General features: G+C 36.1%; 1 protein-coding gene and 1 long non-coding RNA gene across 2 annotated transcripts; one reads left to right on the top strand and one right to left on the bottom strand.

Moving 5' to 3' along the window:
• Positions 1-44,129: 44,129 nt before the first annotated feature.
• LOC131899469 (uncharacterized) lies at positions 44,130-104,049 on the bottom strand. Its single transcript, XR_009376090.1, has 6 exons — positions 103,907-104,049; positions 99,029-99,112; positions 95,773-95,840; positions 75,022-75,094; positions 44,575-44,658; positions 44,130-44,468 (listed from the first exon to the last, which is right to left on the bottom strand). It is a non-coding gene; the product is annotated as an uncharacterized LOC131899469 (long non-coding RNA).
• LOC131899468 (large ribosomal subunit protein eL29-like) lies at positions 56,210-56,837 on the top strand. Its single transcript, XM_059250947.1, has 2 exons — positions 56,210-56,271; positions 56,453-56,837. Exons 1-2 carry the CDS (start codon positions 56,210-56,212, stop codon positions 56,835-56,837), a joined length of 447 nt encoding a protein of 148 aa, XP_059106930.1.
• Positions 104,050-144,179: the final 40,130 nt, after the last annotated feature.

Raw genomic sequence — 144,179 nt, forward strand, 5'->3', positions numbered from 1 at the left:
CTGCTCAAATTGATTTGTGACTAGTCCATGACAGCATAAATGGAATGAAAATCACTAATGAATGGTTTCATTTTTCAGTGGCACAATTACAGGGATGTTTACTTGATTTCTCAACATTGTAGAATCAAAGTAAATGAACGATAAAATAAGCGTATGTAAAAATATAGTCATGTTTAGCCAACATATGTTGTAAGTACTATTTTTTTAAAAAACATCTTACGTATTTAATTGTTCTTTGGCATTCACTTTTTGTACAGAAAGTCACAAGAGTTCTATGTTGAAATTCTCAGGAAAAAAACATTAACTGAAAAAAAACATACGTAAAAGGAAATTAAGTAATGGTATAACAAAGCATGTTTACTTATTTAAAATGCACGTCATTTAACAGAGAAATTTTGGGAATCAAATAGTCTTTAGTTGGTTGCTCCTTTTTATCACATATTATCTTTGTGACTTCGGTAAATGTCCTAATTCGCTCTCTGTTGCAAATTGATAAACATCATGGCCCAAAGCAAGTTGCAGAGGTAAATAATAGAGTTTAATCTGGATATATACGCCAAAGTTCTATTTGGCGTATATATCCAGATTAAACTCTATTATTGAGGGAACTCGGGCTAGGAACTCAGGAAGAAGTAGAGAAAGGAACCATGGAGAAATGCTGCTCTTAGCTTACTTTTTATGGCTTGTTCAACTTAAGTGTTTTATATAGGCCAAGACCACCTACTCAGAACTAGTACTACTCTCCAGGAACTGAGTCCTTCCATATAAATCCTAAGAAATGCCCTTTAGACATGACAACAACCCAGTCTGATGGAGGCAATGATGTATGATGAATTGATAAATGGTCTTATTAATTAAAAAAAAAACCCGGAGCCAGATATTGGGGTGAAAACGGAGAGATCAGAGGAAGAGAACAAGACAAGCCACAAGTTATTTCCACTAGGAAATACTCATCCCATGAGAGAGCTGCTTCCTGTATACTCACACACGCCTATATACCTTTCTGTGCCCTGCCATCTTACTTCCTCTCTAACCAGCTACATCACTTCCTCTTTCTACCCAGCTCTATCACTTCCTGTCTGTCTGTATAGACCTCCAGGCCTCTGCGTTTAACTAGTGCTGGGTTAAAGCCATGTGCCACTATGCCTGGCTTGGTTCCCAGTGTGGCTTTGAACACACAGAGATCCAGATGGATCTTTGTCTCTTGAATTCTAGGATTAAAGGCATGTTCCTTTAATCTACCTGACCTTTACATTTAATATAGTGTCTGTCTTTTTCCTCTGATCCCCAGATAAACTTTATCAGAGTATACAAATAAAATACTACATTTCACCTTTTTTTTGTCTAAGATTTTAAAAAAAAGCTATAACTAATATAAGAAAAACTATATACAATAAGTACAATAACTATATACAATACATACAGGCAATAAATACATTCACAATGTCTAGTCCATTTGCATTTGAAATTCAGTGAAAATATTCCATTATCTATCCTATTTTGGTGAGTCCAAAATGTACCTATCTCACTTTCTATCCTAACTTGTATTACGAACTGAAAACTATCTTTTGATGTCTTTCAAACTTACACACTTTATACCTCTTTAGGGAGTTTCTTTTCTGAATTTGTTAACAACGAAAATCATAACTATCTAATCTTCAACTCACTCAGAGACCCAAGAAAGAAATAATATTACTTAGTTAAACAGGAAGTGCAAACAAGCAACTTCCAAAAATTTTGAGGAATTACAAAAACAGCTGATAGCCTGGACAGTCACCCGAGGTTTCTCTGCAAAATTGGAGCATCCATCTTCAGGCTACAGGCTTAGCATATCTGACAGACTCATCTGTGAAGCAGGATTTAAAAAAAAAAGCCTTCCTACCTTGTCTTGGCAAGGATCAGCAGTCCTTTCTTTTGTCTCCTGCTTGTCCATTTTGGACAGCATAGTCCAAATGTAAGGGCACTTTCTTGCCTAGTGCATAACTTTTTCCACAATGAAAGTAAACTCTATAAGGAGTTTCTTTGATGCACATCATCTTCTTTGAAGTAGATTGGTGCTGCCAGGAGCAGACATGTCTCATTGTCATTTTTAAAAAAAGAAAAATTCTATGTTATTAAAATATCTTAAATACCATATTCTGTAGATCTCTGAAGTGTTTGACGATGACCTGTATATCTAAAAATATATTTCTGCTTGACCTTGAAAACATAAGTTCAATTATAATGACTATTAACCTGCATTTCTTTATTATCATAAATAGTCGGCAATAACTTTCAAGGACTAGAAAATTGCAGTACATTGTTAAATGAACTCTATAGGGAAATACCTTGAACAAGATTAGAAATACACGTACAGTATTTTCTAACAAAATAAATCTCAAATTTGTATCAATATACACAATTTGCATATAGTACACAAAAATCCAATCGCGTAAAATATTTAAAACTAATAGTTGTCTTCTAAAAGTAGATTCAATAATCTACCTTTTTATCTTGTCATATCTACATAAATCAATCTCCAATTAGTAGCAATATAAATAATTTGTAAACAATATACAAAAATCCAATCCAATGTAAATATTTAAAACTAGTAGTTACCCCTTAAAGGTACATTCAATAATCTACCTTTTTATCTTATATCCATATTCTCTCTTTTGTCTTTTCAGAGTAGGTTCAATAATCTACTCTTTATCATCCCTATTTCTTTTTTTCAGAGTAGATTCAATATCTACTGCTTATCTATAGCCTCTTTGTTTTTCATTTTTTAAACAAGAAACCTGAATATAATTTCCTTTGTTTAGCTTTTTCCCTGACCATTAACAACTAACTTGTAACAACCATCCTAAACAACAACAATTTTCCATAACCCATTGAAAGACCAAAAACCATCCACCCCACCACTTGGGAATGTGGGTGTCATGTTGTTAAAATTAATTCCTGGTATCTGGGCACAAAGACTTCTTTAGGGGATCCTGAAAAGAAAAAAAAAATGGGTTAATTGTTAAGTCCTGGGAGAGGTATCTGTATCATTTGTTGTCCAGTCTGTATAATGTGAAAGTGCAGGGAATGCCTCAAGTCCTTGTTCAAGTAGTCTGTGAGGCTGGATCATCTCAGCTAACTATCTTGAAATTATCCTGAGCAGTTTGTAGCCCAAAGCCAACCTTTGAGTAGTGTTTGTCAGCTTACTGATATTATCATCATCCTGATGGAATTGTCATTGTGGGGTCCCATCATCTTTTTGAAGACTTCAAGTTTGCTGTTAGGCCTAGTCATGATTCCCTGCAGAAAACTGAGAGACTCAAACATGAAAACATGTACAAGTGGCTAGATGAAGCCATTTTTTCTAGAATTTGTTAGTACTCTATGACTGTTAGCATCATGACAAAAGTTATATATCTTATAAATTTTTATATAAAATTCATACCTTAAGAAAAGTTCTAAAGAGTCAAAATAAAACCAAAGAATTATGAAATTAGTGACATTAGAATAGTCCCATAATTTTGCTTTTTCTTCTGTCCAATATAGGTGGTTCTTCTGAAATGATATAAAAATATTGCATGTTGTTTTAACAAGCATGCTTGGGTTTAGAGAAGGAGAGAGCCATGCTCCAACTCCAAAGCCAGTTTTAATTTTTTAATTTACTGGGACTACATAAAGACCATGTGTGTTATGCATCTGTAGGGAACATCAGAAACAAACATTTAGGAAGACTTATGGAATTATATCCAGTTAGATATGTGGTATACCAATAGGCCAATTCACTCTTTTACTTGGGACATTTTTTTCTGGATAATTTGTACTTTTTATTCAGATGTCTCATTGGTCTAATGTTCTTCAGATTCCTTATCCTTCATTCTCCTGAAAGACAAAAAGAAAAACCCTTGCCCAACCTGAAATTTGGGGAGGTTCCCTTTTATTTTTATCTGATTAAATAAAAAGAATTTGTTAGTGGTATAAGTTAGTTTAAATTAAATGGTCATGCTGGTTGATGAACAATCACTTCTTCTAATCAAGTTGGTCTCTGTCATTCAATCAAACCTTTATCAATTTTTGTGGTATCCATAGCTTTCCTTCTGCTATAGTAACAAAAGCAAAGCCTTGTCCCCAAGGTAATACACATCCTGGGTTCCACTCTGAGGTAAGCACATCTTTAAATTATACAGGCTGATTTAGTTCTGTAGTTTTTTTTCAATTATGCAATGTGTCCTCACAGATGATGTTCCTTTCTCACTAGCTTTGAGAAAATTCAAAGTTAATAGAGCATTATGTAATTTATTTCAAGGGGGTTTTGTTACCCCTTTCTGTTTATTAAGTATATTCTTTAGAGTTCAATTTGATCTTTCTATGACTGCTTGGCCTGTAGGATTATGTGGTAAACCTGTAATATGTTTTATATTGTAATAGGCAAAAAGCTGTTTTATTTTACCAGAGACATATGTTGGAGCATTGTCAGTTTTAATTTGCTCAGGTATACCCATGATGGCCATAATTTCTATCAAATGCTTTAATACTCAATCAGCTTTTTCAGATTGATATCCTGGATAAGTATAAATTGTGTGGTGTATATATTTCAATTTTCCAAATTCTGCAAAGTGAAACACATCCATCTGCCAGATTTTATTCCTCTGAGTACCCTTTGGGTTACATCCTGCTGGCAGTGGAGTCTGATTGTATAAAGAACAAGTAGGACATTTCTTTACTATTTCTTTGGCTTGTTGCCAGGTTACAGAAAAATCCTTTTTTAAACCATTACTATTGACATGATATTTTTTATGAAATTCTGAGGCCTCCAGCACATTTCCTATCAATAGTTTATCAGTCTTGTGATAGAGGGCCTGGCAAACCCATATGGGATTGGATGTGATTTATGTATAAAGGATGCTTCCTATTCCTGATTATATATTGTAACTGAATAAATAACAAAGTTAACTCTGACTTATCAGGAATAAATTCTGCAGTCTCAATATGCAAGACCACTCTTTCAGCATACTGAGAGTCAGTAACTATGTTGAGAGGTTCCAAAATATCCGTTAATACCAACAGAATAGCATACAATTCCGATTTCTGAACTGAAATAGAAGGACTTTGAACTACTTTACATAAATTTTCTCATTTGTAACCTGCCTTTTCTTGTTTGTTTGCATCTGTATAAAATGTATGGGCTCCAGATAGGGGTGTTTCCCATACAATGTGAGCCAGAATCCAATCAGCTTTCTTTGTAAGTTTAATTCTGTTGCTTTTGGGATATTTGTTGTTAATCTCTCCCAAAAAATTGCTACAAGCTCTTTGCCAAGGTTCACTTTCTGCCCATAATTTGTCAATTTCATCATTAGTTAAAGGTACTACAATTTCTGCTGAGTCTATTCCTGCTAATTGATGAAGTCTCAATTTTTCTTTTAAAATCAAGTCAGAAATCTTTTCAACATAAGTTTCAAAATTTTTACTCTGTTTATTTAGTAGAAATATCTACTCCAATATAATATATTTCCTCAGCATTAAAACTCCTGTAGGAGAATTAGAGGATAAAATAATCAAAATGTAATCAAACTTTTGATTCACATGATACACATGTGCATCCTGTATTTTCTTTTCTACCCAAGCCAATTCTTTCTCAGCTTCAGCTGATAATTCTCTTGGACTACTTAAGTCATTGTCACCCTCTAAGATTTTGAACAAATTATAAAGTTCATCATTTTTTACCCCAACAGTGGTCCATGGATAAGAAATGTCTCTAAATAATCTTTGAATGTCATTAATAGTCCATAATTGATGTCTTCTAATTTGCACCTTTTAGGGTCTAACTTTTTTGTAGACCTATTTTATATCCTAAATAATTAATGGAATCTCCTCTTTGTGTCTTTTCAGGAACAATTTGTAATCCCAATGAGGCAAATATTTTTTTACTTCTTCAAATATTCTTTCTAAAAAAAATATTCTTTCTAAAGTATCTGCCTTTGAATCAGCTAGTAAAATATCATCCATGTAATAATAAATTATAGACTTGGGAAATTGTTTACATATTATGTCCAATGGCTAGCATACAAAAATATTGACACAGCATTGGGCTATTTAACATTCATGTGAGAGAACCCTCCATTGATATCTCTTCACCAGCTGAGAATTATTATAAGTAAGTACTTTGCAGGCAAATCTTTCTCTCTTTTTCTTATATGAGTATTGAGAAGAAACAGTTTTATAAATCAATAACTCAGGCAATGGTGATACATGCTTTCAATCCCAGGACTTGGGAGGCAGAGGCAGGTGGATCTCTGTGAGTTTGAGGCCAGCTTGGGCTACAGAGTGAGTTCTAGGAAAGGCACAAAAACTACACAGAGAAACCCTGTCTCGAAAAAAAAATCCTTTAGCCAGGAGGTGGTGGTGCATGCCTTCAATCCCAGCACTCAGGAGGCAGAGCCAGGAGAATCTCTATGAGTTTGAGGACAATCTGGTCTACAGAGTGAGATCCAGGACAGGTACCAAAAACTTCACAGAGAAATTCTGTCTCAAAAAACAACAACAACAACAAAAAATAATCGATAGCCATAAGAGACCATCTTTAGGTAACAAAATAGGCAAGGGAATTAAAGATTGTAGAGGGCCCATTGGCTGAATTACATTGTTAATTACTCTTATGTCTGTTATCTTTCTCCACTTACTAGTTTTCTTTTTAATAGCAAAAACATGAGAATTCCAAGGGTTGGTTGATTCTTCAATATTCTGAGCATTTAACTGCTTTTGTACCAGCTCTTCTAAAATCTGCAGTTTCTGTTAGGCTATTGCTGAACCTATGAAGACTTGTCTGTTAACCATTTTACAGGTAGAGCTGTTGGTGTCTTTGAGATATCAGCAGTTGTTGTGTGCTGTTTTTGTACAACTTGCATGGTTGTTTACCATTCTTTATAATACCTTCTAATATTTTTCTCAGAAACATACCTTAGTTTAAGGTTAGATTGGAGGAATGTTAATCTGGGCATTCCACTGTTGTAATAAATCACAGCCCCATAAATTCATAGTTATATTAGCCACATATGGTTTTAATTTTCCTCTCTGTCCTTCTGGCCCTATATATTTGACCCATTTTGTACTCTGTTTCTCTTGAGATAATGTTCCAGCTGAACATTTACCACCTGAAGAGACATAGTTAGATGCTAAGATTCTGGTGCAATTATTGTTACTTCCACACCTGTGTCTACAAGACCTTCAATTAGAACATCATTTATTAATATTTTTAATTTTGGTCTTTGTTCATTCATAGATGTTTGCCAAAAAATTCACTTCATTATTTCTCCTGAATTTTTTGTTCTCTCGTCTATACTTGTTCTATCACCCTGAGCAGAATGGTATAAGATGAATCTTAAAAGATCTTATTAATAAAAAAAAAACCTGGAACAAGATGTGGAAGTAAAAACTGAGAGATCCAAGGAATAGGACAAGCTAAAGCCAACCTCACCTCACCAAGTCCTCAGCCTCCTGAGAGATCTACTTCCTGTATACCCATGACTATATCCTTTCTGTGCCCTGCCATCTCACTTCCTCTCTCTGCCTAGCTAAATTACTTCCTCTTTCTGCCCTGCTCTATCACTTCCTGACTGTCTGTACAGACCTCCAGACCTCTATGGTTAACTCATGCTGGGAATTAAAGCCATGTGACACCAAGCCTGGCTCTGTTCCCCATGTGGCCTTGAGCTCAGAGATCTGGATGAATCTTTGCCTACTGAATGCTAGGATTAAGGGCATGTGTCACCACTGCCTGACCTCTATATTTAATGTAGTAGCTGGCTTTTTCCTCTGATCCCCAGATAAGGTTTATTGGGGTGCACAAATAAAATATCTCCACAGTATAGTTTTTACAATAGGCATTTTTATTTAATTATTCTGGGAAATGGGGTTTCTTCTATGATGTCAGGAAAGGCCTGAACTGAATTTGCCATGGGGGCCTGCAAGAGGCTGCTCAGGGAGTTTTCCCATGGCAAAGGCAAAAGATTACCTTGTCTGTCCCTTGTTGATCTACATTTGTTAGTCCAATATTTGCCTTTACCACACCTTCTGCATAATCAAGAAGGGTGGGCACTCTATTGCCATTGTTCTTTGAGAAAACATTATTTCTAGGAATGCCCTGTTTACAGTCCCCTTTTAGGTAACCTTGTTTACTGCAATTAAAGCATTTGACATTATTATTTTTCTTCAAACTTCTGAAATCACCTCTCCTGTCCAAGTATCATCATGGTCATGAGATTCAATATCAATTGTATCTTGGATCTATACCTCCAAGGGTGCTGATCTTGCCTTTAATGGGGATTTTTCAAAAAAACAGAGATTCAATTATTATCTGTCTAGCTGAATTTGGTATCATTCTATTTACCTCTGAACACAGCCTCTGTAAGAAATCTGTGAAGTTTTCTTTTGAGCACTGTATAACTTTCGTAAATGACTCAATTTTCTTTTCTAATTCTTTAATTCTGTCCCAAGCATTCAGGGCTGCCATTTGGCATAGGAATTGGTGTGTGGTCATCATATGAAGATTGTCTTTGTATATCAGCCTTCTCCAAGAAGTTGATCTTTGGAAATTACCATACTTCAAGCCCTACACTGTTGTTCTATAGTCTTAGCCTCCTCTCTCCACCATGTCCTCCATTGTAACTGTGAATCAGCCTTTAAAACAGCTGTAACCAAATCTTTCCAGTTTTGAGGGAAAATTCTACTACAAGTTGGCCATGAGTTTAACAACTGCTTTACAAATGGAGAATGCATACCATATGAGACTATAGCTTCTTTAAATCTCCCCAAATCAAACATTTCCACAGGAGTCCAGTTAGCTCCTATACAGCCTTGAGCATTTGGCAGTTCCTGTAAGGTTATGTCAGATAGATTAAGATTGGCTGTTTGAAAACTTTAGCATGTTTCTCTGCAACCATATAACTCAATGCTGAGATAGATTCACTTTTAAATTTTGTCTCTGGGTCTGAATTTCTCTATGATTTGTTTTAACAAGTTTTTCTAACATTTTATCTTGGTACTCAAATTAACCAACTTTTTTAATAATAAAACAAAAATGACTAATAAATAATATTCATAATTGACATTGTGTAAATCCCAGCAACATTATTTGTCCTCTCATTTAAATGTTCAATTTTCCAACTGCCTAATGTATTATCGAACAGAGACCAAATTCCCTGCATTGTAAAAATGTTTTAAAATCTCTTTTAACTCATTTATCCCTTTAAGAAATCTTAGTTGACTTAACAAATTTGCCGACAATGATGATTCAGATGTGGGGTGACTCCTCTGCATAGAACAATCAATCCCAAGCAGATTTCAAGACAGCTACTTAGTGTGGTATCAGCCTGAGATGAGTATTCAGAGAGAGCCCACAACATACCAGGAGAGAAGAAGTGAAAGATCCAGCCATCTGGATATAGTTGATTAGGGACTCCATCCTACATGAGGTGCAGATTTTGGCTACATGTAGCTTGGCTTGAGCTGGGGCCTAGAAGGCCACGGGCAAGTGGGTTTTTTTGAATTCATGCCACAAATGTTGGGGCACCAGATGTAAGATGAATTGATAAATCATCTTACTAATAAAAAACCCAGAGCCAGATGTTGAAGTGAAAACTGAGAGATCAAAGAAAGAGAACAAGCCAAGCCACCAGTTCTTACTGCTAGGAATTTCTCAGCCCATGAGAGAGTTACTTCCTGTATGCCTGTATACCTTTCTGTACCCTTTCGTCTTACTTTCTCTCTCCACCCAGTTCCATCACTTCCTCTTTCCACCCAGCTCTATCACTTCCTGTCTGTCTGTACAGACCTCCAGACCTTTATGATTGACTAGCACTGGGATTAAAGGCATGTGCCACCATGCATGGCTCTGTTCACATTGTGGCCTTGAACTCACAGAGATCTGGATGGATCTCTGCCTCCTGAATGCTAGGATTAAAAGGTTATGTTATTACTACCTGACCTCTATTTTTAATATAGTAGCTGGCTTTTTCTTCTGATCCCCAGATAAGCTTTATTTGGATGTACAAATAAAATATCACCACATGATTCCTCAGTTGAGGTTGTGTCTTCCCAAGGAATTCTAGTTTATGTAAAGTTGACAAAAAGTAACCAGCACAGTCAGTTTATCCATATGATTTCATTTGCTCATGTTAAATTTTCAAAAAAGAGGAGAATATTAATATGCTTCTTTATTGCATATATGTGTGTATGTGCAACTGTGAATGTGCTACAGCATGAATGGAATGTGGAGTTTTGAGTACAACTTGCTAGAGTTGGTCCTCTCTTCAAGTCATGTGGGTCTCAGAGATAGAATGTAGGTCCTTAGGTATGGCAAATACATTTACCTTCTGAGCTCTCTTGTTAACATGTATAATAATACCAAGTTAATGTAGCAGTTAACAATAATACATAATGTATTGAAACATAGTATTTAGCATATTTTTGATCCAGTCACTCTTATTATTATAGAATATTATAATTTAGTATTCAAGATAATGCATTTAAAATGAATTGACTTTGAAAGAACAAAGGGATAGAGAGTCAGTATGGCACTCTACAATAAAATACAATTTTATGTCATACAGATACTACTATAATCTAAACTAGGAATTATTGTTCATAAGCTACAAACTACCAAAAAAGAACATTCAAAGCAAACCACAAAAAGTTTGCAATAAAGCACAATGTTGGTTTAAAATTTGAGTTTTTCTTCTTCTTCTTTCTTTTTTTATTTTATATATTTTATTTCAAGACAGGGTTTCTCTGTGTAAGAGCTCTGGCTGTCTTGGACCTCGGTTTGTAGACCAGGTTGGCCTCAAACTCACAGAGATCCTCTTGCATCTGTCTCTGCCTCTAGAGTACTCGGTTTAAAGGCCTGCTCCACCACAGACTGGCTTTTCTTTCTTCCTTCCTTCCTTTCTTTTTTCTTTCTTTCTCTCTCTCTCTCTCTCTCTCTCTCTCTCTCTCTCTCTCTCTCTCTCTCTCTCTTCCTTTTATTTTCTTTCCTTTTTTTGAAAATTTGAGTTCTTAAAAGTCATAATCATATTAACTTAATTGGGATCTGTATCATTTATAATATTCTACTTTTTATAGTGGATGGGACACCTGGGAAAAGATCAGTAACGAAGTTGACAAATTTAACCACACTTAACAGGAAATGAACATAAGACATCTACAGAAGATACCACTTAAAAGAAGCAGACTACCCATCTTCACAAGTGCATATAGTGCTTTCTTGAGGTTAACTCAGCTGTTAGGTCACAAAAGAAGTCATAACACATTTGAGAAGTTTGAAATTATACAAAAATTTTTTTCTGATAATAATGAATAAAAATAGAATTAAATCAAGAGTTAAATATTGAAGATTAAGAAATAGAGCTAGAGAGTTAACTCCAATGGTTAGAAACACTTATTGCTCTTACAAAGGACTCACATTTGAACCACATTCAATCTTCAGTACCCACATGAAAACTCACAACCATCTGTAACTCCAGTACCTGGGTATTCAACACCTTCTTCTGACCTTCATAGGATTTAGGCATGCACATGGTGCATATACATACATGGAGATAAAACACTCATACACATTAAATAAGCAAATCTAAAAACATTTTAAAAATAAATATGAGATAATTAAATAACACACTCTTAATATATTCTCAATTGAGCCAAGGAATAAACAAAAGAGAATGTAGAAAAATATGTTAAAATAATTGAATAAAAATTTAGTTGACTATTAATTGCAGCAAACAGTAAGAGGAAAATTCAGAATAATTCATGCCATCATTTGTGGTTGATACATTGTAAACCCCAACAATCTTATCTGGGGGTCAGAGAATAGAACAGCCAGATAGATATAAAGGCCAGAAAATGGTGGCACACACACACACCTAGCATCCCAGGGGTAGAGATCCATCTGGATTTCTGTGAGTTCAAAGCCACACTGGAAACAGCCAGGCATGGTGACTCACGCCTTTAATCCCAGGAAGTGATGACAAGAAACAGAAAGGTATATAAGGCATGAGGACCAGGAACTTCAGTCTTTTTTAAGCTTTTAGGTTTTTAGCAGCAGTTCAGCTGAGATCCATTCGGATGAGGATTCAGAGGCTTCCAGTTTGAGGAAACAAGATCAGCTGAGGAATTGGCAAGGTGAAGTTAGCTGTGGCTTCTTCTGTTTCTCTGATCTTTCAGCCTTCACCCCAATATCTGGCTCCCATGATTATTATTAATAAGAGCCTTTAAGATTCGTGTGACAATAATTAGTATAGAATAATGATCTAAAAGAAACCACCTAATGTCATCCTCCAGGGAACTACAAACAAAATAGACATAGAAAAATCATTGAATCTAAGAATGTATTATAAAGTGATAAATGTAAACGACTTATAAACATACAAGGACAGTATATTATTTTTTATTATCATTGTGATTAAACAGGTGACAAGAGACAACTTAAGAAAATGCATTTTAATCTCACTGCTGCCTCCTGAGGAAGGCATATTAGAAGATTAGGGAGATGGGAGAGGCTTCTGTCCATGGAGAGTGAAGCTTGTGGAATGGCTTGCCACATCTCAGAAGACTAGAGGCAGAAAGCCTGGCACAGTGCAAGATTATCACCTTCAAGGCTTCCCAACAGTGACCCATTTCTTTTGTCTAAGACCCATATTCCAAATATTGCATGGTATCCCAAAATATGGCCACCACCAGCTGACCAAGCATCCACACACATTACCTGGTAGGAGACATTTTATATACAAATAATAATAGGAAATCATTCTCTTTAGAGAGGTTGCTCCTTATTTTAAATATATTAAAACCAAATTTAACCATATTTGCATTTTAAAATACATTTTAAAATACAAATATTGATTTATTTTATTACATTAGTATGTGTTAGTTTTAGTTCAATTGTGATGCAAACTAATCTGCTTTGTCATACCTTATCCACTATGATGCACTGAGTCCTCTGAAACCATGCACAAAAATCAATTACTTCTTCCTTAAGCAGTTTTTGCCAAATATTTTGGTCACCGCAATGAAAAAAAAACTGCTCTAGAGAATTGCATACTCTTAATAGGATTGTAAAGTAGTAGATTTATTTTGGTGAACAGAGACAATGTTGCTCATAAAGTGAAAATAGAAGTATGATATAATCCATTAGTCACAATATTTGGTGTATATCCAAGGGAAATAAAATTCCTGCTGTGCAGTGACACTTCCTTTCTCATGTTCAATATATATATATATATATATATATATATATATATATATATATATATATATATATATATATATAGAGAGAGAGAGAGAGAGAGAGAGAGACAGGTCCACACCAGCATGCAGTTTCTCTTCCCCCTGCTTGTTCTGTGCTGGCATTGATCACTCTGGAGTTCTGAGTATGTATGTGTATATACATATATATATATATATACACATACATATATGTATATATATATAATCATAATATATAATAAGTGGAATCACATTATATGTTCATTGACTGACTAACTGATAAGGAAAATAAGGAATATGAACATGAAATTGTCTATGCTTTGCTGCTCCTGGTGTCTACAAACAGAATGAATGCTTTGGTCAATTGCTGTGTGTGTGATAAAGCATAAAAAGAATACAAAGGAAAAATGGGTCATTTTATGTTCAAACTCTTTCAAAATAATAACTTATTTCCTATTAAAAAGCTGTATTTCCCAGAAAGGACTATGAGCATAAATTTATATATGGTCAGGTGAGAGCACAACCCTTGCCCTACTAAATAGATTAACACAGCAGTATAGATGTAACTGATGAGCTTCCTTCCTCACCATCCATATCCCAGTAGTTCCATCTGACCTTAATGTTTGTCATGTCAACACCAAAGAATGTAAGGAAGCAGCTTGAGGGTGAAGGGAAAGCCATTATTGATTATGGACAGCTGAGCTGTATAAATCAGTACACTACCTCCTAAATGAGGAACAGAGGCAGGAGGATGAAACACTGGGGCTTGGGAGGGTAAGTGAGAACACTGGTCACCCTATCAGTGGGTTGATATAGCCTAGTAACTGAAGCCTGTATTATGCTGTAATTTCAGTAGAGTTCAGTGGAGATAATTGTGGCCACATTGGGGAGGGTCCTGTGGTCAAGCTACTTTTTGTCTTGTTAATCCATCTTCTATATTTCACTTTCCTTGTATTATGCATTAATTGAATGCTTGTTTCAGTAATGTAGAAGAAGTAGGGACTTAGGAATGAAGATGTACTGAACACAACACTGAGTATTTCTGAAGGGTATATACAATGTAAGAAGGATCCTATGAATGAAGGATGATGAAGAAGGCCCTTAGCACTAGTTGTAAATCCTGCATTCTTAATGGAAATAAAGAGGTTGTTTTGTTCTCTCATGAGAAAACTCTGCAGTGTAAACTCATCACTTCTACCCACCATGGATTGTATTTAAATGCACTCTGTTTCAGGTAGTGTCAAAGGGAGGATCTAGAATTCCCTGAATTTGATTTTCTTTCTTTTTCCAGTTTCCTAACCTAAATCACAGATGATTCTCTAGAGTCAAGGTCAGTGAGAATCTTGGAGGTGGAGGCTGGACCTTGTGGGTTCCAGAAAGCCATGTTTGTTGAGTGTGATGGTTTGGGATTTCTCTTAGTAGATGAACAATGTCTCAGAATGCACAGCAGATAAAGAGGAAGTCAGGCTCATCACTATAGATCAAATTGTGTGGCCTTCCTCACACAGAGAGTTGGTTTGGGAGTGATGGTTGTATCTGGGATTCTTTCTAGAGCCTGAGTAGCACCCTGGTCCCTGACCTCTCCACACCAGCATGCTGTTTCTCTTCCCCCTCTTGTTCTGTGCTGGCATTGCTCACTCTGAGGCTCTGAGTTAGGTGAGTTACTGTAGACTAGAAATTCCAATGCCTATAAAGAGAAGGATATTCCTTAGGGATCTTTTCTATTTACCAGTTGAATTAGGACACAGGCAGCCAACTTGTGAATGGACATCTTCCCTGGCTATGCAAAATAACAGGTAAGCAACTTCCTGACCAAGGAAATGGTAAGATAAAATATTCTCCCCATTGGTACTCAGGTCTTAGAGAGGACACTTGTTCTGGGTGGGGGAGGGGCATAAGGAGCCTTGTTCATGATTCTCTGATGTTCTCTACAGCAGCTGCCTACCATTACACATTGCCAGCACATGAGGAAGATTGAACTGGACACTCAGGATGTTCACTTGATGAGAACTTGTCACTTTGGTCCCTTGAACTGCTCCTTTCTCCTTTGTATCCTGGGAAGGAATGGAGAGAATTGGCACAGTTGGGACCTGGTATGGATGTGGGAAGGGCATTTTGACCTTTGCTTGACATTGTTTTCCTGTAAAAGAGAGCAAGCAGAATAACATTCAAGAACAGGACTTGGGAAAAAGTCTACAGTTCAGCATGCTTTCCTCTTTGGGAAGCCAGAGGTACACTTTCCACTGTTGCCTTTGGAATGTGGGAGATTCTACTTACAACACCCAAGGCAGAGTCCTTATACCACATTAGGGAATTTGGGGTGATTTTGTACTTTTCTTGGCATCTCTACACAACACCATACCATAAGCAATCCACATAATTTCACTTGTGATCTGGGACCAGAAAAAGGACTCTATGGGTCTCTTCCTATTCCCAGCTATGTCTCATAGGCAATGATTGCTCATAGTGATGCCTACCTTCTGTTGGAATGCCCAGTCCGACTCAGGCAATGTGTTCCAGTCCTGTAGTTGATAAGTGGTAACACACAGATTCTGTATGAGTACACAATTCTCAGGATATATGTTTTCCACAAACTAAAATTTGGATTTTTATCCTACAGGAGGACAGCAAGAAGTTCAACCTGGATTGATCTTTTCATGAGTAAGAACAACTCTCTTGTAACTCTATTAAGAAAATAAAGTTAATTGATTGACTTGGGTTATTTTAAACTTCAAATTTTTCAGCTGGCAAGGGCAAGTCTGTCTTGTGGTACAGGATGTTTTGAAGATGTGCAAAGGCTTTTATAGTTAAGCCATGATATCTGTCAGCAACCATGCAGGTAACCAGGTATCATTAAATGTTGGCTGTCATAACTGAGAAGTATTTAAATTCATACTGGCTGTGTCAAGTTGTGCTAGTGTCACTGAATTTAGGGGCACAATTCTCATAGAGTTTTTCTTGTTCTGCTTTTACAATGTCCAACTGACTGTTGCTCGAAGCCCTATTTTAGAACTAGTGGGAGTGAGGATGGTTCCATTGTCATCTGAAAGGAGGTATATAACTATTAATGTGGATGAGGTATATCAAGATACAGGGCCCAGCCTAAGTTTGGAAGCAATGGCAATGATAGTGGGAGGAAAGTTGTTCTAACAGCATTCAACTGACAGTCTTTTCTCAAGGTATAGTGATAGATTCAGGGACATTCAAATATGGATGATCAATTTTTCTTTGCCTGGATATTTTATGTTCTTAAAAACATATCCAGAAGCATCTTATTTATAGTTATAAATGTCTCAATTACCCACCATTTATGAGATTGCTAATATTTGGATAGAGATGCACATTTTGGAAATTCGTTTTACTTATTTTACTTTTGGACTTTAGAAATGCTTTCCTCAGAAGCAGTTAAAGTATATATATACACGTTACAAGTATATATAAACATGTTTCTGCACTCTACTTTCAGTTCTTGGAACCATATTCAGAGCTAAAGGCATAGCAGACAACCCTTTACTGAGCTAGTCTCCAGACTATCTATGTAGTTTCTGCTTACATTTTTTGCTACAATAATTCCATGTCTGCATGTCTTAATTGTTAGGGGAATTGAATGTTGTAATGTAGGGTTTTTGCCCATTTCAGAAGGCTCATGTAGCTTCTTTAACATTTATAAAGAGTTTAAACTTTGTACTGCTATGACTGTTTGAGTGACATTTATGGCTTTACAGCTGCTATTGTTTGTTCACTGGAATTTGATCCATGTCTGTAACTTTCAGAAAGTGTGACCATAAGGCAGACATATAGCTGGTAAAACACAGACCCTATAGTGAAGTAATTTAAAGTCAAGTAGGAGAAGATAAGACCACTGTAAAAACTAGTAAAGTCAAAGAGGGACAAGGAAGTGGAAAAGGTAAAAGTCCCATCTCTTTTCATTAAAGAGAATGCCTATGAATTGGAGGATCTAGAATTAGAACTCTGGTTTCTCAACAAGATAAAGGGACAAACACTTCTCTGTTTTTAATTGCCAAGTCTCCTTTAGAAAAAGTAGTCAGTTCTTTATGTTTTTCTTACAGAAATATACAAGCCCTGTCTCACAAGTAACCTATCCCTCCTTCTTTAAGTGACTAAGATGTTGCGTCTCATGGACCATGGTACTTGCAGCAAGAAATGCCTATTCCAGTCCAGCTTTATAAGTAGTAATGGAAAGATTACACTGGAATACTAAGTGGTAAAAAGACAGTGGATTAATTGCTGATGAATTCATATGATTGCATTATTTGAAAGTAGTTCAAAGTAGGAAATGGTATCTACTTGGAGGAAGTATGCTTTTGGGTGTTATATCTTACCCTAACCACATCTTAGCTTTTTTTTTCCTCTTGTACATCATAAGGTAAGCTGCTTTGATCTACAGTGTTCCACTTGAGATAATATTCTGTACCATTTCAACTCCAAAGCAGTGGAGTTCCCTAACCATCAGTTGAATCCTCTGAAACATGGTCCATATATCCTTCCAATATACAAAAAAATCTGGCTAAAATATTCTTAATGTTTATCTCATCTCTTCCTTGTAAAGCAATCTCCTAGTCTTCCACGAAGTATCACAACATGTTTACATGGGCGGAGGAAGGAATTGTTGATCCTCACCCCCAACTAAGTTCAGTTGTTTTTATAAAGCAATTGGTGAGAGTGGAGGGGGGTTGAGAAACAAAGCATGGGTCCCCACTCATCCTTTCCCTTCTGGTGCTCTAATAGAGAAGCTGGGCAATGAACAAGAAAGGTTTTGTTGTATTGGGAGGGGGGAGGATAGAAGTGTGCATGACATTTGCACTATCCTGTGTTCACTTGATTTCTATTATTAGTAGATTTCTTGATTTCTCATATCTGATGGGCTTTATGTCTCTACTTTCAGTCATACCACTGTGAGGCCATCTACAAAGAGACAATCCATATCTTATGGAAACAAGGTAGGTTCTGCAGTGTGCATATTAGCCTATTTAAACTCCAGTCCTTAAAATATGCCAAGTACACACCTTGTAAGGAAATGGCATATGCTACTTTAACTTCATTATGCAAGTCCTGTTTGCTTTGGCTGTCTATTCCTATTAGAATAGTCCCTGAAGTCAAGATGAGACTGGGTTTAATGATTCTTAGGATAAGCAGCCTCTTTACTTGACCAAAACTGAGTACAGATGACTAAATACTCAGTGTTTTATAATAGCATATTGAAAGGAATATCAGGAATCCACAGTATTTACCCAGCCACCTAACTAAACTATTGCCAAGTCTATGCAGAAAATATGGCTAAAGAGATACAATATTGTTGTATAGCAAGACTTATAGTGGGGAGCTGCCTCACACATGTCTACTCAACCCAGATGGGAGCCCACAACAGAACAAAGCAAACTTGGTGAACCTGTTACATTTACTGGGTTACTTAAAGGAGCATGGGTTAAGGGTTACTTACAGGAGCAGGAATAACTCAAAGACAGCTGTATCACCAAAGCCCACCTCAGCATTGGTGACAATTTACAAAATCTGGGAGGCTAGAGCACACTGCACAGCCTTCAAGCAGCTCATCAGGTTGGAGAGTATCCTTTGCTAATGACTCAGTGGACCTAAAAGCTGTGGGATGGTTTGTATGTCAAGTGTGTTGCTGATTGGTCAATAAATAAATCACTGATTGGCCAGTGGCCAGGCAGGAAGTATAGGCGGGACAAGGAAAAGAATAAAGCTGGGAAGTGGAAGGCTGAGTCAGAGACACTGCCAGCCGCCATGATGACAAACAGCATGTGGAGATGCCGGTAAGCCACAAGCCACATGGCAAGGTATAGATTAATAGAAATGGATTAATTTAAGCTATAAGAACAGTTAGCAAGAAGCCTGCCACAGCCATACAGTTTGTAACCAATACAAGTCTCTGTGTTTACTTGATCGGGTCTGAGTGGCTGTGGGACTGGCAGGTGAGAGAGATTTGCCCTGACTGTGGGCCAGGGAGGAAAACTCAAGCTACAAATAGTGTCCAACGTGGTAGCAGGAGTTTCCACCTAAAAACTGAGAAAAAAAATCTAAAACAGAGCTAAAAACAGCTTCCTAACTGGCTCTCTCAAATGAGCAGCAGCTGCTGGTTTGACCTACTGGTGGGTTCCTAGCATGCATGCTCAACCTGCAGTATGGCGGGAATGAGGCCTCTGCAAGCGGTACATTAAGCTGCATGGTGGATTTAGCCTTTGCTAGTACAAAAAAAAAAAAAGACGTTTCTGGGCTACACGCTTCTTGGATAAAAGCATAGACCCACAATAGCTCCCAGAGCTGGTGGTAAACATATCACCACCATGTTGGGAAGCTGAGGTGGGTGGAGCCAGCAGCCATAGCAACCTTTCAGTCTTACAAATGCTGCAGTTTAAAGCAATAGATTCACAATAAGACAGATTCAGATGTAATAGTTTACAATGTGTGTAAAATATATGTAGGCTTGAAAGAGACAAAAAAGGTGATATATACAGTTATATAAACAAATACATAGGTTTTTTGGTTTTTTTTTTTGTTTTGTTTTTTGTTTTTTTGAGACAGGGTTTCTCTGTGTAACTTTGTGCCTTTCCTGGAAATCACTTGGTAGCCCAGGCTGGCCTCGAACTCACAGAGATCTGCCTGGCTCTGCCTCCCAAGTGCTGGGATTAAAGGTGTGCACCACCACTGCCTGGCAAATACATAGTTTTAAAAAATAAAGTCTTTAAAGAGACAGTAAAATTAATATAAAAATAAGCCACATAAAGATGAATATTAGACAGAGAATCTGGATTGTGTTGTCTTTGGGATTTTTAACTGTATAAAAACATTTGATCGTAAAAGATGTTGAGTTAAACCAATATCTATATTTTAAAGACACCTTGACTTCAAAATTTGTATGTAAGCATGTGTTGCTTTGGAAAGGAGATTCTGCTTTTGTTCCCACAGAAAGCCAGAGGCTATGGATTTGTTCCAGATTAAGATACATCAGGTTTGACCAGCCAAAACCCCATGAAAGGTCTCTGATGACATCATGGCCCAGATGATCCAACATCCAGAATGGTTTGAAGGCAACTGGCTCAGACAATACAGCCTCATGGACTATTCCATAATCCTAAAATTTCTTTGTGTCCCCATAAGATACAGTGCCCCCCTCCAGCAGGAAGTAGTAAGAGAAGCTACGCCCAAATTTCCAAATTATATGTAATTTTACTTTGTTAAAGTTCAAACCTTCCTTTTTGAAAAAAAAAAAGAAAAGGGGAAGTGCTGTGGGATGTTCTGTATGGCAAATGTGTTGCTGATTAGTCAATAAATAAAACACTGATTGGCCATTGGCTAGGCAGGAAGTATAGGCAGAACAAGGAGGAGAACAAAGCTGAGAAGTGGAAGGCTGAGTCAGGGAGACACTGCCAGCCGCCATGATGACAAACAGCATGTGAAGATGCCGGTAAGCCACGAGCCATGTGGCAAGGTATAGATTTATGGAAATGGATTAATTTAAGCTATAAGAACAGTTAGCAAGAAGCCTGCCACGGCCATACAATTTGTAACCAATATAAGTCTCTGTGTTTACTTCGTTGGGTCTGAGCGGCTGTGGGACTGGCTGGTGAGAGAGATTTGTCCTGACTGTGGGCCAGGCAGGAAAACTCTAGCTACAGGGAAGTGCTGTGGGATGGTCTGTATGTCAAGTGTGTTGCTGATTGGTCAATAAATAAATCACTGATTGGCCAGTGGCCAGGCAGGAAGTATAGGCAGGACAAGGAGGAGAATAAAGCTGGGAAGTGGAAGGCTGAGTCAGAGACACTGCCAGCCGCTGCCATGACAAACAGCATGTGAAGATGCCGGTAAGCCATGAGCCACATGGCAAGGTATAGATTTATAGAAATGGATTAATTTAAGCTGTAAGAACAGTTATCAAGAAGCATGCCACGACCATACAGTTTGTAACCAATATAAGTCTCTGTGTTTACTTGATCGGGTCTGAGTGGCTGTGGGACTGGCAGATGAGAGAGATTTGCCCTGACTGTGGACCAGGCAGGAAAACTCAAGCTTCACCTAAATCTCTTTGTGCTTTATCCTGGCAGCTGGTCTCAGATAATTCTTTTAAGGTTGGCTTGTCTGAGGACTCTTAGCTTTTTATTGCTTACTATGAAAGGGAGGAGCCTAATGAATCTTGCCAGTTTCAGGGACTTTATGAAGATATTTGGAGTTGTTTACCTTCTCTGTATTTACATGACTGAGACAAAAGTTCTATTGAAACCATTTTCACAGGTTGTCAAATGTCTCTCTGCAGTTAAAAATCTCAAAGACAAAATAATCCAGATTCTGTGTATGATTTCCACCTTTATGTGGTTTATTTTTATATTATTTTTGCCTTCTTTTTAAAGACTTTTGTAGAAGTAACCAACCGTCTTATTAAATAAGAAACACAGAGCCAATACTGATATAAAAGCCAACAGGTCAGAGCAATAGCTAAGAGCTAAAAACCTTACCCTATGGTGATATTTTATTTGTATTAAAATGTTATTTGTATGTTAATAAATAAAGTTGCCTGGGGTCAGAGCTGTCAGCAAGCCATAGGAAAGCAGGGCAGTGGTGGCATAAGCTTGTAATCCCAGCACTTGGTAGGTAGAGCTAGGTAAGTCTCTGTGTGTTCAGGGATACAGCCATTATTGGATACCCATGCCTTTAATCTCAATACCAATCATGGAAAACCTGGAAGTCTATTCAGACAGGCCGTGATGAGGCAGTCATGTGGTTGGGTTTACAACCAATGAGAAGGCAGAACAGAAATTCTATATAAGGACTTTAACACAGAAAGTAGCTCTGGTTCAGAGAGGTAGGACCACCACAGTTGGAAGAGTAAGGTTTTAGCTCTTAGCTCTGACCTCTTGGCTTTCTTCTTTGCATTGGTTCTGTGTTTCTTATTTAATAAGAAGGTTGGTTACATCTACATTTGGCACCCAACGTGACAAGAATCCACTAAAAACCACTTGGCTTGGCTTGTCGGTAGGTCGGGTTTTTGGCCTGGGTGGCCCGGCACCCTAGCTCAGGCTGGGGTCTGACTGACTCACAGCTGGAGATACTTGCAACTGCTACAAACAACTCAGGCCTGCACTGCCAAACAGGGCCCCTGCCTGTAAAGCCAAGGCTTGACTTAGCTCAAGTAGCTATGCTTTCTTGCTCTCTCTCTCTCTCAATCTCTGTCTCTGTCTCTGTCTCTCTCTCTCTCTCTCTCTCTCTCTCTCTCTCTCTCTCTCTGAATTCTCACCTTGAACACAAGGTGGCTGTTTTGAAATGCCCTCAGATTCTACTGTTCTACGCAGACTTGGTAAGTCAATTAACATATCTATTTAAAAGAGAATTTTTTTCTACATAAAAAATGGGCTTTATGTGTACATTGGAAGAAAATTGGGCTTTGTTTGAAATTTTAGGCACTCTGACAATGGAACAACTATATGAGAAGATTAATATTGATTGAATTATTCAGTTTACTACTTTTCTTATCCTCATTTTACTATTTAAAAAGATAGTCAATTTAAATGCCAGGATAACAGTCTTAGAAAAACTTGTTAAACCTGTAAAAATGAATTGTAGAGAAGTTCAAATTCAGACAGAAGAAATTAACAGTGAAGTTGTTTCAAAATTGGATCATAAGTTTACAGAAAGAAAGCCAGTTTTCACACAATCACCCTTAATTTATCCAGTAGCCATACAGCAGCTACCTGATGAAGAGAATGAAGAAAAAACTTGGATTCCAATTAAAATGTTAGACTTACAAAGACTTAAAAAGACAATAGCATTTTATGGCATGCACTCCCCATATGTAAAGCAAATGTTAAACACCTGGTCAACTTGTAATAAGATTCTACCAAAGGACTGGCGGGATTTGGCACAGGCTGTTCTTGAACCTGGACAAAATCTCCAGTGGAAAATGTGGTTCCATAATGAGGCAAAAAGTATAGAAAAACAATGGAAGGATGACGGAATACAAGTCTGCCAGGATCAGCTTATTGGAGAAGGCCAATATGCTTCAGTAGAAACACAATGTTTATATGATGTCCAAACCCTAGTTCTATGATGAATGGCAGCTTTGAGTGCATGGGACAGAGTTGAAGAATCAGGAAAAAAACTGAGTCATTTACAAAGGTTATACAGGGCCCAAAAGAATCTTTCACAGATTTCTTACAAAGATTGACTTCAGCAGTACAGAGAACTGCTGTGGGATGGTCTGTATGTCAAGTGTGTTGCTGATTGGTCAGTAAATAAAACACTGATTGGCCATTGGCTAGGCAGGAAGTATAGGCGGGACAAGGAAAAGAATTCTGGGAGTGGAAGGCTGAGAGAGAGACACTGCGAGCCGCCATCAGGACAAGGAAGATGTAAGGTACCAGTAAGCCATGAGCCATGTGGCAAAGTAAAGATTAATAGAAATGGGCTAAATATAAGAGTAAGAGCTAGACAATAACAGGCCTGAGCTAATGGCCAAGCAGTTTAAATAATGTAAGAGTCTGTGTGTTTATTTTATAAGTGGGCTCTGAGACTGGCGGGACTTGGTGGCGGGAGCTGGAGGAAAATTCTCCAGCAACAAATGGCGCCCAACGTGGGGCAAGAGTTTCCACCTAAAACCTGAGTAAAAAGATTCTAAAACGGAGCTGAAAACAGTTCCTAGTTGTCTCTATCAAGTTAGCGGCAGCCTGCGTGTTTGAGCTACTGCTGGCGGGTTCCTAGCGTGCGTGCTCGACCTGCCGCCGTATGGCAGGAATGAGGCCTCTGCAAGTAGCACATTAAACTGTGTGGTGAATTTAGCCTTTGCTAGTACAAAACAAAAAAAGAGGTTTCTGGGCTACACGCTACTTTGGTAAAAGTGTAGACCCACTATTTCTGAGAGTTATGGCTCCCAGAGCTGGCGGAAAGCGGACCGCCGCCATGTTGGGAAGCTGAAGTGGGCGGAGCCAGCAGCCACTGCGCCGTTTCAGGCTTAGAAGGCTGCAGTTTAAAAGTAATAGGCTCAAGCTAATATAAAAAAATAAGCCACGTAAAGATGACTACCACACAGAGAATCTGGATTATGCTCTCTTTGATATTCGTAACTGCAGAAAAACATTTGATTGTAAAAGCTGTTGAGTTATGCCAAAATGTATATTTTAAAGGTACCTTGACTTCAAAATTTGGATATAAGGATATGTTGCTTTGGAAAAGAGTCTCTGCTCTTGTTTCCACAGAAAGCCAAAGACTATGGATTTGTTCCAGATTAAGATACATCAGGTTTGACCAGCCAAGACCCCCTAAAAGGTCTCCAGTGACACCATGGCCCAGATGATTCAACATCCAAAATGGTTTCAAGGCAACTGGCTCAGATATACAGCCTCACGGACTACTCCATGATCCTAAAATTTTCTTTCTGTCTCCAGAAGATACAGCGCCCCCCTCCAGCAAGAAGTAGTAAGAAAAGCTACGCCCAAATTCCCAAATATACCAAGCTGGCTTTAGAGATGGAATTGGCTCACTCCCCCTCTAAACCCAGACATATTGCTCAAAAAAAAAAATGGTTAAGAGATTCTTATGTCCCAAATCAGAAGAGCCCTCTGGTGTGGGACAGAAAAAAAACAATATTTTTATTTAAATCAGGTTGATTATAAATACAATCTCTTTCTAAAACAAAAAGGGGGATAGTTTAGATATGATAGGATAAAAGGGTAGATTAATGAAGCTACTTTTAAAGAGTAACAACTTGTTTAAAATGTTTTACATTGCTATAGATTTTAGTTTATTGATACAAGTTTAAACTTAATTTTGTTATACTGTATATATATTTCTATTCTTGTTTGAGGTATTATGTTTATGTAACTCATTTAAAATTATAATGGATAATTAAAAAATAGATTAATAATTAGTCATCTATGATAATCATATTTGTAGCCATGTTAGTTAAGTCTTCTAGGTATACATAGTTATATTTTAGATAGATAGGTAGTCTTCAAACACTTCAAAGACCTACAGAATATGGCATTTAAAATGTTTTAAAAATTTAGACTTTCTAGACAGTGAGACATGTCTGCTCCTGACAACACTGATTTACTTCAGAGAGGAGGATGGGCATCGAAGACACTCCATACGGAGTTTATCTTCACCTTGACAAAAATAGCCATTTGGGCAAGAAACTGTTCTTGCCTGGACTGCCTGATCAACTGGACATGCAGGACCCATACAAAGGTGACCACTGAACTTTGCTTGACAAAATGGTCCTTCAGGTTCCTGCTTTGCAGAGAAAACTGCCAGACATTCTACAGGACACAGAGAAAAGTGAATAAGAGACTCTAGGCCTGTGGGCTAAAGACAGATGCCCCAACTTTACAAGAGAACTTTGAATGACTGTCCAGGCTGCCAGCTGTCTCTGTCTACCCTACAAGACTCCTAAAAGTTGCTTATATCCTCCATTTCTCAAGTAGTAGTATATCCTTCTGAGGTCTTTGATGTGGTTAAAGACTAGATACTTACAATTTTCCTTAGTGATAATAAAAGATAAGTTAGATATAAAACCTTAAACTTACAAATATAAGATAGATAGGATCTCTTCTTTAATATTGTAACTGTAATTCTTGCTTGATAATTGTTTTGTTATATGTAATTTTACTATGTTAAAGTTAAAACCTTCCTTTTTAAGAAAAGAAAAGGGGAAGTGCTGTGGGATGGTCTGTATGTCAAGTGTGTTGCTGATTGGTCAGTAAATAAAACACTGATTGGCCATTGGCTAGGCAGGAAGTATAGGCGGGACAAGGAAAAGAATTCTGGGAGTGGAAGGCTGAGAGAGAGACACTGCGAGCCGCCATCAGGACAAGGAAGATGTAAGGTACCAGTAAGCCATGAGCCATGTGGCAAAGTAAAGATTAATAGAAATGGGCTAAATATAAGAGTAAGAGCTAGACAATAACAGGCCTGAGCTAATGGCCAAGCAGTTTAAATAATGTAAGAGTCTGTGTGTTTATTTTATAAGTGGGCTCTGAGACTGGCGGGACTTGGTGGCGGGAGCTGGAGGAAAATTCTCCAGCAACAGAGAACGGTCCTGAATTCAGAAGCTAGTCAGATAATAATTGAATATTTGGCCTTTGAGAATGCAAATGCAGCATGCAAAAAAAATAATCAGGCCTTTAAAGGCAAGATCTGCACCTTTGGGAGATTGGATTAGAGATACAGTTAATGTTGAGGCTTATGACCATGATGATATGTGGGGAGGAGAAGCAATTTCAAAAGGTTTGAGAAATGTTAGATGTTTTCGATGTGGAAAGCAAGGATATTTGAACAGGGATTGTAAACAGGTCATTCCTAGAAATAATGTTTCTACAAGGAACACTGGCAACAGAATGCCCCTTCCTTCTGGAGTATGCAGAAGGTGTGGTAAGGGAAAACACTGGACCAATAAATGTAGATCAACAAGGGCCAGACAGGGTAATCCTTTGCCTTCAGCTTCGGGAAACGCCCAGAGGGGCCTCAGGCAAGCTCCCACAGTAAATCCAGTTCAAACCTTTCCTGCAGTTGTAGAGGAAACCCCTACTCAAAGCAACTAAATAACCAAATGCCTATTGCAATAAGTCATGTTGGTCGAGATGATGAAACAGAGAGAATAGGAAATTCAGGAAAAAACATAAAGAAAATTTTTTGGCAAACTTCTATTAATGAACAAAGACCAAAACTAACAATAAAAATAAATGGTCTTTTGTTGTCTGGTCTGGTAGACACAGGTGCGGAAATTACCATAATTGCACCAGAATTTTGGCATCCAGCTTGGCCTCTTCAGGAGGTAAACATTCAACTGTTAGGAATTGGGACATTATCTCAGGTGAAACAAAGTGCAAGATGGCTTGAATGTATAGGTCCAGAAGGACAGAAAGGAAAAATTAAAACCACATATGGCTAACATAGCTATGAACCTGTGGGGTCGAGACTTGTTACAGCAATGGAATACTCAGGTTAATATCCCTCCAATCTCAGAAGCAAATCATAAACTAGTACATGTTTCTGAGAGAAATATTAGAAGATATCATTCTAATGAGTGCTTACCAGGATCTATGTCATACAAGAACAGGGCACAACTGATAATTTTCCAAAAACACCAACAGCTCTACCTTTAAAATGGTCAACAGACAAGCCTGTATGGGTTCACCAATGGCCTTTAACAACAGAGAAACTCCAGGCTTTAGAAGAGCTAGTAGAGAACAGTTAAATGCCCATCATATTAAAGAATCAACCAACCCTTGGAATTATCCTGTATTTGTTATTAAAAAGAAATCTGGTAAATGGAGAATGGTAGCAGACCTTAGAGCAATTAACAAAGTAATTCAGGCAATGGGCTCTCTACAATCTGGAATTCCTTTGCCTACTCTGTCACCAAAATGATGGCCTCTCATAGTTATTGATTTAAAAGACTGTTTCTTTTCAATACCCTTACAAGAAAAAGACAGAGAAAGATTTGCTTTCACAGTGCCTACTTATAATAATTCTCAACCTGTTAAAAGATTTCAATGGAGGGTTCTCCCACAGGGAATGTAGAATAGCCCAACTTTGTGCCAATATTTTGTACAATAACCATTAGAAGTGGTACGTAAAAAATTTCCTAAATCTATAATTTATCATAATATTGATGATATTTTATTAGCTGTCACTAATGCAGATGCTTTAGAAAGAATGTTTGAAGAAGTAAAGAAAATTTTGCCTTGCTGGGGATTACAAATTGCTCCTGAAAAGATACAAAGATGAGATTCTATTAATTATTTAGGATATAAAATAGAACTACAAAAAGTAGACCTCAAATGGTGCAAATTTGGAGAGATAGACTACAGACTCTTAATGACTTTCAAAGATTATTTGGAGACATTTCTCATCTGCGGACTATTGTTGGTGTAAAAAATGATGAACTGAATAATTTGTTTAAAACCTTAGAAGGTGACAAGGACTTAAATAGTCCAAGAGAATTATCACCTGAAGCTGAGAAAGAATTGACCTTGGTAGAAAAGAAAGTACATGAAGGGCACGTACATAGTATTGATGCAAAGCTGGATTGCATTTTGGATATTTTAACTTCTAGCCATTCTCCAAGAGGAATATTAATGCAAAGAGAAGATATTAATTTGGAATGGGTATTTTTACCAAATAATCCAAATAAAAAAATTAAAAACTAATGTGGAAAAATATCTCTGACTTGATTTGGAAAGGAAAATTGAGACTTCATAATTAGAAGGAATAGACCCAGCAGAAATTATCATACCTTTAACTAAGGAGGACATTGAAAAATTATGGATAGAAAATGAAGCTTGGCAAAGAGCTTGCAGTAATTTTTTGGGAGAAATTAACAGCAAATATCCCAAAAACGATAGAAGTGATCTTATAAAGAGAGCAGATTGGATCTTGACTCGAATTGTGCAGAAAAAAAAAACATATCTGGAGTTCGTACATTTTATACAGATGCCAACAAACAATGAAAGGCAGGTTACAAATCCGAAAATTTAAGTAAAGTGGTTCAAAGTCCTTATAATTCAGTTCAGAAATCAGAATTGTATGCTATTCTGTTGGTATTAATGGATTTTTCAGAACCTCTCAATGTAGTAACTGACTCTCAGTATGCTGAAAGAGTAGTATTACATATTGAGACTGCAGAATTTATCCATGATTCTTCAGAATTAACTTCACTATTTATTCAATTACAAGATACAATCAGGAAAAGGAGTCATCCTTTATATATAACTCCCATCCGATCCCATACTGGTCTGCCAGGCCCTCTAGCACAAGGCAATGATGAGATTGATAAATTATTGATAGGAAATGTGCTGGAGGCCTCAGAATTTCATAAAAAACATCATGTAAATAGTAAAGGTTTAAAAAGGATTTTTCCATAACCTGGCAACAAGCCAAAGAAATAGTAAAGAAATGCCCTACTTATTCCTTCTATAATCAAATGCCATTACCAGCAGGAGGTAACCCAAAGGGTACTCAGAGGAATGAAATCTGGCAGATGGACGTGTTTCACTTTGCGAATTTGGAAAATTGAAATATGCATACCACGCTATCGATACTTATTCAGGATTTCAATGGGCAACTGCTTTGAGTTCTGAAATAGCTGATTCTGTAGTCACTCATTTGCTGGAAGTTATGGCCATCATGGGTATATCTGCCCAAATCAAAACTGAAAATGCTCCATCATATGTCCCTGTTAAAATGAAACTGTTTTTTGCTTATTACAATATAAACCATATTACAGGTATACCACATAATCTACAGGTCAAGGAGTTATAGAAAGATCAAACAGAACTCTAAAGGATATGCTAAATAAACAGAAAGGAGTAACAAAAAACCCCAGAAATAGACTACATAATGCTCTATTAAATTTGAATTTTCTCAATACCAATGAGAAAGGAACAACAGCTGCAGAGAGACATTGGATAACAGAAAAAAACTACAGAATTAAATCAATCCATATACTTTAAGGATGTGCTGACCTCAGAATGGAAACCAGGATATGTGTTACATTGGGGACAAGGTTTTGCTTTTATTTCTACAGGAGAAGATAAGCTGTGGGTACCATCAAAATTGATAAAGGTTCGATTTGAACGAGAGAGATCTCTTAATTAGAGGAGGTGATAGTTCATCAACTATCATGAACATCCAATTTAAAGTAACTTATACCAGTAACACATGCCTTTTCATTTAATCAGATAATAACTTGTCAAAAAGGAACATCCCCAAAAAAACCTTGGGGAAAGGTTTTCGTTTTTGTCTTTTAGGAGAATGAAGGTTAAGGAATTTGAAGAACACTGGCCAAATGAGACAACTGAAGAAAAGGGACAAATCATCTATCCCGGGAAACAGAGTGAAATGGCATATGGGTATGTTATCTAAAATATTTTATGTCTTCCTAAATGTTTGTTTCTGCTTTTCTTTAAAGATTTAACACTATTGGTCTTCTAATAGTCCCAGTTCAATTAAAATTTAAAGCTGACTTTGGAGTTGGAGAATGGCTCTCTCCTTCTTTAAACTCAAGCATGTTGTTAAAAGGAAAATGCAAACTCCCTGTATCATGCCAGAAGAAAAGAGCCATCTTCTGCTATGGGACAGAAGAAAAGCCAAATTAATTAAGGGAGTATTCTATTACTAATATCATCTCTTTGATTCTACTCTGATTGTTTAAACTTTTCTTAACGTATGAATTTTATATTAAAATTTACAAGATATATATATATATACATTTTAAACTTTGTTAAGATAAATGGTCATATGGAGTACTAACTGATTCTAAAAAGCCGCATATATAGTCTTTGTGTTCGAGTCTCTTATCAGTTTTTTGCAGGAAATCACAGCCAGGCCTAACATCAACTGAAGTCTCCAGGAAGAAGATGGGGGGCCCCACAACACCAACAATTCCTTGTGGACAATAATAATATCGCTAAGCTGACAAATGTCATCTACAGATCAGCTTTGAACTACAAAGTGCTCAGAGCAATTTTGAGAGAGCTAGCTGAGATGATGCAGTCTCAAAGACTACTTTTATAAGGATTTGAGATAAACCCTGAACTTTTGGCATTATGCACAGACTGGATAACAAAGGGTATAGTTACCTTTCCTAGAATTTGACAATTAATCTAAAATTTTTCTTTTCAGGATAAAGATACCTTTGCCCATACCCAGCAGGAAGCAATTTCAAGAATACGATGCTCACATTCCCAAAGAGGTGATGTGGGGTGGGTGGTTTTTTTGGTCTTTTAATGGGTTTTGGGTCTGGAATAATTTTCATTCATTAAGAGTTTGGTTACAAGTTGTTGTCAAGGGTTAGGAAAAGGGCTAAGCAAAGGAGATTAGATTTAACATTCTTATTTAAAAAAAGAAAGAAAGAAAAGAAAAGAAAAATGTAAATACTTTATATTGGATTGGATCATTTTATATTGTATACCAATTATATATATTGAAATTGATATTGTTAGAAAATGCTATATGTATATTTCTAATTGTACCGTTCATTTAACAATGTAATGCAATTTTCTGATCCTTGAATGTTGTTATTACCAACTATTAGGATATAAAGAAATGAAAGTTAGTAGTTAGACATTATAATAGAACTTGTAGTTATATTAGGTATGTTTTCAAGATTGAGTAGATATATTTTAGATAGACAGGTTATCTTCAAACCCTTCAGAGATCTATAGAATATGGCATTTTAAATGTTTTAATAACTTAGAAATTTTTTTTATGATTATGAGACATGTTGGCTCCTGGCAGTACCAATCTACTTCAGAGAAAATATGGGCATTGAAAAAACTGCAATTGGAGTTAACTTTCATTGTGGCAAAAGTTAGCCACTGGACAACAAGGTATCCTCGAATCAACTGCTGACAAACAGGACAGACAGGACACGAAACAAGGACTACTGATTCTTGTCAAAACAAGTGTAGTTATGGCTTTATCAAAAGGTATCTTCTGAGGCCAGGACAATATGGCACCATCCCTGAAGTGGCCTTCACAATCTGGGAAAGGTACAGTGCCCTTTTCTTCAAAGGCAGCTTAACAGGCAGTAGGCTGATGGCTTCTGATGTGCAATGGGACAGTAGCTGAAACAGTTATTCTAGAAGAGTAATTAAGCTCACTCCTGTCAATAGTAGAATGGCATTTAATAGAGGGATGTGGAGAAGAATGGGATGCTGAGATGAAGCCACATACACACATAGCCAAGAAGAATGGACGGCTGAATTCAAAAAACATCAACAGTTTCCAGAATTTAAAATCCTGAATCATGACATGACACTAGTGGAATTCACGTGTTTCTGGTATATAGACTGCTCTCACCCAATGTGAGGTTGAACTGTTGACTTTGTGTACATCCTACTTCACAAATGAGTCTGTCAGATACACTAAGACTATAGGCTGAAGATGATGCCCCAACACTGTGGAGAAACCTCAGATGACTGTCCAAGCAACTGGCTGTTTCTGTCAACTCACAGTTTTTTTAAGTTGCTTGCATATACTTCCTGTTTTTATTTTTGTTAGCTAATATTATTTCCTTCTTGAGTCTCTGAGGGAGTTGAAGTTTAGTTAGTTATAGTTGAAGATTAATTAGGATAGAAAGTGAATTAGATACAATAGGATAGATAATGGAATTATTTTCTCTGAATTTGTCAAATACAAATGAACTAGACATTGTTTAGGTATTTATTACTTGTATATATTGTATATAGTTATTGCACTTTTGTATATAGTTTTTCTTACATTAGTTATAAGCTCTTTTCCTTTTTTCTTTTTATTAAAAATAGAAAAGGGAGCTGGGCGGTGGTGGCGCACGCCTTTAATCCCAGCACTCGGGAGGCAGAGCCAGGCGGATCTCTGTGAGTTCGAGGCCAGCCTGGACTACCAAGTGAGTTCCAGGAAAGGCGCAAAGCTACACAGAGAAACCCTGTCTCGAAAAACCAAAAAAAAAAAAAATAGAAAAGGGGTAATATGGTGATATTTTATTTGTATTAAAATGTTATATGTATGTTAATAAATAAAGTTGCCTGGGGTCAAAGCTATTAGGAAAGCAGGGCAGTGGTGGCATAAGCTTGTAATCCCAGCACTTGGTAGGCAGAGCTAGATAAGTCTCTGTGTGTTCAGGGATACAGCCAGTATTGGATACACATGCCTTTAATCTCAATACCAATCATGGAAAACCTGGAAGTCTATACAGACAGGCCGTGATGAGGTGGTCATGTGGTTGGGGTTACAACCAATGAGAAGGCAGAACAGAAATTCTATATAAGGACTTTAACATAGAAAGTAGCTCTGGTTCAGAGAGGTAGGACAACTGCAGGAAGAAGGGTAAGGTTTTAGCTCTTAGCTCTGACCTCTTGGCTTTCTTCTTTGCATTGGTTCTGTGTTTCTTATTTAATAAGAAGGTTGGTTACATCTACATTACCCTTCACTATCACGGTGGTCCTACCTCTCTGAAAGAGAGCTACTTCCTGTGTGTCTGTCTTTATAAAGACTTTCTGTTCTGCCTTCTCATTGGTTGTAAACCCAACCATGTGACCACCTCATCACTGCCTGTCTGTAAAGACCTCCAGGTCTTCTATGGTTGGTATTGAGATTAAAGGTGTGTGTCTCCAATGCTGGATGTATTCTTGAACACATAGAGATCTACCTAGCTCTGTCTACCAAGTACTGGGATTAAAGGCATGCACTACCACCGCCCAGCTTCTGCAATGGCTTACTATTAGTTCTGACCACCAGGCAACTTTATTTATTAACATACAAAAAAATCACATTTCAGTACAAATAAAATATCACCATAGACTTTATTTATTAAAAATATTTCTTTATATAACCTTTCTATATTCATTTTCTTCTCTCTTCCAAGCCTATGTACATTTTTACACACACTGTAAACTGTTTAGGGTTTATCCCATCTGAATCTGCCTTATTGTGAATCTATTGCTTTAAACTGCAGCATTACTAGGACTGAAATGGCAGCTTTGGTTGCTGGCTCTGGCCAACTCAGCTTCTCAACATTGCAGAACTACATGTACAGCTAGCTCCAGGATCCATGCTCACTGCCAACTCTGGGAAGCAGTGGGTTTATGCTTCTATGCAGCAGTGTGTAGCCCAGAAACCTTTTTTTTCTGTCTGTACTAGCAAAGGATAAATCCACCATGTACCATACTGTGTGGCTTGGAAATGCCTCTGTGTACTGTGGTGGGAATCTTCAGCCATGCCACTTAGCTCATGGCTGGCAGCCAGCTCCATCTCACAGGCAGCTTTCAGGAGACGAGTTTTCACTGCTGCTGACATGAGACTGTGAGACTAAGAATCACAGTGTGGCTCCATTTCTGTGCATTCAGAATCTTTAAATTTTCTTAGGTCTGTATGGCTAAATGCCTGACAGTGAGCACCAATTGTAGCTGAAAGTTTTCCTGTGTCCCACCTGGTCCATAACCACTCAGACTCAAGTAAACACACAGAGGTTTATATTAATTTAATTATATTAATTAAAACTGCTTGGCCATTAGCTCAGGCCTACCACTGACTAGCTCTTACACTTAAACTCAGCCCATTTTTGTTAATTTACATGTTACTATGTGTTCTGTGGCTTTACCTGTGTGCCATTACATGCTGCTCCTTGGACTGGTGTCTCCTGACTAAGCCTTCTCTTCCAGAATTCTCCTTGTCTGCTTATCACGCCTATACTTCCTGCCTGGCTACTGACCAATCAGTGTTTTATTAAACCAGAGTACAAAAGCATTATCCCACAGCATAAAGAAAGTGTGGTACATTCACAAAATGGAGTATTACTTAGCTGTTAACAACAAGGACACCAGGAAATTTGAAGGCAAATGGATGGAATTAGAAAAAAAAATCATTCTCAGTAAGGCAACCCAGACCCAGAAAGACAAAGATGGTATGTACTCACTCATACCTTGATATTAATTGTAGAGTAAAAGATAACCAGGCTATAATCCACAGACCCAGGGAGGCTAGGTAACAAGAGGGCTCAAGGGTGAAATGCTCGGATCTTTCTGGGAAGGAGAGATAGAATAGACATCTCAGGTAGAAGGGGTTTGGGGTAATGGGAACAGAAGGAATCAGGTGCGGAGGAGAGTGGAAGGAGAGAGTACCAGTAGAAATAACTCTAACTTGGGGAAGTCATCTCAGGGACAACCTAGAAACTTAGTTCAATTGAAACTCCCAGGAATCTGTGAGGGAGACCTTAGCTAAGCCTCCTAGAAATGTGGGATATAGAGACCAAACTGGCCATCTCTTGTAAACAGGCAACTGTTCAAGTAGAGGAATTGGGAAACCAATAATTTGTTCTGCCTACAAGATGTACTGATGTAAAGATGGCACAGAAATTGTGGAAATGTCCAACAATGACTGGTCTAGCTTAATACCCATGCCATGAGAGGGAGCCCATCCCTGACACTGTCTGGGAGGGCCAGGACCCAGAAGCTAGATACAAAGGTTTTCTAGTGAAACCTGAGCATGATTCACTCAGCAGGGCTGCATTAAGGGATGGCTTGACCATGTTCATAATTACCAGGTGATTAGAACATTCTGCAGTTGGCTGTGCTGGGGGGAGGTCTTTTGCCCCACCTCTTAGCATTCCTATAAATATGCCTTTTAAAGAGACATAAGGGATTGGTGGATATTGATAAGCTCTTCCAAAGCTATTCTCTATTTGTGTCTGCCTCTTCTCCACATTCTCTTTCTACCTAAAATTTCTTATCCTTCTCTCTTTAAGAGTACTCTGGGAAAAATGGGAAAATGTGGGAACTGGCCTCCTACAGATGGCATCAGATTGTGGGGCACAGGTTCAGGTATCCCCACAGAACAGGAACTTAACTAGGGACTTGGCAAAAGGAGATTGGGAGTGTCACAGATCAGGGGGCCATACCTGGGAAGGAATTAAAAGTAAAGGCAATAGTATTCTATTTTCAGGGGTATATAGATGAGGTGAAGAGGTAGAAAGAAAAGCCAAAGTAAGTAGTTAGGCTGCAACAAATTTTTCTCTCTGTTTAGGTTTATTTCTTTTTCTCTCTCTTAATTTCTATCTATTAAAATTAGGAAAAAATATAGGGTTAAGTATAGAAATATAGTGTAGGAAAAAACTTAGGGTAAGATAGAATATAGGAATATAGTATAGGAAAAAAACTTAGAAAAGCAAGAAGACATAGGAGCTGTGTTCCTGGGACTCTTAACATGGACTCCTGGGGAAGAATTGGAGTCATGCAAAAATACTATGAGAAAAATTGGCAGAAAAAGATTCTTGTGGAAGCTTTTGGTCTGTAGACAGCTTAAATCTGAGTTCTGAGTGGCAGGGGAAAAACTTTTCCCTGAGGTGGATGCAAGTGAGACAAAACCCTCTGTTCCAGTGCCACTGAATAAAAATGCTTGCTGATAACTCTGTTCAATCAGGATCAGTTCCCACTTGACCATGAAGCCAAATTTAAGAGAACAGAAGTACTGGTATAAGACAAGGGAGGAACTGAGAGGCTTGAAAAATCTAGTAATTTCTCTTACTCAAAAAACTGGAAGCTTTCTAGGTCTTTCCTTCTCAAATCTCTTTTCTTTCTGTAAGGGAATAATTAGACTCAGCTGGAAGGAACAGAAAGATTGTTCATAAATGCCCAAGCACAAAAATTCTTTCAGAATATGGCAAACTCTTGTTGATAATCCTGTCTTCCCTTCAAGCTAGTACCAGGGATGTAAACCCCTAACTCCAGAATAGAAAGCAGCTAGCAGGGAGCCTGAGCAACAGTAGTGATGTCAGGGACTCTGCATCTGGGGGAAGGAGACAAGTGTGGACAAGTAGGAAATCTATCAGGGAAAAATCTTTTTGAAAAAGCTTTTGTTTCAAGTACTCTCATTTTCTCACTGACCTGGTGAGGTGGGGGAGCAAATCCCTGAAGGGTTTTTGCTTCTGGTACAAAACATCAGTATGAGTATGCACAGATGAATGGGCACAACCTGCTCTAGGGACAGTGCCAGGTAAAGTATCTGATTAGGGAGGTACATTTATATGAAAAACTCCCATAGCAAAAGAGCAAAAGTATGAATACAAACTTTGTGAACTGAACGAGGACTTCAGTGGCCACAATTGGCCACAACTGAGTTTTCTCCCAGACCCTGGTAGGCAGCTTGGGAAATCTAGTTCATAACAGCATGACAGTATAGGTAGGCCAGAGAAAATCAGACAGCTGGGACATAAGCTTTCAAATGTTCCTCATAATAGAGCAGCAAGATACCCAAGAGAAATATCATGTGAATGCATGTTTTAATTCATTTTACACAGCTTAAGGTATTCAAAATGCTTACTGCCAGAATAGCTCAACAACCCCAAAATGCTACTTTTTCCACTAGCTTTATTAGCTTTATCTCCTGAAAAGGGGAAGCAGGTGAGCAGCTTGCCTGTTGGGCAGCAATTCATGCTAATGCCATTTGTCAACAAGCCACTTTGAAACCTTTAGAAAGCAAATAAGAAACTCTGGAACTGAGAAGCTTTTGTAGAGCAAAGGACACAGTCAATAAGACAAAACAACAGCCTACAGAATGGGAAAAGATCTTCACCAACCCCACATCTGACAGAGGGCTGATCTCCAAAATATATAAAGAACCCGAAAAGCTAGACATCAAAGTATCCAACAGTTCAATTAAAAATGGTCTATAGAGCTAAACAGAGAATTCTCAACAAAAGAAGCTCAAATTGCTGAAAGACATTTAAGGAACTGCTCAACATCCTTAGTCATCAGGGAAATGCAAATCAAAACAACTCTGAGATACCATCTTATACCTGTCAGAATGGCTAAGATCAAAAACACTGAAGACAGCTTATGTTGGAGAGGATGTGGAGCAAGGGGAACACTCCTCCACTGTTGGTGGGAATGCAAACTTGTACAGCCACTCTGGGAATCAGTATAGCAGTGGCAGGTAAGGATGATTAGTAAAGAATGATGACCTAAGACAGGCACAGTCTGCCTGGGAATCCTGGGGGGTCCTTTATTATATAAAGAGGGGGGAGTTGTGGGGGTCCACAAAGGTTTCCTGGTGAGATCTGAGCTTGCTTTACCCAGCAGGGCTGCATTAAGGGATGGCTTGACCACATGCATAGTTACCAGGTGATTGGAAGGGTCTGAACTTGGCTGTGCTGTGGGGGAGGTTTTTTGCCCTGCCCCTTGGCATTCCTATAAAAAGCCCTTTTGAAGAGACATAAGGGGCTGGTAGATATTGATCCAGGCCCTCCCAAAATTATCCTGTATTTCTGTCTGCCTCTTCTCCACACTCTCTACCTAATATTTCTTATCCCTCTCTCTTCAAGAGTACCTTGGGAAAAAAAGGGAAAATGTGGGAGCTGGCCTGCCACACCTAGGATAGAACCAAACATTACTGGCAAAAAAAAATAGTCAATACAATTATTCCTAATGATATTTTGCTATACGCATAGATGTGTGACTTTACCAATTGTCATTAGAGAAGCTTCATCCAGAAGCAGATGGAAACAGGTGCAGAGACCCACAGACAAACCTTATGTGAAGCTTGGGGAATCCTGAAGAAGAGGAGGAGGAAGGATAGTAGGAACCAGAAGGGTCAAAAAAATCACAAGAAAACCCACAGAATCAACTAACCTGGACTCATAAGATCTCACAAAACCTAAACTGACAACCAGGGAGCCTGCATGGCACTGACCTAGGCCCTCTGCATGTATGTGGCAGTTGTGTAGCTTGGTCTTTTTATGGGAATCTTAACAGTGGGATCAGGGACCGTCTCTGACTCTTTTGTCAGATTTTGAGGCCCTATTCCTCATACTAGATTGCCTTGTCCATCCTTAATATGAGAGGAGGTGTATAGTCTCTCTGCAACTTGATTTACCATGCTTTGTTTATATACATGGGAAGCCTGCCTTTTTTTTGAATAGAAATGAAGGAAGGAAGCAGAGGAGGGTTGGGGGAGAGGGACTGGGAGAAGAAGAGGGAACATGAAACTGAAGTTGAGATGTGAATAATAATAAATAATTAAATAATAAAAAAGAACTCTCAGCTCCTCTCCAGCACTATGTCTGCCTGCATGCTGCCATGCTTCCTCCATTATAATAATGGATTAAGCCTCTGAATATATAAGCAATCTTCAATTAAATGCTTTCCTTTATAAGAACTGCTATGATCACGGTGTTATAGACAAATTTCTAAATGGTGTTATTAAATAAAAAAACATGGAGCCAAATATAAGGGTAAAAGCCTTAGAGAGATCAGAGAAATAGGGAAAGCCACCAGGCAACCTTACCTCACCAACTCTGCAGCTTCCAAATGCATGTTACTTCCTGTCTACCCACACCTTTATTACTTTCTGTTCTTCCCTCTCATTGGCTATCTTAGCCCAGTTACCTCACTTCCTTGTAACTGTCTGTCTGTACAGGCCTCCAGGTCTCTATGGTTGGTACTGGAATTAGAGGTGTGTGTTACCAATTGGCTCTGTTCCCTAGTATGGCCTTGAACACACAGAGACCCGGCCTGATAAGTGATTGGATTAAGGGCATGTACTGCCTGACTTCTTGTTTACTTAAAATGGCTGGTCTTTTCCCCTTGATCTCCAGGCAAACTTTATTAAAGCACAAATAAAATATCACCACATGGTGTCTCTTCACAGCAGCAGAAATCTGACTAAGAAAGACAGCAACTGCCCCTATAGGAAAATCACCATCAGTGCTATGCACATCATCTGAGTGAGCCTGAATAGCAGCTGTCCAGACTCTTTCCTTTTCCTCTGAGGTAAAGGTAAAAGAAAGAAAGACATAGAAACCATGCCAGGTAGGGTTGTATTATTGGGTAAGGTACCTAAATTCTTTAGTTAAATTAGTGGAGTTGTTTGAGAAAGAGGCCAGATATTTCTCTACTTAAGAAAGATCAGACATAAAGAAAGGGTCATAGATATAAAGGGGCCCTTGAGCACCATCCACCTCACTGAGGATGGTAAAGTCCATCAATGAGAGACCTGGTGGGACTTGCTAGTGGGGATTGTGGGAGGTCATGGCACTTGGGGAGGCGGAGAGGGTTTGGGACAGTAGATGAGAGAGGTGTTGGTGATTGGGCAGGTAGAGGCACAGCAGGTGAGGAAGATGGCTGCTCCTGTGGATGTTGAGGTGACTGGTCAGAGTACAGAGGAAGTTGTGGATGAGGAAGAGGAGGAAGAGGAAGAGGAAGAGGAGGAGGAGGAATAAAAGAAGAAGAAGAAGAAGAGGAGGAGGAGGAGGAAGAAGAGGAAGAAGAGGAGGAAGAGGAGGAGAAGGAGCAAGATGAGGAAGAGGAAGAAGAAGAGGAAGAGGAAGAGGAAGAAGAAGAAGAAGAAGAAGAAGAAGAAGAAGAAGAAGAAGAAGAAGAAGAGGAAGAAGAAGGTTGAAGAGGATGAGGAGATTTGGGAGATGTTGGTCATTCTGGAGAACTTGATTATGCCAGTAGTAGGTCCAGGTCCTCTATATCTAAAGCAAAGCAGAGGGACCATGGGCTTGTGAATACGGTTAGCCTGGAAATGAGTTTTAGCTTTTTTCAGGAGGATTTGATGTGTGTGGCAAGAGGCTTAAAGGGTAGTGTGGGAACAAAGAGCAAAGGATTGAATGCAGGGGACATTGGACAACTTATCAGTGCCTTGGCAGAAGTTGTTAAGATCCATGAGAATTTGAAGGTCAAATGTGCCATTTTCTGGCCACTGAGACTGATGTCAAGCTTGTATAGAGGTCAGGCTGTGTTGCAGTAGAAAATAAGGTGCTTAATGGCATCACAGAATCCAAGAGAGGAAAGAAACTTGAGAAGACAGCCAAGAGGAGTGGCAACATCTGACTTAGACTGTGAAGACCCCATGGTCACTGAGAATGAGTTCTGAGGAGGGGGTGTCAGAAAAGGAATCCCAGTATCAGGGCAAAAAGTCTTTCTCTGTAGTCATCACTGGGGACTGTGACTAGGAGACCAGTTAGAAGAAGACCAATGATGTACATAAGCACCTAGGGATATGGGTTACAGATCATAAGAATAAAAAAGGTTAAAACCATGAGATACGGGAGGGGTAAGCAAGTAATTTATGACACAAACTTATCCCAGAGGGCATCCCCAAGTGGATTGAAGCTCCTCAGTATAATGCCCAGATCTTTAGAGACAGGTGTCCTTGACCAGGTGATTGGTGCCTAGGAAGGAATAAGGAGATAACAGTTGTACCAGTATGACTTTGTAGAAAGGTAGAGGTTATTCAGACAGCTCCTCAGGGCACTTACTCAAGTAGGTGAGGAGAGACTAGGAGGTAGAGTAGGTAGAGGAGAGAAATAGATTAAGAGACAGACTTTATATGTTATAGTCAGATTGGGTGGGTGGTAGAGGCCAGTAGAGGCAATTGACCCATACCACAGAAGGGCTGAATCAGCGCTTTTTGGTTCACTTAAAGGAGGGACCAGATCCCCAAAGGAAGACCCAGGAATCTCTCCTGGGTTACTTCACCAAGTATAAAAGGCACAGCAAGAAATTACCCAACAGCCAAACTTTGTGATTAAAAAATAGGAGCTTTAATGCAAAACTTCTAGGCTGCCTCAGATAACAGAGAACAGCAGCCCAACTGGGAAAGTTTGTTGGGCTACAAACCGGACAACACTGAATCTGGAATGGCCAGGTATGTACCCATGGGAACTCTGGATATCTGTCTTTTGTGGTCAGAAGCATTTGGGTACAAGCACACTGCTGTGCTTAGGAGCATCCAGGTGTGACTGCTGTGTTCAGGAGTGCTCAGCCAGCTGTTAGACCTTTCTGAGAAATGTTTCCAGTTTCCATTTCTCAGAAAAATTAAGCCTTCTAGCAAAGGCAAGCCCATGTGTGACCCAGGTCATTACCCTAAAATATTGCTACTAGCACTGCCATTTTGGGGACCCCACCTTAGAGACTTAACACCAAGAGCCCCTCAAAAATATTCTGTAGCTCTTTTACATGTATAGAAACAGACTGTTATAGAATTTTGTCAATAACATTGTCAGGTATTATATGCATCTTATCAGACCATAATACCCCAAGAATTTTACAGCCATACCTGGCCATTTCACCTTGAACAAATTGATCCCCCATCCTGGTTTCTTTAAATGTATCTGATTGTCTAATGACTTTCCAAAAATGCAAAACACTCAGAAGTTATCATGATGCCACCTATACAGCAGGTACGGCAGGGTAAGGCTACATCCTGAACACTCATCCTATTACAAATAGTGGGGTTACAAAGATAAACTTGAAGAAAGAGTCTAAAAGTCTCTTGTTATCGGTCCTCACCATGTGTCAGGTGATCCCAGAGGTTCACCAGAAGATAACCAAGGTCTAATAATCCATTTGTATCAGTAGCTTCTTTCACAGATCAATGTTAGATACAAAGCATGGGTAGCAAGTGCTGTCTTAATTAGCTCTCTGCAATACTCAGCCATTCTCCTTTAGCCATTACATTTCCATATACTGGAGCTCTTCCGTGAAGCCTCCTTATATTTCTCCATGCTTAATTAACTAAGTGTATCTGGCTTAATTTGGTCAGACCTACACAGAGCCAAGAGAGAATGTGGCTGCTCCCCTCATCTGCACAGGTGACTCCCTGGGTCATGGTGGCCCTGGGCTGGAATTGTGTTTGTAGTTGTAGCTTTTGGCTTCCCATCCACCATACCTGGCTATTGGTGGAGTTTCTAGCTGGGCCAACCATATCCACCCTCAGCATAACATTTTGCTGGAGATAAATGTACTCTCCTTAGTCTTGGGGGGATAATTACCCAGCCCTGGGGAAGGCTTGGCTTTATTGCCTTCACCTGTATTATTATATCATAGGTGTCTTCTGTGAACTGCTTGCTCTTCAGGCGTTAGAGCCTTCCAGAAGCCCCTTAGCACACAGTTTGGCTTTCTATCACTTTTTTCCCTTAGGAAATTCAGCTCAACACAAATCTTGTCACATTTGTCTTCCAGTAACACAGACAGCTCTCTTCTTCAGCTTTAGATTTTCACTATCTCCTCTGGGTTGCTTTCTCACTTTACATACACTCTTTAAATGCTTGTCTAAGTCACTGAGATCTGACAAACCCTTCCCTTCTTTATGAAAATCTTGCCAGTGGACTCAGCAAAATCACTAAAGCTCCATGCCATCCTCAAGGTCTTTGCTGGGTCAGCCTTTTCTTTAACTCCTGTGTGAACATGTTTCTATCCAGTCCAGTGAACTGGACTTCAAACACAGCACCCTTTTTTCCTGGTTCCCTCAATAGTATCTGACCCTCCTCTATGGTCCTCCAGCCCCTATTATTTGTGGGGTCTTCAGATGGTGATAACCAAGTGTTCCTAATGGTTTTGATATGCCAGTCTATCAGGGACCAGTTTCTCTCATATGGTCTCGGTTATGCAGCCTTTGCCTTAAGGAGGGGGGGCTAGTTATATTACTCAGTTTTCCCGCCTCCACAGCAGCCAGACTGAACCCATCTGCTCGCATGTCCCACAACCTCACAAGTCAAGCTGAGACAGGCTATTTTGTTGCTTGTTTAAAAGTCTTTCCTAATTTTAGTGTTGGGTATTTCCTGATTTCCCTCAGCTTCTTGTACTGGACCACTGTAAAGACCCCATTGATACATTTGACCATAAATTTCCCCTAATTTTCTACTAAAGATAAATCTTGATGGGTGTCTTATATCATTTTTACCACCTTTCTCCCACTTTCTTGTTTATCTAATTTGCTTGATAAATCAGAGGCTACCCCTGAGGATGCTAGCTATGTCTCCTTTTTACTGCAATTGTTCCTGTATACAAATAAGTTCCTTCTTGGGTACTTATGTACCCAAGACTTATCTCAGTCTCAGATGCATTTCTAACTATATACAATAGTGGTAGCCAGGTAACCTCTGGTGCTGCTTATTGACAATCTTGACACTTGTGTGCTAATTTCAAAGATGAAAAAACTTCCTTTAAAATTTTAACTGTTTTCAGGGCATCTTCATGTTCACATGATACACCCCACTTATCAAGAATACAAGCATGCCACCACATACCACATACACAAAGACGGCCATCCTTGGATTCCTCTCACAGACATACCTAACTCTGATGGCTCAGGCTTAGTTATGCATCTCACCTAATCACAACAAGAACCATGCAATTTCTGTCATTGCACAACTCACATTAACACACACCATACAGGAAAGGACAATTGTATTAGCATTTCCTCCACTGATGCTCACTCCTCAGACTGCCCATTCTCGGTTGCATTCTTGCTCCCTATAGGTGGGACCATGCACTCACTCATCCTCAATTATCTTAATTATGACTTTTCCTGGAGAGATGCCTAACACATGTCTACCCCAAATAGGAAGCCTACAACAGACCAAAGCAAGGATATCACCAAAGCTCAATTTTGTGACCCTTAACTTTTATTGAGAGAACTTACAGGAATGTCGGTTAGGGGTTACCTACAGAAGCAGAAATACTCAAAGACAGTTGCATCACCAAACCTGTCCCAGCACAGATGACAGCTCACAAAAGCTGGGAACCTGGAGCACAATGCACAGCCTTCAGAAAGCTCAACAGAGCTTCCTTTCCAAGTGACTCTGGTCTAAACCTCTTCCAGGCAGCTCAGCTGGTTTCTCCTTCCAAACAGCCAGACTAGTCTCATGTTCTTCTTTGCAGCTGTCTATCTGAGAGTCTTCTTTGAAGCTTGACTTATCTGAGAGTGACCCTCAGCAGTCATCTCTATTTATATAGTGTTGGGGAGGGAGAGAACCAAATGAATCTGGTCAGTTTCAGGTATTACCTGAAGCTCTTTTGAGTTGTTTATCTTCTGTCTTAAGGAGCTTACCTTGGAGGTGGAATGTTTCAATCTCAGAGGAGACCGCTGTATGTAGCCATTAACTGTGACCGTAGTAAAAATGAGCCATTCAAGCTTAGAAAAGAAAGAAGAAAGAAAATGAGAATATTCTTTATAATCATTTATTATTGTTAGAGTCTGCAGCTTTTATCATTGATAACTGTAAGTTTCCATTTAGAAATTATGACACAGCCACTTAAGGAAGCATGCAATCCAAACACTCACTACTAGATTAATGAGTTGTAATTATTCTGACTCGCACTGGATCCTCTTTAGTAACTCACCTTGTTGAACTGGGGATTTTTCTCCTCCATTCAGGGTAAGAGAACTAATTTCCCAAATTATCAATCCTGGTCTGCCCTTTGAAATTCTTTTACTCAGTTCAGTATTTCACAAGTAACAGTGGCTCACCTTATATTAGGACAAGCCTCAAAATGCTTTTTAGTTCAGGCCTCTGTGCTTTTGGCATCTAGAGCTAAGCATGTGGTAAATGTCAGAAAAGAAAGAGCAAGTAATAAAGTGGCCTGGCCAACTTGTCTGCTCCTGCCATGCTAGCTGGGGCCTAGTGCTTTTGAAGGAGAATCTTAGTTCATTTCTACTCAGCTGACTATGATTCAGCCTAGAAGGAAAGCCTGGTGAAGCAAGAACAGCCATCCTGATACTTGATTCACCTATGGCTTTTGCTTCATAGGAAAAGTATGGGCTTCGGTATCCTTTATCTTTATCTGCATATATGAGTTGAAATAAATTTATTGGTTCTAAGTATGAAGCAACTTACTTACCGCACCTTTATTATTCATCTACTTCCTTGAAACAAAAGTTAGGACCATCTGTACAGGGTTTTGAGTAGAATAAACAGGCTAATACGTGTGCTCTTAACTAGCAACCTACTACAGAACAGAAGCCAGCATAAAAACTTTAAAAACTGAATATTAATATGGTAGGATTTTTTTTCAAAAGACAGAATAAACTTTATAACATTTAAATATATGATAAATTCAACAACATTTATATTCAAAATGCAAAATGAATCTAAAAAGAATGACTATAATAAAGTCATGTTTGAAAAGTATTTTTTTGAGCTACCTAATACATTTTGGAGAGGAATCTGGCAGAAACGTGTATTTTTTTTTTAACATGCATTGGTGTGTTACCTACATGTATGTCTGTGTGAAATTGCCTGATCCTATGGAACTGGAGTTACAGATAGCTTTGAGATGCTATATGGGTGCTGGGAGTTGAACCTGGGTGCTCTGGAAGAGCAGTCAGTGCTCTTAACTGCTGAGCCATCTCTCCAGCCCTGAAATATGTATTGTTTAGAGAGCTATTAATATAGGCACCAAATAGTTTCATATGCTAGCAATATAAAAGGTAAAATAAAAAACTGAAAGTATGTTTATGAAACATACTTTATTGAAGGATACATATTAAACTTTTATTAAAATCAGGGTATGAATAAGTGGTAAGGGCTATGTGATTTTAACTGATGCAGATTATTTATTGCATTATGACAATTTTTAATACTGTATAATTTGAATTTTCATTGTAAAACTATTAAAAGAAGAAAAATGTGAATTTTTCCAATGTCTGATTTAATCAATATTTTAAATAGTTTTAATATCATCTTTTAAATTTTTAAATTAATTACTTGAAGATTCCATGCATTTATACAGTGTGTTTAATATCCATCAACTACTACCTCCCTTCAACTAGGTTCCTCTATCCTATCTTCCTCCCAACTTCATGTCCTCTTCTTTGTTGTTATTAATAACCCTATGAGTCAAATCAATGCTACCCATACATACATGGGTATGGGACTACCCATTAGAGAACGGCTATCATACTAGCAGCTATACTTCCAAAGAAGAGTGACTTTCCTTCTCTCAGTGGCCATCAACTGCAATAGCTTCTCCACTAAGGATAGGCTTCCAGAGGTTCCTCCTACTTCCATACTGGAATCTGTTTTTTATCTAGGTTGATCTTGTGAAGGCCTTGTGTATAGAATCATAGCTTCTGTGACTGTATGTATGCAATAGCCCATGTTATGTGCAGACATTCAAATTTCATATCTATTAGCATTTGCAATGTTCACCAAGCCTTGTTTTGGAGGAAATTGATACAAATGGCCTTTCTACAGCTTAGTATTCAAAATTACTTGTATTTAACTCTTTGATCAGTTGTGAGTCTCTGACTTAGTACGTCAGAGTACAGAGTACTAAGTAATTAGTACGTCAAAGTCTCTGACTTTGAAACGATTGTCTGACTAAAGTTTAGAGAGTCATAAATCTGTGGGTATAAATACAAATATTCAGAAATCAGTTTGACAGCAAGGCAATTTAACAAAGCAGTAACAATTACATGCCCCTCTTGGGCCCATAATCTCACAAATTATGGGATTTTTACCAGGATTACAGTACCAGGAATGAAATTCTCTCCTGTGGAACAGGCCTCAAATCTATTAGAAAACGTTTGGTTATCCCATAACAGTCATGCCTTTATTGCACCTGTATAAGCATATCTTTTGATAGTTGACACTATAGCATGCTGGATCCAGCACTGCTTAAGACCACAGCATCTGGCACTTTGTAAGCTAGGCATCAGGGAAAGATTCTCTTTTAATAATGTTTTCTTCAAATTCAGATGTTTTCTCCTATTTTTTTGATGTTTTAATGGTTTTACATCAAGGCCTAAGATTGTATTAGTATTTTTATATGGCTTGAGGTATGGAAGAACACTCACACTTCTCAAATACCCAATACACATTATCTTTTTTTGAAGACTATTATTTTCTAATTAGAATATCTACAGCCTCATCCTCAGGGACACCAATAGGCATTACATGTTGTACATTACTCCTCACAACAAAGGCCATTCATATTCTAATTCACATGAAAGACACCTTCTTGTGAAAAACACTGCAAACAGTATTGCTTAATGTGCCAGACCCACCAAAATATTCCTCAGTCCTTACAGTGTTCCTTCATGTTTGCATGAAGTCTTTATTTTTACATGGACAACAAGATTTATGTTAAGGAGCTGTGCACAATGCACTGCTACTGTCTTGCCTTTTTCATTCTTTCCTAAGTGAGTGTTTAGTATAGAAAGTTTCTGGTTAACTTAGGACAGAAATTTTCACTTTTGTGCTTCCTCAAATGCAAGCAGATTATTTTAGTTATCTTATTGTTTATAAAGTGACTGTGGCTTTATCATTAAAAGGAAGTTTGTAATCATTCAAAGTCATTGTATAAGCAGAAAAGATTAACTACTTACCCAAACTTTCTTTTTTTTCCTTTTCTTTCTGTTTTTATTTATTTATTTATTTATTTATTTATTTATTTATTTATTTATTTATTTTTAAGACAGGGTTTCTCTATGTAGCTTTGGTGCCTGTCCTGGATCTCGCTCTGTAAACCAGGCTGACCTCGAACTCACAGAGATCCACCTGGCTCTGCCTCCCGAGTGCTGGGATTAAAGGCATGTACCACCACCGCCTGGCTATCACCCAAACTTTCTTAATGCAAAAGTCCCACACTGGCTTCATTGATCTCCATAGTTTAACCCCAAAAGTACAGAATAATACACAAACCTGGAAACAGAGATGTTGAGAAGAGTTAGAGTATTGTGTTCCACCACAAAAGATGACAAAAATTTTCTTCCCTATTTAGACCTCAGAGTGAAAGAGCCCACATGAACTAACAGAATTAGACAAAGCAGGTAAATCTCTTAGAAGCAAGTATTGCTACTCATTTTACTCTTCTTTGTACTAGGTTCTTCATATTTTATTTAGCAAGTATGTATAATTTTTGCTATTCATAACAAGTTTAACATCTATTTTAAAAGAATAATTGAAATGTCTTATTGAGATATTTATAAATTCAACATAATTTGGATGATCTTTGATTTTTACATTGCAGGTACTAAAAAGAAAGTGGGATTTGTTACCATATATATAAAGCATGAAGTAATCATTTTACTTATATATCAATTTTATAGAGTTTGATTACTTAGATATATATTTTTTGATAGGATCTCATCATGTATCCCAGGCTAGTCTCAAACTCCTTTGACTCCTGATCCTTCTACTTTCAAATGTCAAGTCCTGAAATTGCAAATAAATACTACCTTCTTATAACTCTTTCCATATCTACATTAATGGGCTGCGTGAATTATATTCTCTAATACCCCTTAGCAGCCAGGTTAACAACCCACAAAATGTAATATTAACTTAGGTCAGTTATTCTTGATGCTGATTTTTATTTCTGTTGTTAAATGAGTAGAACCCTTAGCTGTGGCTTTAAGGCATTTTTATCAAGTGCTATTGCTATGTTTCTGTCATATGCATCTCCAGATTTCAACAAGGGTTATAAGGGCACTCAACTCCATACTAACATATATATGACACAGTAAGGTGTAAAATAAGAGCATATATGTGGTCATCCATGAAGAGACATGTTTTTTGTTTGTTTGTTTGTTTCATACCTTAGCACTTAAAGATTCTCAACTCCTGAGCAATAAAATGAGAATGATGCACATGCAGGATCTCTGAAGCAAAGTTTATGATAATTTATGTCATAATGGAGAGAATGGATATCTTTTTTCCTACTCACAGTCTGGAGTGAAGAAAATCCCATTTGAGTCATCAAGAAAGATTAGTGGAATAGGAAATCTTATAATCTAAATTTGCACATATATTGTTCCAAGTTCTTTGGTTTCTTGGGTTATTCCCTTGATGCATGATGGTTATCAGTATAATCTAACATTTTCCTTGCTGAGACACATGCTGCTAGTTGCCTGAACTTCCCTCAGCAAACTGAACATGGAACATATTGAAGGAAATTCATAGACAAATATCAGAATAAGGATAAGTGTGACTTAAAATATGGAAAACTTATTTTGAGAATTCTTTTGAAGAAAGACATTGTGAGGTATATAATATATATATATATATATACATACATACATATACATATATTAACTAATATATAAACTAAAGTTATTAAATTTGAAATAATAAGTAATATAAGAGAAGACTTGTGATATAAAGTAGTTTACCAGCAAGAGGAAAACTTCATACCTCACATTTCCTAAAACAGAAATGTAACAAAAAAGGACAATTTGATGGCTCCATTTATCTCTGCCTCTATCAGTATTTTAACTTATGATGATATGATTTTAACAGATAATGATAGAAATGATGTTATTAAAATCTTACAAGAATACTGGAAGAAATCTGAAGGTGTTTTTACCTTGAGGGAAAAAGTAACAGTCACTTGCATGAGAAACAAATATTGTTCGGAAAGCATACAGGTATAAATTTTTATAGTTTGAAAAGCTGTAAATGATGTCTGAATTACACAAAACTAAATGACTAAAATGTAAAAGAGAGTCTTAAATCTTGCATTCCATATGGTTAGTCCTTTTGTGGGTTAAAAGTAATAACAACTTGAAAATACAAGATATATTTGCCTAGAAACCCTCAGATTCTGAAGCTGATCTCTCAAGAAGTACACAAGACAGTACTTGGAAACTGCCCAACACTGAATGTTCATTACTGACCTGTGACTGAAACTCATTATCAATGCTACCAAAATCATTGTCCATGTTGCACATTACGCTACACAGAAAGGCGCTGTTCATTTATTAGCACAGAAGAACAATGCCTTACTGAGTGGGGTACTGTACAGAGCATCATTGAAGGTAGCAGTCTTATCTTCTTAACATGGATACAAAGCAATTAAAAACCTTCAGATGACTCTATTCCTAGGGAACTTAATTGTTTACATTTTATTACATAGCATGTTCTCCAAAGTGTCCTGTGAGTTTAATTAACAAAAAGTAGTTGGTTCTAAGACTCAAGTAATGTATAGGTAATCATTCCTTTTCCTTTAGGGCCAATATTGAGATGGTAGCTGTTGTGCATTGCCTCACTCAAAGAAGTACCAATCATATTTTTGTTAAATGAGTGGTACATCTTGAAGTGATACAGCACACATGGTATAACTGAAGGTGGTAACTGCTATGGGATGGTCTGTATGTCAAATTACTCTGACTGGTCAATAAATAAATTACTGATTGGCCAGTGGCTAGGCAGGAAGTATAGGCAGGACAAGGAGGAGAATAAAGCTGGGAAGTGGAAGGCTGAGTCAGAGACACTGCCAGCCGCCACGATGACAAACAGCATTTGAAGATGCCGGTAAGCCAAAAGCTATGTGGCAAGGTATAGATTTATGGAAATGAATTAATTTAACCTATAAGAACAGTTAGCAAGAAGCCTGCCATGGCCATATAGTTTGTAAGCAATATAAGTCTCCGTGTTTACTTGGTTGGGTCTGAGTGGCTGTGGGACTGGCAGGTGAGAGAGATTTGCCCTGACTGTGGGCCAAGCAGGAAAACTCTAGCTACAGGTAACCTTAGTCTGTTTCCTCTGCCATATCATTTAATAATCCCATCCATACACTCATTCCATGAATAATGAGAAGAATCTTCTCAAAGGACCTGAATGGCATTCATTCTTCTTATTTCTTTCTCTTTTACCACCCTTGTCTTTCTTTTCTCTCTTAGTCTTTCCTTGTGTTATTGCCCATTTGCTTGCTAGCCTTACAATGGCACAGATTTTAGGGCTGAAAGAGAACAAGCAGCCCCATTTGTCTCTCTTCCATATATATATATATATATATATATATATATATATATATATATATATATATATATATATATATATATGTATATATATATATATATATATATATATATATATAACCAGTTTTCATTACCCTGCTACTTTGTATACCACAAAAGTCAGTTGTTTTAAAATGAGTCATTCATTATAACTGCATATCACAGGCTACATGAAGTTCAGTAGGAATAGCGCTGCAAAGGATAATCTCAGAAACACGATTTCTTTATAATACAATGTGGACATAGACTTGGTATTGTCTTGTCCAAGATGAAAGCCTGCTACAGTGACCACAGCAGCCATGAACTTAAAAATCAAAGATTAAAAGATAAGAAAGGTAAATAATTAATATATACAAATAAATATGAAAGCAATAAAAATAACAATTCTCAAAACAATGCAGTGCAAACAATAAAAGATTTAAAATATAACTTAAAACTTGAAGTAACACATAACATTCACTAATCAAAATAGGAGTAAAAGAAACATACGAAATGCAGTATATTCAAATACAGCCAAAAAATCCAAACAAGAAAAATAATAATAGTAGCAAGAAAACTACATTGTAAATATAAGAAAAAATAATAACATAAAGTGTATGAAAAAGGAAGCATTCAGAGAAAGGGCCTAGAGAACATCTCCACACATATAAACATGATATTCTTTACACACACACACACACACACACACACACACACACACGCACACATATATATACTAAAAATAGGTTCATTTCACAGTAATCCCAGACAAACCTAAAATTAAACATCACAGGAGTTCTTATAGCCACCTGACACATAACAGGGCTAACTGGTAGTGACTACACAGAGAAATGTTAAGGAGGTACAGAAAGAGTTATGAGCCCAAGCCACAAATAATAACAAAAGGAGGGAACAAAGTTTACCAGGTTCTCTTGTGTCACTTACAGCCTAAATCTCCCCCTAGGTTTGGTGACATAAAATAGGTGACCACATAGAGACATGTAACAAAATGCACAACTATCAGCTGCTTTCCAAATGTGTTGATTTTTTCATAGGCTAGGGTTAGAGGTAGCAGGTCAAAATTGTAATAATTACCTCTTGCTTTCCAGACTGTATTTCTTGTGATGTCCCAAAACTAGGAATCTCCTATTGTTCTCTCCTCCCTGCTGTGGGATGTATGGCAAATGTGTTGCTTATTAATCAATAAAACACTGACTGGCCGTTGGCTAGGCAGGAAGTATAGGTGGGGCAAGGAGGAGAATAAAGCTGGGAAGTGGAAAGCTGAGTCAGAGAGACACTGCCAGCCGCCATGATGAGAAACAGCTTGTGAAGATGCCGGTAAGCCACGAGCTATGTGGCAAGGTATAGATTAATGGAAATGGATTAATTTAAGCTATAAGAACAGTTAGCAAGAAGCCCACCATGGCCATACAGTTTAAAACCAATATAAGTCTCTGTGTTTACTTGGTCGGGTCTGAGTGGCTGTGGGACTGGCAGGTGATAGAGATTTGTTCTGACTGTGGGCCAGGCAGGAAAACTTTAGCTACAAATGGCGCCCAACGTGGGGCAAACGGTCAAGCATCGAATATTCCCAACGAGAAGAGTATGAGGGCAGGTGCCCTTCTAGCCCCACTGGGAAGGATCCCCCTCTCCAAGACCCCTGGCAGACCCTGCAGTCTCCACGCCCTGCCCCCACGCCCATCCGCCTGAGCCCCAAGCCTCTGCCTGAGACTTAGAGGCCAGGCCCCCCAGCTCCCATCTTGCCCAGGACTTCCCTTCTGAAGCACAGGTGAGTGCCCTAGCTTGCCCCCTACCCCATCCCTGGGCACCAGCCACTCCGGGGAAGACCTGCCCAACTTGGCCCCAGGTTCTGCTCCCCGGGCAGGTGCCCTTCTAGCCCCACCGGGAAGGATCTCCTTCTCCAAGACCCCTGGCAGACCCTGCAGTCTCCACGCCCTGCCCCCACGCCCATCCGCCTGAGCCCCAAGCCTCTTCTTGAGACTTAGAGGCTGGCCCCCAGCTCCCATCTTGCCGTGGATTTCCCATCTGGAGGAGAGAGAGAGAGAGAGAGAGAGAGAGAGAGAGAGAGAGAGAGGAGAGCACCCATCCTCCCCCGGACTTCCCTTCTGAACAAGAGCTTCCATCCTGCCCTGGACTTCCAATTTGGACAAGAGAGCTCCCATCTGGACAAGAGAGAGAGACTTCCTGAATCTGTCAGCTCTGAACCAAGTGTGCGGATAAGGCCAGGAACGAACCACAAGGAGATGGGCAGACGTCAAGGCAGAAACACATACAACAAAATGAATAGTAATACACCATCACCAGGCCCTAGCCCTCCTCCAACACCTAGACCTGAACATCAGAAATTGGAAGAAGCAGAAGAAAATAGCCTTATGAATGTCATCATGAAGAAGCTAGAGGCTCGTGTAGAGGAAAAGACAAAAAAATGTGAAGAACGCTGTAAACAACTAGAGGAAAGGGCAAACAAATTAGAAGAAAATTTAAATTTCCAAAAATAGATGTGAAACCAATTAGTTGTGGAATTTTTGAGAATTCATGGTTTTTATTTAAAGGAAAAGGAACATCAAAGGTAGTAAATAGATTAATATTTTTCTAAGCCTTTGGAATTTTCTACTTAATTACCCAATATTCATAATAAAAATCTTAGAATAAACAAGGTAAGCTATTTGAGAACACTGCAGTTTTGACTGACTGGTAGAATGCTGATGTTTTCAATGCATATACCTTTCATTCTTTTCTCTACTAACTATAATTAGTTATTAAGTCACCCTGCTATAAGCAGTACACAATTTGTTTACATTTTCTTTTATATACTTCCATAAACTCTTCCTTGTATGTAGTGTATTTTGACCATTTAACTTTATGATGGCTAACAATATGTCAACCACTGCTTACTTCATTTTATGCTTCTTTTGGTTTTCTTTCCTCTGTTTGTTTTTACTTGCTTTCCTGTGCATTGTTGAATATGTTTTATTATTTTACCATCATTTATAGTTGCTTTCCTATTTGTACAATTGTCATATAATTTTTTTTCAATTGCAATGTTATAAATACATAGTTTGTCAGAGTCTATTAGTGTTAATATTTTACCAATTATATTGAAATAAAGAAAGAAGCAACTATTTAAATTCATTTATCCTCTCTACTTTCAAATATAGCTGTTTGTTGTTTTTATTTTTCTTGTTCAATCATCAACTATTATGTATAAACCTTGTGAGGGTTGTGTATTATCTTACATAAGTGCATGTGCATATGCACACATGTATGTAACATATTTCTGCTTTTTCTACAATTCTTCCTTCCTTTCTGCTGCTATAAAATTTCTCATTTTATTATTTATTTTTCATTTAAAGAACTTCCTTTTGGAAGCCCTTAAGGCTATAATGTGCCCAGCACATTTTCATTATGATAATGGTAGAATCTGGGCCTTACATCTTCTGTTTAAATAAACATTCCCCTAGCATTCATGTATCATGTAGATCCTGGACTAATTGTGTGAGCTATAGTTTTAATGACAATTGGATCTTCAGTCTTCTCATGCTGCTATTTCATGTGATTATTTTAACTGATATTGTCTGGGTTTCCATTTGTTCATGATTTTTGCTACCTACTTAGACTAATGGGATATCCGAGGCTGAGCCATCTGGTACTTCCAGATGGGCTATGGATGCCTTGGACCTACAGGGAAAACAAGGCTGTCCTGGAAAAATATCTCATTTTGGCTGGATTTTCTTGTGGAACTACAGCCTGATAGCCTTCTGTCCCTTCATAAAGAACAGTAGTTTCACCTCCTCTGGACCAAGCTGCTTACAAGTCCAAATGCTTGTTGCAGTCAGTTTGTTGGAGTTTTTGTTTATTTGTTTTTCTGACTGACTTAATTTGTCAATGATTGAAGACTTCTTAAAATATTGCTCTCAAAGTAGATAGAGGAAAGTGACTTGATTAGAAAATGTAAGGCTGGAGGAACAGGTACAACATTTACTTTTTTGAGCTTTCCTTTAGGTGCCTCTTGTGCAATGTTCCTAATTACATTTAGTAAAATAAGGAGTTTATGATATGCAGTCTCAAATTCAAATCTTCAATTTCTATTAAAAATATTTGGAAAGTCGCTTTGAGAGCTATATTTTAAGAAGCCTGATTTGAAATTCATGATAACTACAGAATGATTTTGATTATGGAGTATCTAATAGCATCTCCATGTTACATGTATAGGGGATTTTTTTTTATTTTTCAGGTCTAATCCACACCCATAAACTAATTAGGACTCTAAAACATAGGGTGACAGAGAGGCTTTTGCTATAGCAAATGTACTGAATTTTTCAAAGTGTATTACAGACAACTGATCTTTGCTTTAATGTCAAAATTTTACAAGCCAAGTATTCCAGTGTGTGAAGAGAGAGGAATAATTACAGGACCATGAGTGATTAAGTCGTTTGGAATCACACCAACCAGTATCTAACAGTCACAATCCCTCAAGATAATTTTCCCCTCACATTGGTTTATAGTAACTGGGAAAGCTGGTGTTTCATCTCTCCCAGACAGCATAAATTTTCTTATATGTACCTCTAGCCATTGCCCTTATAATTGGAAAAGGTAGTACATCCAAGGCATGAATCCTAAAAATCAAAATTGTTGACAGAAATTGAATAAGACCTAAAGAAATGGAAATGTATTATACTTTGACATTGTTCCTGGGGAAAATTATAATCATATGATTTCAATTCTCTATAAATTGATCTCTAGGAAAAATGTGAATTTAGAAAGATATGGGTCTAAAAATAACTTGTAATATTAGCAATCTCAATTATTTTAAAATATCAAATGGATAATCAAAAAAACAATGGCGCACTTTTTCAACAAATACTAAAGTACATGAATATATTTAAAAGATAGATCCCTCTTTCTCTTCCAGTCCCTGGTGCTTCAGGAGCCACCGGTTACCATTGACATGGCCAAGTCCAAGAACCACACGACACACAATCAATCTCAAAAATGGAACAGAAATGGTATCAAGAAACCACGGTCACAGCCGGGCGGTGGTGGCGCACGCCTTTAATCCCAGCACTTGGGAGGCAGAGCCAGGCGGATCTCTGTGAGTTCGAGGCCAACCTGGGCTACCAAGTGAGTTCCAGGAAAGGCGCAAAGCTACACAGAGAAACCCTGTCTCGAAAAACCAAAAAAAAAAAAAAAAAAAGAAACCACGGTCACAAAGATATGAATCTCTTAAGGGGGTGGACCCCAACTTCCTGAGGAACATGCACTTTGCCAAGAAGCACAACAAGAAAGGCCTGAAGAAGATGCAGGCCAACAATGCAAAGGCAGTGAGTGTGCGTGCAGAGACCATCAATGCCCTTGTGAGGCCCAAGGCAGTTAAGCCCAAGATGCCAAAGGGCCCCAGCCGCAAGCTCAGCCATCTTGCTTTCATCACTCACCCCAAGCTCGGAAAACGGATTAGAAGCTACATGGACAAGGGTCGTAGGCTCTGCCTGCCAAAGCCCAAGGCTCAAACCAAGGCAGAGGCCTCAGCTCCAGCTCAGGCTCCCAAAGGTGCCCAGGCCCCTGTGAAGGCCCCATAGAAAAGGTTTCTGTCTGCCAGACAGGTGGACTGGTGTGACACACCTACACACTATTTGCAGATGATCACGACCCCATGCTGTTTTTACAAATAAACTTGAGGCAGAATCAGTTAAAAAAATAAAATAAAATAAATAAAATAAAAATAAAAGATAGATCCTATTTTCCCAGTGTTGAAGAACATCTAAGACTCTGAGGAAATGCTTGTCTTGAATTCTGAAAGAAGAGCTGTAAGGTGCAGAAAGAACTTTCTCAGACAGGAGAAAAATGTGAATACATACAAAGTAAAATGAGCATTGCTAGGAAAGAACAAGTTGATGGCTTGAAGGAGGAAAAAGAATTACTGTGTTCAAAAATGAACAACACTGAAATGTGCAGAAGGAAAGGCACATCTCGACCTGTTTTTAAATGTGTGTGTTAGATTCTTCATAGTGATAAATATCCAAGAATGTCAAAGCAGGAAATGAGGAATTGATGTTGGCTTCTTATTTCAGAGGTTTCAGCACAGAGTCCTTGGGTCTATTGATTTTGTGGTGAGGCAGACCACTATAGTAGCAAAGGGCTATAATAATAGACTATTCTGCTCATAGTAGACAGGCAATATGTGGTGGGTTGGGTGGAGAATCAGCAAAACAAATCCCCTAATGACATGCTCCCAGTGGCTTACTTACTTCAACTGTCTTTTCTCCTAAAATCTGTACCATCTCCCAAAATAATGCTACCTGCTTCTGATAACACATTCAACACATGGGCCTGTGGGAGATATTTCAAGGTCAAATGATAACAATATACTTCCTTATTCAAGGGTGTACAAATTCTTGTAGTACCTATGAGTCTTGGGGAACCTTCAGACCCCGAGTCTTCCTTCTCAAGACCTAATATAAAAGATAACCAAACTAATTCTTCCTTCTCAAGACCTAATATAAAAGATAACCAAACTAATTGAGGTAGCCCAGAGATCTGAACATGGTGCTTGGATTAAGAAAAATATACTTGGATTAAGAAAAATAAAGTAGCTTTGTGAACTCAACTAAATATTTGTATGGCCATGGCTACCAAATATGATGTCATTTGCATGCATTACTCTACTCAAAAAGGTAACAATCATGTGTTAGTCTGTCTGAATGTTACCCTCTGGAGCAGAATACTGCACTCAAGTGAAGCTAGTAGCCCTGAGCAAACACAAAATACAATTTCCATTCCATGTAGAATTTTTAGCACTAGATAACAACCCACAGACCCACTGTCCTTGCCTGTTACCTCCTTGCGTGAACATTGCTTTACTTAGTACACATTTAATATTCTGGCTTTGTAACCTGAAAAATATACTACTTTCCCTTTTTCTCTTTTTCAGGTAAAAAAATAGCTTCATTAGTATTTTAAAATTTATTTTAAGTCACTAAAATGAGTTCTTAATTTTATTTTTCAAATAGCACATGGCTTCTTGTGACATTTTCATAAATTCCTTAGTTGGTCCCACTTCCCACTCATTTCTTTCCCACATACTATGCTTTTCTTCTCATTTGTAACCTTCCTCCCCCATACATTACTTTCCATTTTCATAGTATTTATTCTATTACTTCCTTTACATCATTCTGTAAAGCACTGTTTTTTTAACCTGATAGACCCTGTTCTAGTTTACTAGTCTCTATACAGATTCAAGTTCATATAAATAATGAATACAAAATTAGAAGCTAGGATCTGCATAAGAGAACATATGTTGATTTTTTTTTTACCCTGGGTTACCTCACTTAATATACTATTTTCCAGTTCCATCCATTTTCCCATAAACAGAAAAGGCTTATTTAAAATGATTTTCTCTCTACTAATGTTAATATTTTCTATGACTACAATAATAACAACCTTCAAATGTGTACAGGCAGTTTCTGAGCAAAGTATGTCAATTATGGAAAATCATAGATGAGAGATTTTCCAGATCCTTCAAAAACTATCTAGGTCTGAAATCTTTCTAAATGCAGTTAGGTATAACCATCAAAAAATGAATAAATATATAAACAAATAATAAAATTAATGATTAGGCTGAATTGAGTATATTCTATGAAGATAGTCATGTAACCTCTCTCCTGGGCCACCACATGTAGTTGTGAATTGCCTCACTCAAAAAAGTGCCAACCATATTTTAGCTTCCCTGATTGACACTTTTGGAGTGGCGCACATCACACAGCATCATTCTATGTAGCATCTCTCCTCAAATATTCTCTGGCCATGTTACTTCCATATAGTCAACTGATGCTTTTAGTCCACATGTGGTTTCCCATAAATATATAAAAGATAGATTAAACATACCTCTATTGCTTTCCTTTCCATATCTCTCAGAATTAGTGTTATCTCACCTACTGCATGCTTGACTTGCAGGTTCTTCAGGTTAGTAAAACTGTCCTTTCTTCTTTCTCCTTTCACTTGATTAAGGCAGACCCTCACCATGTGTTAGCTTATTAAATTTTAAGTCATTAGGATCGATGTGTTTACAAATATTCTTTCCTCCAAAGATGAAGAAAATATCAGCACCCATCATAACCTTCATCTCAAACTTTCACTTCAAAGTTCTAAGCCTCTTTGTGGAATGAGAAATTCTATTACAGTGCCAAATAGGAATCTCTATGTATATTCCCTACATAAATTTTACCCCAACACTTGGGGATATGTTTTATAGCAAAAGAAATGTTACAAATTTAATTATTTAATCTAAAGTTAAATTATTTTTGAGGAATATGGTCTTAATCAGGTAAAATTTTAAATTTTATTTATTTTACATCCCAACTGCAGTTTCCCCTCCCTCCTCTTCTCCCAGTCCTTCCCCCTCACATCCTTCTGTTCCCAACTCCCAATCCACTCTTCCTCCATTTCTGTTCAGGAAAAGGCAGGTCTCCAATGGATAGCAACAAAACATTGCACATCATACTGCAGTAAGACTAAGTACCTCCCATTTTATTTAGGCTTGGCAAGGCAATCCAGTATAATGAATAGTTTTCCCAAGTGCTATCCAAAGCATGAGGGACAGATAAACATTTTAAAATAGAGTTTAGCTGACAGAGAAGAGATCAGTCTTGATGAAATGAACATAGCCACATGGCAATGGATGGTTAGTGGTCTCTAGGATCTGAGACTGTCTTATATGTCCAATAATATGAATTTGATCTACTTTAGAAGAGAAAGTTGAGACTCAGAGCAGATTATATCTCCACTTAAGATCATTTCAGCCTTGAATCCTCAGCTAAACTATAAAAATCTCCAGAATCACGGAGATTGTGGAACTATAAAATGTGTATTATTTTAAGTTGGTTAAATTTGGAATGTTTTTATGCAGGAAATAAAAATTATTTTGTCTTATTTTGTTTTACAATTCTGTGTGTTATTGCCAAAACCATACATAAAAGAAAACAGTAAACATAGTAAGAAATATCAAGGGAAAGAAGCAAAGTACTGGGAGTACAAGAACAGGTAAATGATAGAAAAAAAAATCCTTCTCCTAAGAAGAAAGAAAATATAAAACATATCTGGGTTAATTTCTAAGAGAGAAATGGCCTTAGAGCCTAGAACTGCAACTGTCCTCTTCATGCTCCTGTAATTTTCAGCTTTCATTTTGAGGTCTGATTGTAGAGACAATCTATTTCAAAGCTTCCTTTCTGAACACAGACTCTGATATGCTCATAATTCAAAGGTAAGGTGGTAAATGAATACTCACAGAAACCATGAGAGGAAAAAAGCAAATATCCTAAGAATACATATGTGTGTTATACTATTTATGTATTATGTACATATATACATACAATAGAATACATGTGTTAGTATATTATATATGTATTTTTAAAGTATGAAAATAAGCATAAACTAAAAAGTTAAGAAAAATGAAAACATGCATAATAACTGAATTTACTCACTGAGGAGAATTGAAGAGATTAAGAATTCATACATGGATTTCACTGAATGAAATTTACTGCCACTAATCTGAAAATTCATTCAGTTATCATTTAAAAGAAATATGAATTCCACCTTATCCATAAATAGGGAAGACTAAAAATATTCAGTCACTCAACCACCTGGCTTAAAATTTGGATTCTACTTATTATAGTCTCTTTGTACTTTATTTCTTTAAAATATGTGTTGAAAGAAATATAATTTTATCACTTGCATCTCCCTTCTCTCCAGCCCTCCCTCAAACTCCTTCAATGCCCCTACTGACTCTCAAGCTGACAGCTTCATTTTCTTTAAACACACATGAACATACACATACACACATACCAGCCTCTAGTCTGTTTTGGTATGCATATGGTTTCAAGCTTTATCACTGCATTGGAAAACCAATAGAGGTTCATCCCTAAGATAGACAAATTCTTCTCATAGTAGTCATTAGTTGCCTGAAGTTCTTTGTCTATGGGTGAGATCCTATGAAATTTTCCCCTTCCATGTTAACACGTCCATTGATATTGCCATTATTCTAGTTTGCCATTTTCAGGAGAGAATATTTCACAACAGACTTTCTGGTATTCTGGCTCTTATACTCTTTCAGCCTCTGTTTCCTGTGTTTGCTGAGCCTTTGATGCAGGAGCTGTGATATAGATGTATCCATTGGTGCTGGGCTCCCCACAGTCTGCTGATCTCTGCATTGTGCCCAGTTGTGATTTTATGTGATGGTCTACATTTTCTGTACATAGAAACTTCTTTGATGAGGTGTGGTAGCTACACTTACCTGTGGCATAAGTATAAGATTGTGAATAGGACAACAATGTACATTGTTAAGCAAATATCTATGGTATAAAATATTGAGTCTTTTGCATATATGTCAAAAAGTAGTACAGCTGGGTCATATAGGAAATTTATTTTTAGCTTTATGAGGATTCTCCACACCAATTTCCATAGTGGCTGTACCAATTTGCATTCCTTCCAGAATTGAATGAGGGTTCCTCTTTCTCTACAATATTGACAGTATTTGTTGTCAATCGTTGTGTTGAACTTAGTCATTTTTACTTGAGTGAGACAAAATCTCAAAGTTATTTTAATTTGCATCTCCCCATTTGTCAAGGATGATAAACAATTTTTGAGGTATTCCCTAGACATTCTTATTTCTTCCATTTTGAGTTCTCTATTTTGATGGCTAGACCATTTTTTAATTGAGTCATTTGTTCTTGACCCTTTGCTTTTTTTGTTCTTTTTTATATTCTGGATAGACACTGGATAGCCAAGGGCAATACTTAGCAAAAGAAAAACAGTAGAGGTATTGCTACTCCTGACTTCAAGATATATTATAGGTCTATAAAAATAAAAACAATATGGTACTGGAACAAAAGAAAACATACAGACCAAAGGAATAAAATAAAAGGCCCAAACAGTACTAAAAACTACAGTCATATGTATATTTGACAAAGAGACAAGAATAGTTGTCTGGAAAAAGGCAGTATCTTCAATAAATGGTGCTGGGAAAATGGGATGTTCATATCAGGAGAATGAAATTATATATATATATATATATATATATATATATATCCCTTCTTCAAAATAAGATCCAAATGAGTCAAAGACCTCTATTGGAAACCTGAAACACTAAAACTGCTAGAAGAAAACAGACAGTGCTGTGGAACACTCTTTGTGCACTGTAAATATGTATTACTCTCACTAGTTAATAAAGAGCTTACTGACCTATATGTAGGCAGGAAGATATTGGAAAGGAGAGCTAGACTAGGAAGACATTGGGAAGAAGAAGGTGGAGTCTAAGGAATTGAGAGCCAGAACAGAAGAAGCAAATGGAAAGTACATACATGAAATAAACAAGCCCTGGGGCAGCACATAGATTCATAGAAATGGGGCAATTTAAGTTGTAGGAGCTGGCTGGATACAACCCTAAGCTGTCGGCCAAGCATTTACAATTAATAAGTCTCTGAGTGTTTATTTGGGAAGTGGCTGAAGGAACAGAGTTGATCACAATCCCAAGGAAAAACTCCACCTATAAGGCAGAACTGTGAAAGATCTATATAGGTGTAGGAAAGGACTTTCTGAACCAGATTACATTTGCCAAGGAATTAAGGCCAAATATTGCCAACTGGGGTCACATCAAACTAAAAAAGCTTCTATACAGCTTGGAAAAAATCTAGTAAAGAATAAACCCACAGTATAGGAGAGAATCTTAGCCAGCTATAAATCTGTATTTTCTTCCTAATAGAGTAGAGAAGAAACTGCAAGTTTCACAGAACTTTAACATACCTGGCTTCTGCACAGTGTAACCCAAAATTCTTCAGATCAACATGTGGCTCTAGTTTGTTTATCTAACTATTCAGAAAGAGGAATGGATATTTATTAATGATAAAAATGAAGTATAAACTAGATTTTCACTTATTCACCACTAGGTACATGATGAGACTATTGTGGTTTCAATAATCTATATGTATTTATGCCTACAGACACCCATAGGAATCTGGAGCTGGATAGGAAGGCAGTTGCTCATTTTTGCTGTGTAGCCATTTTATTCCTCCATGGTTTTAAGCTATGTTATCACCTCTCTTACATGATACCCCATAATCTTTCTTTGTTCTTATTGTCTTTTTGGAAACACGTGTTTCCTTTCTTACCTTGACTTGTGCCATTCATGGAGTTACTCATAGTCAACTCTAACCCACAACCTTGTTCCTAGGACTTTCTAGCATATTGTAGAAAATTATTGAGGGTTTGGGAGTAAAATTGAAGGCTTGGACTGTCCAGAACTTGACTCCTGTGCAGAAGCATCAAGGTGAAAATCTATTCATTCATAAAATTCTTCACAGGAACCAGAATAAAAGATTATAGTACCTGGCACTAATATCCAAAGTAGTAAGGTATCATTGAAGAAAGTAGAAAGCTGAGTTTTGCTTAGACCATTCCCTCTAAAATTTATATAGCGTATCAAGGAGAAAGATATTTCTGCATTGAAATGAGAAAGAGGTAAAAACTGGACTTGCCTCAGATCCCAACAATGGGATCACCTCAGTAAAATTCACCACCAGGTAGCTATCCATAGGCCTTGAAAGCTACTAGTCAGTCTCTGTAGATGATAAACCTGCTCTAAAGCCAAATTGAACCTATAGTTGCAGCTTTCAGAACTTCTTAGAAGACTTCCAGATTTACTTGACTACCTTATCCATTCTAGTAAAACCAGACTTCAGGCCTGTCCCAGCACATGGTCAGCATCCCTGGCCTCAAACAGCAAGCTTATACTCACAGTTAGAAATTTTAAACCTAATCCATGTCACTATATTCCCTATAGAATCCAAATTCATCTTAACTACCATGCCCTTAAGCTCTACCAGACTCAAAGCCAAGCCTGCTCAACAGAATGTAGAATTGGGATGATCCTCATACATCCAGGCTCTAAGTCTCTCACCAAGGATATGGATTTCAGGCTACCTCCCATCATAGTTTAGAGTTCATAGTTATAGTATATATTGAGACAAATAAAACCACAGTGATGTAAGTCTATACAAATATTATAAAGATTAATACATAACCCAAACAAAAAATTGGTATCACAGTTTTTTCCCCTATTTCTTTTAAATTGAAAATTAAACTTGTGTATTCCATAACTTATAGTAGCTTATTACATATGTTTACATACACACATATATCTTTACTCATAATTTCAGTTGACTTGTGTAGTGATATTTTATTTGTGCTTTAATAAATAAAGCTTACCTGGAGATCAGAAGAAAAAGGCCAGTCATTTTAAGTAAACAAAGAAGTCAGGCAGCAGTAGCACATACCCTTAATCCTAACATTTAGCAGGCAGGATCTCTGTGTGTTCAAGCCCAAATAGGGAACAGAGCCAAGTGTGGTGACACAAGCCTTTAAACCCAATACCAACCATAGAGGTCTGGAGGTCAGTAAAGACAGACAGAAAGTGACAGAACTGTGTAGGAAGAGGAAGTGATGTAGCTAGGCTAAGAGAGCCAATGAGAGAACAGAATAGAAAAAGCATATAAACGTGAGTATACAGGAAGTAGCTCTACTTGGAAGCTGCAGAGTTAGTGAGGTGAGGTTAGCACGTGGTTTGTCCTATTCCTCTGATCTTTCCCTCAGGCTTTAACCTGAATTTCTGGCTCTCTGTTTTGTTTTTATTTATTAAGACCATTTAGAAATTTGTCTACAATTGGCATGCAACTTGTGGGGCAAGAATTCACAAAAAAAGCCACTTTTTGTGGCCTTGCAGGCCTCAGTTCAGCTGGAGCTGCATGAGGCTGGAACTGCACATGGCCAGAGCTGCACATGGATGGACCTGCACACAGCTGGAGATGTACCCAGCTGGATTTTGGCTTTTTTTTTCTCCTGGTGGGTGGTAGGCTCTCTCTGGATTCCCATTTTGGACTGCCATCACACAAGGTAGCTACTTTGAAATTCCTTCAGACTTCTACTGTTCTACACAGTTGAAAGACTTGGCAAGTCAATTACAATATCTTAAAGGATGAAATTAGTTAAAAGGGAATTTTTTTCCCACATTCAAAAAATGGGAAACATCTTTACTATGGAAGGAATTTGATCTCTGTTTAATAGCACATTAGGCAGTCTAAAATGGAACAATTAAATGAGAGGATAAATAATATTGATGGGATGTACATAACATCAATTATAAATATTATGTTTGATCATTTTAATTTCAGCATTAAAAAGTTGGTCAATTTAAGTGCTGAGATAAAAGCTTTAGAAAAACTTGTTAAAGTGAATCAGAGAAATTCAGACCCAGACAGCAGAATTTAAAAGTAAACCTAATTCAGGATTGACTTTAGAAAAACCTTTTAAAATGAATTATAGAGAAATTCAGAACCATACAAAAGAATTTAAAGGTGAAATTATTTCGGGATTGAATTATACCATTACAGACAGCCTGTTTTCAAGCAACCAAACTTAATCTATCTGGTAACCTTAGAGGAACTACCTGCTCAAGGGTGTGTACAAGCAATTGGACTCCACTGGAAATATTAGATTTAAAGAGATTTAGAGAAGCTATAGTATCACATGTCATACATTCTCCATTTGAAAGCAGATGTTAAATTCATAGTCAACTTGTAATAGAATTATTCCTTAGGACTGGAAAGAACTGTTACAGCTGTCCTAGAGTCTTCAGCACAATTGCAGTGGAGAACTGGGTTTAAAGAGGAAGTTAAAAACAATAGACCAACAATGTAGGACTAGAGGTGTAAAAATTTCCCAGGATCAGCTTCTTGGAGAAGGTAATTACACTGATATAAAAGACAATGTTTATATGATAAACAAATCTTAATTCTATGACACATGGCAACCATGAATGTATGGGACAGAATTGAGGAAGCAGGGAAGTAAATTGAATCATTTATGAAAGTTATATAATGCCCAAAAGAATCCTTCATGGATTTTGTACAAAGGTTTTCTTCAGCAATAAATAGAATGATGCCAAATTCAGAACCTAGACAGATAATAATTGAATCTTTGGTTTTTGAGAACATGAATGCAGCATACAAAAGAATAATTATGCCAATAAAGGCCAGGTCAGCACCCTTGGAGTATTGGATCAGGGACACAATTAATATTGAGTCTTGTGACCATGATGATATATGGATGGGAACAGTGATATCAAAAGCTTTAAGGAAAAATAATATCAGATGTTTTAGTTGTGGTAAATAAGGACATTTGAAAAGGGAGTGTAAACAGGGCATTTCTAGAAACAAAGATTATTCAGGAACAATGGCAACAGAATGTCCCTCCTTTCTGGATTATGCAAAAGGTATGGTATATGTAAGCACTGGACCAAAAAAAATGTAGATCAACAAGGGACAGACAAGGTAATCCTTAGGCCCTGCCACCGAGAAACTCCCAGAAGGACCTCCCACAGGCCTCCCACAGCAAATTCAATTCAGACTTTTCCTGTCATCATAGAAGAAACCCCTTCTTAGAGCAATTAAATAATCCAAATGCCTGTTGGAATAAATCAGGCTGCTTGGGGTGATAGAATAGTTGTAGCAGAAAGAACAGGAAATTCAGGAGAAACTATAAAGCCAATGTTTTGGCAAAATATAAATAAACAAAGACCAAAATTAAAAATATGAATAAATGACTTTCTCTTTGAAGTTTTGGTAGACACTGGTGTGGATGTTACAATAATTGCAACAGAATTTTGGCACCCAAACTGGCCTCTTCAGGAAGTAAAATATTCACCTCTTAGGTATTGGAACATTATCTCAAGTGAAACAAAGTGCAAGTTGGCTCAAACATATAGGACCAGAAGGATAGAAAGGAAAATTGAAGCCATGTGTGGCTAATTAATATAGTTATTAGTTTATGGGGCCATGATCTATTACAACAATGGAATACCCAGATTAATATTCCTTCAACCATGGAAACAAACCATAAATTAACATGTGTTTCTGAGAGAGATATTAGGAAGTATTACATAAAGAGCAGTCACAGGCCTTCCAGATTGTACAAGAACAGGGAACAACAACTGCCGATGTTTCAAAGACACCAACAGCATTACCTTTAAAATGGTTAACAATTAAGTCAGTATGGGTTCAGCAGTGGCCTTTAAAAACAGAGAAAGTCCAGGCTTTAGAAGAGCTGGTACAAGAGCAATTAAATACTCAGTGTATTGAGAATCAACCAGCCCTTGGAATTCTTCTGTATTTGTTATTAAAAAGAAATCTGGTATATGGAGAATGGTAACTGACCTAAGAGCAATTAACAAGGTAATTCAGCCAATGAACTCTCTACAATCTGAAATTCCTTTGCCTACTTTATTACCTAAGGGATGGCCTCTTATAGTTATCAATTTAAAAGACTGCTTCTTCTCAATACCCTTATAAGAAAAAGGCAGAGAAAGATTTGCCTTCACAGAAAAAAAAGAGAAAGTTTTGCCTTCACAGTGCCTAGTTATAATAATTCTCATCTGGATAAGAGATAAAAATGGAGGGTTCTCCTAAAAGGGGTATTGAATAACCCAACCCTGTGCCAATATTTTGTACAATAGCTATTGGAAGTAATATGTAAACAATTTCCTAAATCTATAATTTATCATTACATGGATGATATTTCACTAGCTGTTTCAAATGAAGATAATTTAGAAACAATATTTTAAAAAGTAAAGAAAATTTTGCCTTACTGGAGATTGCAAATTGCTCCTGAAAAGATATAAAGAGGATATTCTCTGAAATCTTTAGGATGTAAATATTTAGGATGTAAATATTTAGGATGTAAAATAGGTCTACAAATATTCGACTTCAAAAAGTACAAATTAGGAGAGATCAATTACGGACCCTTAATGAATTTCAAAGATTATTTGGAGACATCTCCAATCTATGAACTGTTGTTGGGGTAAAAAAATGATAAACTGAGGAATTTGTTCAAAACCTTAGAAGGTGACAAGGAATTTAATAGTCCAAGAGAATTATCAGCTGAAGCTTAGAGAGAATTGGCCTTGGTGGAAAAGAAAGTACAGGAAGGATACATGGATCCAAAGCTTGATTGCATTTTGGTTATTTTATCATTTAAGAATTCTCCTACATGAATTTTAATGCACAGGGAAGATATTAATTTAGAATGGATACTTTTACCAAATAAACAGAGTAAAAAATTAAAAACTTATGTGGAAAAGATCTCTGACTTGATTTTAAATGGAAAATTGACACTTCATCAATTAGCAGAAATAGACCCAGCAGAAACTGGGTACCTTTAACTAAGGATAAAAATGACAAATTATGGGCAGAAAGTAAACACTGGCAAAGAAATTGCAGTAATCTTTTGGAAGAGATTAAGAGCAAATATCCCAAAAGTGATAAAATTCAACTTATAGAGAGAGATGATTGAATTCTGCCTTGAATTATTCGCAAAAACACCCCTATCTGGAGCCTGCATATTTTATACAAATGCAAACAAACAAGGAAAGGCTGGTTATAAGTCAGAAAACTGAAGTAAAATGGTTCAAAAGCCTTCTAATTCTGTTCAAAAATTGGAATTGTATGCTATATGTTGATATTGATGAATTTTTCTGAACTTCTCAACATAGTTACTGATCTCAGTATGCTGAAAAAGTGGTCTTCCATATTGAGACAGCAGAATTTATCCTGATGAGTCAGAATTAACTTTATTTATTCAGGTACAAGATATAATCAGGAATAGGAAGCATCCTTTATACATAACTCACATCCTATTCCAAATGTGTCTACCAGGCCCTCTAGTACAAGGTAATGATGACATTGATAAACTATTGATAGGTAATGTGCTGGTGGACTCAGAATTTCATAAAAAAAAATCATGTCAATAGTAAACGTTTAAAAAAGGATTATTCCATAACCTGACAACAAGCCAAGGAAATTGTGAGGAAATGTCCTACTGGTTCTTTTTACAATCAGACTTCACTACCAGCAGGATATAACCTAAAGGGTACTCAGAGGAATGAAATCTGGCAGATGGATGTATTTCACTTTGCAGAATTTGAAAAATTGAAATATGTATACCACACCATTGATACTTATTCAGGATTTCAATGGGCAACCACTCTGAGTTCTAAAAAAGCTCACTCTGTAATCATGCATTTGCTAAAAGTTATGGCCATCATGGATATACCTGTGCAAATTAAAACTGACAATGCTCTAGCATATGTCTCTGGTAAAATGAAACAATTTTTTGCTTATTACAATATAAAGCATATTACAGGTATACTCCATAATCCTACAGGCCAAGAAGTCATAGAAAGGTCAAATCAAATTTTAAAGGATATTCTAAATAAGCAGAAAGGGGTAACAAAATCCCCAGAAATAGGTTACATAATGCTCTATTAACTTTGAGTTTTCTCAGTACTAATGAGAAAGGAACAACAACTGTGGAGAGACATTAAACAATAGAAAAAAAACTACAGAATTAAATCAGCCTATATATTTTAAAGATGTGCTGACCTCAGAATGGAAACCAGGATATCTGTTACATGGAGACGAGGTTTTGCTTTTGTTTCTACAGGAAAAGATAAGCTATGAATACCATCAAAATTGATAAAGGTTCAATTTGATCTAAAGAGACCTCTTAATTAGAAGAGTTATTAATTCATTGACCAACATGACCATCAAATTTAAACTAACTTATACCACTAACAAACGCTTTTCATTTAATCAGATATAACTTCACAAAATTGAACCTCCCCAAATTTAGGCTTGGGGAAGTGTTTTGTTTTTGTCTTTCAGGAGAATAAAGGCTAAGGAATATCAAGAACAGTGAACAAATGAGACATCTAAAGATAAAGGAAAAATCATTTAGAAAAAATGTCCCAGCCAGGCGGTGGTGCTGCACATCTTTTATCCTGGCACTCAGGAGGCAGAGACAGGTGGATCTCTGTGAGTTCAAGTCCATCCAGCCTGGTCTACAAAGTGAGTTCCAGGACAGGCTCCAAAACTACAGAGAAACCCTGTCTCAGAAAAAAAAATGTCCCAAGAGTAAATTAGCCTATTGGTATATCATATATAAAATTTTGTATGTTTTCCTAAATATTTGTTTTTGCTCTTCTCTACAGACACTTAACACTTAATGGTCTTTTTGTAGTCCCAGTTCAATTAAAAATTAAAGCTGGCTTTGTAGTTGGAAAAAGGCTCTCTTCTTCTCTAAATCCAAGCATGTTTGTTAAAAGAAAAATGAAATATCTCTGTATCATGTCAGAAGAAAGAGCCATCTGATATGGGACAGAAGAAAACCAAAATTAAGGGACTATTCTATTGCCACTAATCTCAAATCTTTGATTCTATTTTGACTCTTTAAACTTTTCTTAAGGTAAGAATTTTATATAAAAATTTATAAGATTTATATATATATATACTAAACGTTTTTATGATATTAATGGTCCTATAGAGTACTAACTATTTCTAGAAAAAAAGGCTTCATTTAGCTTCCTATACATGTTTTTGTGTAGGAGTCTCTATCAGTTTTCTGCAGGGAATCAAGACCCGGCCTAACAGCAAATCTGAAGTCTCCAGAAAGATGATGGAGCCTCACAACAATGACTCCACATGGACAATAACAATACAAATAAGCTGACAAATGTCACCCAAAAATCAGCTTTGAACTGCAAACTGTTCAGGATAATTTCAAAATGGCTAGCTGAGATGATCCAGCCTTACAGACTACTGGAGCAAGGACTTGAGATAAGCCCTGTACTTTCAAATTATGTGTAGCTTGGACAACAAATGATACAGCTACAACTTCCAGGACTTGACAATTAACACAATTTTTTTCTTTTCATGATCCCCTACTGATGCCTTCACCCACAAACAGCAGGAAGCAATTTTAAGAACATAATGCCCATTTTCCCTAGAGGTGGGGCATGTGGTTTATGGTCTTTCAATGGGTTTCGGGTATGGGATAATTGTCATTGTTTAGGCTGGTTGGTTACAAGTTGTTATTGTTAATGGTCAGAAAAAGATTAAGCAAGGGAGACCAGATTTAAGGTTCCTGTTTAAAAAAAAAAAAAGAAAAAGAAAAATGCGGATATAGATAAGAGGTAGATTATTGAATCTACTCAAAAAAATATATAGAGATGATAGAATAAAGGGTAGATTTTTGAATCTACTTTGAAAAGAAAAAAGAGAGGAAATAGATATGATATATATGAAAAGTAGATTATTGAATCTACTTTTAAAAAGCAACAACTAGTTTTAAATATTTTACATTGGATTTGATTTTTGTATATCGTATACACATTATATATATTGATACAAATTTGAGATTGATTTTGTGAGAAAATGCTGTACATATATTTCTAACCCTGTTCAAGATATTGTACCTATACAGTTCATTTAACAATGTAATGCAATTTGCTAATCCTTGAATGTTATTATTACCAACTACTAGGATATAAAGAAACAAATGTTAGTAGTTAGTTATTACAATCAATCTTGAAGTCATACTAGATATGCTTTCAAGATCAAGCAGAGATATATTTTAGATAGACAGGTCATCTTCAAACCCTTTAGAGATCTACAGAATATGGCATTTAAGATATTTTCAAAACAACTCTGAGATACCACCTTATGCTTGTCAGAATGGCTAAGATCAAAAACACTGAAGACACCTTATGCTGGAGAGGATGTGGAGCTATGGGAACTCTCCTCCACTGCTGGTGGGAATGCAAGCTTGTACAACCACTTTGGAAATCAATATGGCGATTTCTTAGAAAATTGGGAATCCATCTCCCCCAAGATCCAGCTATACCACTCTTGGGCATATACCCAAGGAATACTCAACCACACCACAAAAGCACTTGTTCAGCTATGTTCATATCAGCATTGTTTATAATAGCCAGAACATGGAAACAACCTAGATGCCCTTCAACTGAAGAATGGATAAACAAAATGTGGTACATATACACAATGGAATACTACTCAGCAGAGAAAAACAATGACATCATGAGGTTTGCAGACAAATGAATGGACCTAGAAAAAATCATCCTGAGTGAGGTATCCCAGACTCAGAAAGACAAACATGGTATGTACTCACTCATAACAGGATACTAGATGTGGAACAAGGATGACTGGACTGCTACTCACATCACCAGGCAGGCTACCTGGAAAACAGGACCCCAAGAAAGACACAGGCATCGCCCAATGACAGAAAAATGGAATGAGATCTACATGAACAGCCTGGACATGGGTGGGGGTAGTGAAGGGTGAGGGTCGAGGGAAAGAGTGAGTGGGAGATCCCAGCTGGATCAACAACAGAGAGGGAGAACAAGGAATAGGAGACCATGGTAAATGAAGACCACATGAGAATAGGAAGAAACAAAGTGCTAGAGAGGCCCACAGAAATCCACAAAGATACCCCCACAACAGACTGCTGGCAATGGTCGAGAGACAGTCCGAATTGACCTACTCTGGTGATGGGATGGCCAAACACCCTAATTGTCGTGCTAGAAACCTCATCCAACTACTGAGGGATCTGGATGCAGATATCCATGACTAGGCCCCAGGTGGATCTCTGGGAGTCCAATTAGCGAGAATGAGGAGGGTTTATATGAGAGAGAATTGTTGAGACCAAGGTCGGATAAAGCACAGAGACAAATAGCCAAACAAACGGAAACACATGAAATATGAACCAATGGCTGAGGGGTCACCAACTGGATCAGGCCCTCTGAGTGGGTGAGACAGTTGATTGGCCTGATCTGTTTGGGAGGCATCCAGGCAGTGGCACCGGGTCCTGTGCTCATTGCATGAGTCGGCTGTTTGAAACCTGGGGCCTATGCAGGGTCCCTTGGCTCGGCCTGGGAGGAGGGAACTGGACCTACCTGGACTGAGTCCACCAGGTTGATCTCAGTCTGTGGGGAAGGCTTTGCCCTGGAGGAGATTGGAATGGGGGGCGGGCTGGGGGGAAGGTGAGGGGGGCGGGAGGGGGGGGAACAAGGGAATCTGTGCCTGTATGTAGAACTTAATTGTATTGCAAAAAAAAAAAACAAAAAAAAAAAAAAAAAAAACGATATTTTAATAGCATAGATTGTTTTTCTTTTTTTTATGACTCTGAGACATGTCTGCTCCTGACAGCACCAATCTACTTCAGAGAAGATATGGGCATTGAAGAAAATGCATATGGAGTTCACTTTCATTGTGGCAAAAGTTAGCCACTGGGCAAGTAAGTGCTCTAGCATCAACTCCTGACAGTATGCTATCCAAAATGGACAGACATGACACAAAACAAAGGACTACTGATCCTTGCCAAGACAAGTGTGGTGGCAGCTTTGACTACAGGTGTTCTCTGAGACCAGGACAATATGAAGTGACTTTGCAATCTTGAAAAGGTACAGTGCCCCTTTCTTCAAAGGCAGCTGAATAGGCAATGGACCAATGGCTTCTGGTGTGCAGTGGTACAGTAGCTGAAACAATTATTCTCGAAGGAGTAACTAGGCTTATGAAGTCTAACCTCTCAATGGTAGACTGACATTTATTAAAGACCACAAGCCAAGAAGAATGGGAAGCTTAATTCCAAAAACATCAGCAATTTCTAGAATTTAAAATCCTTAATCATAACAGGACACTGGTGGAATTCAAGTTTGTCTGGTACATGGAATACTCTCACCTAATGTGAGGTTGAGCTGTAGGCCTTGTGTACATCCTATTTCACAAATGAGTCTGTCAGATACACTAAGCCTATAGAACAAAGATGATGTCCCAGTGTGCAGAGAAACCTCAGGTGACTGTATAGGAAGCTGGCTGTTTCTGTCAACTCACATTTTTTGGAAGTCACTTGTTTGTACTTCCTGTTTTACTAGATAATATTATTTTCTTCTCAGGTCTCTGAAGGAGTTGAAGATGAGATAGTTATAGTTCCAGTTTCCCTTCTTAAGAAATTCAGAAAAGGAACTCATGAAGAGGTGTTAAATGTATACATTTGAAAGACATCATAAGATAGTTTTCTGTTGGTAATATAAGTTAGGATAGAAAGTGAATTAAGACTCACCAAAATAGGATAGATAATGAAACATTTTCTCTGAATTTGTCAAATGCAAATAGACTAGACGTTGTTGATGTATGCATTGCTTTGTATATATTGTATATAGTCATTGTACTTACTGTATATAGTTTTTATATTAGTTATAACTTTTTTATTTTTTATTTTTATTAGACAAAAAGGGGAAGTGTGGTGATTTTTATTTGTGCTGAAATGTGGTGATATTTTATTTGTGCTTTAATAAATAAAGCTTGCCTCGAGATCAAAGGAAAAAGGCCAGCCATTTTAAGTAAACAAAGAAGTCAGGCAGCAGTAGCACATGCCCTTAATCCTAACATTTAGAAGACAGGATCTCTGTGTGTTCAAAGCCACACTAGGGAACAGAGCCAAGTGTGGTGACACAGGCCTTTGATCCCAATACCAACCATAGAGGTCTGGAGGTCTGTATAGACAGAAAGTGACAGAGCTATGTAAGAAGAGGATGTGATGTAGTTGGGCTAAGAGAGCCAATGAGAGAACAGAACAGAAAAGGCATATAAATGTGAGCATACAGGAAGAAGCTGTCTTTGGAAGCTGCAGAGTTGGTGGGGTGAAGTTAGCTCATGGTTTGTCCTATTCCTCTGATTTTTCTCTTGGGCTTTAACCCAAATTTCTGGCTCTATGTTTTTTATTTATTAAGATCATTTAGAAATTTGTCTACAGACTTGTACTCTACCCATTGATTATATAACAAAGTAATTGATTCCAATCATGTACCTTAAAATTCTCTTTCCTCAGTCTCTGTTTCCATCTCTCCATTTCACTTTCACCACAGTGTTAGGAACAGATTCTACAAAGACAGCAAAAGAAAAAGTAAACACATATCACAATAAATAAAAAGAAAAGAATAACAAAATAGTTCAAAGAATACCTACAGTTTTCTGTATGCTCTGAACTACTTTATATTAGTAGCTCATAAAGGAGTCAACATATTTCCAAGGGAATGAAAACTTATGCTGATATATGAGACTTGTTAAACAGATTTGAACATTGCTGGTGGGACTAGGTTCTGTGAAAGAATAACAGTCTACAAGAGTACAAAGATTCCAGATGGATATGTTGTACATGTGTCATTCTAGTACCTGGGAAACAGGGTCAGGAGGATCATGAGTTCACTGTCTGCTTGTGACCCATAGTAAGACCCTGTCTCATAAACAAAATAGCAACAATAAAATCTTTCATAATCAAACAACTTGATTTAACAGTAAAAATACATCTACATATTGTTCACTAAATAAGTATATGTAACAATCCCCAGTTCATTCTACTTTCATTTCATTACAATGGTAGTCTTTCATCATACCGGCAAACACCCCTTATTACACAAAAAGTAGAAAGAAACAGGGAATTTAGGGTCATATATACAATTCATGAAGTAGTGTTCTACTTTATCTTAATTTCCACGATGAGAAAAGAAAAACATGTAATTTCCATCAAATTCGAACATTTTTTCAAATGAGCATTTTCTTGACTCAAAATATCAGGGAGGGGCTATTTAGATGTTTCAGCAGTTAAAAGCACTTGGTGCTCTTGAAGAGGATCCAAGTTTAGTCTCCAACACCCACAATAGGTAGCCCACAAACATCTGGAATTCTTGTTCTGAAAGAAGATCTGATGTTGTTTCCTGGATTATGTGGGCATGTGTACAAAATGTGGGCAAATGCACACATACACAGATAAAAATCAATCTTAGCCGGGCAGTGGTGGCGCACGCCTTTAATCCCAGCACTCGGGAGGCAGAGCCAGGCGGATCTCTGTGAGTTTGAGGCCAGTCTGGGCTACCAAGTGAGTTCCAGGAGAGGCGCAAAGCTACACAGAGAAACCCTGTCTCGAAAAACCAAAAAAAAAAAAAAATCAATCTTAAAAAGAGAAAAAGAAAACACCAAGGAGAGAAGATACACTGGGTTTATTCTGAGAAGCCTGAAGGAACTGGGAAAGGACTAGGGAATCACTGAAAATTATGAAGCCACTAAAAAAGCAGGAATAGAAGGGTGGTTTATGCCAGAATTCCACTACTTTGGATGTGGAGGGAGAAAGATTAAAATTACTAAGTCAGCTTGTGTTGATATGCTAGACTCTTTCTAAAAAAATAATCAAATAACAATAAATAAACAGCATGAACAACAAAAATAAAATAAAAGGGTAGAAATAATTTAACAGATTTGTATCTAGGAAACAGTTTAGGCTAAAATAATTATAATTGTTATTCACAGAGGTGATCGTAAACACTTTAAAAAAATCTGTTCTCACTTGGTTTAAATAACACTGCTTATGAATTTCAGGAGAAAACATCTTATTTGAGGACTTTTTCAGAGTCTCTCTCATTGCTCAGATTTCCTACACAGAATTCACTTTAAAAAGTACCTGATATAGATCAGGAAGAAGAGCAGAGATTGTGTACAGGGCCAGACACATGAGGGAGATGTATTTCTCCTCTAAGGGAATCATCTTTCTGCATGCAGTTAAGCAAAACTACTCATTTACCATGCCATTGTACATGCCATACATGATATATGTTACTCCACTACAGAGATGTCAATCACATTTAATTATGCATGATTGCCATACTCTGGAGTAAAGTACCACATACAGCTTGTCACGATTAACACATTTGCTCTGAAAATGACAGCATTAGGAAAATTAAATCAATAAACCACAGACTGAGAAAAAATATGTAAACCATGTTTCTATGAAATAAATTATAATTAGATGAAGTGCTTTAAAAATCTCACTGTGAGAAATTCAGAAATCCAAAAAATTAGGAGAAATATAATACTTTGTAACAGAAGATTGTGTATTTCTGGCTAATAAATACATTAAAAGTTACTCAGTATTTAATATTAGTCAAGACATCCTGCACAACCAGGTATGGTTGCACACAACTTTAATCCTGACACTCAGGAGGCAGGGGCAGCTGATCTCCATGAATTCCAGACCAGACTGGTCTACACGCTGACTTCCAGGACAGCTGAGGCTACATAGAGCATACATGTCCCAAGCATAGTTGCCATCAGAGAGCATTCATCTAATAACTGATAGAAACAGATGCAGAGAGCCATAGCCAAACATGATGGCAAGCTCAGAGAATCCTGCTGAAGAGATGGAAGATGGACCATAGGATCCAGAAGGGTCAAAGACATCACAAGGGAACCCACAGAAACAAATAACCTAACTTGGGCTCATAGGAGTTCGTAGTCTGGACCAACAACCAAGGAGCCTACATGGGACTGACCTAGGTAGGCCTTCTGCATGTATGTGACAGTTGTGTAGCTTGGCTTGCTTGTGGGAACCCTAGCAGTGGGAGCAGGGCCTCTAATGCTTTAGCTGGCTTTTGGGAACCTATTCCTTATATTGAGTTGCCTCACCCAGCCTTAATACAAGGGCAGGACCTTAGTCTTAACTTCATGTGCCAAGCTTTGTTGATGCCCTTACTGACAAGAAACAGAGGAGTGGATTGGGGATTAGCAGAGGAGGAAGTGGGGAGAATATGAGGAGACGAGGGAGGGAAACAGGCGTCGGGATATAAAATAAATGAATAAAAGTAATTAGTAAAAAAGATAATAGAACAAAACAAACAAAAATCCTGAACATAAACAAAAGATGTTATCTTTAGAAAGAAACAAAATTATAACAATGTGAAGTTTTCTAGTTACTATGTATAAAATTGGTAAATTATTCACCACTTAATGAAATAGTCAAAAGACTATATGTAGACCTGTGAAGAAAAAAAGATTTAATGAAGAGAAAAATTAAAGAACTGAGAAGCAGGGGGAAATTTGAGGAGGCCTGAAAGAGAAGTATTGAAATAAGTGAGGGAAACTAATAGAAAAAAATGAGTTCAAAGATCTGGGGAATGGTGTAGGAAACTTTTCTACAAAAACAGAGTGGTGAAAATTAATACTCCACAAGAAATGAGGATCATTATGATCAAACTGAAAGTCTTGCTCTTGTGTCTGTCACTTGACTTGAAAAAGAGTATGAATCTGTATAAAAGTAACTTTTTGTTGCTGTTCTACAATTTTCACTTGCTATGACTTACTCTGAAAATTTACATAAGAGACTATTTTGAGGAAGGTGGTGAATGAATACAAGATAAATTTTTATCTGTATGTAACAAGGCATACCTAAATCATTGCAGCATCATCACCATATAGTCTGTTTTATGTCATTCCACTTAAAGATGTATAGTTACATTTCATTTCCATTGCCTGAAATAGGGTAAAGCATATGGTGTTTTTAAAAATGGCAGTTATGGCTAAACACCCACTCTTGAACTTTTAAAACAACTGAAGTATTTGTTCATGTTGTCTGTAATCTTTAACATTTGTTCAGAAGACTATCACAAAACTACTTGACTGTTCTCCACCATCTATTTCTGCCTGAGTGATGACTATTTGTGTTTTGGTGTTTCACATGGAAACTAAGAAACCCTGAATCTTCCTTCCTAGATTGTATGTCTGATGGAATAATTATCACTGTATATTATCTGCCTTTTCCTTTTCCCATTATTATAAGAAAGTAATAAGGGGAAGTGTGAATTCTACAAACCCAAATCCAACAAAGAGAATATATATCATTTACATGTTGAGCCTATTTTCTCAAAGATCTTAGGCTTTTTTCTGAAGTACATATCAGTCCTTGAATCACAGAATAAGTACTGAAAAATCACATATGATATCCAGGAAGCAATGATAGAAAATGACTAGTGATTGCTAGAATGGAAATCGTGGACATCTATTTTCTTCCTTATACTCTGGACACACAGGGGGTTGGGAAGGGAGAGGGGCATACAGACAGACAGACACACACACACACACACACACACACACACACACACACACAGAGAGAGAGAGAGAGAGAGAGAGAGAGAGAGAGAGAGACAGAGAGAGAGACAGAGACAGAGACAGAGGCAGAGACAGAGAGACAGAGACACAAAGACAGAGACAGAGAGACAGAGAGAGAGAAAGAGCGAGAGCCAGAGCAAAGAGAAAGATAGAGCAAAAGTGAGAATGAGAGCAAAAAGGGACAGATAGAGTAAGAAAGAGCAAAGTGAGATAGAGAGAGAGTTAGAACATGAAAGACAGAGAGCTAGAGAGTTAAAAAGAGAGAGGGAGAGATAGAGAGCTAAGTTTTCTGGGCATACTTTTGCATTTTTTTTTCATCTAACATATCCAAGACCAGGTATCTGTCAAAGCTAACTTTCAAGCAATATCTGATTTGTCTCAGTGTTGTTGCCTATCAGTCTGCTTACTCTATTTTCTCATTCATGTTGTTTTCCTACAAGATAGCTTGATAAGTGGTTTTCTATTAAAACATTTTGAAATTTTATCGGACATTGTATACTATTTAATATCTCATATTTAATATTTAATATCATATTAAGATATTAAATAAAATAATTACAATATTATATAAATAATAAAATATTTATACTTGCTTTTATTATGAGAGACAAGTAGTGTGGATTCACCTCATGGCATCCTACTGATAATCTAATAACAAATTTGAACATAGATTCATATTGCTACTTTGAAGTGGTATGGATTGAAAGCATGGCTCCCCTCACTGTAGCTCCAATGGCATCATGCTAAAAAAGTGGAGCACAAACTGGGAATGGTTTAATTGCCTCCTAGAAGAAGAGAAAATGTAAACTATTCCACAACTAGTCCACAGAGTGAGTGTGGAACTCAGTCCATAAAGTAAAATTCCAGGATAGATACTTCTCTCTCACATATCACTGGTGAATATGTGTGTCTCTCTGTAATCTTCCCTTAAACAATTTTATATGAAAAGATGATAAGATGAGGAACACAATAAGTGAACACAAATGTCACATGTATTGATAAGAAGACCAACTTTCACATGCTTTATTTCTAGTTCAGTTTTAATGTCTAGGCCTAACCCAAGGGAACTCTATTTTAATCTTTACTTTTTGTGTTTATAACTGTGGAAAGGCATCATATAAGTTCACTATATACACTCCAATATAAGATGTGTCATCTAACTTCCTAACTCTTCAATCTAATAACCATTGAGCAAGTCACCTTATGGGAAAAAGCACTTTCAGTTACTGTAAGAGTTAAGAGGTATTTACAGACTACAACCATCCAAATGCTCAATTTATGAGATTCTTAGTCTCTAGTCTTATTTGATTCAATTTTTACTCAGTCTCAAACTATTTTGAATGTATTTGTTCTAATCTTCCAATTGACTCTACTTTCATGAAGTGTGAAATTAAATGATGATAATTAAGAGCTTGCATATTAATTATATGGTGCCATGAGTAAATAAGAAAGAATACATATTAGGTAATCACTAACATCACTAAAACTCAGATGCTGGTTTATCTCTGAATACTGACATTTCTTTCACACAAAAATACTATAATGACTCCATAGTAGAGGAAAAATTAGAAACTCACTCAGAAAGTATAAAAACACAATTCTCCCCTATAAACCTGTTTGTGTCATAGTTTTTTTTTATGTCATAGGTTTTATAAAAGCTGATTCTGTGGGGAGGTTTCCAAGATAAAAATAAAAGACAGTGACTGTAGTTAGATAGCTCAAAATTTCATGAATTTCTATTTTAGTTACTACTTCTGAAAATTGCAAATTAGTGATCACAATTGGAACAATTTTTACTTGCTAAATACTGGTTTTTTTAACAGCTTTGTGATAAATCAAGTCTTTTAACATCAATACCATCATATGATAATGATTTGTGGTTAAAGGTGGTTACTTTAGTTTTGAATTCCTACATAAAACCCAAATTGAAGTATAAAAAGAAAAATAAAACTACCAAAGACGGTAGTTTGCGAATCCACGTAATTGTGTTTCTATGTGTATACATGCTTGAGTGAAAAGGCATGTGTGGAATGCAGGATGCATTTGTATGTGTTTATATGTGATAGACTTGATAATGATTCCATTACTAGTTTTACAAATGAATAATGAAGCTATGATTTATGACATTATCTCTATATTCATATAAACAAACATGATCTAATTGCTACATTTTATTTAAATTTACAATAGAAAATAATTTATAAAATTTTAAAATCAAAGATATCACTTGGTAAGAAAGTTCACACATGTATTATTTGATACATAATATAATGGTAATAAATATAAAACATAAATCTAAAAACTTGTTAATATCATATGAATCCTCTGAAATTCTACATACAATTACTTAAATGATGTTGTAAGTAATACAACTGAAACCTAAAAGTAAGTAGCTTTACATTTTAAATTTATCTTTAACCGTGGAATCAAATTCTATTGGTATAGTAATGGATGCATATAACAAAATCAACTAATGTACAGACACTGTGCTTACAGCTATGCCACTGTTAAGGAATTATCAGTGGTATATAATATTTTGAAATATTTTTTATCTGGAGACAAAAATCTCACATTGTCCAGGTTGGCATTGAGCCCACTCTGTAGCCCCTGTAAACTTTTAACTTGTGATCTTTCTCCCTCAGCCTCCCAAGTAAGTGGTAATATATGCCTGCATCATTAATCCTATCTAGAAATGGCACACCTTTCTAACACAGCCACTTGTACTTTATTAATAATTGACAAACTAATAAAATAGTAAGGTAAATTGTGGAATACATTGAACGTTATTGCCATAAGAATAAATGTAAGTTATATCATTTTATACTATTTTTGTTGATAAAGTTAGATGAGACAATGAAAAGCCAATACATATGGGCTTAATGATTTGTGGCTACTATAGAGAAACAGGCAATATAAGAAAAATCAAAGAATCAAAAATTAAAGAAATCTAAAATTCAGAAATTTTTCAAAATCTACTAGCCAGGAAACTTTGAGTGAATTTATTATACTGTGAAAATTCCTTCTGAGTATGAACTACCAACCTTGTGATTAACATGTTAATTGAAAAATTAAGTTCCCACAAATATAACACCAATATTACCTTGAAAACCATGGAGTTCATGAGTGTAATCATGCCTCAATGTCATATGTTCCCACATGTAAGGCCAAGTGAATCTTATTGGTTGTAATTGCCTTCTCATTTTTATTTTTGCAACTTTCTAAGTATCTAATAATTGCTACTCTTTCTTCTAAACACTTCTTCTTCTCCTCCATTAAAATTATCTACCTCTGATTTCATGTAATCAGATGCTATTTACTCAATCCCATGATAACTAAGGTCTGTCTTTCCTGAAAAGAATATTTTAATCCCTGTATTTTTATTCAAGGAAACTACTTCTCATTTTTCAAAGCTTTCAAAAATCAAACTTGTTTTAGTCTACTTTGGTTCCCATTACTGTATGCTATATATTATTTCTCATTCTACCTCTTTAGCTTAGTGCTTTAAAAGAAGCAAAATAGCAGTACAATGGTTAAGGCCAGTGGTTCTCAACCTTCCTAATGCTGCAACCCTTTTAATAAAGTTCTTCATGTTGTGGTGACTCCTAACAATAAAATTATTTTTGTATTTATTTTACAACTATAGTTTTGCCACTGTTAGGAATTGTAATGTAAATATTTGATATGCATGATGGCCTAAGACACGTTCACAGGCAACCCCTATGAAAGGGCCATTCAAGCCCCTCAAAGAGTTGCAACCCACAGGTTGAGAAGCACTGTTTAAGATGATGTTTTCTCAAGCTTGCACCCTCTTATATTGTTCAAACTTCATCTTCCTTACCTGAAACAATTAGTATGATCTAAACTAAAAAGGCAAGGCCTAGAATAATAACTGAACATAAAAGAGGCTATAAATAGTCCTGTAAATGAGATTATTATTTTTTTCTCACCAGGAAAGTACCATAAGTTATCATATGGTATATTCTTTTATCATTGAAAGTGAAAATCAATATTTAATATTCAAAATTGAGCATATCAGATCTTACAAAATCAAAAAGTCTATTATTTCATGAAGACTTGTAATAGCAATATGAATTATTTAGAGATGACTTGTTTATAGCACCTGCTGTGTGGTAAACTTTATTTGGTGTCTCTCAAAAGATACAGATCTTTTATTGGCAAAAATCTGTGTTTTAAGTATAAATTTTCTTTAATACAATGTGTCATAAACTTGATTCTAGAAAAATACCAAATAGCATTGTTATTGCTTCTTTCCTTTTATAATTTCACTAATTTGTTTATTCATTGAGTCCTTCCACTTTGTGTCAGATACTTACTAAGCATCTACTGTGTACAAAGTCCAGATCTTAGCATTTATATAAGTACTCATCCATATTCTATGTCATCTGACTAAATGCTTCTTTGAGGTTGATTCTCCAATGTTTACAATATGTTATGTTGATATGCCATAGCCACATCTCCTATCATACATCTGATCAAAGCTATAAGGCAAACAATGATGTGTGTTCATGTCTGTCTAGGATACCAATAAACATAATTGTGGCATCTAACTTGCAAGATGTTTTTTCTTGTTTGCTTGCTTTAGAAAAAAATGGTTGTGTTGAGAAATGTTACATGGCATATAATTGTGAGTTGTTACTGGCCAACAACTTAAATGAAATTGAGAGCTTTAGTTTAATCAGTTACATAGAATAGAATTCCATAAACAACTAGGTGAGCTTGAGAAGACCTAGAACATCTTAGAGATCAGATAAGTGGTTTTGACTAGAACACTGATGCAAATGAGAATTTGATTAAAATTCAGAATAGAAGCTGTGCTGGTTGTACCACCATTGGTAATGTGTCCATGCTGAAGACTTTGTCAAATGCTAAAACTAAGAATGATAGACTGGGAAATTTTCCCCAAAAAAAGTATTCTGGTCATGGTATGTATATTATTGCATACTTTAAAACATATTTGCAGTGAATCTCATGATTAAGTGAATAGATGTGATTGTTTTTCAATTGCTGTATTATTAGGAAAAGGACTAAGAAAATGTTTGTGAGAGTGCTGAGGTGGGTATATTAGCCGGAATGATAAACATTAGAGAGACTGAAAATATAGAAATCTCAGATATCCTTAAGGCTGTCTCTCCTTCCAATCACAAGACCAAAGTATTTCTAGGGAAGATCTGTATCCTGTAATTCTGGAAGCCCTAAACAACAGATTTATATACAACACGCCATCACTTAAACAGGAATACCTTGGGATTCTAACATTTTGTAAAAGTGCTTTATGGCCAATAGAGTCACTGTCCAAACAGATTTGTATTGCACTAACAAGCGTAGAACTCTAAGGCATATACATGAAGTTGGTTTTGCAGGACCACAGAAGAGAACAGTCATGCGTTTATGACAGCTTCCACCAAGATTTCAAAACAAAACCTTGGAATTCTGGATGTAAGCCTAATGGGAGCATGGGATTGAGGCTGTATGAAAAATTCAAGTCCAAAAGACAGCAGTGTCAAATACTAGTCAGAAAATCTTGAGTTGATAAACATGTAAATAACAACAAAAAGATGGGCATAGAAAATCCTGAGGTCATGTGTAACCTCCTTCCTACCTCAGTGTACCCAGAAGTCTGGCTTGCAGTTGTAAAGTTTAATACATCTCTGTTTACTTTTGATCTTACTTTATCCTTTTAGGATTCCTTATTCTTCTCTTTTATAATGCAGATATTTATTCTATGTATATCCCATCATTTAAACTTGGAAATCAGCTATTTTTAATTTCATAAATAATTATAATTTAAACAGTTTACCTTAATCTCAGACAAAACTTTTTGTTTAGACGTTTGAGTAACTCTAGGATATTTAAGAATTTGGATGATTATGGATAGAATTAAATCATTATTTTCATAGTTTAATGATTATAAAATCTGAGGTTTAAATCTATGAATTTTATATTATTTGATCTTCAAACATTAACTTTCTAGAAGCTTGAATCTTATTTTTGTGGTATAAGGGTAGGATTGAACCTTTAAGAGATGGAGGCTACTGGAAGATTCAGATGCCTTCTGGGTTGTGAATTTGGAAATGATTGTTTTGAACACTAATTTCTCTGACTGCCTATGTTAACATGAGGTCTATTTCAACATGTACTACCACCATCATGAAGCTACTACCATGAAGTTTTCACCAGAGCAAAACTAATGCTTGTAACTTTCCCTTGAAAGCTTCAGAATTATAAGTTAAATAATCACTGTTCCTTGACAAACTCACCAAGCCTTGAACATTATATTGTAACATGTAAAATGGACTAATTAACATCCAGCAAATTTTAAAAAATAATTGTGTCATATTTAAGCCAAAGTTATATTAATTATATACAGCAATAAATAAATAATTTACCCACAGTTCTCTTAGATTCTTCATTGGTTTGACGATACTCTAACTTACTTTAAATGTACAAGTTTAAAAAGTATATAAGTCAGGTGGGGCAGCAATGGCACACACCTTTAATCCCAGCACTCAAGAGGCAGAGCCAGGCAGATCTCAATGAGTTTGAGGCCAGCCTGGTCTACAGAGTGAGATCCAGGACAGGCACAATACTACACAGAGAAACCCTGTCTCCAAAAACAATATAAATCTAGCTTTTTCTTTCTAACTTCTTCAACTTTAATGGCATTACCATTTATTTTTTTCTAAGAGGCTACAATTGGATTATTTAATACTGTCCTGTAAAAAAACTAAGCACAATTCTGAAAACTGAGACCAGCTAGATTTAGTTTAAGTTTGTAAGTCCGATTTGTTATTCAAAATTAACATAATCTACCATACAAACAAGAAATATCAACTGAAAATGAAAGAAAAGCAGTTGAAAATATTCAACAGATATTCATGATGATATCTCCCAACAATTCATGATTGGAGGAGAAGAACTTAAAACAAACTTCAACTGGATAAAATTATTTATGGAAAACCTTATACTTGCCATTATACTTAATAGTGAAAAACTAGATATATCTCTTAAATTCTGGAAGAAGATAATGATATAAAACATTATTGCCACTGTTAATTAATATATTAAATTTCAGCAGTGAAATTATGTAGTGGGTAGCCATTCCAGCTTTGATCTGGAGTTCCAACCCCCATTGAGACTTTGGCAACTGTCACGCCTACAAGGCGGGGCCAAGGGAGGCGCCTGGAGACCTGAGATCTGGATGGGCGGCGCACTCACTCGGTTCCGGGACCTTGGATGGTGAAGGTGGGCCAAGCAGAGCTCCAGAGAACACTGCTGGACTGTGATACACCTTCCCCAGACCCCGCGACCTACCTATCCCTTTACTTGTAAGTTACGCCATTAAATAAATCTTTTAACTATGTGGAGTGGCCATAATAATTTCACCAATAAAATTAGATGAGAAAAAATCATAAGCATTTACACTGGAAAGGAATAAAAAATAAAACAATCTCCACTTGAAGAAGATATAATTCTAAACATAAAACGTTCAAGAAATCTATAAAAATATTTTCCTAATAGTAAAAACACAAGTTCAGTATCAGTCCAGGTTACAAGATTTACTCATAAAAGCCATCCATTCCCTATCCAGCATCAATGAACCTAATGGAAGTGAAATTAATAATATTATATAATCTACAGCAATGTTTAGCAAAATGAACAAAATCTTGATGATAAAAATATATTGTTAATTAAAGAAGCAGTAGAGAAATTCTATGTTTACAGATCAGAAGACAATTTAGTAAAGATTTGCCCAATTATACTTGCAGGCTCAACACAATATGATTCCTATTGAAATTCAAAGTTCCTTCAGATCATTCTAAAATGAATGCAGAAAATTACAGGGGCACCAATAGCTAAAGAAAACTTCATGAAGAAAAATAAACTGAGGATAACCAAGTCAATTTAAATATTAAAAATTACTATTTCACTTAAGTAGTCAAGAGACTATGCTATTGCCAGAGATGTAATCATTTAGATTAATGGAATTTAATATAGATTTGAGAAACAGACATCACAAATATACACTACACATTTTGAGACAGTTACATGGACTATTCAACTGAGACAGACTAGACTTTTCAGCAAATGTACCCGAGCAACTGACTATTAATAATTAAGCACAAAATTGATTCCTGTGCCACTCACTGAACTCAGACTGGATTGAAGCATTGAATGTAAAACTTTGTAACAACAACAATAACAACAAAAACTGGCTTAGGATAAGACATTCAGAATATGTATTATTTCTTATGATTGCAAGTGGATCTACTATCACCTCATTTTTTTTTCATTTTAAAATAGTTCTGGAATTTTGGAAGCCATGTTCTTGCTCCAGACATATGAATATAAATAACACAAAACTTCAGAAAATAGATTGTGCTAAAGATTGGTTACATGAGAGACACTTTAAAATTTTTAGTATTAGATAGGTGACAACAGTACTAAAAACTTTGACCATGGAAAGATAATGAATTCCCCCAAGTACCTGCCTTGAGGGGATTTCTATCAGGGTCCAGAACAGATGCTACAAGCAGCTAAGGATTCTAATCAGAGGGATATGCAATGAATCTAAGCACACTGAGTTCTTTAATCCATTCATTTTATTCTTCTAAGTCAATTCTATCTACAAAGTTTCTTTTCTGCTCTCTTACTTAGCTCCTCTCAGTCCCTTCTGCTCTCAGTCCCTTCTGCTGTTCTCTCATCATTATACCTAGTTCTTTCCATCTCCATCCTCATCTCTGTTCTTTTCAATCAATTCTCTCAGTCCTCCCAGAGAACCAGTATATATACCCACACAGTAATTCTTGGGTAAAGTAATGCGAGGCTTGAAGTTTTCAGGGACACAGAGAGAGGTGATAAGGATCCACACATAAAGCAATATTGTCAGCTTCCATTAAACCCAAAAGGGGAGTGATTAAAGGGGAGATCTCTGGTAGGGTCAACTAAAGGCTAAGATCAATTAGGAAATTTATGTGCTCCATCTATAATCTAGAAATGTCTAAGAAGAATGTTAGGGGTCAATAAGTCACAAGAAAGTAAACTGTCTTTGGCACCACTTTTCCCACTCATCCCAGCTGCAGCTGCTTTCTGATAGGGAGGGGGACACATGCTAGGTGGCTAAGCAACCTATGTCAGAGCATGTAGCATTTGGTTTGTAAAAGCACTTTTGCTCAGAGTAGTTGCTGAGGGGAAAATCTAGGAATACCACCTGGCTGGGGAGGAATTAATACTTAGTTTGCACAAGAAAGAAGCTTAGCACCTATCGCCTGCCTGGCCTTGTAGGCAATCTCCTTGGGTCAGTGGGAAGTAACTGCCTTAACTCAGTAACTAGCAATTGGCTAAAACATCATCCTAAGAATGTGAGCAGTAAATCTCTTAAGTTAGGGTCTTGTGTAAATAACCAGGGCCGAATGTAAGGAGTTGAGGATTTAATTGCTAGTGGTTATTTGCTCTTATCTATAAGTGAGATGAGCTAATGTTTATCTATGTGCAGTTTTGTCCTTGGGAAAAAAGGTATCTTTGCTGAAATACTTTTGTTTGGAGAGTGACCCTGGCCAGATATATTTTAATGAAAAATATATACAGTTAGGGAAGCTTTCCAATTACCCCAAATGAATAGGGAAAGTTGTGCTCAAGATTGAGATGCAATTGTGAGATTACATGTATGTACACATAACACAGAGATGTACAGTAAATGGGGAGAATCATAGCTATTACTGCACAAGAAGTTTACAACAAGAGACAGCCAGTTTATTCAAAAGGCAGTAATTCCACAACGACTTGTGTGATGGTTTCCTGTAACAGAACCCTTAGTTCTGATAGGTTGACCTTCTGAACTCTATTTTTAGTCACTGCTGTATACTCTCATGGACTTTTGCTACCAGTGGCTCTAAATAGAAAGTTGTAGTATGCTGAGATAAAGTGATGATTGATCACACTGATATACACTAGAGTTTATTTCTTATTTTGAATTTTAGTTTTAAAGAATAACATTTATTATTTAATTTACAAAGGATTAAATTTCTTTTTGTTCTACAAAAGAATTCAAAAATGAAATTTGATTGTTTCATGAACTAAGAGGCCTATTAATGACTAGGAGCAACCAGAGGCAAAAGAGTATGGCATCAGAGTTTCTTCTATTTATGTGATTTGTGATCTTTGGTTTGAACATCCTTCACCACAACTGGAAACTTTTCTTTAACTATCATGCATGTAAGCAGGGCTTATCCAATCATGGTTATCTATAGCTTCATGACAGTTTTGTAGAATTTCAAATAAATGTACAGAGAGAAAATACACTCTGGGTTTACTATAAATGACAATGAAATAACCGGACCTGTTTCCCATGACTGGCTTCTAAGTCAGAGCAAAGTTAGAAGATAATTACCCTTGGAGTATAGAAAGAGGCCCCATATGAAGTATACAGAAACTTTCAAAGGACTGGTATAATTATTTTTATCACTGCTGTTTCAAACCATCACAGTGTAAGGCTTTGCAGAAAACTAATATTCTCCCTTTGAAGATAAAGTTTGAGCTATTAAAAGATTTAATAGAAACCCAAACGGACAGAGTTTACCTAGTGACAAATGTGCATAGGTTAAACTAGGTTATTATTAGAGTTTTCAGTATACCTAATGTTCTCATATCAGTGATAATAATCTTTGTTGTCCCAAATATAGAACTAGTAATATTTCATCAGGCTTCACATTTTTATGACCTTCAACTGAAACTACTCACTCATATGACAATGTAATAATGGTAATGATAATTATAGTTTCTTAATCACTACTTTTCATGCTCTAAACTCTAGAAATGCAATACTTATACAAATAATTTATATTCTTTGTGAAGATGCTAATAAAGATAAAATGTGAAGGAGTTTTATGTGAAAATATAATTGAAGGAACTAATCTTAAGAGGACAAAACTTTGAAAAGTATCATGCAACTACAAACAAAGAATGAGTAGCCATAGAAACACAAATGGAGGAAGGGTATACAACTCTAGGCCAAATGAAGGCCAAATCTGTAATTATACAGGAGTCAGAAAGAAACATGAGCCAATTATTGAGTTTAAGCGATCTAGAGACAGGTGAAATAGGAAGAAAGGAAAAGTCTGCACATGCCAAGAAAGTGGAATCTATCTAGATAATTTTAAATATTGTAAAATTTGTGGGTTTTATTTCTACATGATAAAGCCTTTAGGAACCTAATCTTTGCATTTTATATAAAATCCATGAGTTTTCAATTTAATAATGCATATGTGTTCTGAGTTTACGTTGTTTACATAGGGACAATACCGAGGTTCCTGAAAATGTGCAATTGAGAGATGGTCATTCTTGCAGTAGAGTTGATAAAAGAATTGTTAGGTTCTAGTTCTTCTGGAACTAAATGAGACTTGGCTCTGTGGTGCAGAATGTATTCATGGAGTGGGAATAGGATGGATCTGGGATTATCTTTTTCATTGTTTGAGAATTTCATGCATACATTTCAAGTTTTGATCATATCTACTTCTGATCCCTTCTCAAGCAACCTATCCCTATCCTTCTATCTCTTTTCTTTCCTGATATCATTGATTCTTTTTTTTTTTTTACTCACTGAGTCCAATTAGTGCTGCCTGTAATGTGTATGGCTATAGTATCATCTACTGGAGCATGAATAGCTTCTCAAGGCCTGCATCCCTATAGAATACTGACACTCCCTATTCCAGCAGCCATGAATGGATTACCTTCAGGTTTCTAACTTATGTAGCTCAGTAGATCATGATCATATTGAACAAACTGTTTGGCTTGGTGGAAAGCTTTGTTAAGAGTGGCATGTCTGTAAGACAGATGAAGAAAAACATATATGTATTTGAACATGAGATGAGGAATTCAGAGAAGTTTAGCCTGGAAATATCTATTTAAAATTTTTTTTAAAGAATGAAATTTGCAAGTTAGATTACCCAAGGGAATAGTGAAGTGAGAACACAACCCCAAGGACTTCAAACATTTAAATATTAGAAAGTAAAATATGAGTTTTTAAAGGAACATTGAAAATGATAAAATAAAACACATCAAAGTAGAAATAAAGTGAAAATGAGGGAGGACATAGATACCAATTATTTCTAAGAAAAAAATAACACATTTTGATAAACATCACCAAATTAAGATTAGAATTTAAGAGCATCTACTGGATTACTTAAAATGTCTTTTCATTAAACCTTTTATTAATTTCTACTTTTTATATATGGGTGTATTGCTTGCATGAATAACTGTACCAGTGCATGAAGTGCCTATGGAGGTCAGAAAGGGGATCAGGTGAAAAGTAACTGGAGTTACAGATGATTGTGAGCTACCATGAGGATGCTGGAGATTAAACCTCAGTCCTTTGCAAGAGCAGCAAGTAATCTTAACTGCTGAGGCATCATTCTTGGCCTGAATGATTTGTTTTGAAACACAGTGACAACACTACTACTACTTCTAATAATAATGAAAGCTGATGTACCCTGAGTACAATTTAGATTTTATTTTATTTCTTGTATGCATCACAATAACCCTGTTGTTATCTTCAGTTTACAGAGAAATGAATTGAGACACAAGGTCCTGCTATTTCCTAAGATTATACTCCTAATGGTGAAATAAGGAGAGAATTCACAGCACTGGTTCTTCAACAATTCTGTGTATCTAGAATTATCACAAAATGTATAGTTTTATTTTTAAAGGAGAGATTATTACTATAAAGGGTATATTAAAATATTTAAGGATATTATTTGATATGTAGGATTTTATTAAAAATATGTGGAACAGAGAAATGGGGTAATAGATCTGATATGATTAGCAATAAAATGCTATGTGCTGAAACCGAATTATAGTTGCATATGGGCTCCTTGCATTAGGCTTTCTAATCTTATACATGTTTAAAATTGTTCATAATAAAAGAAAGATACAAAGGTACATGAATATCAACCCATGCCATTCAAGAACATTTAATAAAAAAACACAACTAAATAATTTTATATTGGGAGCCTAGCATGGTGGTATAGGCATTTAGTTCCAGTACTCTGGAGGCAGCAAACACAAGAAAATATTTGTGAGTTCTAAGTTAGCCTGGTCTACATACTGAATTCCAGGACAGTTGCTACATAATGAGACCTTGTCTCAAAAACAAAGTAATTGTATCTCCAGGCGATGGTGGCACATGCCTTTAATTCCAGCACTCAAGAGGCAGAGGCAAGAAGATCTCTGTGAGTTCAAGGCCAGCCTGGTCAACAGAGCAATTTCCAAGACAGGCTCCAAAGCTACACAGAGAAACCCTGTCTCACACAGGGATCGCCCAATGTCAGAGAAATGGATGAGATCTACATGAGCAAACTGGACGTGATGGGGAGAGGTAATGAAGGGCAAGGATCGAGGGAAAGAAAGCTTAGGGGAGTGGGAGATCCCAGCTGGATCAAGAACAGAGAGGGAGAACAAGGAAAAAGAGACCATGATAAATGAAGACCCCATGGGAATAGGAAGAAGCAAAGTGCTAGAGAGGTCCCCAGAAATCCACAAAGATACCTCCGCAATAGACTACTGGCAATGGTTGAGAGAAAGCCTGAACTGACCTACTCTGGTGATAGGATGGCCAAACACCCTAACTGTCGTGCTAGAAATCACATCCAATGACTGATGGAAGTAGATGCAGAGGTCCACTGCCAGGCCCCAGGTGGAGCTCTGGGAGTCTAATAGGCAAGAAAGAGGAGGGACTGTATGAGCGAGAATTGTTGAGACCATGATTGGAAAAAGCACAGGGACAAATAGCCAAACTAGTGGAAACACATGAACTATGAACCAATAGCTGAGGAGACTCAAACTGGATCAGGCCCTCTGGATAAATGAGACAGTTGATTAGCTTGAACTGTTTAGGAGGCCCCCAGGCAGTGGGACCTGGACCTGTCTTTAGTGCATGAGCTGGCTGTTTGCAACCTGGGGCCTATGCAGGGACACTTTGCTCAGCCTGGGTGAAGGGAGGAGGGGACTGGACCTGCCTGTACTGAATCTACCAGGCTGAGCTGAATCCCCAGGGGAGTCCTTGCCCTGAAGGAGATGGGAATAGGGGGTGGAATGGGGGGTGGGCGGGGGGGGGGAGAAGAGGGAGGACAGGGGTATCCATGGCTTATATGTAAAATTAAATTAAATTATAAAATAAAAACAGAAATAAAAAAAGCCAAAGTGGGGGAGAAAGTAGTCTTAAAACAAACCAAAATCAATTTTATATTGTATGTAGAGTGACTTTTTAAAAGGAGAATTGGTAGGCAGGAGAGTTGGGTCAGCAGTTAAAAGCACTTGATTTCTTGCTGACAGGCAAGATTCCATTGCCAGCACTCACAAAGCAGTTCACAATCATCTGTTATTCCAGTTCAAGAAGATATGATATACCCCTCTGTCCTCTGTGGGCATTGCATGTACATGGTACACAGATATATTTACAAAATACTCATATAGATACAGTGATATTTTTTTTTAATTTTAAACACACACACATGCTAGAGGGACCGCCCAATAGTTTCGAACATTTTTCCTTTTGCAGAGAACCAGGTTTGATTCCAAATATTCATATGGTAATTTACAACCATCTATAATTTCAGTTCCAGGAGATCTAACATCTAGGCATGCACAGGAGGCACAGACAAAATACCTTTATATATAAAATAAAAATAATTAAAAACTCAAAGAAGACAATAAAATTGTCATTTTTACTTTAGAAATAATGAGTAACTGTGTCCTCTACCTGAATTTTTCATTTTATGTATACTTTTGTGTGTTTTTTAGTTTTTTTTCCATTTTCCTTTAAGAGATCATCTTTTACTCTCTTTTATTTAAATGTTAAAGGTCCTTGGAGTTGTTTATGACATCCCTTCACTGCTGTTCATATAAAACACTCACACACATAAAATAAAAATTAACAAATAATTTTAAAGTATTTTATGTAAACCTAATGGACAAAGTTAAGTTCTCATCTTAATTGACCATTCACTAAAATGTGTTAGTTTTGTTTTTTTAATAATTGGTATGTAAGTGTTTGTCCTCCTAGTGGTGGTATTGAGCAATAGTGGTAACTTTAAGACCTATGGTCTGGCTAGAAATCTTGAAGTCATTGAGGCTGTCCCTGTAAAGAGGTTTGTGATATCTCCATCCATTTTCATTGTTTTATGCACTGTATTAGAGTCAAATTGTGTTGACCTATTACACAGCTATCTTTCCAAATGATAGCTATCTTACCAAAAGCCCAAAGCAACAGGGATAGTTTTTGCTATTTATATCAGGGAAAGAATTTTCCAAAACTGTGAACCAAACCTTTTCTCCTTATAAGTCAATTACCTCAGGTATTTGTTACAGAGATAGAAATGGAACTAAAATTATAAAAATAAACTAAAACTGTGTGTTAAATAAGTTGTTGCATTTCCAAATAAATAGAAATGTAAATTGTTATAATACTACATTTGTCCCATTCATTTAATCAGAAAAACTATAATAAGATGACACCATCAATGTGCCATATATTTTACTAACAGAAAATTCATTAATATTCAATTTCCTATGGAACTATAGAAGGAAAACAATGAGATTAAAAAAATGACTGCTGGAGCTAATTTTACATAATGGAAGACAAAAGACTATTTGAATCTGGTAATATATAAACACTGATATTTAATTATCCTAAAATGAATTAGACATTGCTTAAATAAAAATCCATGTGTAATTAAAGAATGAGTAACCTTGCATTACTAACTAGCCATATAATCTTGGGCAATATCCTAACAACTATTATTTTTCAGTTTTTTTTATGAAGTGGAAAAAGATTATATCTTATAAATTATTTTAAAGATTCTCTAATATAGATATAAACCTTTTTTTCAACTCTAAAGTCCTACTAATATGTAAAGTACCACATGTCAATCAACTCTCCCAAGTAGTACAGCAAGGAGCTAATTTACTAATTTCATCCTGTGTCACAATAACATAGAAGCCAAACACAACCAATGTTTTCCACTATAGGTAAATCAGCAAATGAAAAGGAAGGATTGAGTCAAATAATAATTAAATATGAATCAAAAATAATATTTACCATAAGCATTTACCATGTTATATTTCTGACAAATATAAAACACAGTTTCACTTTTTAATTTTCTGTAATTATCATTAATAATTACAAGATAAAATATAACTGTGTATCCTGTATTTTATTTGATAATCTTACCCAAGGAACTTACATTACTGAAGAGCAGAGAAAGCTAACCTACAGTGTCCACACTTCTGCAACACCTAGGCAGGCTAATTCCTGCAAGGGAATTCCTTTTACTTCACTTAGTAGGGATCTCATATTTAAGACCAAATCCATCAATACTTACACCACCTGAATGATCATTTTTAAGTTCAGAAAATTTCCATTTGCTCCTTTTGCTGCCATTAATCTCCCATTCTCATCTACCTCCCTTCAGGTCGAACTCTAATTTGATCCCCACAAAACCATTGTGAGGACTTTAGGAAGGCATAATGCTATGCTTCTGAGAACAATAAAGAAGTTTAGACCCTGAAAATTAAGTGACATAGGTAATATGAGACAGAAAGAGTTCAATACCTGTTTTGAAATTCATATTTAGGGAACTTCCCATTCTGTGCATAGGTGCTGACACTGTAGAAGGAAGACTTAAACAGAAATTATTATGTAGTAACAAAGATAATATGAGCTAATATACATATATACATCATATAGATGAAGTAATTAAATCAAAGATTTCTTAAAGATTAATATTAAATAAAACCACCTTATTCTAACTGATGTATCTTAAAGATTTGGAAGCCCCACATAAGGGATTCTGAACTTCTCAGTGGCTCATTAAACATATATGACTTTCTCTCATATGGCACATCCACCCATTAAAGCACAAAATAAATAACATGATGGATTTTTAAACTTATTTTTCCTATGTTTTTAATTTTTGTTACCTAAGTTTGTAATTTTGGTTGCCTAAGTGAGTGGGTATGTCACATGAGTTTTATGCCATGGCAGAGTTCAACAGACGAGTTTCAAGTACATATTTGATGTGCTTTCATTATTTTTTGTAGGAGAATCTCCTGCTAGGTACTTTTATACTATTGAGAAAAAGCAATTCTGTCACTTAGTTTTCACATCTCTACCAGTTAGTCAATGTACCTTACATATTAATATAAGAAAAATACTCACATTGGAGTTAGTGTTTGTATAGTAACATAACATGCTAATAATACTCTAGAGGAGTGCTTCTTCAGCAGAGCTGCTTATTGAAATAACCTGAGAAACAATAAGGAAATCTTGGTCTCAATCTCTCTCTTCTTTTTAAATATTAGTTGTTATTGGTTTATTCTGTTTATCTTTATATCTGTTTATACTTCAAGTGATACTAAGTTTGCTAAAATGTACATATAATGTTGACGTCTGCTAAATCAAAACTAGAAGAGAGAACTTCTTTTGAAAATTTTCTAATACTCAGGATAGACCTTAAATAATTTAAATAAAATATTGGAAGCTGATGCACAGCATAGTATTTAAAGATCTCTCTGTTATTCTAATGTGAACTCTAGGCTAATTAATCACCACTTCAGCTTCAATGCTGTTTCATATTCTTTAACAGTCATTAGCCATCACAAGGAAATATAGGAATGTCACTTTGTAAACTATTGAATCGCACATTTGAGTTAAATTAGGCACCTCTGAATCCTTGAGCTTGGAACATATTACATATCTCACCATATTAACACATTGAGGTTGGAATGAGTTTAACTTGTTAAACAAAGTATTATGACATTATAATTGAAAAAAATGCACCACATAATTAATCATGTATGTGCAATATATAGCGTGAGTTCCAGGGAAAATGATGATTATATAATATTAGCATAATGTATATCTTTTGAATCAGTTTTACTTTTAGATTTATTAGTAAGAATAAGTGAAGATACTCCATGTTTTTAAGAAGCAAGAAAAAGAAAACTATGTGTAGGTGATGTGCTATTTTTGTAATTAGTCTATGATTATCGGATTTTGCAGGTATAATTGGATATTCAGATTAACAATTATAGTGTGTGAATGCTCACATTATTTATAAAGTTTTAGTCTAAAAATAAAATAAAACACAGAGCTAGAGAGATAATTCAGTGGTTAAAAGCATTAATTACTCTTTCAAGGAACTGAGATTTGATTCCCAGCACCCGCATAGTGGTTAATAGTCATTTGTAACTCTAGTTCCAGGGGATCTGTCGCCTCTTCTGGTCTCTGTGGATACTGCATGCATGTAGTACCCAGGCATACATGCATCTGTACACCCAAAATGATTCTTTTAAAAATGTATTTAAAAAATTAAAAACTAAAACAAAAACAAGGACTATCAAGAACAAGCCTTTAAGTTATAATGTAATTAACGAATCCAGAGTTAAAACTATACTAAACAGGAACCAGGTAAAGGCAAATCTGATAGCCTGAGTTAGAACTCTGGAACTCGGATTGAGAAGAAGAAGAGAATCTATTGCAAGTTTTTCTGACTTACACATTTTTAGTATGGTATGCATTGATGTGAACACAACAATACAATGTATTAAAGGGGATAAAAATATACTCATAAAACAAGAAAGCAAAAAGTACAAACTTTATAGATAAAGGCAGATGTACACACACACACACACACATATATATATATATCATATACTGAATAATATAAGAATAATGATGGTAATAACATAATCTTGAAGCAAGACATATAAAAGTATGAAGAGTTACTATAAACATAAAATTTAATAACAAGTTCACATATATTTGTGATTCATTTCATGTATATAATGATACATATAATTCTATCTAAAATGTTAGTCATGTGAACAATTTAAGAGTTTGGTATTTACAACTTGGTAAATACAATACAAATAAAACTAATAAAATTGAGAAAAATATTATATAAATCACCTTTTTTCTATAACATAATTGTGGTGATACTGTGTTCCCCAAAATATTGTGCACCCTAATAAATTTATCTTGGGGTCAGAGAACAGAACAGCCACTAAATACAGAGGTCAGAAAATGGTGGCACACATGCCTTTAATCCCATCATTCCAGAGGCAGAAAGGTATATAAGGCCTGAAAACCAGGAACTAGTCTGGATCTCTGTGAGTTCAAAGCCACACTGGAAACAGCCAGGTGTGGTAACAAGAGCCTTTAATCTCAGGAAGTGATGGTAGAAAGGTATATATGGCCTGAAAACCAGGAACTAGTCTGGTTAAGCTTTAAGCCTTTTGAGCAGCGGTTCAGCTGAGATCCACTCTGAACGAGGACTCAGAGGTTTCTAGTCTGAGGAAACAGGATCAGCTGAGGAACTGTCGAGATGAGGAAGCTGTGGCTTGTTCTGCTTCTCTGATCTTCCAGCACTCTTTCCAGTAACTGGCCTTGGGTTTATTTTTATTAATAAGACCTTTTAAGATTCCTGCTACACATAATCATATATTTCATAATGACATTTTTATCAATGATACGCCTTGTGAAGTATAGTAGCACTTTCTGTCTTGTGTGAATAATGACCAAAAGGCCTCACAAAAAGTGCTACAGAATGTATTCCTGTCGTTAAGTAACTCGTGATGGTATCTTTAATTCTATGAGAAAAACAACATAATAGTAACAAGGAATGGGATTTATTACTGCAGTGCTGAATGAGAATTTTGGATGTTAGCTCCATATGACATCTTGGAAGAAATGTCCATTTTTAGTACTGCAGCTACTAGCTTGTTCAGAAACACTGACCTAAAAAATTGTGCTTTACAACAGGATCCTGATACACAATACAATGTAAAGACTAAGATTTGAAACTTACCTCTGTCATCACAAAGCAACTATTTTTAAAATTTGAATTTCAATTCGTAATTCTAAGGAGTTGAATATCTATCTTGCAAACAGGCTGTAAAGAAAAGCATAGAGAGTGTAAACCCCAATTTTTAAGCCTCCAAAATATCATAACTTCAAATGAGTGCTGTTATCTTTGTCATGAGCACAATTTTCAAAGTTCTGAAGGCTAATGATAGTTATTCAATTTATTTAACATATGCATATTTATTGATCCTAATTTTGTTCCTTTTAAATTCCAAAGAAAAAATACATAAAGAAAAAATTATTTAAGATCAAAACAATCATAAGATCACAGCTATTGATTCTGTTACAAGTACCCTACTTTATAATTATGCTTTATTCAGACTTATTTATTGCTGCTGCTAAATGGAACACTATTATGATAGCATTCCCTACACTTGAATGAAAATTGGAGGGCCTCAGGTAAGGACCAGGTTCACTGGGTCCAAGACTGGCTGTATTCTGTACATTTAGACAAAGGCCTATGATTCTGTGTATATTGAATGTTTGGTATTATAAGACCTGTGAGGGCTTTAAATAGTAAGCTTTATCCAAGGTACGTGTCAACAGCACCATTAGGCATTTTATGGCTCTGATTATTAGCACTTGAGACAAAAACCATTCATAATATTTTTAATTTTGTAAGGATTCCAAAGTAATATATTATTTTAAAAACCTACTGAGAGGTGCTAAAGAGAAGTGAATCTCTAAAAGAGAAGTGTATCTGTTTTTTTTTTCTTTCACTTTCTGCTTATTCAGATCAGACATCTTGTCTGACTAGATTCACACAACAAAGACTTACAAAAATCACATTTGAGATCAAGCCACCAAGACTGTTTCCTGTTTCCTGAAGTTTAACTGCACTTTGTGCAAGAGTCCATATCTTAGTAAGCACATTTTGTTTCCACTTAAGGTTTAAAATTTTATATTTCAGTTTTTGGAGATATAGATAAATTCCTTAAGTAAGAAATACATGATGTCAGAAGTGAAAATTTTCAACAAATATGTAATAAAAATCAATATTTTGAGAAAAACACTTTGGCTTTATGTGTAAAGAACAATAAGAACTGAACAAAATGTTACTTAATATATAGGTATCTCTCTAATCTATCCATTGACTAAGCAGTAGAGTATCCATTTGTATTGCAGTAATCCCAGAGTTCCCAGGCTTTACAGACAGCAGAAGAATGTTTACTTCTATATTTCAACACTTTAAAAAACACTTTTAGGAAGGTGAATACAGTAAAAATTCCCATCCCTTATCTCCTTCTAAATGAAGGCCTGGAGGCCATTATGAGAGGGAAGAATCAAATTCCAGCTCAAACATTAATTAATAGTCCTTTCTTTGAAACCAGGTGTCTAAATTTTCATGGTGAAGATGATATATATATATGTGTGTGTGTGTGTGTGTGTGTGTGTGTGTGTGTGTGTATGTATGTATGTATGTATGTATATATATTTCAGCCAATACATATAAAATAGGAAATTCATATTCAACATAATATAAGAAACAAAGGACAATAAAACAGAAATATAGTGCAATAAAGCACACAAAATGAGGTAAAGGAGTCAAGGACACCACAAGAAAACACACAGAATTAACTAACCTGGGCTCATAGAAGTTCACAGAGACTGAACCAACAACCAGGGAGCCTGCATGGGACTGAACTAGGCCTTCTACATATATGTGACAGTTTTGGAGCTTGGTCCTCTTGTGGGACTCCTAACAACAGGAACAGGGGCAGTCTCCAACTCTTTTATAGGCTTTTGTGAACCTATTCCTCACACTGGGTTGCCTTGTCCAGCCTTATTAAGAGAGGAGGTGCCCAGTTTCACTGAAACTTGACATGCCATGGCTGGCTGACATCCATGGGAGACCCACGCTTTTCTGAAGAGAAAGGAGGAGGAGTGGATTGGAGGAAGGTTAGAGGGTGGGACTGGGAGGAGAGGAGAGAAGGAGGGGAAACTGACTGGGCTGGACATTTTAATTAATTAATTAAAAATGAGGTTTGGGGATCCAAGTATTTTACCTGCCTTTTCAGTTCTTTAGCTGTGTATAATAAACATGTTATTTAAAACCCTCTCAAAGACTTCATAAAGAATGTAGTCACTGATGACTGTGAAAGTAAAACAAATACTTAGCTAAATGTCTTGATCCATCTTAATCAAATAAGGAAGTCAGCAAAGTTACTCATAAGTTTTGTCATACAAATCTTTCTCAATCAATCCAATAATGTATAAATTTTCTTACCAATTCTTCTCTTGAAAATTCCCAGGAACTATGGCACTATCAAGCAGTCAAATACAGTTTCTCTCTATCAAATGGCCTTGACACAAATAAAAATCATGATTGCAAAATTAAAAGCCTGGACTTGTGGCTATCATCTTTTATTATGTCTCTGTATGTGTTTTATAATGTGACTAAGTCAGGCATATTCTTGATAATGACTACATTGTTTCATAGAGATGTAAAATTATCATATAAAATAATAAAAATATTGAAATTATTTGAGAAAAGCACTATGTTAAGATGGAATATGTTGTATTATGTATGCAATGCAAAATACTGGCATATTCTCGATTTAAAAACAAACATTAAGAAGGTATAAGGGTGGTTTATTAAACTTCAGGGTTGGGGGGATTTAGATAAAGTTGGGGCATATAGTAACCTGAATGCAATTTATGTATCTATGAACAATTTTAAAGAATAAATTCAGTAAAGTTGTAAAATTATTTTTTTAATTTCAATATTACCTTAATGCTGCATTTTGTTTTATTCACCAAGGCAGTTACTAAAAATGAATCACATCTATAATGTTCCAAAGTACTATAGCACCTAGGAAAAGGAGTTTGTGTTTAGACAGAAACAATAAATAGATTCTGAGCAGTGCCATGCTGGTGTGAACTTGCACGAGCATGTGAGAACAGACTGTGCACATCTCTTTCCAATTCCGAATTTCATAACATCATGTGGTTAGCTGGAAATTAGGCATGGTAGGAGGCTTATCACAAGGAAATTGATAAAATATAGAAATCAGGTTGCTGTTTTTTTTTCCAGAGGCACAAACATAACAATATAGTTCTTGGCCATAGTCACATACAAACAGCATGTCTGTTGAAGAATAACTGTAGAGACTTGGATTTTCACTGAATTAAGCTCTGAAAGCAATTTTAGTAATGGTAGCACTTCTCTCATTTTAGTATGCATAGAACTAACAGAGTTCCTATTAAATGCCAATGTTAATTTAGTATATCTGGACTTGGATCTAAGGTTATGCAATTTCATAACACTCCTAGTGAAGTCCATGTTAGTGTACAGATGACATGGGTAGTAAAAGCTTATGAAGCTACTGTTTAATTTCTGAAGAATGGTTCTTTTCTGCTGATTTTCCTATAAAAGTTTTTAATCACTGGTAGTAAAAGCTCTGAAGAAATTCTGTGCTAGTGATTTTGGAGGACTGTTTTAGTAGTAGAATAGTATAAATGTCTTTCTTATTTATAGTAAATAATTTATTTTCCCACAGTAATTCAACTCTTCTACTAAAATTCTAATAAAAATAAAAAATAGAAATCTCTGAGTAAAAACTAAAATACAAGACTAAAAATTAACCAACACTCAGAATCTACTATCAGCATAAAAAGAAGCAGAGGGCATGTGGGAGTGGATATTTCTTCAGAGTTACAAGGAAAGAATCACAGCCATGCTCTCCAAAATTTGAAAAATATCTATGAAATTCTGCGAAATATAAGACAGAATAAGAATGAATATGCACAGATTAAACACATTTCTATAAACCTCAAAAATTCTCTAGTTTCTCCAAAAAAAAATGTTGCTATCCTTAGTATTCTACTATGGTCTTTTTCATTAATTATATTTACTGGAATAGGCAATGGTTGTGTATTCAGAAACCCAGATTGACATACTGACATTGAAGAATGACATGGGTGTTGAGCCTGTAGAAGAAAACTCGCTGTATGTTTACATATGATCTAATGTTGCATCCAGCTGGGATTTTCTGAAGTACCATGGAGAGATGGGAGAGAGAGAGAGAGAGAGAGAGAGAGAGAGAGAGAGAGAGAGAGAGAGAGGGAGGGAGAGAGAAGAAGAGAGAGGGAGAGAGAGGAAGAGAGAGGGAGGAAGGGAGGGAGGAAGAAGGGGGCGAGACAGAGACAGGGGGAGGGAGAGACAAAGAAACGGAGAGACCAACCTGACTAACAAAAAAAGAGAGAGTCACTATAACACAATGGGGAGCTGAAAGTGTAAGGGACTTACTGTGAATGAGCCACAGCTTGAATGCTGGTAATGGAGAGGTTCTTTTCAACTAGGAGAAGACATGTCTGTTATGAGAAGCATGGCCAATAAAGCTAAATTAGAATATTGGCATCACCATATCATTGCAATGGAATTCAATTCAAAGGGAATAATGGAATATGAATAAACATTAGGCCATTCATGGAAATTGAAGCAAATTATTTATATTTAAAGCAAGGGATGCAAGGAAGCTGGATAACAGTGAATAACACACATTCTAAGAGTAAAAAGATATTTTGAGACAATTATTTCTCCCCAAAGAAAATACAAATAGCATGAGTTGTATGATGAGAAAAGGAACTGCAATATCACAAATGTACAAAAAATTAATCTATGAAATAGGGAAATGAAAACTAACAGAATTCACTAAGTAAATGAAAAATGATCAAAGTACAGAGTCAATAAATGATCACACTAGAAGAAACTAAATTATATATTAACATTGCTGAAAATACATTAAGACATAATGAAAGCCACATAAAAGAATTATAACACATAAAAGCAAAATAGATATTGAAATATTCAGAAAAATACCTGAAGACCAGACAAAAGTTATGCAGCTCACCCGGAATGGTTACTCTGCTGAATGAAGCAAGACTTATGAAGGCTAACAAAGGCTGGAATGTGAGGCTAAAAATGATATAATGTTTCTTAAGAAGAAAAATGGTACAGGACATTCAGCATTAGACCTTATCTAGAAAAGAGTTGCTGAGTTTCAAGGATAAATGAAGATACATGTGGGCATTCAAGAAGAAAGAACAAGTCAGTCTTTTACAAAGAAAGTTCTATTCTGTACTTGCCATGGTAGATTAGCTGATACAAGACTTATGCCCCTGGTTAAAGAAAACTGAAGAGGATGAACAAAATGGAAAAAAAAATTATTTTCAGATGGTGGGAACAAACAGTTCAGAACGATTGTGCCAATAAAAGGGAAACAAGTTTTCTGAACACTAACCCATGATAACTGTGTGCCTATAGCCTTTTGTAAACCTAAAAACAGTGAGAAACAAGGCCACTACACTGGAGTTGCTTAGTAAAAATGGTAAATATCAGAATTTGAGGAAGAAAGGTCTAGAAATAATAGAGTAGATAATTATATTGTAAAGAGCTATGTAAGATAAAAGCCATGGCCTTCGTCTTAAATCTCTCCTTTAATTTTGCACTGAGTATAAGTTAGATTTACAAAGTGTGGAACTCTGTGATGACAAAAAAAATCCTAGACACTGACTAAACAGTGGGTAGAGCCTAAGTGAACTCAGAATCTTGTGTAAGTGGAGTATGTAGAAAGCCAGACACAAAACTTGTTTTCAAATATCTTAAATTCCTACCTAACATAATCTCACTGGGTTCCAATGGATAGTTCCAGTCCAGTGTTCTCACAGATGACCCTGGCTTTACTGACTGGGTCAGAAAGCAAACCCAAGAGTCATGAATCTGGAAAAGTGACTGAAAGAGATGGGGGTATGGCTGGTGAGGATGGGGAGAAATATGAAAGGATAGGAGAGAGTGACTAGAATGTATTATATAGGTATAGGAAATATTCAGATAGCTAAACACACACACACACACACACACACACACACACATGCACACACACACACACACACACACACACACACAAACACACACACACACGCCCTTTAAAGAAGATATCAAAATTCAGATATTCAACAATGTAAAATGACAACATCTAAAGTTAATATTTTTCTAGTCATACTAAGAAGCAGGAAATTAGAAACAAACCCAGATATGATAAACATGATGAAAATGGAAAGTAGAATGCAAATTTTTTAGAAGAAAGCATAAGCAAAATAAGAATTGGAACATGCTAAAGCTCGTAATTTTTTGAGTTGAAAAATAATCTTTGAAATAAAATCTTACAGAATGAATTTAATATTTCTGACACTTACAACCAACCTGAATCTGATCACATGATTCTAAACCATAGCAATAAAAGGTAATCATACAGTGGCCACAGTGCTGTGGAAAATATTTTGATCTAATCCTGTTTATTTACTTTTTGTTTTGTTTATGTATTTGGAGTCTTAGTCAAACAATTTTATTCATACAAATGATCTCCGTATGCTTTTTTCTGACAGTTTTAGTTTCTTGTTTCACATGTGTGTCTTTGAACCATTTAAAGTTATTTTTGTTTTATAAATTATAGTTCATTTATTCATTGGCAGTTTTGCTTTATTATTGTTTAGCTTTGCAACCCCTTATATATTCTCTAGATTAGCTTCCTTTCTGATGTATATCTGGTAAAAATTTTCTCCCTTTCTGAAGGCTTTCCTTTTATTAATATATTCTCTGCATTGCAAAAACTTTTAATTTCATACACTACCACATGTCAGTGCTTAGCACTATTTCCTGTGCTATTGGAGTCCTATTAAGAAAGTTAATTTTTAAAGTGTTTTCTGTATATTTTCCTCTACTAATTTGACCTTTGATCCATTTTTAATTTTTAGCACAATCAGGGAATAATGATTGCATAGTCTCACTCTTTTGCTGAAGTGATAAAAATTGATCTCTTTCTTAGAGACTATAATAGTGGGTTATTAGAGGACAGAACTGGAGGAAGAATAAAGAAGTTGTAAACAAATACCAAAATAGAGTTCCATGGGGAGGAGGAAGAATTTATTCTAATGTTCTACAGTGCAATGAAAAAAATCTACAATCTACAATAATTTTAATTCATATCAAAATAGAGTTTTAAATTTACTAAGGCAAAGAAGTGGTATTTTGAAGAGATAAAAACTGAAAATTATCCTAAATTAATCATTATATATCCTATACCCATACCAAATTATTACACTGTTTCTCATAAATAAGCAGCAATATTAATTTTAAAATATTTTAAATAAAAGGTCTGGTGAGATGACTCATTAAGTAAAGATGCTTGCCTCCAAGCCTGATGGCCTAAGTTCTATCCCCAGAACCCATAGAGAGGGAAGAGAGAACTTACTCATGCAACCCTATAACTTTCAGTATTTGATTTAAATATATAATTCTTAAAAATAAAATAATAGAAAACATTAATCATTACCAGGTTCTTCATTCCTAACAGTAATCAAAATATTTAGGCAGAATAAGCAGAGGAAATGTTTCTATGCAAGCCCTTGTTTGATTCTTCTGCATTTATTCTTATTTTCGAATCAATGACAAATAGCTAATGAAATATAATACATGCATTACATGTTTCACATAAAACTATTGTTCACATTCCTTTCATGTACTATGGATTATGTTTTCTTGAAAACTGCTAGTTAAAAGAGTTGATATTTTAAGTCTTACAGCAATCTACTTTCTTGTTTTAGTCCTATTGTTCTATAACTGGATGCATTTTGTATTTATTATATTCCATGTATGACTAATTAGGAAACAAAACAAAGAGGATTAAATTGGCTTGCCTTCCTCTAAAAGGGTACATTGTAACCTTTTTACCACTTTTAGGAGAGATACAGCCTAAAACTTTACTGAAGTCAAGAATTACTATTAAAATCCAAACTTTTCTCAATAAATTGCAGTATTGTTTGTGTTATTTACCAGATTTAAAATCTTTCTGAGTAAGCCACTTTTCTCACAAGAAGCTGTTATAGAGCACTATGGTCTGGCCAGAAGAGCCATCAGAGTTACCAGAGAAGCTGTGACTACACACAAGAGACCTTCAAGAATTGGTATATCGTCCCCTTATAGCAGGAAGGAGTAGGGAGGGTGACTTTACCCTATAATACTTGCCTACATTGCCCATGCTGCATATGCTCTTTGGAGGTGATCAAGTATATAGAGTAGAATGTTAACTGATGTTGTGTCTCCATCAATGCAGCTGTGAGAACATTGTCATCAATGCTGGGATAAGATTCTTCAATGGTGTGGCTACTTTGGGGTTACCCATATACCTTAAGTAAACCACTCATTCATACTCTGTAAGAGAGTTTAATAAACTCACTGATTTCTGGATTTAGACTTTGATGGACTTGTACTTTGGTCTGTCAGTAATGCTGTTTGTGGTGAGAAATAATGTTTGAGTATCTCTAGAAAATAAAAAGTTCAAGCAATGACAGATAATATATGTGATAATGCCTTAAAAATAGTGGTGGCTTAAGATATCATTATGACAGCCAGGTGGTGGTGATGTATGCTTTTAATCCTAGCACTTGGGAGGCAGAGCCAGGAGGATCTCTGTGAGTTAGAGGCCAGCCTGGACTAACAAGTGAGTTCCAGGAAAGGTGTAAAGCTACACAGAGAAACTCTGTCTCAAAAAACCAAAAAAAATTTCATTATGGTATTTATCTTTTGAAAAGCTGATTATGATGAGTTTGTTTAGTTGACACAAAGGAGTATCATTAAGCTGCCACTCTGAAGTGCCTCAGCTCACCTGATCTGTCCATGCTTGACAGCAATGCTTCAAATTCTGTTTTCTTTTCTAGAAAAGCATTGGAATTTTGTTGCTATTGCGTCTGTGGTTTGTTTTACCTTGGAAAGATCATAAAGATAATTAAGAATAACTAGTATTTATTATTCATAGTATATGATAAAATGTGAATTTTGCTCTTTAATACTGTGCTCCTCTTTCTGAAGACAGGAAAAGTATTTAGAGAGAAGGTACATAAGAACTGTTTGCATGATAACCTGTTTTTTTGGGGGGGGATTTTTTATTTTATAGTTTAATTTAATTTTACATATCAGCCACAGATTCCCCTGTCCTCCCCCTCCCTCGCCGCCCCGCCTTCCCCCCACCCCACCTCCCATTCTCTTCTCCTCCAGGGCAAAGACTCCCCTGGGGATTCAGTTCAACCTGATAGATTCAGTACAGGCTGGTTCAGTCCCCTCCTCCCAGGCTGAGCAAAGTGTCCCTGCATAAGCCCCAGGTTCCAAACAGCCCACTCATGAACTAAGGACAGTTCCTGTTCTAACATTTTGGTTGTGAGCCTAGCCACAATGGCTCAACTATCTATCTAACCAATTTTTTCTCTCTACTCCCTCCCCATTGAAAATACATTTTTCTCATACAATATATCCTGATTAATTTCCCCTTTCTCTATTCCTTCTAATCCCTCCCTATCTCCCTTCCCATCTGAATCCACTTACATTTAATACAGCACTATAGACAACAGCCAAGATATATAACTAGCCAAGAAGTCCGTCAACAGATGAATGGATAAAAAAAGGTCAGATATAGATGACAGATAAATCCATAGAAAGATAGATAAAGAGATGAGATAAATAGTAATGTGTGAGTAGACAGATGATAGATAGATAGATAGATGATAGATAGATAGATAGATAGATAGATAGATAGATAGATAGATAGATAGATAGACATACAGATAAAGGGCAGAGTAATATCACATATAAAGAACAGAATAATTTTATTTGCAAGAGAAATTGGTAGAATTACAGACTGTCATATCAACTGCAATAAGACTCAGGAAAATAAGTATCTCATTTTCTTTCATATGTGTAAACTGCAAAAATATTAATCAAAGCAGAATAGGACTAATGGGGAAATGAATGGGGACCTGGAAGGGAGAAAATAGGGTTAAAGAGATAGGGAAAGTTAAAACTACAGCAAAGCATAGTATATACATTCCATAGAAATGTCATAAATATTACCTACTAATCCGTATCATTGAGTTAGTAACTATAGTGAAATAAAAACAAAAAAATCCCCAAATGGATTGTATAGTGCCTAGTATTGATTTGTTAAAGATTTAATGTCATCATCTCAATTTTTCCAAAAAAAAAAATTCTGGTCTCAGATGCTCTCTGAAACTATGAAGGAAGAATTCAGGACTCCTTTCCTCATGCTTCTAAAGCTAGGAGGAGGACACTGTCAAAATCAGCTAGAGATAAACCCAGGTCTCCTTGAATCACATTAGCTTTTTTATTCAGTTGCTTTCTGGTAACAGAAAATGCCTTAGGTTCTCTTTCACAAATTCAAAGATTGTCTAGATTAGATGTTGTCCTGAGGGTACTCTTCTTTTGTCTCATTGCAGAACAGAAGGCCTTTCCAAACTGCACATTTTGTAATCCTTTCTACCCCACGTGCTCTTTTTCTTTGTAGACCTGCATAAATGTTATTAATATTAATCACTCCACAGACTCAACATTATGCAGCTTTGAAATCTCACCCAGTCCCAGCCCAAGACAAAGAACTATAAGCAATTAAGGAATGCTGAGATCAGAAGAAAATATTCTTCTCAAGGAAGAGTCCCCAATTGATTATTTGATACCAAATGACCATCCCTGAAATCATATACATAGAGTAACATTATACAGACACAGAGGATGTATTTAAATTATATTATTTATAGTAGTATATATGGTGATATTTTATTTGTATTAAAATGTTATTTGTATGTTAATAAATAAAGTTGCCCGTGGGTCAGAGCTATTAGCAAGCCATAGGAAATCCCAGCACTTGGTATGCAGAGCTGGGTAAGTCTCTGTGTGTTCAGGGATACAGCCATTATTGGACACACATGCCTTTAATCTCAATACCAAGCAAGGAAAACCTGGAGGCCTATACAGACAGGCCGTAACGAGGCGGTCATGTGGTTGGGTTTACAACCAATGAGCAGGCAGAACAGGAACACTATATAAAGACATTAACACAGGGGTAGTGAGTTCGGAGAGGTAGGACCACTGCAGGAGGAAGGGTAAGGTTTTAGCTCTTAGCTCTGACCTCTTGGCTTTCTTCTTTGCATTGGTTCTGTGTCTCTTATTTAATAAGAAGGTTGGTTGCATCTACATTTGGCGCCCAACGTGACAAGAATCCATTAAAAACCGCTTGGTTTGGCTTGGCGGCAGGTCCGGTTTCCGGCCTGGGCGGCCTGGCTGCCTAGCTCGGGCCCAGGCCTGACTGACCCGCAGCTGGAGCTACTTGCAACTGCTACAAACAACTCAGGCCTGCCCTGCCGAATAGGGCCCATACCCGTAAAGCCAAGGCTTGCCTCGGCTCAAGAGTAGTATTACATATTGAGACTGCAGAATTTATCCACAATACTTCAGAATTAACTTTATTATTTATTCAATTACAAGATACAATCAGAAAAAGGAGTCATCCTTTATATGTAACTCATATCTGATCCCATACTGGTCTGCCAGGCCCTCTAGCACAAGGCAATGATGAGATTGATAAATTATTGATAGGAAATATGCTGGAGGCCTCAGAATTTCATAAAAAACATCATGTAAATAGTAAAGGTTTAAAAAAGGATTTTTCCATAACCTGGCAACAAGCCAAAGAAATAGTAAAGAAATGTCCTACTTGTTCCTTCTACAATCAAACGCCATTACCAGCAGGATGTAACCCAAAGGGTACTCAGAGGAATGAAATCTGGCAGATGGACGTGTTTCACTTTGCAGAATTTGGAAAATTGAAATATGTACACCACACTATTGATACTTATTCAGGATTTCAATGGGCAACTGCTTTGAGTTCTGAAAAAGCTGATTCTGTAATCACTCATTTGCTAGAAGTTATGGCCATTATGGGTATACCTGCACAAATCAAAACTGATAATGCTCCATCATATGTCTCTGTTAAAATGAAACAGTTTTTTGCTTATTATAATATAAACCATAGTACAGGTATACCACATAATCCTACAGGTCAAGCAGTTATAGAAAGATCAAACAGAACTCTAAAGGATATGCTAAATAAACAGAAAGGAGTAACAAAAAAACCCAGAAATAGACTACATAATGCTCTATTAACTTTGAATTTTCTCAATGCCAATGAGAAAGGAACAACAGCTGCAGAGAGACATTGGATAATAGAAAAAACTACAGAATTAAATCAACCTATATACTTTAAGGATGTGCTGACCTCAGAATGGAAACCAGGATATGTATTACATTGGGGACGAGGTTTTGCTTTTATTTCTACAGGAGAAGATAAGCTGTGGGTACCATCAAAATTGATAAAGGTTCGATTTGAACAAGAGAGACCTCTTAATTAGAGGAGGTGATAGTTCATCAACTATCATGAACATCCAATTTAAACTAACTTACACCAGTAACATATATCTTTTCATTTAATCAGATAGTAACTTGCCAAAAAGGAACATCCCCAAAAAACCTTGGGGAAAGGTTTTTGTTTTTGTCTTTTAGGAGAATGAAGGTTAAGGAATTTGAAGAACACTGGACAAATGAGACAACTGAAGAAAAGGGACAAATCGTCTATCCTAAGAAACAGAGTGAAATGGCGATGGGTATGTTATCTAAAAAATTTTATGTCTTCCTAAATGTTTGTTTCTGCTTTTCTTTAATGATTTAACACTATTTAACTTCTAATAGTCCCAGTTCAATTAAAATTTAAAGCTGACTTTGGAGTTGGAGAATGGCTCGCTCCTTCTTTAAACTCAAGCATGTTGTTAAAAGGAAAATGCAAACTCCCTGTATCATGCCAGAGGAAAAGAGCCATCTTCTGCTATGGGACAGGAGAAAAGCCAAATTAATTAAGGGACTATTCTATTACTAATCTCAAATCTTTGATTCTATTCTGATTCTTTAAACTTTTCTTAAAGTATGAAATTTTTATCAAAATTTACAAGATTAATATATATATATAGATATATATACATTTTAAACTTTGTTAAGATATGAATGGTCATATAGAGTACTAACTAATTCTAAAAAGCCGCATATATAGTCTTTGTGTTCGAGTCTCTTATCAGTTTTTTGCAGGAAATCACGGTCAGGCCTAACATCAACTGAAGTCTCCAGGAAGAAGATGGGGCCCCACAACAACAATTCTACGTGGACAATAATAACATCACTAAGCTGACAAACATCATCTACAGATCAGCTTTGAACTACAAAGTGCTCAGAGCAATTTTGAGAGCGCTAGCTGAGATGATCCAGTCTCAAAGACTACTTGAATAAGGATTTGAGATAAACCCTGAACTTTGGCATTATACACAGACTGGATAACGAAGGATATAGTTACCTTTCCTAGAATTTGACAATTAACCTAAAATTTTTCTTTCAGGATAAAGATAACTTCGCCCATACTCAGCAGGAAGCAATTTCAAGAATACGACGCCCACATTCCTAAAGAGGTGGTGTGGGGTGGTTGGTTTTTTTGGTCTTTTAGGTCTTTTAATGAGTTTTGGGTCTGGGATAATTTTCATTCATTAGGGGGGTTGGTTACAAGTTGTTGTAAAGGGTGAGGAAAAGGGCTAAGCAAAGATTAGATTTAAGGTTCTTATTTAAAAAAAAAGAGAGAAAGAAAAAAATGTAAATACTTTACATTGGATTGGATTGTTTTATATTGTATACAAATTATATATATTGAAATTGATATTATTAGAAAATGCTATATGTATATTTCTAATTGTACCGTTCATTTAACAATGTAATGCAATTTTCTAATCCTTGAATGTTGTTATTACCAACTATTAGGATATAAAGAAATGAAAGTTAGTAGTTAGACATTATAATAGAACTTGTAGTTATATTAGGTATGTTTTCAAGATTGAGTAGATATATTTTAGATAGACAGGTTATCTTCAAACCCTTCAGAGATCTACAGAATATGGCATTTAAAATGTTTTAATAACTTAGAAAATTTTTCTTTTTTGTTATGACTATGAGACATGTTGGCTCCTGACAGTAACAATCTACTTCAGAGAAAATATGGACATTGAAAAAACTGTAATTGGAGTTAACTTTCATTGTAGCAAAAGTTAGCCACTGGACAACAAAGTATCCTCGAATCAACTGCTGACGAACAGGACAGACAAGACACGAAACAAAGGACTACTGATTCTTGTCAAAACAAGTGTGGTTATGGCTTTATCAAAAGGCATCTTCTGAGGCCAGGACAATATGGCACCATCCCTGAAGTGGCCTTCGTAATCCGGGAAAGGTACAGTGCCCTTTTCTTCGAAGGCAGCTGAACAGGCAGTGGGCCGATGGCTTCTGATGTGCAATGGGGAGGTAGCTGAAACAGTTATTCTTGAAGAGTAATTAAGCTCACACCTCTCAACAGAAGAATGGCATTTAATAGAGGGATGTGGAGAAGAACGGGATGCTGAAATGAAGCCACATACACACATAGCCAAGAAGAATGGACAGCTGAATTAAAAAAACATCAACAATTTCCAGAATTTAAAATCCTGAATCATGACATGAAACTAGTGGAATTCAGGTATTTCTGGTATATAGACTGCTCTCACCCAATGTGAGGTTGAACTGTTGACCTTGTGTACATTCTACTTCACAAATGAGTCTGTCAGATACACTAAGCGTATAGGCTGAAGATGATGCCCCAACACTGCGGAGAAACCTCAGATGATTGTCCAGGCAGCTGGCTGTTTCTGTCAACTCACAAGTTTTTGGAAGTTGCTTGCATATACTTCCTGTTTTTATTTTTTTTGTTAGCTAATACTATTTCCTTCTTGGGTCTCTGAGGGAGTTGAAGATTAGTTAGTTATAGTTGACGATTAATTGATAGATAGTGAATTAGATACAATAGAATAGATAATGGAATTATTTTCTCTGAATTTGTCAAATACAAATGAACTAGACATTGTTTAGGTATTTATTACTTGTATATATTGTATATAGTTATTGTACTTTTGTATATAGTTTTTCTTATGTTAGTTATAAGCTTTTTCTTTTTTCCTTTTTATTAAAATAGAAAAGGGGAAATATGGTGATATTTTATTTGTATTAAAATGTTATTTGTATGTTAATAAATAAAGTTGCCCGGGGGTCAGAGCTATTAGCAAGCCATAGGAAAGCAGGGCAGTGGTGGTGTATACTTGTAATCCCAGCACTTGGTATGCAGAGCTGGGTAAGTCTCTGTGTGTTCAGGGATACAGCCATTATTGGACACACATGCCTTTAATCTCAATACCAAGCAAGGAAAACCTGGAGGCCTATACAGACAGGCCGTAACGAGGCGGTCATGTGGTTGGGTTTACAACCAATGAGAAGGCAGAACAGGAACACTATATAAAGACATTAACACAGGGGTAGTGAGTTCGGAGAGGTAGGACCACTGCAGGAGGAAGGGTAAGGTTTTAGCTCTTAGCTCTGACTTCTTGGCTTTCTTCTTTGCATTGGTTCTGTGTCTCTTATTTAATAAAAAGGTTGGTTGCATCTACAAGTATATAAACATATTAGCTCACATAATGTGTATATATATGTATACATTAATATGTAACAACAATTAAAGAGAAAGCAGCTAGAGGTCATGAATTTGAGAGGGAACAAGGGTCAGTACAAAGGAAAGGCTAGGCTAGAAAGAGGAAAGAAAAAGGGTGAAGTTAAGTGACTGCATTTTAATTTTAAAGCATTTTAACAAGCCGGGCGGTGGTGGTGCACACCTTTAATCCCAGCACTCGGGAGGCAGATGCATAGATTTTATTGGAATTGTTTAAATAAATGAATATGCATTTATCTGGTTAGTAACAGTGAATTTCTTAGAAAATTTGTTTCCACAGGAGAAAATATTTAATATGTGCAGAATATTGCTACTAAAACAGTCAGATGAATTCTGAAATGCTAAGGGAAAAATGCAAAATCTATGCTTTTAAAATTATACTACTAAATAATCTTTAATAAGCAAATATCTTTCTCAGCAACATGAATAGTCCATATGTTGTCTCATCATTACATCATGTGTAGCTCATTTGAAGTTGCTGATGAAACTGATGATAATTTTTTAAAAGTATAAAAGTTTATCCCAATTACCAATATTGCTTTGTAGGATATATAGTAAGAGAATGCCTTTTGCATATTATCTTATAAGGTGAAAAAGAGATAATTTTTATCATATGTAAACTAACAAAAAAGATAATTATGGATATACCTATTAATAATATTACACTAATAAGCCAGGCGGTGGTGGCGCACGCCTTTAATCCCAGCATTCGGGAGGCAGAGCCAAGTGTAGTGGGTAGCCATTCCAGCTTTGATCTGGAAGTTCCAGGTCCCATTGAGGCTTTGGTAACTGTCACGCCTACAAAGCAGGGCCAAGAGAGGACCTTGAAGACCCGAGATTCAGATGCGCTACCTCTCTTGGTTGCTGGACCCTGGGTGCTGGAGGTAGACCGAGCAGAGTTCTCCAGAGAACACTGCTGGACTGCACTACGTCTTTCACAGACCCTGCAACATACCTATCCCTTCATTTGTAAGTTACACCACTAAATAAACCTCCCTTTTAACTACGTGGAGTGGCCTTAATAATTTCACCAATAGCCAAGTGTATCTCTGTGAGTTCAAGGCCAGCCTGGTCTACAGAGCGAGATCCAGGAAAGGTGCAAAACTACATAGAGAAATCCTTTCTCGAAAAAACAAAAAAAAATTACACTAATAAAATTTCAACCATAACCAGTGTATATTAATTGCTAACACAACCACCTCAGACATACAAAATGATTGTTTCACTGCATTACTTTATTTCTCTTGCTAAGGAAGACAGCATTTACATTTCTTATGAAATATTATATCATTGAACTATGTTATTCAAGAATTATATTGCATTAGATCACCACTAAAGTAAAAAAAATAAATAAATAAATGAATGGGTGTAAAATTAATTCAGCAAAGTCATTTACTAAATAGAAAAAGATTAGACTAAGGAACACCATTAAACTTCTGGATTTCTATTAAAATACGAAAGAATATAAAATCAAAATGTATGTGTCTTAGTTAGGGTTTCTATTGCTATGAAGAGACAACATAACCACAGCAACTCTTACAAAAGAAAACATTTCATTGGGGCTGGTTTACAGTTTAAAGGTTTAATTCATTATCATCATGGCAGGACATGGTGGCATGCAGTCAGAAATGGTGCTGGAGAAGGTGCTGAGAGTACTGAAGGCAACAGCAAGTGAACTGTGTCTCATTGAGTATAGCTTGAACATAAGAGAGCTCAAAGCCCACCTACTCAGTGACACAATTCCTCCAACAAGGCCGTACGTACTTCAACAAAGCCATAACTCTTAATGGTGGCATTCCCAATTAGGGAGATTTTATTTCAAACTACTATAGTATGGTTGAATCAGTATTCAAATCTAAAATGCCCTTTGGATTTCCTTGGTAAATGTATGAAATAGAGCATTACTTCATTTATGCTAGGATACCCCCTATAGTGATATGTTGTTTGTATGTGGATCAGAGAAATCCTACATTCAGTACTCTTTTTTAATCATGAAAATAAAACTCCCCATCCAGAAGAATTCTTTAGTAAATTATACCAAAACATTTAAGAATTAAAACTACTTTGATATTAACTCTTCGAATAAATTAAAGAGAAAGAAACAATTAATTATTGCATAAATGGTTTAAGTTGATATAAAATTGGCATAAGAATGAGAGACACAGCATAGCAAAATTATGGAAGGAACAAAGTTTGCATTATTTATACTATTTAATTTCCAGTCAAGCAGGTCAAAGTTTGCTGGCAGAAGGGAGAGATAGGAAAGGATTGATAAAGATTATGAGAATGCATATAGATTTTTTATTGTAAAGATAGTATATGTGTGGAATAGAAATTCATCATACTATACATTAAATATGATCAGTTTACAATTAAATAAACATTATACAAAACAAAACTATAGTAGGATATAGTCTTTGGAATTTTTTTTACAAAGAATCTCTTAAAAGCGGGGAAACAAGTATTATTTACAAAGCTATTTAATCTCAGTGAAGTATTGTCCCAGATTCTCCCTTTGTCTCTAAATAAACAAAAATTAGAATATCTCAATAATAAAGTTAGGTGAACTAATTGAGATATACCTATAAAACACCTATTTTTTTCCAATTACAAAAGGCAAATCAATAAATACAAGCAATTTTTCTTTCATTTTAACATGGCAAATCCACAATCTGTTGGTTAAGTAGAATTAAATCAGCTTTTCTGTTGTTTATTCATCATCTTTCAATGGGAATTTCATTCAATGTTTGGGAAATCTCAAGCTAATAATTGACATAAATGTGTCAAATATGCTTATTATTTTAGTTGTAGAGCAATTAGTGGAAAAAATGTAAATTGTCCACTAATGAAGACATCTGCAAGCCAGTGCTCTTGGGAACTTTGACAAATTTCTGCTAAATACACACACACACAGCTCATATCTACAAAGTATTCGAATAACTATAGTATCATGAACAAGAGTCAGTAAACAGAGACATTATTATATTTGGATCATTTAAAGAAGTTAAAAAGGAGTAAGATATGTAAAGGAACATTATGCATCACATGTTTTTTTAAAAATTGTCAAATGTTTATGGTGAGGTTAATGAAAACAAATTGAAGATGATTGATTAGTAATTGCACAGACTATTATCCATTCTAATTAACATAAAACCATTATCATCAAAGCATTAAACAACAAACACTTGCCACTGTTCCAGTTGCTTCAGTGCTTGTATCTCTGCTCTTACCTTATGCTTATAGGTCCCTTCACCAGTTTCAGAGTGTTGATCTGCTTTTATCTTAGCTCTCCACTTAGATTCAGCATTAGCATTCTTCAAGTCTGTATTATACATTGTCACTTGGTTTTCGTGCCTCCCCACCCACTTTTAACATATATGACAATTTGGTGCTATGTCTCTCTACAACATCATTCTTTTCTCACCATTATGCAACTCCAGAAACTTTTTCATGTTACAAAACCAAAATGTTATAACTAACAAACTGCATGTTCACATTCCTACCCTCTCAACTCCAGACAACTGCTCCAATACTTTCTCTGTAAGTTTGACTTCTCTAGATAATTTACACAATTGGAACCAAAGAAAGTTTGCCTTTCTGTGACTATCATTTTTATCCATCAGAATATGCTAAACATTGCTTCATACATGTTATAAAATGTGTCATAATTTTAAATGATAACTAATATTGCTTAGTCTTTGTCACATCTTAACACTTGCTTATTGACACTAGATTGAATCATTCTGCAAGCAAAGCATAGTGCCCATGCATATACAATCTGTTGGTTTTCTTGCATACTGATTAATTCTATCATAACATTTCCCATTCTTAGTCATAGTATATATTTAGTTTTTATTATGAAATAGAAAAACTATTTAAAATGTGTACCATATAATGTTAAAGATAATGGTACTGGCATTAATATAATAATTACCCCAAATCAAGTCATGGAACTCTTCCAGGATTATAATAAATGCACAATTCATCATTTACAAATCTTTTATTTTTCATTTTCTTCAGGTTTACTCATTTTGTTTTATGTTTGAGTTATTTACCTGCATATATGTAAAGGTAACATTTGTGTGCCTGGTGCCCTCAGAGGTGAGAATAAGACACTGAATTCCTTACAACTGAAGTTATGGATGTTTGTAAGCCATCATGTGGCTACTGGGAACTGAACCTGGGGCCTCAACAAGAAGAACAAGTGCTTTTAACTGCGGAGACACCATTCTTGCTCCACAAATGAAACTAAATTAAATAGAAAATATTACATTAAATGATCATGATAGAAAAGATATGATGAAATCCATAAGTCAATTATCTAACACAGGAGTTATAAATTACTCAGGCTGGAGCTCAGTGGTTAAGAGAGCTTACTGCTCTTCTAAAGGACCTGGATTCAGTTCCCAACATCCACATCATGGGTAGTTCACAACATCCTGTAATACTAGTTTTAAGAGATCCAGTACCCTCCTCTAGCCCCTGTCGGCACAATGCTTATGTACAGCATCCCTCCAAAGAAACACATACAAATAAAAATAAAAATACTTGATTATAAAATATCAATCAAACCAGTCCAGAGAGTCAAAGAAATAATGAAAAGGACTGGAAAAATAATAGAAAATAAAGTTTAAAATAACACAAACAAGTTTTTCAAAAGACTAATGAATGAGGGAAGGACATCTGTGCAATCAACAGCAATACTGAAAAGGTAGAAAAGATACAATCATAAATATATATGTAAAAATAAAAATAAATATAAAAATAAAAATAAAAAACTGTTACCATAATTAATTCTAGGCATATAGCAAATGAAGATATAAATAAATAGTCCTTTTAAAAAGCATAAGTCAATACTTGTATGAAGACAAACAGATACACAAATACACTTCAGTGCATTAAATTTTGATCACTTTAAAAACATTTAATTCTGTTTTATCACTCTTAACTCTTTTAATTATATGCATATATACAAGACTCATGAAACTAAACAGGTATAGTCTATGGATATATATCATAAAACTAGTTTAAAAAATTTTAAAGACCACAGAAAAATGAACACTTGCAGGGAAATCTCTAAAATGTATAAGAAAATTTTATCAGAATAAAACTTGCAGCTAATAAACTAAAATTGACTCTTAAAATTAACATTTCAAAATAGACCAACACATACATACATGCTGGGTATACCCTAAGAAAATAAAGGTAGTTTAAAGATGAAAAATCCATTTATTTTATAGGTCTACTTTAACATAGAAATGGAGCGAACTCAAGTAATGATTCTATCAACTTAAAAAGCGATAGAGTTCTTACTTCACACCGAGATTTTAACTGTACATATTAATAATTTGAATACATCACCAATATTAAATTTGGCTAATCATTGACATTAGTCTCTTGATGGTATAAAATTAGCAGATTATAAATTATGGAATTGAAAACTTTCATAAGCACTGCTTATTACATTCTTTCTTTAGTGAAAATAACCTGCTTGTGTGTCAACTGTAAATACAGGCAATTATAAATATTTTACTATGTTCTTGCTGATAAAGTGTTATCTTTTGCAGAACATCAAATTCATTGTGGTAAAACTTTGCATTTTCATTGTCCACATAAAGGGTTTTGTCATATAGAAAGAAACATTTTGAAAAATAGAAGCATATATACCCAAGTAAAATACTTTTGGTACAGACAGTGTATTGTTGAAAAGCCAATTAACACATGTCTCCCAGAAAATACAGAACAAAAAATCAGCCACCTGTGAACTCCATTTCTATCAACTGCTTTGTCTACTACTCAGAAGTTTAGATTGTCTTTTTATACATAAAACAATAAAATAAAATATGATACTGAGCAAAGTAATGCCTACCCATCAAGACAAATGCCATGTGTTCTTCCATATGTAGATGTTATCTTCAATTTTTTAGATTTCTGTGTTTAAATTGGAGTCCGTAGAGGCTAGGAAGCAAAAAGAAGTCATGAGTTTGGGAATGGAAGGAGAGGACAAAAGTGGAAAGATAGTAAAACACATGTGAAGTGAATTTAGGAGGGAGGAAATTCTAGGTGACAAAAGGTTTAAATGAAGATGAAGTGGGGAAACGGAAACAGATAAGGTTTAAGGGGTGTTTAAATAAAACTAAGGATTTATGATGCTTTAGTTATTTTTCTACTGTTGTGATAAGACACCATGGACAAGACAACTTACAGATGAAATATTTTACAGGGGATGTATATTTTCTGAGAGTGACTCACCATCATGGTGGGCAACATGGCAATAACAGAAAGCTGACATAGCACTGGGGCAGTAGCTGAAAACTTACATCTTGGTCTGCAAGTTAGAGTCAAAGGGAAAGCGACTAGGCCTGGTGTGGGTTTTTGAAATCTCAAAGCCCAACCTTAGTTACACACCTTCTCTAACAAGGCCATGCCTCTGAATCTTTCCCAAAACAGTTCCACCAACTAAGGACCTCCCATTTAAATATGTGATCCTAAGGGAGTCATTCTCATTCAGACCATCCCAGATGATAAAGAAATATAGAAATCCACTGTTTCATAAGATAACTAGAAAGAAAATGTTTAAAGCAGAATTTTAATGGAGATATTCTACATGGGTTTGCAATGTTCCTTGCAGAAGCCGTAGGTTTATAATTAAAAATCTCAGTGACAGGTAAAGAATACCTTCCTATAAATTATTATTCAGATAGACCCCCTAGACTCATCCACAGAACACAGGCTCATGCCATTGCTTCTGGTGGTCTATGGAAATTAGATGGTAATGACCCTATTGTTGAAGATACCACACACATTGGATATAGAGAACAGAGAAATCAAGCTAGAACTGAGCTCTCCTAGTTAGCATTCATAGTGTCATACGTTGTTACACAGGCTCCTAGAGAAAAATAAATTCATTAAGCATTTTTCCCAGGTCTGACCCACATTTGCAATAATACTGCTTTCCCAAGCAAGATATAGCATGGTTATTTCAGGGCTTAGGGATAAGTAATCTCTTTCTGATTAGATTTGAGGCCTCTTTCACAGGATGGATACATGTCTGATATTGTAAACCTAGTCAAAAGGATATGGCTATGGATTTCACAGGTCTTAGGTGGAAATCTACTATTCATGCTTTTCTAAATGGACATATAGTCAAACTTCCTTCTAAATATTTATGCTTATGTCTGTGATCTTATCCTTGTTCAAAGAAGCTGCTTCTTGCAGTAGGCTATGGATAATTCAGAGATTCATAACTTATTAAAGTGCTGAGAATAAGGGATGTCTTAAATGAGACATCTATACATCTACAGGGTTCAGGAAACATCACAAAGAAGAGTCAGAAAAAAATTAAGAGCTGAACTGTGGAGAGGAGCTTTATGAAAACCTCTGTTTTCTGGATATGGCATGATCATTGCAAACTGTTATGCACACATAACAGCTGTGGCTACCTACACAAGGACCACACAAAAGAAAATATGGAAGTAAGGGGAGGTTAGCTGGAAAGAAATGGTGCAAGAAGATTTGTGAGGGGGATATGAGAGAATAATTAGGTCCAAAATACATTGTGTTCATATATAAAATCATTAAAACTGAAAAAAGAAAAATGGATGTTAGTGGAACCTATCATTCTGAATATTGGAAAATATTTCTATTTTTATATGAAAAAATAGTCATTGATTTTCAGCCTGTTTTCTAAAAGGTGGTTAAATCTTTAAAACCAAAATGTTTCAGAGTGGAATCATATGCCCTTGAGGTAAATTAAATATTCCTGAGCCCAACATGCACTGAGTCAGGATGGGTGCACAGTAGAGGCAAGAAATCTATCACATTTGTTTAAATTGCTTGTGTCTTCCTGTGCTCCACAGCACGGCCTAGATCATTTTCTCTGCTAAAACATGCTTATCTCTTGAATAATTAATGTATGTGTTTCCCAATAATAAAGAGAAAGCAAGAAAGATCACATTCAAGAAAGAGAGAAATATCAAAAATTCTTAAGTAGCCAATATATCATATTAAATCTTTTGATTTATTATTCAGTTAGTTTGAATTAATAATAACTATATATACTTAAGGGAAACAATGTGAAGCTTTGATAATATCTATGTATTGAATATGTTAGGTTCACTGATATATTACCTCAGTACCAACCTTACAAATAGATGTGATTATTTAGTGTTTTCTCATGATTTTATTTTATTCAAAACTTCTTTATTACCATTGTGTATAATTTCAAAGTTTATAACTTTCAGAGTAGGTGTTTAAATTTTTACTAGCACAAAGTCAATCTTTCTTGGAAAAGAAAAAGTTGACAGTTGACAAAACCAAGTCAATCACAATTAAGTTACAGAGAAATCAGGAGGAGATGGAGACTGGAGAAGAGATAGACACATCCTCCTTGATTCAGAGAAGAGTCTCTTCTTTCAATGAGACCAGTGGGAAAAAAGTAAGGCCCAGCAATAATCACAAGAAACATTATTTGCCAAGCATAATGGCATATATTATGTAGACCATTCCCCAAGTTTTCTATAATCTTCCCAATAAATCCATAAATTTAGGGTCATAATTTTAAGGGTACAGACAGTGTGTACCTCAGTGGTATTAAATGACTTTTCAATGATCACATGACTGCTAAAGAGCAGAGGGAAATTCAAACTTAAAAAATATTGAGTTTAAAATATGGCTGTAAAATCCATAAACTAAGATTACTGAGAACCAATGTTTTATCTTAAAATTATATTCATAATTGCCAAATAATGGAAATTAATAGCATTGTTTGTGGGTATATTAATGAGTTTCAGCAGCATTCAGAAAGGAGATGTCTGTTCTACAAAATATCCTGAATTGCACAAGATAGTACCCTCAATTAAAAGAGTTATGATGTCAAAATCCTTAGTAGTGGTTCAAATGAAAAACTCTGAGCTATACATTGACTCCATTAAAAATCCAGTGGAATGTGAAGGCTGAGTGCTTGAAGAATGGCTCCTGTTTTATGGAGCTCTATTTGTGAAAAGAATTGTCTTTCTTTTCATTCTAAGTTTACCAGGATGATGGTCTTCTGACGTAACTTGGTAGCATTCATTGCTGGTTTGCATCCAATAATTCTGGTAATACAAAAACAAACAAAACAACTTAGGTCAACTCTCATAAAACAGAGTATGGCATATGCTTTATTTACCATTCTTTCCCAGTGTTCTTCAGGCATTTTAGTATTCAGGTCATAAAGCATCTTAGACAATTAAAATATTTAAATTCAGCAACAGACAAATATTTTTAAACTTAATTTGAATGTTCTAGCAAACTGAGTATTCTGAATACCAATAGCTTGCTGATGCTGCAGCAGATGTACATAGATACAGTATGTTCTGGTTCTTGCTGACACGGTATCATAATTAGCAAACTCTGGGGAAGCAGTTCAGTCTCACCTCAGGAAATATCTATGAATTATGTTCCCCAAAGAAAGTACTAGACGTATCCATGATTTGAATAGCAGGACTCCACAAGCAGTGGGATAAGCATTAGCAGATGCTCATATAAAAAGATAGAGCGTTAAAAATTCTAAACAACTAATGATACCTTTCTTCCAAATGACCCATCCTTATTCATCTTACTTCCATCTTCATCAACCATAGTGTTGCTTAATGTTTAGGATTATGCTAACCTTCAGAACCCAAATGACTTATTTGCACAAATTATGTTTCTACAGGTTGAAATATAAATGCATTAGCCAGAGTTCAAGGCTATTATCTGTCTTACTAGTTCCTGTGGTCCACATAATCCTCTAGTCAAAATAAACAGGGTATTTCTATGTCTCCAGAATGCCTCCTGCCTTACTTATGTTTCCATGAATAGACAAGATTCTCCACTTCTTTCATAACAGGTTTCTCTAAGTGGTTAAAAAAAAAAAAACAGCTAAAATCATAGTCTCTGCTATTCTGAATCTTGATAGTGTGTTATTTGCTCTTGTTAATGATGTCCTTTTCAGGCTGATATTTAGAAGACAATCCAGACCTGAATCTACTAAAAATAAAAATAAATAAATTAGTAAAATAAAGAATATATGAAAATAGAATTAATTATGAATGAATAATGGTATATTGGAAACTGATGTTTATGGTTTAATAAATTTGTGCAAGCCAGTTCCATTATAATAATAAAAAGAGGAAAGGGCAGACATTTTCTATATTGCGTTAATTATTGGGTGAAAGGAAAGCTTATTCAGGGAGAAAGAATATTAAGAATAATTTTGAGATTATTCTCTGTATAAAGACGCAGTAGCCTTGGGGATACTGAAAGTATTGAAAGAAAACTTTCCCAAAAATTGGGAGTTTAATTTGGAAAAAAATAGATAAAGGTTTTGTTTTATTTTATTTTTGCTTTCAAAGTTAAACATTTGTACTAACCATCAAGTTCTCTTTAAGGAGAAAAAATAATTCAGATCAATTGTGTAATTTTTAAATTGTTTACTTTCAGCAAAGAGTGAAGAAGCTAAGCAACAATAAAACATTTATTTCATCAACTTTTACCAATTAATACAAAAAATTGACAATTAAAAATTGGCAATAGAAGATAAAATAAAGTGAAATGATTCATTAGCATATCATCACACATCTTGTAAAAATGATTGCCATCATTCTTACATGACTGTGAGTTCACATCCACGTTGTTGTCTGCCTCAATGTCCTCAGTACTGGAATTAAGGCATGTACCACCAGACATGGCATTCTTAAAATTGTTTAAAGCACAAAAATTTGCCTTCTTTGTAAGCAAGGCATTAACAGAAACAATGCCTAATAAACACCAATCAATTTGTGATAACAAATTAAATGTCACCACTCATCTACATATTTCTCTATCCAATAGAATGTCTAGCACTATAAAATATTTTTGCTTTTTCATTCTCCAGTTATTAGTACATAATTTGTAATATGTGATCATTTGAGGGAAGAACAGATTTACAAATAGGCAAAAATGTTACCCTCTGTTTTAGTTTTAACAAGGCTTGCACATATTGGACTGTTAAAAATCATTGCACTTATTTGAAAACTGCACAGGCTTTTAACTTTCCTACTGTCTGCATACATAGAGTATCTGCAGAGTTTTTATGGCACCTACTTGATTTGACCCACCCATGGAGAATGGTGATTAAAATATAGATACAGCTCAACTATTATTTTCTAATTTTAAAGTTTCATTGGTCACAAATTATAGAAAATTGATAATAATATAAAATCTGAGGATTGTGCTTCAAACTTAAAAAAAAAAAAAAGGAAACATGACAATAAGAGATTATTTCAAAATCAGACATCTCCCCTCACATAATAGATATGCAGAATATAAAAGGAAGAAATGGTATGTTTAAGGAAAATCTTATGAACTATGAAGTTTTACAATAGGATAAAGTCATTTTGTTCCTATAATGCATCAGTTAAAATAAAATCTAGAATGATGAATAGTGAATACCTAATGGAGACTGTTAATCTTTATAAATGTTGAAAACCATATACATTTGATGAAGTGTTACAAGATGCAGGACCAGTTAACTAATATGTTAATCTTGAATACTATTATAAGGATTAAGTAAAAAATATCCTTTGCTTGAATTAATGCTACTTATGAATAAAAATGTAATTAATGAAAACTAAGAGAAAATTAGGTATCATCTATACTATTAAAGGAAAACTGATTTACAAAATGGATCTATGAAACAATATATAATTGTATAAAACTGTGTTAAATACCTCAGTGATAAATACAATTTGAGAGTCTCTATTAATTTCTATGCTCTACTGTCCATTATATTTACTCAAAATATAATAAGCAAATATTTATTCATTTGCAATTCAAAAGCTATTTACATGTTTTCAGAGTGAATATTTAAATATATTGGTCTAGGTTTGATAATTATATTGTAAAGTTAATAATTATTCTAATATTTGTGGATTTCATTGAGTTCCAAATGATAAGAATTAGGCAGTCCATACATCACTAAATAGAATTTCTTTCAAATTTCATAAATAATAGAAAGAAATCTGTTTATATTGTTAAATATTCATCAGTGACAAAAATAATACTATTTTATTAGAAGTTTGCTCTTGTCCCCTAAGGATCTCTATTCCTTTATGTGTTGGGTCAAAGGTAGAACTATTAACTAGTACCACCATGTTCCTGGATCACCAATACTCCACCTTCCTCAAACAAACAAATAATTAAAACCACATACTTGTTTTAGCCACACACCATTTACCTAGTAAATTTTACAAATTTGAAATAATGAAATACATATTTTTCTGAACTCACACATACTACATTCACAGAGTACCTACTAGGTATTAACTTCCTTGGAGCCATCCCTTAAATACAGCTCTACAATCTACACTGTAAAAATTACTCTACATAGTCCATATTTCCATAAGATATCAACAATTCTCCAGTTTACTGGAACAGCACAGAAGTATATCATCACCAGACTCAGAGTGTTCCCAGAAGGTATCATTTCTGAGACTCTAAGAATAGAATCAAATGAAGATGCATTTTTAAATTGAAATAAATGAAGTAGATTGAAGGTATTTAGAAAATAATGATGAGGATAGGAACATTAATAGAAATAAATAAGAAAACACATTATTTTCTAGATCCATCCATTTGCCTGCAAACCTCATGATGTCATTGTTTTTCTCTACTGAGTAGTATTCCATTGTGCATATGTACCATATTTTATTTATCCATTCTTCAGTTGAAGGGCTTCTAGGTTGTTTCCAGGTTCTGGTTATTACAAACAATGCTGATATGAACATAGCTGAGTAATTGCCCTTGTGGTATGATTGAGCATTCCTTGGGTATATGCACAAGAGTAGTATAGCTGGATCTTGGGGGAGATTGATTCCCAATTTTCTAAGAAAGCACCATATTGATTTCCAAAGTGGTTGTACAAGCTTGCATTCCCACCAGCAGTGGAGGAGAGTTCCCCTAGCTCCACATCCTCTCCAGCATCAGGTGTCTTCAGTGTTTTTGATCGTAGCCATTCTGACAGGCTTAAGGTGGTATGTAAGAGTCATTTTGATTTGCATTTCCCTGATAATTAGGGATGTTGAGCAATTCCTTAAATGTCTTTCAGCCATTTGTGTTTCCTCTGTTGAGAATTCTCTGTTTAGTTCTATAGCTCATTTCTTAATTGGACTGTTGGATATTTTGATGTCTAATTTCTTGAGTTCCTTATAAATTCTGGATATCAGTCCTCTGTCAGATGTGGAGTTGGTGTAGACCTTTTCCCATTCTGTAGGCTGTCGCTTTGCCTTGCTGACTGTATCCTTTGCTCTACAAAAGCTTCTCAGTTTCAAGAGGTCTCATTGATTGATTGTTTCTCTCAGTGTCTGAGCTACTGGTGTTATATTTAGGAAGTGATCTCCTATACTAATGCATTCAAGACTACTTCCTACTTTCTCTTCTAGCAAGTTCAGAGTAGCTGTATTTATATTGAGGTCTTTGATCCACTTGGACTTAAGTTTTGTGCAGGGTGATAGGTATGGATCTATTTGCAGCCTTCTACATGTTGATATCCGGTTATGCCAGCACCATTTGTTGAAGATGCTTTCTTTTTTCCATTGTACACTTTTGGCTTCTTTGTCAAAAATTATATGTTCATAGGTGTGCGGATTAATGTCAGGGTCTTTAATTCAATTCCATTGGTCCACATGTCGGTTTTTATGCCAGTACCAAGCTGTTTTTATTACTGTAACTCTATAGTAGAGCTTGAAGTCAGGGACTGTGATGCCTCCAGAGGTTGTTTTATTGTACAGGATTCTTTTGGCTATCCTGGGTTTTTTGTTTTTCCATATGAAGTTGAGTATTATTCTTTCCAGGTCTGCGAAGAATTGTGTTGGTATTTTGATGGGGATTGCATTGAATCTGTAGATTGCTTTTGGTAAAATTGCCATTAACTCAGACTCAGAAAGACAAACATGGTATGTACTCACTCATAGGAGGATACTAGATGTGGAACAAGGATGACTGGACTCACATCACCAGGGAAGCTACCTGTAAAACAGGACCCCAAGAAAGACACGGGGATTGCCCAATGACAGAGAAATGAATGAGATCTGCATGAACAGCCTGGACCTGAGTGGGCGTAATGAAAGGCAAAGGTCGAGGGAAAGAGAGCTTGGGGGAGTGGGAGATCCCAGCTGGATCAAGGACAGAGAGGGAGAACAAAGAATAGGAGAGCATGGTAAATGAAGACCACATGAGAATAGGAAGAAGCAAAATGCTAGAGAGGCCCACAGAAATCCACAGAGATACTCCCACAATAGACTGCTGGCAATGGTCAAGAAACAGCCAGAGCTGACCTACTCCGGTGATAGGGTGGCCAAACACCCTAATTGTCATGCTAGAAACCCCATCCAATGAATGAGGGAACTAGATGCAGAGATCCATGGCTAGGCCCCGGGTGGGGCTCTGGGAGTCTACTTGGTGAGAAAGAGCAGGGTTTATATGAGCAAGAATTGTTGAGACCAAGGTTAGATAAATCACAGGGACAAATAGCCAAATGAATGGAAACACATGAACCATGAACCAATGGCTGAGGGGCCCCCAACTGGATCAGGCCCTCTGAATAGGTGAGACAGTTGATTGGCTTGATCTGTTTGGGAGGCATCCAGGCAGTGGGACTGGGTCCTGTGCTCAGTGCATGAGTTGGCTGTTTGAAACCTGGGCCTTATGCAGGGATGCTTGGCTCAGCCTGGGAGGAGGGGACTGGACCTGCCTGGACTGAGTCTACCAGGTTGATATCAATCCTCAGGGGAGGCTTTCCCTGGAGGAGGTGGGAATTGGGGGTGGCCTGGGGTGAAAGGGAGGGGGCCGGAAGGGGGGAGAACAAGGGACTCCGTGGCTGATATATAGAACTAAATTATATTGTAATATAAAATAAAATAAAAAATAAGAAGAGAAAAAAAACAAATTATAAAGGAAGAAGTGAAAATCTATAAGACACCAGAGATATTACAGGAGACTCTTCATAAACAGATCTAATGAACTTTTTTTTGTGAAGTGTAAAGAACTGGATCAAAATAAATACAACAAATTCACCAGCACTTTTGAACAGATGAGTTATTGGTGCTTTTCCTCCCTAACATAAGCTCTACATTTTATAAATGTTATGCAACTATCCTTAAATAGCTCCTCTAATTATGTAAATGTTCATTCACTCTACCAATATTCATTGGATACATATTATGTCCTTTTTCCAGTGTCCTATGTTCCAAGTCCATACAGGAGACAATTGGACAATATTTCCTCACTGTGTCATATTACAAGTCCTAGTTTACCACATTCTCCCTTACTACCCAGTAGAAACAAAAGAACTCTAAATACCCACAAGGTTCATTTTGTTTGGGAGAAGTTTATATGTGCATGAGTTTCTTAACCAAAAGTTAATAATAGGATTGATATCTGAAAACCAAACTTCTTCACCAAATGTCACAAAGTCCTTCAAAACAAAAAAGGAACAAATATATACATGCTGAGAAATAGTAACCAATATAATTTCTGTACAGAATTCATGTTCAAGTTCATTTAAATTATACTGCATCCTTGGTCACTTTGTTTAGGCTGTTTTTAATGACTAAAATATGAATTTTAGATGCTTTAGATTTTGATAGCCAGGATGCAAAGTTCATTAGGTTTTATTAGAAAAATTTCTGGGTATTCTTAAGTCTGTCTCAACCCACAACCCCAACTAACTTTTTAAATATTGTTTTTCATCAATTATATAGGCAATGTTTTTCAAATGCAGCTGTAGCTGTGTCAAATAAATTGAAGATATTTCTCACTCCTTGAAAACTGAGACAAGAACAGAACAAAGACGGCATGTGAAGATCTAACAGCCCATCTCAGGAAATTTATCTGCTGCAGAAAGCTGGGATTTGCTTTTTGTAATAACCTATCTTCAAGGACAACAATTTTATACAAAAAGATACCAATTGCTGAGTAATACTGTGAAGAGTGTAGAGTGTAATTATAGTTTTATCAGTAAGACAAGATAGTCTTCAAATATTTTTTTTTAAAGTAACACGATACTTCTGCTTGGTTTTGTGATTCATGGTGTCCTCCTCTATCAGCTGTTAACCTGCAATTATCTATGGGTATGCACATGTAACAAAAATACTACTACAGAAGAACTCTTGAAAATGAAATGTTCTCAAGCATAATATATAGCAATTTATTTTGAAATTGACATAAGAATGTAGTTAAAGATTTTATGCAAGGTTTTCAATGTAACCCATCCTTCCTTTCATTATATAATTACAGAGAAAGAGCAAATATGATGAACCTCAGATTTATTTGTACTTGAAAATGAATGAAAAAATCTTTCTTTCTCAAGCATCAAAAGGATATATGTATCATGAATATGTCCTCGATGTACATTTTTTTTTCTAGTTTAGATTGGGACTTGACCATGATGGTAAAATAAAATTCCTCCCTATCAATATCATTCAAATAGATGTTTGGTGTTATTAACTGAATAAAGGTATATAAAAAAAACAGACAAAAATGTATGAACATTTAGTGTATGTCAGGCACATTATGATGTGTCATATCTATTTTGTCATCAAACCATCTCAATATCTCCATTAGACATTTACTATTGACAATTGTGTTTCACGCAAGAATAAACACAGATGCCAAGAAAAATTTACCTAAGGTCACAAGGCAGATATGCAGGAGGGCTATGTATTAAATATGGGACAGTCCAAATCCAAGGCCATTTTCTTAACTTCTATGTTATTAGATATATTAGATATATTCAAATGTATTAAGTGCTGACTATTATCAACTTCATTTCCATCCTAGGCACTGGAATAAATGATGTAGAAAAATATAACAACATTTGCCCATGAGAAGACTAATAGATCCAGGAAATGAATTTAGGAAACATTAAATGGATATAAGCTGAGATAGCCATAATAGTCACAGGATAATCATTGTAGTCTGTGAAAATACTAACATTAGACAAGTGTTCATGGTGATTTTAAGAGCACTTCACACTGAAGAGTGACATTTGACCATTGGCTTGAACAAATAGTGGTTGTTAGAAGAAAGGATAGAGAAGTTTACAGCCAATGTGGTAGGTGCACATTCTTTACACATACTGTAAAATCACATGTAAAGATAATTATTTTCATCAGAGACTCTAAAAATCATTATGTGATTACAATTTCAAAAGCTACAGTTAGTAAAGGTGTAATGAAACTCCCTCCGAAACAGGTAAAGAAGTGGTGCTGTTCAACACTTGAATATAAAAACATGGCATGATTTTCCTGTCTTCAAAACTGAGTATTAAGGCTGCTGCTTTGTATGATCCATGTGTTTTCTTTGGGGGAAGAGAAGTGATAAAAAAAATAAAAAAAAAAACAGAGGAGAAAATAGGAACCTGCGTTAGCATATTTCTGGTATTCTAGATGTCAGCCTCCAAAGTTTTCAAAACAATATGCATTCAGAGATGTTTCCTGTCACCAAGTAGAGAAAGACCCTCTGCAAGGTGAGTTTGTGATTGATCACTCTGCCAACACCAAGGCGACACCTGAGCATTTACTATTTACACCAGCAGAAAATCAGCAGCAGCCTGCAGTCCACTGAAGCAAACGCATGAAAGTAGCGATAAGGAAAAGCTCTATGGCAGCTGAGGTAAGTTACTTTGCAGGCTGAAATGATACTGGCAATATTTATTGTTTATATTATAATCCATCCACTCAGTGTAGCAAATTTAAATCTTATAATTATTAGCTGCTTATTTTTCAATTTTTTTCTCTTTGGAACTTAAATACAACATGCCCATGTACATTATTTTACATTAAGTAAAAAGATGCTCAAGATACATATGAGAATACATACGCATGCATGTGAGCACCCCCCCCACACACACACACCACAAAGAAGGGAGTGGTTTTCATCAGGAGAGAGGGATACTCTGAAACATACACCAATCCTAATTATTTTTCTCTAAACAAAAGTGAAAAGATTGGCTTGTACATAAGATACTTTTCATCTAACTTTAGACACTCCTATTCCAGCTTTTTTTCAGAGGTTATACCACACACACACACACACACACACACACACACACACACACACACATACACACAAACATACACACACAGTCTTAAAGCCTATTCTTAAATAACTATGGTCTGCAAAATTCATCTTGCACAAAATAAGTTCTCCTAATTATGAAACTTTGATCTGAACTTAAGTGTCTGTGTTTTTTAATTTTTTATTTAAATTTGTTAGTTATGTAAATAGTCCAGGGAATGTTCATAAATGAGTATTATCTTTGTGTGGAGTTATTCATGATCAAGATGTTAGGCAGAGTAAGTAGGAACAAATTTAATGTATTTTTGTTGCAAACAAAAGTAATTCAAAATCAGAAAACATACACATTAACAACTGAAACTGATGAATGTCTTGCTACAGTCCATTTTAAAATCTACTACTAAAATAAGCAAGTGATTGGAAAATGAGATACAGTTCTTTTAATTGTTGAGTAATTTCCTAGTCTTCCCATAAAAATAAGCCTCTTTTTTTTCTCTAATTGAACTATTCTACATCTTCTGATTGGTGTATTATTGGTCCATCCCAATGGTGTCACTATAGCTGGATCATTGTAATAAACAATTTCAAACTATAACTCATTTAATAAAATAATCTTGAATGTTCCTTGTTGTCAATGAAGGGTCAAGGTTCCATGTATTTCATCAAACAGTTTCAATATTGGCAAAAGTAAATTAAATGAGTCAAGTCTGAGTGTCAGATTGATCACTTGATTCCATATCCATTATCCACAATTTGAGCAAATGTCTCCATCTGATTGTGGGGAAAATGGGGAGTGTAGTACAGCTGTGGGCTCCAAAGAAAAAGGAAATAGAATTTGAGGTACATATACCAACTTCTCATAGTTTCTTTCAACACATGCTTGCTTTGGGATGCCAATTATCAGACTGTAACATAAAATTGTTGCTGACTTTTTTGAGACATTCATAATTTCTGTCTCTTAAGACAAAAAGGAGCTATTTCTTTTGCTGAAAATAGATCCTTTTCCCATATAATATATCCTGATTATGAAATCCATTCCCCCAAGTTTCTCCTCCCCCATCAGGATCCCCTCCTTTATGTTTCTCATTAAAAATAGAACAGGCTTCTAAGAGAAAACAACAAAACATAACAAAATAAAATATAATAAGATTAGAAAAAAACATTGAAGATAGACAAGGCAAGCCAAAAGAAGGAAAAGAGCCCACAAAAATGCACACGAATCAGAGATCTGCTCTTTGTGTGTGTGTGTGTTTGTGTGTGTGTGTGTGTGTGTGTGTGTGTGTGTGTGTGTACATGTATGTGCATGCTGGTGTATGTGTGTGTGTGTGTGTGTGTGTGTGTGTGTGTGTGCAAGACAGCAAGAGAGAGAGAGAGAGAGAGAGAGAGAGAGAGAGAGAGAGAGAGAGAACAGGAGAAAAATTTTAAAGCTATTCTTGTTAGAGAAGAAGAAATTCTTCAATTTTAACAGAGGTTAAAAAGTATATGGATAATATATTGTGGAAACTACTGATGTTCGGGAAGAATAAATAAATAATTGTACCAAAAGACAATGGTTTTGGTCTCCAATTGCAAAATAAAATAGGTGAAATGGCTAACATAATCATAAATCCACAGTAGCTCAGGTTACTTTTACAACAAGGGGTAGATAATCTCCTGGTTCCACCACTTACTGAGAAGCTATTGGAAGTAGGTACATTATGAAGGGTGGAGAATCATTCTTTTTTGAAGGTTTGGCCACTGGTAGGATCCCCATGCTCTAAGTGGAAAGCCCTAACTGTGTACATATGTGAAGCACAAACTGGATCTAGAGGGTCATTACACACACAAAAAAAAATGATATAAAATTAGGATATGGTATTTTGGGGTCCTGGAGAAAATTGAAGGGTAAATGGAGTGTGTATATGATCATATATCATTGTATACATATACAAAATTCTAAAAACTAAAGAACTTTTTAAAATGTTCCCAGGAAAATTACTCTAATAGTAATATAAGGGCTTTGGTAAGAATGGAGACATTAGAGACCAAGAACATATCAGATGCTCTGAAATGACATTGTGAAAAGAGACTGAGATTCTTGTAAAAAAAAAAAAAGTAACAGAAATGAGAAGGAAAAAAAACAGAACTAGAGGACATCTAAGTAAGGAAGAGGGAATATAAAATGTAAAACTTCACGATATGCATAGCAATAAAATGACTTCTAATGACTGCTTTACTTATATATGACTGCCTTCCTCAGCCATCATTAGAGAAACTTCCTCCTGCAGCAGGTGGGAACATATTCAGAGACCCATAGACCACCAATGTGCAGCAAATATATGACCTTGGAACATTCTGCCCTAAATGGGATGCCTCCATCAAATCCCTCTACAAGAAACTCAGGGAACTCAGTGGGAAAAGGGACAGAAAGAGTGTAAGAGCCAGAGGGGAAGGAGGACAACAAGGAAACAAGGCCTAAGGTCTAGGAGTCATTGCTGAAGAGGATACAGGAAGATTACAACAGCCAAAGAACCAGAATGTCACCTGTGAGAGTGAATCTTCTAGACATGACAGAAAAGGTGCATCCATGAAATCTCAAAAACAAGGCTGCCTCAATGAGACCTGAACAGCAACAACACCAACTGAAATACCAAGGTACATTGGAAGAAATCTCACAAGGCCCCAAACCTAGACGAAGAGCTATAGGAACTTAATGACAGCAGAGAGATGAAAAATTAATCTTCAAAAGGGATGATCCCACTCCTTGGTTATGCAACACCAAGTGGTCAACCCTAAACACATGTACATATGAACAATGCTAAATGAACTCAGCAAGTTGCATTTACATACTTGTATGTAAGTAACAATAATAATTTTAAAAAATGAAAGCAGAGTAGTGCAAGAGGTGGTTAGAGTTAGAAATGGATGAGCAATTAAATGGTAAAGAAGAATATAGAAAGAGGAGATTGAAGATAAAGTATACTGTATATCAAAACGAAACTAGTTAGCATGCAGAATTAATAAAAAGGAAAAATAAAACATTAAAATTAAAATAAATATAGAATATTCTATAATGAGTAAACTCAAAATATATTCACATATATTCTCCTTTTTTATCCTTAATCTTAAAGGAGAATCAGGGCAGAATAGTTAAGTGAATGATAAAAGTACAAATAGTGAGGTGTAATAGACAAACAGAATATTCACTCCCTTTTCTCAGGAGGTTTGAGTGAATTACCTCTCTTGCTTGAATTGGAAGTTTAATTTTTAATTGTTTGAATAGTCAGCTTTCCATATTAACTCTGCATAGCTTCATATTCTATTAGTTTAAGGAAGTAACATGAATTTAGAATCAAATTTTCAAATAAATATATAAGACAATATTGAAATAAAAATACCCTATTCGTGTTCCTTTTCAATGAAAGTTATGAAAATATTAATGAATTATGTACTTGACACTATTATTATGAGGTCTGAAGGAATATACCTTTATGAAATTACCCAACATAAATCTGATGCAACATAGATCCAATATAGAAGTGTCAATACCTTTTTTTCTGTCTTCTGACAAGAACTTACTTTGAAACTATTGACAGATATGTACAAAAAACAAAGAACTAAACATTAACATGATGGAAACTATGTTATTTTAACCATAATATGTCTTCTGCTCATGAATGACTCATGTTCTTGAATGCAAAATATTTAACTCTTTTATAAATACCTGAGATCCTCACTACACTGCAACATCAGGAATACTCTAAACTTTATCTTATAAATTTTATTTTTTAAAAACCAAATACAATTGATCTTTCTAAATGTAGCGATAAAACAACTTCTAATGATATTCTGTTATACTCATAGATCAGTAGATCAGTGCCTTATTCAGCTATTATCAGAGAACCTTCCTCCTGCAGTCCATGAGAACATATGCCAAGACCCACGGCCAGATATTGGAGACCTTGGAACACTCAGTCATAAATGGATTGTCTCCATCAAATCCCTTCCCTTAGAGCTTAGGGAACACCACACAAGAGGATGGTAAAACAAAGAGTGTAAGAGCCAGAGGGGATGGAGGACCCCAGGAGAACAAGGTCCTCTCAATCATCTGAGCAAGGCTCATATGAACTTACAGAGACTGAAGCAACATGCACTGAGCCTGCATGGGTCTGCACCAGGTCCTCTACATATATAGCATAGCTTTCAGCTTAGTATTTTTATGAAACTTTTGAGTGTGTTAATTGAGTGGGTCTCTGATTCTTATGCCTTCCCTTGGGGCATTTTTTCCTGTGTTGGTTTTCCTTTTCTAAATTCAATGTGATGGCTTTTGTTTTGACTTATTATATACTTTATTTTTTTTTGTTATCACTTAGAAGCTTGTTCTTTTCTAATGAGAGACAGGAAAGGAATGGATCCAGATGGGAGCATATGTAGGGAGGAACTTGGAGGAGAATAGGGAAGGGAAACTGTAATCAGGATATACTGTATGACAAAAGAATCTGTTTTCAATAATAGGTAAAATAGAAGAAAAAAATAAAAGAACAACAAAAAACATCTAAATAGTGAACTAGTATAGTAAATCACTTGCCTAACACACATGAGGTCCTAGTGTCATCCCCAGGACAGGGAAAAAGAACCTAAATCATGTCAAATATCAGAACTTTATAAGGATGAGTATAGTTTATGAAGCATAGGTCCTAAAGCATAATTACTTTTCACATTTTTACCTATGAAACTGTCCAAACCCTGACAATATAAAATGATTAGATGGGAATGGGACAGTAGCTATAGACATCCTTGTTCAAAAGAAAAAAAGAAGGCTAAGTGGAAGGTTAAAAGAAGGCAGTATGGGCTGGAGAGATGGCTCAGAGGTTAAGAGCACTGACTGCTCTTCCAGAGATCCTGAGTTCAATTCCCAGCAACCACATGGTGGCTCACAACCATCTGTAATGAGATCTGGTGCCCTCTTCTGGCCTGCAGTCATACATGCTGTATACGTAATAAATAAATAAATCTTTAAAAAAAAAAAAAAGAAGGAAGTAGTTCTCAACAGTTCTGAAATCAAGATGGCCAGAAGGTGAATCTCATGATTAACTGAAAGGCTTAGGAATAATTTTCGAAGCACTCAGCTTTTGCCCTCTGTTCTCTTGGTTACATTATCTGAATCACTTTTTAAACAGAAAGTACACATGCATCTAGAATTTATAGAGGCTGAGTGTGAATGTCTTGAGAATTATAAAAACCCTGGGAATACAATTTTATATATATCCCCACACTTTCATGGATTTCATTTTAAAAGTGCTGCCAGATTCTTACGCTAGATCAAAGAAAATTGTCCTCATGGTTTAACTAACCATTCTTGAAATAAAACCACAGGGTTCACCATAACAAAGGTCTGTTCTTTAAGGGAAATCACTTTACTGTGTGCTATCTGAGCTTGGACAAAGATAATTAGACAACTATACTCACTATCCTTTTGGTCTCATGTAACGGGGAGGAAGAAATTAATCTAATATACTAGAAAAGATGTGAAGTGTCCTGACAAGAGATTCCTGTGTTTAAGATTTAGACCCCAATGGGTGGATCCAGTTGCTGTGGGATGTTCTGTATGGCAAATGTGTTGCTCTGATTGGTTGGTAAATAAAACATTGATTGGCCAGTAGTCAGGCAGGAGGAAGTATAGGTGGGACAAGGAGGAGAAGAATTCTGGGAAGTGGAAGGCAGAATCAGAGACACTGCCAGCCTCAGCCATGACAAACAGCATGTGAAGATACCAGTAAGCCATGAGGCATGTGGCAAGGTATAGATTTACAGAAATGGATTAATTTAAGCTATAAGAACAGTTAGCAAGAAGCCTGGTATGGCCATAGAGTTTGTAAGCAATATAAGTCTCTGTGTTTACTTAGTTGGGTCTGAGCAGCTGTGGGACTGGCAGGTGAGAGAGATTTGTCCTGACTGTGGGCAAGGCAAGAAAACTCTAGCTATAAATGGCACCCAATGAGTTGGCAAGAGTTTCCACCTAAAACCTGAGAAAAGATTCTAAAAGGGAGCTAAAACAGCTTCCTAATTGTCTCTCTCAAATGAGCAGCAGCCTGCCAGTTTGAGCTACTGGTGGGTTCCTAGCTTGTGTGCTCGACCTGCTGTATGGCAGGAATGAGGCCTCTGCAAGTGGCACATTAAGCTGCATGGTGGATTTAGACTTTGCTAGTACAAAACAAAAAAAGAAGATTCTGAGCTACATGCTGCTTGGATAAAAACACAGACCCACAATAGCTCCCAGAGCTGGCAATAAACATACCAAAGCCATGTTGGGAAGCTGAGGTGGGCGGAGCCAGCCGCCATAGTGCCATTTCAGTCTTACAAATGCTGCAGTTTAAAGCAATAGATTCACAATAAGACAGATTCAGATGTAATAGTTTACAATGTGTGTAAAATAAAAATAGCCTTGAAAGAGACAAAAAAGGTGATATATACAGTTATATAAACAAATACATAGTTTTAAAAAATAAAGTCTTTAAAGAGACAGTAAAATTAATATAAAAAATAAGCCACATAAAGATGAATATTACATAGAGAATCTGGATTGTGTTGTCTTTGGGATTTTTAACTGCAGAAAAACATTTGATCATAAAAGATGTTGAGTTAAACCAATATGTATATTTTAAAAATACCTTGACTTCAAAATTTGGATGTAAGGATGTGTTGCTTTGGAAAGGAGGCTCTGCTTTTGTTTCCACAGAAAGCAAGAGGCTATGGATTTGTTCCAGATTAAGATACATCAGGTTTGACCAGCCAAGACCCCCTGAAAGGTCTCCAATGACACCAAGGCCCAGATGATCCAACATCCAGAATGGTTTGAAGGCAACTGGCTCAGACAATACAGCCTCATGGACTATTCCATAATCCTAAAATTTTCTTTGTGTCCCCATAAGATACAACGCCCTCCTCCAGCAGGAAGTAGTAAGGGAGTAAGAGAAGCTACACTCAAATTCCCAAATTATATATAAATTTACTTTGTTAAAGTTAAAACCTTCTTTTTTGAAGAAAAAAAAAGGGGGGGAAGTGCTGTGGGATGTTCTGTTTGGCAAATGTGTTGCTCTGATTCGTTGGTAAATAAAACACTGATTGGCCAGTAGTCAGGCAAGAGGAAGTATAGGTGGGACAAGGAGGAGAAGAATTCTGGGAAGTGGAAGGCAAAGTCAGAGACACTGCCAGCTGCCTCCATGACGAACAGCATGTGAAGATGCCGGTAAGCCAAGAGCCACATGGCAAGGTATAAATTTATAGAAATGGATTAATTTAAGATATAAGAACAGTTAGCAATAAGCCTGGTACGGCCATAGAGTTTGTAAGCAATATAAGTCTCTGTGTTTACTTGGTTGGGTCTGAGCGGCTGTGGGACTGGCGGATAAGAGAGATTTGTCCTGACTGTGGGCAAGGCAGAAAAACTCCAGCTACAACCAGTCACAACCAGGTGATTACATCATGAGAGCTCTGATCTCATCATACATGAAATTACTGATGGTTTTATTCTTTGATCTCATTATTGTGAAGTGGTAGTAGGAACAGGAGCACAGTTTGGGGAGTTAGCTCACTGTGGGGTATGTCCCAGATATCTCTTATCTCTGTCCTTTTTTGGTTGCTTTTTCTGAGTTGAACAGGTTCTTCCACAAGTCCTCTGCATCATCACAGACCCTTAGCAATAATAAAACAATAAGCCCAAGATATATATATATATCTTCTTTAAAGTTGTTTTCTCAGGTATTTTGTCACAAAAGCAATAAAACCTGACTACCATAGATACTATTCTCAAAGACTCAAGTGACCAAACCTCTGTCAAATTGTGAGATTCTATCATAAAATTGGGAAGTTCATCCCTTCACTTGAAGCTTAGCCTATATTAACAAAAATCTAGTATAGCAGAGAATAGCTCTTCTCCAACAGATTATTCCACATCAACAGATGACTACCAAAATATCAGTAGATAATAATTTAAGAGTTACATGACAAATCACTCAAGGAGTTTAATGTGAAACCCGAAGATAATTGAGGAAAACAAAAGTAAAAGAAACAGAAACATACAGCATCTTGAGCTACATGAAACAGAAAATTCCTACACATAACATATATTTTATAATCATACTCTCTACTTCTGTTCCAAATACACATATGTGCAAATAACACTTTTTAAAGACACGAAAACAACAGAAAGGGGAAAAAACAAATACTAGAACAAGATTCAGATAAGACAATTTTGTTAATTATTAATTATGACTCGAAGGGACAAAGTAGAAAATATAAAAGCATACAGGGAGTAAAAAACTGAAGTAGATTGTATACTACTCTAGAGGTAGTGGGACCTGGGAAAATAGAGCCAATAAATGAGGCAGACTACAGTTTCACACACTAGCCTGCTGTGGGATGTTCTGTATGGCAAATGTGTTGCTCTGATTGGTTGGTAAATAAAACACTGATTGGCCAGTGGCCAGGCAGGAAATATAGGTGGGACAAAGAGGAGAATAAATCTGGGAAGTGGAAGGCTGAGTCAGAGACACTGCCAGCCGCCACCAGGACAAGCAGCATGTGAAGATGCCGGTAAGCCACAAGCCACGTGGCAAGGTATAGATTTATAGAAATGGATTAATTTAAGCTGTAAGAACAGTTAGCAAGAAGCCTGCCTTGGCCATACAGTTTGTAAGTAATATAAGTCTCTGTGTTTACTTGGTTGGGTCTGAGCTGCTGTGGGACTGGTGGGTGACAAAGATTTGTCCTGACTGTGGGCAAGGCAGGAAAACTCTAGCTACATTAGCCAACTTTATTCAGAGCACCAGACAATTCATACTCTGAGGGTAAAGACAAATATCATAAGTAAAGTGTATAATCACAAGGGCCACTCACATGTGGCAGACAAGCCTCACATGACAGACACATTGCATGCAGCACAAACACATTTTTCAATAGAAGCAAATAACAATAGCCAGTTGTATAAATAATCTGAAGTAAACTCACCCCTGTCCCTATACCTGGGTGGGGCACCAAAGCATAATCAAAGAACAATTCTGTGTTTTTTAAGAAACTGAGGTCACAAGACTCTTGTCTTGGTTTCTTGGATTTTTCTCACAAGTACTCAGATATCCCTCACATAACTCCACTCTTGGACTGCTCCAACATTATATGCATTGAAAGTAAGAAAAATGTAAAAGAAACTTTAGGAATACTGTCACATGAAAGCCACATAGTGATTCATCAACCATGTGGCCTGTCAAGGAAAGAATCAATGAAAATTAAGATATGTCAACAGAAAGTTCCAAAGCTAACTGCTGTGGATATCACTCTATATAAATAAAGCACTGATTGGCCAGTGACCAGGCAGGAAGTATAGGCGGGACAAGGAGAGAGGAGAATTTAGGAAGGAGAAAGGAAAGAGAGACTGGCTGGAGCCACTGCCAAGACAAGGAAGATGTAAAGTACCGGTAAGCCACAAGCCATGTGGTAAAGTAAAGATTAATAGAAATGGGCTGAATATAAGAGTGAGAGCTAGACAATGATAGGCCTGAGCTAATGGCCAAGCAGTTTAAATAATGTAAGAGTCTGTGTGTTTATTTTATAAGTGGACTCCGAGACTGGCGGGACTTGGTGGTGGGAGCTGGAGAAAAATTCTCCAGCTACAGCTAACATGTAAAAAGAATACAAATTAATGACAGGAAGGGAACAACAGTTTACACAAGATTTGTGATATGGTTATTAAATTTTGTAACACATTCATTAAGGTAATATCAAAAAATAGTAAATTAAAAAATACTTATAAAGTGTAAATATTTAAAAAGTTTATGATTCAAAATAAAAAACCCTAGACGTTAAGAGAAAAGCAAGCAGGATATATAAAAACTTGATTTATAAGTAAAAATCTGGAAAGAATTCAGGAATGAAAACTTCCTATGAAGCAAGACATAAGACATTAATCTTTTTTAGAAAAATATGTATTTATTTTTGTTTACATACTTATCTTTATGTCTAAGTATTGCTCTATATATCCATGAGTACACATGCCTGAAGAGACCAGAAGAGGATGTTAGAAATCCTATAGCTGGAGTTATTATAATTAGTAGATTGTAAGCCACTCAATATGGGTGCTGGTACTAGAATTTCTGTCCACTACATGAGCAACATGAGCCCTCAAATTCTAAGCCACCTCTCCAGCTCTCAAATGTCTTTCAGAAACCATGCAAGGAAAAAACAGTGGAATGAAAACTTCAGAGTATTTAAGAAAAAGAAATCACCAATCTATAAGTCAGTGCCCATTGAAATTTTCTTTTTGAATGAACATTTTGAAAATTTTTGACTAAAACTGAGGAAATCACTAGCAGACTTATTTTTCCAATGGGAAAAAAATCTACTCTTCTGTAAGAATGACAATTCTCTAGGTTCAGAATTTCAGATCAACACCAATGTGGAACATCAGAAAGTGTTCTGATAGGGAAAAATAAAAAGATCAAAGAATGTTACGAAATGAAATATTTTATTTTTATTCTTATTCATCTAGTAGATCAATTTATTTATGTATTTACAACAGTAGAATTGAGGTTTGAGGTATATATAAGGGCAGCAATATCATGAAGATTAAATTTGGCAAGCTTTTGGGAACCTATTCTTCAAACTGGGTTGCCTTACCAAGCCTTAATATGAGGGGAGGACCTTAGTCCTACCTCAACTTGATATCCCATGCTTTGTTGACAACCATGGATGGCCTGACCCTCTCTGAACAGAAACAGAGGAGGAGTAGATTCAGGGGGCAGAAGGGACGTGGGGCAGGGAATTAGAGGAGAGGAGGGAGGAGAAACTGTGGTCAGGATGTAAAATAAGTGAATAAATTTCATTAATAAAAATAGAAATACGAATACTCTATTACATTTTTTACACTGCCTTGTAAGCAATAGTGTCAATTTGTTAATGAGCCTATATTAGTTGTAAACACATACTATAAGTTGTAAGTGCTTAATGTTCATGGAAGTATAACTGATTATAAGTTATGAGAAAATAGAACTATATAAAATTTACAATTATTACCAGAGAAGGTTGAAAAACAGGAGGAGAAGTAAAGAGAAATGCACAGAAGAAAAGTAATCATAAACATGATGGATGTTAATCAGACCATATTAAGAATCACTTTACATGTAAATTTTAAAGGAAATAAATTAGAAGAAATTATTAGATTTGATTTTTAAAATGTCATCTATTTATGACATCATTATATGTCATCTATAATAGTTTGTTTTGCATGTGAATACAAGAATACTATTAAAAGTAGAGGCATGGTGGAAAATATACTATTGGAATATTCATAAAAACAGTCATGTAAATTTCTAAAAAAGTATGTTTTAATAATTATAAGGAAACCTTTCATATATAAGGCATGAGATTACAAAAGCATAAAATTGTCTTGTCAGTTTCCTAGGAAGATATAGCAACTCTTAATGTATATGTACCTAAAAACAATGCAGCAAAGAAATTGGAAATTAAGTACCTCTGTATAACAAAGAACACCATTACTGGAATGAAGAAGCAGCTTAT

The sequence above is a fragment of the Peromyscus eremicus genome, chromosome X (assembly GCF_949786415.1).
Source record: "Peromyscus eremicus chromosome X, PerEre_H2_v1, whole genome shotgun sequence".
In the NCBI taxonomy this organism is placed as follows: domain Eukaryota; kingdom Metazoa; phylum Chordata; class Mammalia; order Rodentia; family Cricetidae; genus Peromyscus; species Peromyscus eremicus.

Bases quoted from the DNA above. Each gene is read 5' to 3' on its own strand.
- LOC131899468 (XM_059250947.1), top strand. From the start codon at position 56,210: ATGGCCAAGTCCAAGAACCACACGACACACAATCAATCTCAAAAATGG. The intron at 56,272-56,452 runs CAAGAAACCACG...AAAAAAAAAAAA, and splicing joins AAATGGAACAGAAATGGTAT to AAAGAAACCACGGTCACAAA.